The following is a 144,179-nucleotide window of genomic DNA, read 5'->3' as shown; positions in this document are numbered from 1 at the left end:
ATGGCCTCAAGCCATTTTGCGGAATTTGGGCTCACCATCGCTTCTTCATAATTCGTAGGTTCGTCATGGTCTAGTAACATAACTTCCAGAACAGGATTCCCGTACCACTTTGGTGCGGATCTTACTCTGGTTGACCTACATGGTTCAGTAACAACTTGATCTGAAGTTTCATGATCATCATCATTAACTTCATCACTAATTGGTGTAGGTGTCGCAGAAACCGGTTTCTGCGATGAACTACTTTCCAATAAGGGAGCAGGTACAGTTACCTCATCAAGTTCTACTTTCCTCCCACTCACTTCTTTCGAGAGAAACTCCTTCTCTAGAAAAACTCTGAATTTAGCAACAAAAGTCTTGCCTTCGCATCTGTGATAGAAGGTGTACCCAACAGTCTCCTTTGGGTATCCTATGAAGACACATTTCTCCGATTTGGGTTCGAGATTATCAGGTTGAAGATTTTTCACATAAGCATCGCAGCCCCAAACTTTTAGAAACGACAACTTTGGTTTCTTGCCAAACCACAGTTCATAAGGCATCGTCTCAACGGATTTCGATGGTGCCCTATTTAATGTGAATGCGGTTGTCTCTAAAGCATAACCCCAAAACGATAGCGGCAAATCAGTAAGAGACATCATAGATCGCACCATATCTAGTAAAGTACGATTATGACGTTCGGACACACCATTACGCTGTGGTGATCCGGGTGGCGTGAGTTGCGAAACTATTCCGCATTGTTTCAAATGAAGACCAAATGCATAACTCAAATATTCTCCTCCACGATCAGATCGTAGAAACTTTATTTTCTTGTTACGATGATTTTCAACTTCACTCTGAAATTCTTTGAACTTTTCAAACGTTTCAGACTTATGTTTCATTAAGTAGATATACCCATATCTGCTTAAATCATCTGTGAAGGTGAGAAAATAACGATATCCGCCACGAGCCTCAATATTCATCGGACCACATACATCTGTATGTATGATGTCCAACAAATCTGTTGCTCTCTCCATAGTTCCAGAGAACGACGTTTTAGTCATCTTGCCCAAGAGGCACGGTTCGCAAGTACCAAGTGATTCATAATCAAGTGGTTCCAAAAGTCCATCAGTATGGAGTTTCTTCATGCGCTTTACATCGATATGACCTAAACGGCAGTGCCACAAATAAGTTGCACTATCATTATCAACTCTGCATCTTTTGGCTTCAATATTATGAATATGTGTATCACTACTATCGAGATTCAACAAAAATAGACCACTCTTTAAGGGTGCATGACCATAAAAGATATTACTCATATAAATAGAACAACCATTATTCTCTGATTTAAATGAATAACCGTCTCGCATCAAACAAGATCCAGATATAATGTTCATGCTCAACACTGGCACCAAATAACAATTATTTAGGTCTAATACTAATCCCGAAGGTAGATGTAGAGGTAGCGTGCCGACCGCGATCACATCGACTTTGGAACCATTTCCCACGCGCATCGTCACCTCGTCCTTAGCCAATCTTTGCTTAATCTGTAGCCCCTGTTTTGAGTTGCAAATATTAGCAATAGAACCAGTATCAAATACCCAGGTGCTACTGCGAGTAAGGTACACATCAATAACATGTATATCACATATACCTTTGTTCACCTTGCCATCCTTCTTATCCGCCAAATACTTGGGGCAGTTCCGCTTCCAGTGACCAGTCTGCTTGCAGTAGAAGCACTCAGTCTCTTCTCCTGAGCAGCAACTTGCTTGCTGTTCTTCTTGAAGTTCCCCTTCTTCTTCCCTTTGCCCTTTTTCTTGAAACTGGTGGTCTTATTGACCATCAACAGTTGATGCTCCTTCTTGATTTCTACCTCCGCAACCTTTAGCATTGCGAAGAGCTCGGGAATTGTCTTATCCATCCCTTGCATGTTATAGTTCATCACGAAGCTCTTGTAGCTTGGTGGCAGTGATTGGAGAATTCTGTCAATGACGCTATCATCCAGAAGATTAACTCGAGTTGAATCAAGTGATTATTATACCCAGACATTTTGAGTATATGCTCACTGACATAACTATTCTCCTCCATCTTGCAGCTGTAGAACTTATTGGAGACTTCATATCTCTCAATCCGGGCATTTGCTTGAAATATTAACTTCAACTCCTGGAACATCTCATATGCTCCATGACGTTCAAAACGTCAATGAAGTCCCGGTTCTAAGCCGTAAAGCATGGCACATTGAACTATCGAGTAGTCATCAGCTTTGCTCTACCAGACGTTCTTAACGTCGTCAGTTGCATCAGCAGCAGGCCTCGCACCCAGCGGTGCTTCCAGGACGTAATTCTTCTGTGCAGCAATGAGGATAATCCTCAAGTTACGGACCCAGTCCTTGTAATTGCTACCATCATATTTCAACTTTGCTTTCTCAAGGAACGCATTAAAATTCAACGGAACAACAACACGGGCCGTCTATCTACAATCAACATAGACAAGCAAGATACTATCAGGTACTAAGTTCATCATAAATTTAAGTTCAATTAATCATATTGCTTAAGAACTCCCACTTAGATAGACATCCCTCTAATCCTCTAAGTGATCACGTGATCCATATCAACTAAACCATGTCCGATCATCACGCGAGATGGAGTAGTTTCAACGGTGAACATCACTATGTTGATCATATCTATTATATGATTCACGCTGGACCTTTTGGTCTCCGTGTACCCACCAGCCACCTATGTGCAAAGAACGTCGGTAGAACCAGTCTCGCGTAAGCGTACGTGTAATGTCGGCCCGGGCCGCTTCATCCAACAATACCGCCGAACAAAAGTATGACATGCTGGTAAGCAGTATGACTTATATCGCCCATAACTCACTTGTGTTCTACTCGTGCATATGACATCTACGCATAAAACCTGGCTCTGATACGACTGTTGGGGAACGTAGTAATTTCAAAAAAAATCCTACGCACACGCAAGATCATGGTGATGCATAGCAATGAGAGCGGAGAGTGTTGTCCACGTACCCTCGTAGACCGAAAGCGGAAGCGTTAGCACAACGCGGTTGATGTAGTCATACGTCTTCACGATCCGACCGATCAAGTACCGAACGCACGGCACCTCCGAGTTCAGCACACGTTCAGCCCGATGACGTCCCTCGAACTCCGATCCGGCCGAGTGTTTAGGGAGAGTTTCGTCAGCACGACGGCATGGTGACGATGATGATGTTCTACCGACGCAGGGCTTCACCTAAGCACCGCCACAGTATTATCGAGGTGGACTATGGTGGAGGGGGGCACCGCACACGGCTAAAAGATCAAACGATCAATTGTTGTGTCTCTAGGGTGCCCCCCTGCCCCCGTATATAAAGGAGCAATGGAGTGTGCGGCCGGCCAGGAGAGGGGGCGCGCCAGGAGGAGTCCTACTCCCACCGGGAGTAGGACTCCCTCCCTTTTCCTAGTTGGATTAGGACTTGGGGGGGAAGAGGTGGAGGAGAAGAAGGAAAGGGGGGCGGCGCCCCCCTCTCCTTGTCCTATTCGGACTAGGGGGGAGGGGCGCGCGGCCCTTGCCCTGGCCGCCTCTCCTCTCTTCCACTAAGGCCCACTATGGCCCATGAACTTCCCGGGGGGTTCCGGTAACCTCCCGGTACTCCGGTAAAATCCCGATTTCACCCGGAACACTTCCGATATCCAAACATAGGCTTCCAATATATCAATCTTCATGTCTCGACCATTTTGAGACTCCTCGTCATGTCCGTGATCACATCCGGGACTCCGAACAACCTTCAGTACATCAAAACATATAAACTCATAATATAACTGTCATCAAAACGTTAAGCGTGCGGACCCTACGGGTTCGAGAACTATGTAGACATGACCGAGACACGTCTCCGGTCAATAAACAATAGCGGAACCTGGATGCTCATATTGGCTCCCACATATTCTACGAAGATCTTTATCGGTCAGACCGCATAACAACATACGAAGATCTTTATCGGTATGTTACTTGCCCGAGATTCGATCGTCGGTATCTCAATACCTAGTTCAATCTCTTTACCGGCAAGTCTCTTTACTCGTTCCGTAATACATCATCCTGCAACTAACTCATTAGTTGCAATGCTTGCAAGGCTTAAGTGATGTGCATTACCGAGAGGGCCCAGCGATTCCTCTCCGACAATCGGAGTGACAAATCCTAATCTCGAAATACGCCAACCCAACAAGTACATTTGGAGACACCTGTAGAGCACCTTTATAATCACCCAGTTACATTGTGACGTTTGGTAGCACACAAAGTGTTCCTCCGGTAAACGGGAGTTGCATAATCTCATAGTCATACGAACATGTATAAGTCATGAAGAAAGCAATAGCAACATACTAAACGATCGGGTGCTAAGCTAACGGAATGGGTCAAGTCAGTCACATCATTCTCCTAATTATGTGACCCCGTTAATCAAATGACAACCCATGTCAATGGCTAGGAAACTTAACCATCTTTGATTAACGAGCTAGTCAAGTAGAGACATACTAGTGACATATTGTTTGTCTATGTATTCACACATGTATTATGTTTCCGGTTAATACAATTCTAGCATGAATAATAAACATTTATCATGAAATAAGGAAATAAATAATAACTTTATTATTGCCTCTAGGGCATATTTCCTTCACACCTTACCTGGCCCGGGACCGTTTGTGCCTTTTGGCTCACGTATATGATAGCGTCGCTAGCATCCATATGACAGAGAACCTGGGCCGACATGAATAGTCGTGAACCCAAAGTGGCACTAACTTACAGGGACATGCATACATGACCTAGCAACGAACGTGTCGGTCATCAGCGAGTGAATTCGGGCTGTAGCAACTGGGCTAGCAGGACTCCGGGAATCCGGCCTGTAGTAGGCTAACAGGACTCCGAAAGACACCGCTTGACATTTCCCCGAAGGGACAGACATAGGATCGAAGAAGGACACATGCCAGCCAGTCTAAGTGTTCCAAAGCAGTAGCAACTGGGCTAACAGGACTCCGGTAAACCGGGCTGTAGCAGACTACCATGGCTCAGTGGAACTAGAGTACATTTCCCCATAAGAGAGGCTACCAAGGATAGACAACTAGGTTGTCGGATCCCACACATACCAAGCATTTTAATCATACACATAGTATGCTCGATATGTGTAAATACAACATGGCATCACAACAAAACTCTACGACTCAAAAGTATTTATTCATAAGACTCCAAAGAGTCAGATATTACAAACATGGGTCTCATGACCCAGCATTCAAGTCATACAAGCAATAGCACATGCGGAAGCTTATCTTGTCTGAGTACAGACAACTACAAATGAAAAAGGCTGAGAAGCCTGGCTAACTACAAGACCCTGCCGAGGGCACAAGATCGTAGCTGAGGTAACAAGCTAAACGTCGAAGTCCACGCGGAACTAATAGCGAGACTGATGTCTCTCTGCAAAACATAAATTAAGAAAACGTGAGTACAAATGTACCCAGCAAGACTTACATCAGCACTATCTACATATGCATCGGTATCAATAAAGGGGTGGTGGAGTTTGACTGCAGCAAGCCAGCTTTGACTCAGTGGCTATCCTATACTACGACTGCAAGTAACTATTTTGGGGTGGTGCACACGAGTCCACATATTCACATCAATACACCACTATGGATCCGCTCCCGTCTCCCTACGAGAAGGCCATCCATAGCACTCACGCTTATCTTGCGCATTTTAGAGTATCCACTTCAAGTTATCTATGAACTGTACAGGCAACCCAGAAGTCCTTTACCACGGACACAACTATTCGAATAGATGATGTTAACCCTGCAGAGGTGTACTTCTTCACACACGCTCTCGCCACTTACCACCATGTACAAGTCGTGTATCTCGGCAACCTTCAAGCGGAAGCCTGGCGAGGGAGTCGGCCACAACCTGACTAACCACACAAGTCTCTAGTCCAGGTTTATCGCCTATTCGGATTCCATCCGCAAGGAGATCCGGCCGGGGTGTCGCTCACGGACCCAAAGGATGTGTACAGGGTTCCCAGCCCACCAAACAGGCGACGCTTGGTATACCCGGCCACGGTGCCTAGTCTGTCCCAAGCCCACATGTACCGGGTGCCACTTGGTAGACTACTAACACTACCTACAAACACCAGAAACTAGTTGCAACTCATGGACAGAGATCAGGTTGATTAATAAGTCGAGAGAGCTTGGAGCGCCCGGAGCCCAATGTGTGGTAGTAACTGTTCATGGATCACAAACACAAAACTCAGTTCCTGAGGACGGCTGCAATGAGACAATCCACCATGTACTCCTACATGGCCTCTCACCGCTACTTTACCAAATCGTGTTCACACACTTAGCTCTCAACAGTAGGACATGTTCACAACTTTCCAACTCATCCCCGATGAATCAGACCTGACACAACTCTAAGCAATAGCAGGCATGACAAACAGGCATGAATGAGTAGGCACATCAGGGCTCAAACAACTCCTACTCATGCTAGTGGGTTTTATCTATTTACTGTGGCAATGACAGGTCATGCAAAGGAAAGGAGTTCAACTACCGCAGCATGTAACAGTTGAAACGTTGTTGTCCTAATGCAGTAAAAGAGAGCAGGAGCAAGAGAGTGGGATTGTATCGGAATGAACAAGGGGTTTTTGCTTGCCTGGCACTTCTGAAGATAGTATAGCTCTTCATCGGTGTCATCGAACTCATCGTCGGAACATACGTCTACTGAGGGGGGAACAACACCGACAAAGGAACAGAAACAACATTCAATTCAAGAAATGCACAAGCAAATGAATGATATGACATATTAAGGTACTGAATTGAGCTAATGCAACAACAAGTCATCTTAATTGAAGTGGAATTCAAACTACATCAAATTCCAACTCCAAGCCTATTTTTCAAATTTACCCTAATCATGTTTTATCCTAAACAGTGGGGTTAACTTGCTCAAACATGCATGAACATGGCATAAACAGATTATTTGGATTTTTCTGATAATTTTTCATATATAAATTAGTGCATTTGGAGTTACAGATTATTTTCTATGAAATTTTGAAGTTTGTACTATTTCTGGAATTTTCTGAATTTGTTTTAATCCAGAAATTCCTTTACTGCATCAGCATGACATCTGAGTGACGTCAGCAGGTCAACTGACGGTAACAGTCAAACCTGACGTGTGGGTCCCATTGGTCGGTGACTCGGCTAATTAATAGGGTTAATTAGCATTAGGTTAAACCTAATTATACTGTCGGTGAGGCCGGGGCCCGCATGTCAGTGAGTCAGTGGCTTAACTAATCTTCAATTAGGAATTAAACCTAATTAGCAGGACCATGGGCCCACCTGTGATTGACCCAGGGAGTCAAACCCCTACTCAAGAGGGTCAACACGCCGTCGGCTTGACGCCGGCGATGACAGGCGCGGCGGAGAGGCTCGGGTTTCGCCGTCCGGCGATAGTTTGACTCTCAATTTGGCCCTACACGTAGCTGGAAGTGCGCTGCATCCAACAGAGCAGGTGGCTGGGCGAAAGGGGGCCGGAAACGGCGACTACAACAACGACAGGCGGTGGCCGGAGTTTGGGTGACGACGGATTCGTCGCTACGATGTGCAAAACGACTGGTTCTCGACGCCTACTATACCTACGCATGCCCACAAGCCCTTTGGACACGCTGGCACGACCAAATGGTCGCCGGAGCAACTCCGGCAACGAGCCCGAGCGGCGGCGGGATTTGGCCACGGTTGGAATCGCAGCTAGAGGGCGAGAGGAGCAGCGGGGTTAGGGGGAAGAGAGAGGAGCTCACGGCGGTTGCTACGGTGGCCTCGGCGAGCTCGGGGAGGGGCTGGTGACGGCAGGAGGTCGGAGGCAATCTCGGTGATCGAACGGTGAAGGTGAGGTTGGGGAGGTCGCGTCGGGGCGTGCGAGCACTCGGGGCTCGGCTAGCTCGACGAAGAGGACGACGGAGACGCCCGTAGACACGTCGGGGAGACGAGGGGAAGGCGGTGGCTACGCGGGCGACGGCGGCGACGAACAACGGCTTCAGCCATGGCGGGGAGAGGGCGAGGGAGAGAGTCATGGGGGGCAAGTGAGGCGTCGCCTGGAACGGGACAGCAGCGGGGCGTTCATCCACGCGTCCAAGAGCTCAACGACAAGCAGGAGGTGGCGGGGCGCGTGGCCAGCGCGCAGGGAGCACGCGCTCGTCCTTCTGTCCAGGGAGGAAGACGATAGGGTTGTTGCGGTAGTGGGCTGGGCTAGTCAATTGGGCCGCCAGGTAGGTTTTGGCCAGGTATTCTCTCTCTCTCTCTCTCTCTCTCTCTCTCTCTCTCTCTCTTTCTAATTTTGTTCCTGTTTTTCTATTCTTTTCTCTATTTTGATTTAGTAATAAAATACCAAACCATTTTGTAAAATGCTGAAAATATTTGTGGGCACTTTTGAAATTATTCCCAACAGCCCTCAACTAGTTTCACCATTATTAGAACATTTAAACTATTTATAGAATTTAAATGTCCCAATTCAAATACAATAAGGATTAATTCAAAAATCCAGATGTCCTAGAAATATGCGCACCATTTTTGGAAGAGGTTTTTAGCCGATTCAAAAACGATGAACTTTTCTGTAGGGCATTTTGGGTTCATTGAAAATATTTTTATTTGAACCTAGTTGAATTCATTTGGTGCTAGGGTTTGAACATCCCCAATTCAAATTTCATAAATTTAGACATGATGCATGGATGCTCACATATGCAACTAAATACAAGCAATTCTAGGGTTGTGACATATGGGCTATGTTCACGTGGACGAATAAGCAGGTGGACCCCATCCGGAGTGTCTTGGATCGGCTTTTTGTGTCGGCTTAGTGGGAGGTGATGTTCCCACTGTGTTCTCTCAAGGCGGTCACTCGGATTGGCTCCGATCATACCCCTCTACTGTTCTCGTCGGGGGATGAGGCCCCCCTAGGAATCGTCGCTTCCGCTTCGAGACGTTCTGGCTGGAGCAACCGGGTTTCTTTGAGATGGTTCGCGACCGCTGGCTAGAGGCGGTCGCGTCCCCGCCCCGTGTGTTTTGTGTTGTGGATGTCTGGCATCACTGTGCAAAACTGTCTCGTCAGGCCATGAAAGGCTGGGGTCGAACCTTGGTGCTAATCTCCGGGCCCGTAAAGGGGCCTTCCTCGATCAGATTAAGGTTTTGGATGACCTTGCTGATCGGCAGGGCTTGTGTCCTGGCGACTCGCTTAGGAGATACGCCCTCGAGTCCTTGCTCATGGACATTTACAAGAGCGAGGAGCTCTTCTGGCAGCGTCGAGGGGGCCAGAACTGGCTCCTTAAGGGGGATGCGAACACTGCCTACTTCCAGGCGATTGCTAATGGTCGCAGGCGGAAGTGTGCCATCCCTTTCCTCTAGGACAGGGATGTTCTTCCGGAAAGCCCAGAGGACATCTCCACCCATATTTACTCCTTCTATAAGGAGATGTTCTCGGCTGAGCCACGCGGAGGCGTCTCTCTCTGCACTGACTTCTAGCCGCTTGCTGACCAGGTCTCCGATGCGGAGAATGCGGATCTTACTCTCCCATTCTCCGCTGAGGAGGTGGGTCGAGCGATCGCCTCTATGAATGCTTGCTCGGCCCCGGGACCGGATGGTCTCCCGGTAGTCTTTTTCTAGAAATTCTGGGAGATCTTACGCTCGGTCATTATGCCCGTGTTTCATGAGTCCTATATAGGAACCTTGGACATGGCTAGGAACCTTGAACCTTGGACATTATGCCCGTGTAACAGATGAGTTCTCGTCCAAAACCCTGATACTTCGAAAGAGATTGTTCAGTTTGTACACGAAATGCATCTAGTTTTTGCCATAATCCTCTCTACTTTTTTGCACATGCTATGTGGGTGAAATGATGATACCATGCTAAGTTTCAACATTTTCAGTGTTCATTTTGTAGTGATTTTCAATTTCAAAGTCATTTAGCTCTCTAAACAAATCGGTAAATGACTGAAAAATAGCAAATGATGTCAGAAAGTGTTGAAAATTGATGACGTCGCTTTGAATGGTGCATGCGGAACGCAAAAAAAAGTCTGGAGTTCAAATAAGTTCAGAAAAATGAAGTGCCCGTGTGTAACAGATGAGTTCTCATCCAAAACCCTGATACTCCGAAAGAGATTGTCCAGTTTGTACACGAAGTGCATCCAGTTTTTGCCGTAACCCTCTCTACTTTTTTGCACATGCTATATGGGTGAAATGATGTTACCATGCCAAGTTTCAACATTTTCAGAGTTCATTTTGTAGTGATTTTCAATTTCATAGTCATTTAGCTCTCTAAACAAATCGGTAAATGACTGAAAAATATCAAATGATGTCAGAAAGTGTTGAAAATTGATGACGTCGCTTTGAATGGTGCATACGGAACGCAAAAAAAAGTCTGGAGTTCAAATAAGTTTTGAAAAATGAGATGCCTGTGTAACAGATGAGTTCTCGTCCGAAACCCTGATACTCCGAGAGATTGTCCACTTTGTACACGAAGTGCATCCAGTTTTTGCCGTAACCCTCTCTGCTTTTTTGCACATGCTATGTGGGTGAAACGATGATACCATGCCTTTGTTTGTAACAGATGTGTTTTCGTTCGAAACCCTAATACTTCGAAACAGATTGTGTAAACATGTAAAAATATACATCAAAAATACATTGATCTAAATGCTATGTGTAAACATGTAAAAATATACCCCTCTGCAAAGAAACTATAAGAGCATTTAGACCATGATCTTATATTTCTTTACAGAGAAATACATCAAAAATACTTTGATCATCAACGATCTTTTTGTGTACAATCTGAATTGTCAATATGAGTCCTCAACGGTTTGTAAACCGGTGAAGACTCATATTGCGGCCAAAAATTCTACACATAGAGTTCAATGAATACCAAGTGTTTGTGATAGTTTGAGAAGTAACATATTTAAGGTGGTAAAAACCTTGTTAGGGGAGCGAGGTGGGACTAAAAACAGCCTGCCACAACCTCTTCAGTACCGGTTCATAGCACGAACCGGCACTAAAAGGGGACGGTGGGGCCACGACCTCTTTAGTACCCATTCATGGGATGAACCGGTACTATAGGTTCGCCACGAACCGGTACTATAGATCTCCGCCCGCCTAGCCGTTTGAACCGGGCACATTAGTGCCAGTTCTGTTACAAACCAGGACAAATGTGCTTCACATTTGACTCTTTTTCTACTAGTGATCGTCCAGATGCAGAGGCCGGGGGTCCTCCTCCTTTTCTAAAAATCCTCCTCCTTTTCTAAAAAAAATTGCTTTACGTGGTGCAGCCGCCAGATGAATAATGCTAGGATGGCTTCTTCACATCCACACTTCATGCTCCGAAAAGTGATAATCAGTGCAACCTTATTAACAATGTTTATCAGCACTGGATATAAGAAATGGTGCGTGATGGCACACGGAGCAGATTTTGCGATATTCATCGCCCATTGCAACGCACGGGCATTTGTACTGGTATTTTAAAAAAATTGGTGCTCTAGATGGAGTACTCAGCAGGAGATGGAAATACCTGCTCTGGATTCTTTGAATCCTACATATAGATATCTAATACAGTGATCTCCACTAACTTATTTATCTTAACATGCAAGTATGTCACATCATCATACAATTATGAATGGGATAAGACCAACCTCAACATGAAGCATGAATGGGAAAAAAGCCACCACCACATGCAATTGTGCATGGGATAAGACCTTTTAGATATTTCAATATGGACTACATACGAAACAAAATGGGTATACATCCTTATGTCCATAGTGGAATCTCTAAAATGTCTTATATTTAGGAACATAGGGAGTATTATTCTAGTTACTAGGAAATGTGTCTGTGCGTTGCAAGAGGAAAAAAATATATGGATCATTAAGGATCAGATTACTGATCTATTTGTCCATCATGTCATAATGTCATGAGCCTTGCATCTAGGAAGAATAGATTAGGCTAGTCATAGTGAGAGTAACTTAGCTAGTAACATAGCACACTACGAGAAAATTCTGCTTATGTGGCAAGTAATTAATGAGAGGTGGTAACATAATATGTTACTGTAACATAGCGCTTTCCAAGACAAGATGAGTCTTTGAGCTAATAAATGAAGCCATCTATGATACTACTGTTATGTTACTTTGCAATATGAAGGTAGTAACTTAGACTAGTGTCATATGCATGATACTAGTCTAAGTTACTCCCCACTATGACCAGCCTTAGGTAGCACACCCCTTCAGCGGGATAGTGTTTCCACGGGAAGCTGCAACATGTCCATGGTGTCCAGGTGTAGAGCAATGATGGAGTTGTGGTCATTGACCATCAACCGGTTAGCGCCAAGAAAGAGTTGCATCTTGTCCATGGTGTACGGGTGGTCGGGTGCAGAGTGATGATAGAGTTGTTGTCAGTGGTGTCGACTTGTTCCTCTCGAGAATCATTTTGGAGTAGTCCTCCTCCCCGCTCGTACGCCTTACATGATTCGGAGTAAATGTGGGGTCATAAGATTCAAAATTAATAGTAGATCACATGCTGATAAAAGATTAAGGTTGGGATTGGCAGCAAAGTATTATAAAAACCATAGTACTAAAAATGCATTATTTTTGCTTGTGGATAGAACATACAGTGGTTTCTATGTATCAAGGTATTTTGAAGTATCAATAACACAGAGGGCATATTTGGCTAGTGATGCACACAGCGACGTAAAAATTGCTAGCTAGCCATTAGCTGCTTCAAACACATGAGCTAGTCGTTGCATGCAAAGTGTAATTTGATTTCACAATTTTCATTCATTTGACATTTGATTTGGATCTCGCAAGAGTGAGGACAACTAATAATAACATAAAGAAACTAGGACCATAACTTAAGTTGTCTTTGTAGCAGAGGGGCAATTGTTGATTAGGTTTAGGTTGTCAATGACTAGCAAGAACCACAATATAGATGATCGAACAATTATGTACGGAACATAAATGGAATAGGCTCCTCTCACAATATAAATACTATGGATGAGAAAATACCTGGTGTATAGAAACTCGTGAAAGCATGGTAATTCGAGGTATAATTTGTTTCAGGTCTCTTGGATTGCATCGACTTAAGTTGAACCAAGTATTTATTGGGTTCCATCCATATAAAAATTTCATCAGTATCCTCAGAGTATCCCAATATACTTGTTGAGCTTCTATCAATATGAGGAGGTGGCTCAAGAATGTTACATATTTCAATGTTCTTCCACAACACCCATGTGGGAACATCATGAACATTAGAGTTCCTCTGCCACATTTGGAAGTGTGAGCCGGACAATTTAGCAAAGCCAATAGTGTCATCCTCAGCCTGGATGATGTGACAAGACCAGGATTCCATTGTAATCGGTGGAACGGTGATGATAGCAAGACTCTGCTTTTCCAAGTCAAACTCAAGTATGCGATCTTCATTTGTGCACAACCAGTAAAGTGCATTACGAACAAGCAGCCCAGACGAACCAGCATCCCAAGTGAAACGTGGAAATGTCGTCGAGATGAGATTGCCCCATGCACCAGTCTCCGAGGAGTAAACACATGCCAGGGTTCGTTCATCATGGAAACAGCACATGGAAACCAATATAACCTTGAAGGGGCTTGAATGGCATGCGCCGTGCACGTGGCCTTGATCGCCGGCGGTGCAGAGCACCGCCCCGCAGAAGCGGACCCTCCGGAACTCCAAAGGGACGGCCACACGGCACTGCTCGCCTGTGATGGGGTCGCACACAATGACTTGTTTCCGTACATAGTCCCCAACGAGGACGCGGCCGTGGCGGCACCCGAGCACACGGTTCAAAAGGTTGACGCAGCCGCTACGCAGTCCAAGGTCAAAGTGCACGGAAGGGATACGGTCAGGAGGGCCCAGTGAAGGAGCGAACACGATGTTTTCTTTGTCGCACCCGAAGACGCCAAGGAGGGGCGGCTCCCGGTGATGCTCGCAGAACCGGCGGAGGAACACTGGATCCGTTGTGAGGCGCCGCCACTGCTTGCAGACTGCGGAGGCACGCGGGAGGGAGGACGGCTGCGGCGAAAGGCGGAGAAGGATCTCCCAGAGGAGATCGTCATCATCCAGCACGGAGCTGCAGCGGCGGCCGCGGATCACATGGGCGCGCTCGGGCTCGCTCATGGCGGCGGGACGTACGTGGAACGGCGATCAAAGACACTGCCACGCAAGCTAGGTTGGATTTCTTTGGGGGGGCTGATCCCTGGCTTTTTTCCTTCCTTTATTTATCTGTGTGTCGTACATGATCTGATCTCTATATATAGTTGCAGTCGGAAATTAGGACCCGGTCTGGATAGTTTAAGGCCTACCCGTGAAGGACTCTCTCCCCCGATCCCTAATATAAAACCCAAAATTGTCGATCAAAACCCCGATTCCGCAGCGTACTCAACACCCCTCGGTAACAATCTCGTTTTCTTAAATCCATCCATTGGCAGATCCAACTGACTTTTGGATTGGTTTGAGTCAGGAGTAGCTGCGCTTTGACCGATTTGATTCGAGTTGTGGCCTTGTGGGTACGTAGTTTAGTTTGATGGTTCGAGTTAAGCTCACGAATCTGTCATGCATGGCCTATTCTCTCTAAACCTAGCAACTTTTGAGTTTTTACGTGAACTTTTATTACCTATCAGAGCTTTGAGCTCCAAGAATGTCATGGCGGCTGCCACCTTGGTTGCCCTAAGGCATCTATATTTATTTACTTACTTTCTGCTTCAGGCCTGCAAATGGAGAAAATAACTTGCATTAACCCTTATATCTTTGGGAGAGAGAAAGGAAGAAACAAACGGGGCATGTGTGCTTTTGAAACCGCAACGCAAAGTGAGTCGATTTTAATTTGCCCGTTCCTTCTCCTTTTCTTTCTATAACGGGGCAAGAGTACCTTTAGGAGTTGTTGCTAGTAATCTGTTGATTGACAACAATTTAGTTTTTGATGTCTTGCCTAATTCAGTGCTTTGTCTTCAATGGTGAAGCACTGGAGATAGTATATTCTCCGGACATTGAATTATTAAATTGTTTGCTTGGAATAAAATTTGGACAAAGTATCTTTCTTTGTACATGAATTTTAGGTCTTCTCAATCCTCTTGTGTCTTTTTTTAAATATTTATAAGCCTGACTTCTGTAATACTTTTGTACAATTTGGCTCCTACATTGCCATGAGCCTTTGACTATTTAGCTTTTGAACTACACAGTGCTAACGCACACACCTATTTGTTTTAGCATAACAACTCTACTGTCTTCTATTGCAGTCCTAGAGATTTGGAAGGAGACGATGATTCTGAGAAGGAAGATGTGGAAGGAAGCGATGATTCAGGGCAGGAAGATGTGGAAGGAGGCGATGATTCTGGGCAGGAAGAGACGGAAGACACTAGCACGTATGGTGTAGGTGAGTGTGGCATGACCACTTCATACCTATAAATCATGCTTTACAATATAATTCCTCGTCCTTTTCTAGTCATGATTGTTGATCATTGTTTGCACTTATCCTTTATTTTCTCATTTTAATTAACCTATTATGGTCAATGCTAGTCTGATTACGCTGTTGCACAGGTTTCATGGTTTTGCTTCATACTCTTGCTTCTTATGATGCAATATATCTTGCCATGGTTTGCTGATTCCTCCACCCTCTTTTACATTTTAGGGGGCTCAAGCGGAACAACTGAAATTAGCTGCCAGGATTATTCCCCTCCTGCAGGTGCCAAGGTGATAGTCCCTTCAGGTGTGAATTATCATGCAAGTTGTCGTTAACGTTCTAGACGTTACCGTTTTATCAATGTGCTCAGAATATCATGTGAATGTTATCATACATAAAATCGATGTACTAATACATGATCTTATTGCCTTAGGATTTATGAGCAAGCTAAGGTGGCTAGACGCCATGGGCTATCCCAAGCCGCCACCACTTATGCTTGAATGTATGTCGGTGCTTGTGGTACATAGATGACTTCTCCCTTGTGCAATTGTTTTTAGCAGTTGTTGTAGTACTAACCTCTATACTTGTTTCTTTACCAGTGAATGGGGAACTACTTCATACATTTGAAGATTTTTTTTGGTTACTTGTTTGCTTGGAGAGGGTATCTTTTTAATCTCTCATTTTGCGGCGAGGGGCCAAATCCCTGGGCAAGACTTGATTCAAACATAATTAAATCTATATCCCGAAGTGTTGTCTCACTTAGTTCATTCAAAGGTCAATTTACAGTTCCATGCTCATTACTTTTTCGTGCTAGTATTTGATCTTGACCAGATGATGATCAAGGCTATAATGTGTAGGTGACAGGAGATTTTTCGCATGCACAGGCTTGCTTATAAAGTGTAGGGTTGGCCGACACTATGGTAGTGTTGTGCCGTCGCGCACGGTCATTCTGACTTCAGCCAGTTTGTTTAGAACTCATGATGCTAACACAATTGATGAGAAATTGAGGGTTTGTGCTTCACATTTTTCTTGGTGTTTACTCTCTCCGTAAAGAAATATAAGAGTGTTTAGATTCACTCTTATATTCCTTTACAAAGGAGTATAAGTTAAATATAATGGTTGGCTCAGCTGACGTCATCATTGCAGATTGAGGTCTTTCTCCCACCGAATCAGCGTGTCAGCGGGGCATTGGTAGCGTACGACTCATGTTATAATATTGCTATTGTTAGTGTTGGGTATCTGCGTTCTATTTGCCCAGAAGATATTCTTCTTGCCGACACCTCACAAGACCAAAGCAGGGACAGGCAGTTGAGAAAAATGTTCCGTGAAGAGCCTGAACCTAAAAATGTTGTAGCTATAGGTCGTGAGCCTGAAGAGGGATTATTATGCGGCTCAATGGGGGTAGTGAGTGGAGATCCTATGACACGCGGCTGCAAAGACCTCAGGCTGTCCACTTGTGAAATCAAGAAGGTACACTCGTGATTTCTCTTGCCTGCTTGTGGTACTCTATTGACCTATATATATTGTTACTCCATTGACCTATATATATGTGTGTGTGTGTGTGCTTGTGGTTATGAGGTGTTTACATGTAACCTTGGCTTGTGATTTTGGACTAGGCTGGGATAGGAGGCCCCCTTGTTAATTTTGCGGATGGAAGTTTTGTCGGCATGAACTTCTATGATGGAAGAACTGCCCGTACTCCTTTCCTGCCAAGGAGGTATATTTTGAAAGTTTTACAGAAGTTGGAGCTCCCTCCATCAGGAAGGTATGTTTTCTTTCTGTTACCTCTATCAATGCTATTATCGGGTAACATGTATTTTCTCGACACACTTAATTTGAGTGAAGAAAAAAACATTTTTCAGTGACAGAGACCAAGGTGTCCAGAGATTGGATTCCTCGGATGATGGGACGAACTACGACGACAGGTATTCTTTCTTTCTGTTTCTCGTGCCGTTCACACTGATTATTCAAAACCAACTTACATTGGAAAAATTGGACCGACAGATGGCATGTGCCCAAGGCAAGATATGTTTACTTCGAAGTGGATATGGCCCGATTCTGTATTCAAGTTAAGAGGAACGCAATGTCCTCGTCAAGTCGTCATTGTGGCTTCAGTTGGAGTGCTCCCTCTGCTCAGCTAGCAGGTAATTTGCATACATGTGAGACTGTATATGCAAGTTGGAACAACATTACTCTCTAGATTGTATTAAGGGTCGTGTTCTACTCCGTCTGCTCGCCAATATGACTTCAATATATTTTGTGCTATTGCTCAAGTGCTTAAATGTGGTTTAGTCATTCATTTGGACAAGCCTCGGTACTTAGAGCATCTCAAACAGACGCCATCAAATGTACGCTACATCCGTTGTTCGGGTGGCCGGCATCCAACTGTACCCCTCAAACCTGGAGCCATTGACGTGCGCCTCTTTGGCATCGTCATTGCGATGCTCCAAAGCCTCGTCGTCCTCGACCTCCGGCTTCTCGAAGAGCTGCTAACGCTTGAGGTGGAGCATGCGGGCCCTTTGTAGGGATGCGAGCACCACTCACTTAGAGCAACTCTAGCAAACCCCGCATCCCGCCCCGATTCGCAAAATAACCGCCAAAATGCGGGTCGGGACGGAAAAACCAGCCCGATCAGATCCCGCATCCCGCCCCGGTCTACAAAAAAATTTAGGGGGCGCGGCAAAATCCCGACCGCAACCAGAGAAAACGCGGATTTCCCCCTCGCGGCTGCGGTGCCCTGCATATAAGCGGAAGCGGTTGGTGGGGGGACATTTCATCCCGCGCTTTCTCCCACCAACCACCTCTCCTCTCCCCCCGGGTGCCGCCGCCGGCCGCCGTCCAAGATTCCGGCGACAGCAGCCGGCAGGAGCATGCCGGAAGGCCGCCACGCGCACGAGGCCTCCCCTCCCTTCCCCCCTGCGTCGGCGGGCCGCCGGATTTGCAGATCTGCGGCACTTCATCGTGGGCCGCCGGATTTGTCTTTTTCCGGCCGCCGGTTGCTGCCCCGGGCGATGAAGTGGTCGGGGAGCCTCTCCCGCAGCCCAGGCAAGGGCGCATCGCCGCATGCAGGCACGGGTTCGTCTGCCCGCCGCCGACGACGGTTTGCGGGCATGGACTCGTCTGGCCGTCCACCAGGCTCGGCGCTCGCGCAGCGTCTTTGTGGCCTGCCAATGCCGCTCATAGAGTGCGACGACTGCCCGCGCCAAGTGCTACGGCTCACTTCGGGCACGCCGAAGCACCCCGGATGGGTGCTCTACAAATGCGAAAACGACAGGGTACGTGCACTTGCGGTAGCTCGTTCCATAGCTCATTCTTTAGTTCAATTGCGGCAGCTCACTTCGAGCTTGCTCAATGTTTTGTGTAGAACGATGGATGCTCATTTTGGTTTTGGGAAGGCCGATACATTGATTTGTTGATAGAAATAAACTTAATAGATGTTAGTGCACTCCTTAGTAAAATCGAAGGCAATGATGCGGCTGCATGTGCAACTAGAGGGGAAGCAACGTCTACTTCTTTGGAACCAAAGATGAAGAATGAAGAAAGCAAGATCAAGAATCCGCAGATCAACAATGAGTGCATGGAGAAGATATTGCTTCAACTAGTGGGAGCAGTTATGGAAGTTGGAAATCTTCTGAAATGCATATTTGTGATTCTTGTTTTCTTTGATTTTGCTATTCTAGCCAAGATTTGGTGATATATTTTGTATCTAATGTTGTTGCAAAAGCAAAGAAAAGCATTATGCTAGATCAATTTAAGTTGCAAATCTAAATTTTGCGGGTCGGGAGAAGCTGTGCCAGATCAGAACCCGCAGAAGCCGACCCGTAAAAAAGCATATTCCGTGAATATACTTTTTACGGGTCCATTATACAGGGTCTGCATCTGTGCCAGCCCGCGCCGGCCCGCAAAAGCCGTTTTGCGCGAACTGCAAACGCGTTTTGCGAGCCGGCGAGATGCGGGGTCTGCTAAAATTACTCTTATAACATCGATAATGTTCGGGTTCGCACCAACCAGGGTTCGCTCGCTGCTTCTGTATATACAATAGCAAATAAACATAATAGTACCACCTTACGTCAACCTCTGTTTGCATGTTCTATGGTGACGAGCAGTAGGCTTTGATTAAACTAGAGGCACGGGCGTGGCGCGCCTCCTGAGACGGAGATGTGTGTACAGCTTGTAAGCATAATAAGATGAGATAAGCATAATAAGATGAGATAAGCAGCTTGTAAGAATTAAAATATTATATTTTTACTTAGTTGGAGGAGAAAGAAAAAAAGATAGAAGAGAAGTGGACTCTTGAATAGTAGCCGACTACAGCACGAGCCCCAAAGACAATTTGTGAGGTTGTAAGTTGAACCAACAATTCATACAGTAAGACACATTTAAAATAGATTATTGTACATTCCGGCTATAGATTGGTTGTAGATGATATGATAGCTTCTTATAACTAATAGTTGGCTTTACTATTAACCATTATATTTCTTCCACGGTTGCTCGTATACAGTATGAGCCAAAACACTAACAATTGTGCTACTGTAGGACACAATTCATACAGTAGCTCTGTATGAATTGTGTCCTACACATACAATTTCTTCGACAACTATTTGATGAATTGTCAGAGCTAAAAGAGTTTTCCCTTCTTCTTTCAAGCAATGGATTCTGATTTGGAGTACATATACGAGCACTACGTTGAGTCGTTCGATGACTCGTCCGACTGCACGAATAAGATGACGATAATGCAGGCGGCCCTTGAAGACGCGGAGCGTGCAAAGGAGCATGTTCTCAATTTCAAGGGTCCTCGAGTGCGCAACCGCAACAATGCATGTCATCCACAATCTCTCACATACTCTCGTAAGCATATCATACAGATTTCCCTACACTATGATAAATGAGCATGTCATCCACAATCAAGCAGCAAGCCTACACTTCTATTCACATATATCATCAGATTCTACAAGCATATCATTGGATTCTACACTAAGCATATTATCGGACGGCGAGGAGAGGCAAGGTCTGGAGGTGGCAGTGGCGGCGGATCGAGAGACCGGTGAAAAGGATAAAAGAGGGTGAGATGTATAGGTTTTTTGACTGAGTCGGAGGAGGGTAAAGTTAGGGCCACGCCATAGCTAAGTTCGGCCCAAAAGAAAAGAAAAACATAGATACACAAATGGCGTGCCCACAATTTCCAACGCCAGCAATAATGACATAAAGCTGGCGTACGAAATATGCCAACGACATAATTATTTATAAAAAGAACAATGCCGAAGTTGATTGTAAATGACGCACCGCCAACTAAAATTGTGGCTAGCCGTTTCTCAACTAGTATTAGGGCAGCTATTGAAGATGATCTAGCATCTCCATCAAGCAAAGATGAAAAAATACCAAGACTTAAAAATATTGTTCACACTTTTAGCCCAAAAAGGCTGGAAAAGCACACATAAATTTGAATGAGACCGAAAAGCTTTTGGCAGCTTCCTGAATTTTGCTACCTAAGACCCATATTTGGGTTATCTCTTGCATGCTACCAAAAACACCAAAAAGAAACGAAGCGCCAACCCTAACCCTGCTCGGTAAAGTTTCACCATCGTCGCGTGGGCCCATCCCGCATTTGCGCCAGTCGATTCTGGCCACCGAGCCACCCAAGCCTCGTCGTTGCCCAACCCCGCCGCTCGGAGACTCCGGCGACTAGTTGACGACGCCGCCACCCTATTTCAGTCGTCCATCGCGGGATATGCGCTCCCCTCCACCCCCACCGTCCGCCCTCAAAGCTACCCACCGACATACCTCGATCTCGTGTCGCCGCTTGCCCTCAAGCTCCGCCACCATCACGCCCAATTTCGGCGGCGTCCCAATCAGCATCCCACCGCCTGTCCGTCATCGGATCCGTCTTCTAGCCACGCGACAATGCCGTTCCCCAAGCTCTGGCTGGTCGTTTGCAACGCTCGAGGTCCGCCGTCGCAGCCGCCTTCGGGTCTGGTCGCCACACGTCGATTCCGCCCCCATCCAGCCGATTCCAGCCTATTGTTTTTCTCCCGCCGCAACGCACGGCCATGTTTGCTATTTGCTAGTAAAATGAAAAACGAGAGTCGTGATATGGGGGCACGTGGCGCCCTGGGGAGACGGTGGATTGGCGCTGAAAAATCCGTCGGTTGAGGGGAATAATTCCCCCCTTTAACAATAACAATGTTTTTTTGGGAATCAATAACAATGGGTTTATAATATTCCAGGAGACTTACTGTTGAAGATGCTTTGATTTGGACACAGCTGTCCACCCCAGGACGCAACGTGCCGCACGCTAACGCAACGGGAGAAGAAACCTACGGAAACGGAGTCCACCACCCCCACCCCGCCCCCACCCACCCTCCCTTTGCCAGCTTTGCTTTGGGAAGGCTCAACTCAAGCCCATTGATGCTCATCATCACCACTCGCTAGCACCGCCACCGATCCAAATCCTTCCACAACCCTCTCTGCTCCGCTCCGCCCCACCCACCTCCCAATCCCCATTGCATCTCGCCTCGCTGCCCGGGAGCGCCGGAGAGAGCGCGCGCGCGGGCGCGGGCGCGTCCGCCGCGATGGTGGGGAACGACTGGATCAACAGCTACCTGGAGGCCATCCTCGACGCTGGGGGCGCCTTGCCATACACATATATGTTGCTTGACCTTTGTGGTTTTGATGCTCCTTCAGTCTTGAGAATAATCTTGTTCTTTCACTCGGCTATGTGTTCAATGAAATAATTAACTGCTTTAGCTAGTAATTATGTTCTCAGACTTTTAATGTAATCACCAAAGGTCACGTATCAACATTCCAGTTTTACATCATGTTGTTTAATTATTTGCCATCTTGAATTATTTAATACAGATTGAAGGAGAGGAAGCCTCCCGCTCATCGAAGAAACGTCTTGAGTGTGAGAAGGCCCGTCGAGATGCTGCTGCTGATTTGTCCGAGGACCTATCTGACGGAGAAAAAGGAGAACATATTAATGAATCATCTATTCACGCTGAGAGTACAAGGGGACACATGCCAAGGATAGGGTCAACTGATGCTATTGATGTTTGGGCAAATCAGCACAAAGATAAAAAGACTGTACATAGTGCTAATAAGGTATGGCTCTAATTTTGTTCTAGGGATCATATTGATCACATCCTATGTGTTTGCTTTTAGAAAGTTCAGTTATAGCGGTTTCAAATAGACACCTTTTGGTGAAGTAGGAATGATCAGAGTGACGGGTCAATGCATTATGAGTTTATGACTGTTTAAACATAGTTACCTGATTGCTCCAAATACTGTGGAGCTCCAATCCACAAAAGAGCGATTCGTGAAAGAGTAGATGGTATCTAGTGGATATGAATACACCCACTGTGCAGAGGTCATTGGTTTCCATGAAATTTTAATGGTTTAGATGCACGTGGGCCTTGCAATTTTGTTGTGTCTACCTATGGATCTGGTTTTGTCAATGTGCACAAAGTATATCCACTACACGCTGGATTGATATAGTAGCCAAGTCTCATTCATAGTCCTTGCCTTTGCACCTAAGCATGCACAGGGAGCTCAAAGAGGAGTGACGTCACATCCGTTTGTATGGCACATGCACGCGTCCTCGTCATGGGGCCCCTTGGACTTGATTTTAGGTTTTCATAATGTTAGTAGCCCATGGAAGAGTCGCTATTGATTTTTTTAGAACTACATGAACATTGTTTACATGGATGATTTTATTTTGGCATCTTCTATCGTTGTGCAGCATTCATGGTCTTATACGTGGCGAGAATATGGAGCTTGGGCGTGATTCAGATACAGGTGGCTAGGTACTTGCGTCTCCCTCATTTTCATGTTTGCGTGCTTGATGTTAGCTTCATATCTCTACACAATTCTTGCATTCCTGGTGGGTTAGCTTGTTGTTTATCTTGTTGCTAGTTGCCTACATAGTACTTACAGGTTGGTCTATATGCCATTGATGCTTGAGTTCAGCTAACTGGTTCCATAACCTGCAGGTCAAATATGTTGTAGAGCTTGCTAGGGCGTTAGGTGAAACACCTGGAGTATATAGAGTGGATCTGCTGACAAGGCAGATTTCTGCACCTGATGTTGATTGGAGTTATGGGGAACCTACAGAGATGCTGATATCAAGCGGTGTTATGAAGCCCGGATTAGAAAAACCAGAAGCCACCCAAACCTTACTAGCCAAGGATATAAATAAGCTAGTAAGCACAGTCTTGATGCAGAAATACAATACAATACTTAGGGTAATAACACACAAGGTTGAGGCGGAAGGCTCAACATTATTACAAAGCAACATCAACACACATAGCTGGTGAACATGGGACAGTGGTATAGTTGGGTTTACACACCAAGCGATAGCATACAAGTCAAGCTTTTAAGGCATAAGCTTAACTAATCTAATGCATATCGGAAGCCTCAATATAGGGGAAACAAGGCAGACTCCAAAGCCACAGGAGCCACTAACTGTGAATACTCCTACACATCGGACTCGCTAGCCAGCATCCGAAGGTTCATCCACACCCGCACCTGGCCAAATCAACAAGCCGGGTGAGTACGTCGAATGTACTTGTAATAATTTATGAACAAAAGACATACTTGCTAGTTAGCCCACACAAGTATAATATGGTACATAATAGGAGAAGACGCATATCAACATAGTTTACCATAAAATTTATATGGTCACAGGCTACTCATATTCATATGCAATGATGCCATGTCATGGAAGATACCCTAGTCATGCTTAGAACAGAAAATACGTACCCTAGTCATGCTTACTACCCTAGGAAAGCAAACACATATGCAAACACCATATCCAATGTTCAAAACATGCTTGCCTTGATCAAAAGAAGTAGAAGGTGACTCTGGAAAATCTTCAAAAAGGTTTCCTTCTCCTTTTTCTATAAAGCAAAAAGGTAAAGGACCACATAAAATCCAAAACAGCACATAAAAGTACTCAGAAAATATACAAAATAAATACTACTATAAAGTACATGAAAAATAAAAATTAACAGAAAAAGAATCACTCAAAAAGGAGTTTAAATGAGCAATTTATGAATCGGAGAAGTCTTTACCTATATATAATAATAAAGCACGGATTGAGTCTGTCGGGTTCACCGTCGCGTCCTTTTTACATAAAGGTCCATGTGGTTTTTAGTAATCAACCCGTAGTCCCTTTGTAAGTGGATCTGGAAATCCATGTAGTTTGTATATTCAACCCGCGGTCCTTAGAAAATGTATCACATGCAATCCCCTTCATCCCCTCCCCACGCACGAGCGGGCGCACCCCCGTCGCCGGCGGCAGCGCTGCCGCCTTCCTCGGCCGAATTCCACGCCAGGATTCAAACACGTTCATCTTTGTTAATGGGCTGACCAACACGTTCTTATCTCCTCCTCTATCTCACTAGAAAGAACAAGCCGACATCCACGGATCCTCCAACGAAGCGCTCAGCACCGTCGAGGTCCATGTCCTGCTGTTGTGCCGTTCAACGCCGGCGGGAGTTCGTGATGGTGTGGCGCCACCAGACGGCGGCAAAGAGTTTGCCTGACGAGCAGCGGTGGCGGGCACCGGGCGGCCAGCAGCCATTGATACAGATCTCGCCGCCTCTTTTCTTCATCACCTTCAAGGAAACAAGATTAACATCCACCAATGCACTGACACATCGATCCATGTTCCTCGATAGTGTGCTCTGCCCTCTGCTCCCTGCAACCTCTCGCTGCTGCAAGCCTCGGCAGGGGCCGCGTCTCCCCCACTGCCCCCGCGCATCTTGACGAATCTGCTGGCGGCGGCCGCAGTTTACTTGCGTTCTGGAGCTACTTGAGTGCGACGACAACTAATGCCATGTCGGGGGGGGGGGGGGGGGGGGGGCCTTGACCTTGAGTGGCTTTCTCTTCTCCACTATCCTCCTGCTCATCGACGCTACCTGCTTTCCGTCGCCTCTCTGCTGTGACCTGATGGTGTACATGCCAGATCCGTGCTCGCCGGTGGTTGGTTGCTCCGACAAGCCAGAAGACCATGCCAGGAACATCCATCCAGCAGTGAGGAGGAGCGCACATCCAGTGTGGTCAGGGGCACGCATACAGGCTGAAAGAGTTGGGATAAGATGCCTCCCCTTCCTCCAAAGTTTGTTGAGTTAGAACAGTTCTCTATTAGAGTCGTTGCTATCTATCCGTCAGTTAAGTTTCTGCCACTCACCTCTATATCCACCATGTTGATTTGCTGCAGATAGATGTGATGGTGAGGGTCGTCGTTTGACGTGCTGGCCGAGTCGAGGTGAACGCATGCAGCGAGTTCACAGCAACTCAATTTCTTCAAAAACTGTATATTGCTTTCATCTTGCTTTTTTTCTTTCACAAATACAGGTCCAGTTCTTCTATTTGTTTTTAGCTGATGTTCTTTTGGTTTTATTGACCCATCAGGATGTGATAAAAATAATTAGCAGTAATACAAACTAATGTGAGGTTTAACATAGGGGTAACTCTATGGAATTACACTTAGTAGGTAGTATTTTCTGTTGCTCTAGGATTATTATGTGGGTGTACAGACTATACATGATGATGAATTACCTGTCAGGCTGAAGAAAAGCATGTCCGAGATAAGGCCATGGAACCTTTATATGGTGCATACTAGGGACAAAAAATGCTTATGCTCTAAAGGTTTTTTAGCAGAGGGACGCCCGCGAGATCTCTTGTTGTTGTTCGGACATGGCCGCCGGAGAGAGATATTGCCTTGGTTGCGACCATCGCCATGTCATTGGAGAAGAGCGAGGCCGGGCTTAATTTGTCGGAACTGTGAGAGGTAGTTTGATTCGCATTGGTTTTACACGGCGGATAAATTCACATCCGCGCTTGACCACCATGTTGTTATTTTTGTGTTTGATGGACCTGCACCACAATTTATAGGGAGAAGCTTGCATTTCAGCAAGTCGTGTCTACCTTCAAGATGCGCATCGACAATCAATTCCTGAACAAGTTAGCAGTTTGTGACATATGCTTGGATCCTTGTGTCCATCAAGGGCATTCCCTATTGTTTGTTGGTCATCTTTGTTGAATCTGGAACTTGGTTTTTTTTTTGGCAGTGTATAGGTAGATAACGATCAATATGAGAGGGTGCTCAGCTACATATTGATCCTTGTCAATTCAGTACAAATTTACTGAATTTACAAATAGTGGTTGTTGACAGAACTTTAGCTAACAGTTATATGTACCGGTGATGTATATATATAAGCAAACACTAAATTGTTGTTGTGCACAAAGTTCTTGAGAAATTCCAGGCACTACAAGTTTTAAATGAAAAGATGCATGGTCTCTACCATGTTCAGCCTCCGCTTTATTGGACAGTCGGTTGCTTTTGGTAATTTATACCACTTATTCTCAGTCCTTCGTGTGAGTTCTGTTTTCCTTGGGCTTTTGCTTCTTATTTACAGATCCCTATGGTGTCAAGTGTACTTGCCTACAAGTTTGGTTCCACTTGGTATAAACACTGTGCTTTGCTTTCATCATAGCTGTACTCTGACTGCCTTCTGAACTATGAGGTCATCCCATGGCTGTCCACTAATCTGGTGCTCCATCTTCCTACCCTTCTGAACATACATTGCAATTTTAGCATCAATTGTCCAATCTTGCCCTGATTGTGTATAGACTGTCAAATATTTCAACAATGAGCAATTTGAAGTTTGGGAGTATGATAAATATTTTAAGTATGGATTCATTTTTGTAGAACTGATATTGTGTCGAGTGGAAATGCACAACTATATGTTCCTATTTGACCAACTGGTATTGAATATGTTGTCAACCTTCTTTAGAAAAAACTACAAACGCTAAACATTAGTGTGTGATACATATGAAAAATTGTGATGTCGGTTTTTTTAAAATATTTTTTACTTTAGAAAAAGTTTTAAACAGGCCATCGCATTATGTTTCATAGTTTTGGGGAATCTCAACTGGCAATTAACACTTCCACGCACCATAGGTTGGTTGTTTATATATTTGATGTATTAACTACTTTTCTACAATGTCCTTATAATACGTGGATGCTTGCACTGAAAACCCAAAGTAGCCTCGCTTACTGGTTTTTTGCCAAGTGTTATATACCTCAACATTATCTAAAATAATGGTTTTGAGTTCATATGTTGTAATGAGTGTTGTTGTGAATATCAGTGAACTGGAAATCCTTTATGTCAACAATTTTATTCTATTTATTCTGCCATTTTGTTTGTAGCAGAAAATATGCAATGCCCAACAATTTGTCCCCTCTGCGAGCAAGAAGCAGAGTTGATCTCCCATATCCTAACTGAATTGTTCTTTGCAGTGATGTTTGACACCATGTTCTCAGCTAATGGTCCGCTTCAGCCGCTGGCTCCACAGCCCGACGATGCCTACAATTCACGATTCCAATCAACTGCAGAACGAGTCGGCCCGGGCAAGATCAAGAATTCTGTCGACGCAGATTTCTCTGCATTGGTGGAGGAAATACACATTGAAGCAATGTATACATTGGTTGCCTCTGCATGGTTGCTTTGCTGATATTTGGTCGTAGGTGTGTAGGGTAGCTATACAATTTTTTTTTGTTTATTTACTAGGCTTTTTGTTGTACTTCTAGATCTTTTCAGAATCAGTTCTTTTCTTTGTAAGACTCACGCCACGTAGCTGCTTTTTTTCTAATACAAAAGACATCACTTGCGTTTGAGAAGAAGGGTATGTGTTTGTTTGTGATATTTAAATACCATCTGTGTTATTATTTTTTTATCGTACACTTTCTGACAAGACTGCAATGCATGAAGCAAAGCCCCATGCATAATCTCACTGAAAAGTTGAGGATTTTTTATGTCAATCTCACTAAAAAGTTTAGGATTTTTAAATGATGTGGGCCATAAGATGCATGTTTTAATCTTCCACTGGAACATAAGCTAAATTACTTGGTCTGCAGTGTCATCCTTTTTTGTTACAATGAATCTTACTAACATCACCTGACATCAAAATATATTTTTCCCGTCACATATATGAGTGCTCTCCCATTGCAATGTACTGGTCCATAAGTTAAAGACATCAAAAAATATATATATTTCCCGTTGCAACGCACGGGCATCGTCCTAGCATAGCTAAAGACTGCTCATTTATTAATTATTATTTTAGGTTAAATCTAGTTAAATAGAAAATGATTCAGCGGAAATACATGTTCCAGAATAGAAAATGTATTTTCAATCGATACAAAGCGTAAAGAGAGAGAAGAATATAATCCAGACAGGTGGGCCCCACCTGCAGTTTTCAAATTAGGCTAATTAGCGCCTAATTATAGGAGAGGATACGGCGGCTGTGATAGTGAACGACAACACGATGAGGGGTGGCAAGGCGTCCGGCCGAACGAGAGGATGCGTCCACAGCTTGGGGTGTGAAGGAGTTGGTTACCGATGACGACCCCAGCGTCGTCGCCTTCATCTCCGACGAACAGAGGCGGCGGCATTGGTTGATTTTCCTCCTTGCTTCTACAAACTTCAAATTGAAGAGCGCATCAAGTGCGGGGTACGGAGATGTGGCAACAACTAGAAAAGGAGGTTGGGGGTGGTCATAGACGACACATGCAACAAGAGAGTACCGATGACACTCTCTGCCGGAACTGAGGAACATGATCCTCCCAAGCTCGATGAGGTGGCAAGGAGGTCGAATGGTTTTAGGAGAAAGGTTTTGGAGTGTGTTTCAAGACTCGGGGTCGCTGTTGTGGTTTTGTCATGGCAGATGTCTTCATGATAGGACTAAGTTGTGAGGCCATCGCTGCTAGGTGATGACTTGGATGGGGTTGATCAGGAAACGAGAGACACGGGTTACCTAGGTTTGGCTCCTCATGGGGGAGGTAAAAGGCTACTCCTGCTTGATTGATATTGATGATGATGATCTCGGATACAAGGATGCTAATTCGCTACCAATGACTCGAGAACTTCTAGCCTTGGTTGTCTCTCAACCTGTCCTTTGGACGCCCCAGGAACCCACTTTATATAATAGCCGGGTCCTTGGGGTTTACAATAGGTTTTCGGGTTCTACACATAGTTGGAGTCCTACTCTAAGTCTTGTAAACCTTTTGTGTCTTGCAAGTTAAGTGGACTCCTTCTGGTGTTGGGACTCCGGGTCTTGTCGGGTCCACTCTTCATAGGCCAGGTCTTGATCTTCCTAGCCGGATTCCTTCCAGGCTCCTAGCCCAAGGAGACCCTGCCCATATGGCGCCCTGGATGACCCGGTCATGGGCCTTCTAGTCTAGCCGGGTCATGTCTTGGACTGCCGGGTGTAGCCGTGGGTAATTCCCCCGATAGTCGCCTTATATAGTCTGAAGCGAGATGGCCGGTGAACTCGTCTCACGGCATAGTGAGCATAGGAGGTTGAGGGAAAGGGAGCGGGGAAGGCGATGTCTGCATGTATCAGGGGAGTAGACTCAACCTCCCTATGGGATACCTGGGTATTCATGACGTTGAGGTTAAGAATAATGCCCTCCTCGGTACGTGGTTGTTTAAGCTGCTGACGGAAGATGACGTATGGAAAACCCTCCTAAGGAGAAAACATGTATGCTCAAAGCAGTGTCCCAAGTATATTGGAAGCCTGGGGACTCACACTATGGGCTGGTCTAATGGCTACGAAGAAATATTTTCTTTGCTATGGGTCCTTCTCTGTGAAGATGGCATGGAGATTAGATTCTGGGAGGAGAAGTGGCTAAGTAATTTCACTTTCCGGGAACAATATCCAGCTCTATATAATATTGTTCAATACAAGGGTGATACTATCGCCATGGTTCTGGAATCCTCTGAATGTGATGTTCAGATAAGATTTAATAGACCCCAAACTTGCATCATGGAATGATTTGATAAATCGCCTCGCCATGGTACATTTATCACGTGGAGTCGATGAATTTCGGTGGAATCTAAACACGAGTGGTGAATTCTCGGTAGATTCAATGTATAGAGAGTTGATCCAATCTGATGTGTCAGTTGATAATAATAAGAAGAAGATCTGGAAGATGAAGATACCACTTAAGAATAAAATCTTTATGTGGTATCTTCGTCGAGGAGTCATTATTATTAAAGATAACCTTATTAAGAGGAATTAGCATGGAAGTACGCAATGTGTCTTTTGTCATCACGACGAAACAATAAAACACTTGTTCTTCCGTTGTAAATTAGCTTGTTCTATATGATCAATCATCCAAATAACTTCTGGCATGTATCCTCCATGTAGTGCTGCTAACATTTTTGACAACTCGTTACATGGGATCGATCACAAGTTTAGAATTCTTATCAGGATGGGAGTGCTTGTTGTTATTTGGTCGCTTTGGATATGTAAATGATAAGATTTTCAACAAAAAAACAAGTTCTCTTATGCAGGTTATCTACTGGTGTACCGGTACGCTTCGTTTATGGTCGTCTCTACAACATGTGGACAATCCTTCAGTTTAGGCGTGTACATGCTTGTAGCAAACGGCAAGGGATAGTTTTACCCAACATGGATGAAAACATGATCTTACGATTGGCCCTCCTTCAGTTTAGGCGTCATACAGACTCATGTTTTCTTGTATTTCGCCTTTGTTTTTGTTTTTTTTAGCTTGGACTTGGTTTGGTTGTGTGCATCTCAGTTTTGTAGAGGCTAGGTGTAATGCTTAAACCATTACGTAATAAAGTGTCCTTTATCAAAAAGAGTTCGTATAAGAATTAAATTAGAATATCACACAAAATAAAAGAAACAATAGAAAGGCAAAAATAGCCCTGAAAACTTTTCTTTGAAGAGGAAAAGAAGAAAGTAAAATAACACTCCAAAAATGGGGCGTTACAAACACTACTGACCTGGCCGGTGCATGATCATTCTCATTCAAAGTTGGCAGCACTTCTGTCTTCGAAAACAGAAGGCTGTGATGGCTCACGCCGGCTATTCCTTGCTGCTCCAGAAAATCTAGGTGCTCCCTCAGTGACTCATCCCTAGACGGAAGATACAGTACATGGAAACATATTATGACCAGGGAAACAAAATTAATTAACACAGGGAAACAAAATTAATTAACATGGAATTGCCAGTGAACTATTGATATATCAGGGATCATGTCAAGAAGCTCCCTAACCAGCTAGCAAATTCAATCCGAAACTAGCAGATGTTCGATTTCTGTTTAATACGCCATTTCTGTTTCAGAAAAACTGAAACTGCAGGACCGAAAACTCGCTCCCGTGCTGCTCCCGCAGCTGCACCGGGGCGCCCAAATCCAGCCACCGGGGGCCTCCCCTCGCCGCCGCCGGAAGGCATCGCCGGGCAAAGCCCGGGCTGCGGCGGTAGCGTCAGCTGTTTTGGAGGACTCGGCTGCAAGCTTCAATGGCAGGGCTCCGGCCAAGGTGTGGTGGGGCTAGTTCTCCCCTGAGGCGGACATGGGCTAGCATCATCGGCTGCTACCGGCGGAGGTGCGGAGGCACCAACTCAGGGGGTTTGGAGCGGGGGGCTGGGTGCCCTGATCTCGTACGTGGCTTGAGTTGGCGGCTGATCTGCATGGCCTTTCGCTGCCACATTCAATGCAACGCCACCCAACCCTTCCCCTCCCCGCGCCACCGTCAGAGGTAGCCGCCAGGCTGGTTTCGTCTTGGCCGGGCTGCTGGTGGTGGTGCGCGAGTGCTGTCCGGAGAACATCGCAGCTTCGTTGCTAATGGCTCCTCCGAGCGCCGCGCACGGTGGGCTGCTCACTTCAGCGACAGGCGGGGCAGTGCGGTGACTGCTCTTGGTGGTGGTTAGCAGCGAGTAGGGTGGATCAGGGCTGACGCTGATGCTCGGATCATGCGCGGACGGCCTCGTATGCACGCAGCGTGGCTCCAAGGCAATGTTTGGTGAATTCATCACACTGTTTGCCTTGGTGCTCGTCGCCCTGGATCGGGAAGTGCGGCGCCGATCTGGCGGATGCGAGCTTCTGATCTAGTGGCGGCTACACTTCGCGGGGGCTCAGGGTGGACACGGTCCGATCCCTGACCGAACCCAGGTTAGGACCGGCCGGCGGCGGACCGGACCGAAGCACGTGGAGGTCCCCTTTTCGGGCACCGCACCGGACACCCAAAAGCTCGGTCTGGACCAACGGACCGAGCAACCACCTCCAGCGGCGAGGTGGTAACCATGGCGCGACGAGAGAGGGCTCAGGGCTCTGATCAGAAAGGGGAGCAGAGGGGAAGGGGTGGTGGCTCATCGCGAACCCAACGGAGGCGTCGGGGAGGCCTGGAAGGCAGCGAAGGCGACGCAATCGACGACGAAAGACGGCGGCCGGAGTCGGGGAAGGAGGATGATGGCGACGGCTTTCGAGCGAATCCGGCCGATTCGCTGCGTGGGGAAGGAGATCTCATGATGGCGGAGCTTCTTGACATGGCGCTTAGTTGCGGGGAGACCGATGGCCGTGTCGGCGAGGAGCTGTGCGCTGGACGACGGTGGCGGCGGCGCGGGTGCGTACGTGCGTGCGTTTTTTTGAGCGCCTGATGTGTTAGTGCGTGCGGGCTAGGTCAAAAACTCGACCCTAGGAGGCTAGGATGGGCTGGGCCATGTACATGCGATTCAGCAAATGCAAAAAAAAAATGTTTCCGTCCGACCGAGCGGACCGAGCCGGATGCTGTAACGGGCCTAATTACACAGCTCGGACTGGTCGATTTTTGTAGCGGGCCGGGACCGTACCGTCCGGTCCTTCACGGGCCATGAGCGGCCGCAAAGACCGCTCGCCACGTCTAGCCTGAGCGGGGGCCATGTTGATCTCCCTTTCGTTCTCCAGCTTCGACCATGTCGGCCCCTGGGCAGGCTGGCATGGGGCAGAGCTCTCTCCGTGGAGTTGGTAGTCGACGGTGGTGTTTTCGCCATCCGTGTTGGTCCTTCGGGTGGATTGTGGTGGCCACACAAAGGTCTTTGTGAGGGTTCCTCGCTCTAGACCCGGTTGTTGACTTTGGTGGGGAGATGCAAACTATGGACGATGGCTTGACGCAGAGGGATGGTTGTGTAGCGGCTGCAGTACGCATCACATGTTGCTGCTATGATCGTGGAAAAATGGTGGCGACAACACATAAGTGACGTCAATCATGGTGTTACTTGAGCACCCGGTCTCGAGTTCTGGGGTGAAAGCCTACGTCCATCCGTGTTGGTTATTCTTGGTAATGGCAATATTTTTATGTCGTTACCTTGTTGAAGGGATTGCTCGGATATGCTCGGACTGGTTTTTTAGAGTAAAAAACTAGATTCTGGCCTTGGATGGTTGGATCTGGTGATGGTGGCGCTTGAGCGTCGCTCCCTTCCTGAAGGCATTGCTATTGAAGAACATCATCGTCTGTGGGGTGTCATGAGATGGTTGGTGTGGATATAGTCATTATTGTAGTTTGCCTATCTCGGATCTGATTGATATGAGTTTTTTTTCTTCGCCTAAGCATAGCTTTGGTCTTATATGACTTTGCTATTTGCAGGCGTATTTTTTATATGCGTGTGTTGGTGTTGATTGTGTGCATCCTAACTACGCAGAAGCTAGGTGTGTGCTCATTGTGTTTGTATCCTTTCGATGTTGCAATTTGAGCCAATAAAATCTACCCTTTATCGAAAAATCTGCATGTCAAAATGTTTAAAGAAGTCCAAGGGGGACCTCGAGATTTTGATGTGTATGTTTACCCAGATAATATAGTAGGTGATGGTTAAAACTAGTTTCAGTTCATATTTAGTTAAATATGTATGGAACATCGAAAAGCAATACTGTTGACATCATCAGATTTAGTCGAACAAAACAATTGTCTTACATGTCAAGCTGCTGTTCATGCTCTGTTTGCAATTGCTTCTGCGTGGAGGAAACATCGAAACCTTGTGCTGGCAGACTGAGAAGCTCCTGAATGTCCTGAAGATACATACACATGTGATATTATCAGCCATTGTTTATATCTAGTAGGACATCATGCAATCCATGAATGATGAGCAACAATGTAATCAGGATCACTATGTTACCCTCTGGTTGAAGTAGCGTGTTTGTTCTTTCTGCTCAGTCGCTGTCCTAAACAAACCCCACTTGAAAATCTGGAAAAAATAATTATTCAACTCAAGGAACTTCAAGCTTCAGATATCATATAAAAAATAATGTCTGAGTAAAAAATGTCGGATCATATTCAAACCTGCATTCTATATATCTTTTCTTCGATGGTTCCAGCCGTCATCAAGCGGTATACAATCACATCTTTTGTCTGTCCTATTCGATAGGCACGATCGACACTTTGATTGTCAATACTGAAAAAGAAGATTGTGTTACGCAGTAAAAGAACTTGTATCTCATAAAACCAAAAGAAAGTTGGGGTACCTTGGATTCCAAGCAGGACCAACTACTATGACACGATCTGCCTTGGTGAGTGTAAGTCCAAGACCACCGACTTTGGTAGTCAGTAAAAATATTTGAGTTCCAAAATCCTCTTGGAAACCCTGGAGATGCAATTGCATAAAATTAAAGCAACATATCATATATAATTGAGTCCATGGCACACCACGGCATAAGAATATTGTGAAATGGGAACAAGAACCTTCACAATCCTTTCCCTTGCTGAAATCTTGGTGGTACCATCGATGCGAAAAAACCTGTAGCCCTTTAATGATATAGCTTCCTGTTGCAATAATCGAATGTTACAACACAGAATGTAGGTAAGCATCCACATTTAAGAAATGATGATTATAGACATACTCATCCAGAATTACATTTAAATTGAAGAGCACAACAATTTTCCTCCAAATGATCCAAAGATGACTTTAGCGGTTTAGCCACATTTAGTTTATGTTCTTTTATGCACTTGATATACTTTTTTTCTAAAAGAAATATGGCAGAAGATCAAAGATGACAAACACCACAGTCCACGGGTCATGTTGTCATACCATTTTTATCCCAACGAATTGTAATTTTGGTTTTAAAATATATATATACACTAAGAGAAATCTGCCATTCACTCAATCAGCATTGTTTATCATGTATATTAATAAACAAAAGCAACAAATGATATATAAAATTAACTCCGCTTTTTATTACAGCATATCAAAACACAGCATGAGCTACATGCAAATTATGATAACTGACATATTCACAAGAACTGACCTGAACAATGTTTAGCATTTTGCGAGTCTGAGAAAAAATTAGAACATGATGTCCCTCTTCAAGAAGATTTTTCTACAACATCAGGCACTAGCCACATTTAGTTTAAATAAACAAATATGGAGTACATTTCTGACAACTCATATGAGCATGCATCAAAGAATGTTTACCAACAAGGACATGATGAAAGATAATTTGCATGAGACTTCCAGCTGGCCGACTTGCAGTGCATCATCATCATAACCAGCAACGTTCAAGGCCATGTTTTTGAGCCTCGCCATATCATGACCATTTAACTTTCCATCCATATCTTCCATGCCTTCCAAGGTGCCCTCAGCAGCAACTTTTTTCAATATCAGTGGGTCTGGGTGATCACATATGTTCTTCAATATCTGTTGAAGAACAACAACAAAAATGAAACAAGCAGAATTTCACAAAAAGAACATTTACATCAAAAGCAATTATAAAGTAGGCCATATAATTAACAAACACATCCTGTGATATAAATATATGCTCTTTCCATTTAATTTTTGGGTGTAATCTGATAGAGAAAACATCAGTAGAAAGGTATATTTTCGTACGAATATGGGTATATTCGTGGACAGTAAACAACATCAGTGAGAAGAAATGGGTTTTAAGCCGATACTTACAGTGATGTCCAGCAAGCGAGGTCGCATTTTATTAAATATATGACTGTTCAGAAAATCTTCATATAGTTTCCTCTGCACACAAAGAAGGCAATTGAAACATTGTCATCTGCCAATTACTCAACCAGTTTCTCATCAATGACACAAAAATTTGTACCTGGTAATCTGTTAATTTCAGCCAGATGATTAGCTCATTTTTCTTAGGAAGCGTATTCTCATTTGTCAAGCTAGTAGCAAAGTACACTTCATCTTTCATACGACGCAAGAAATAAGGCTTTATCAGTTCTCTTAATTCCTGTGACGTATCAAACAAGAAAACAGAAAGTGTGACTGGTTTAGTATGACCCGTTTCAAATAATAATTCAGAAAAATAGATAACATTTCTAGAACGAAATGTAGCAAGCTGAGATGGCTTGATATAAGTGCACGACTTTCTATCTCATAGCTTCAACTAAATGCGGACGTTAAGTTAGTAAGGAATTTTAATGCAGTTTATAGACATTGCTTGTTCGCATGTCAATTTCAGAGATGAATGTACTACTTTGCTAATGTATGGATGCAATATGTGTAATACAAAACTGAGTTGATGTCCAACTTGAAATATCTGAATAAAATGGTAATAACGAAATGTACCGTGAATGTGCATGTTGGAATTTATCGAACACCATGAGATCTTACTGTACTAATATGTTGAACACTGCGTTTTTTGTCATTTCTTGGACAGAAACACAGAAAACAAGAAACAAGGCTTGTGTATCATCTTTCGCTTGGACACAAATACAAAAAAAAAAAAGACAATCACCTTGGCTACGTTTGAGCCTATGTGCTTCTCTGGATTGGTGGCATCCTTTTCATTTCCTCGATTGATATAATTTTCATACCTTTCTCTAAACCTGTCATGCATAATTTAGATAAATAAATAGTAGTGGACAATGCAAAATAAATAAAGGAACATCATTATTGCAGGAAAACAATAGAGTAAGTTTTTTATTTTGAGAATAACAATAGAGTAAGTGAATTACTCATCCCTATCACCCAGGACTTCCGGACAACAGAAATAGAAAAGAGCCCACATTTCCTGTAAGAGAATACACATATTTAATTACTTGCATTGGAAAATAATATTTGGGGGGGGGGGGGGGGGGGGCATATTAAGCATAAGCATATAGTGGTATTAAATTAGAGTAGGAGTCTTTTAGGTGGTACCTCCAAGTTATTTTGTATAGGTGTTCCACTGATGGCAATCCGATGGACACACGGTATTTCAGATATTCTTTGGAATCTTTGCGTCTTGGGGTTTTTGATTAAATGTGCCTCGTCGAGAACAACGTAGTTCCATAAGTTCCCCTCCTCATCGTCATCGACGTCATGGTAGAAGTCACCTCTTATCGTGTTGTAATATTTCCAGACAATGTCATATGTTGTCAATAGGACACCACCCTCCTGTAGAAGACAATAAACATCAGATGCAACTCATAAAAATATCTTGGAAAAACATCATATGCATTCTTTTAAATGGAACTCTGTTCAACCAAATTTAACAGTTACTAGATAAAATGGCAGGATATAAATGACCAGCGGAATTTTATCTAAGGAATTTAATGAACCTTGAATGCGTACTGGAGCTCAGACTTGCGAACATTTACGTTGGGACAAGAGCAGCTGTAAACAGATGGAAAAAAAAAAGAATCAATGAGTCCTGAATAGGTAAGTGGTGCATATGTTTATCCTACTCGCTGATCAAAAGAGATGATATGAATAGGTAGGTGGTGCATATATCCTACTCCCTGATGTTGCTTTTGAGGCCAACAAGTGTAAGTTCTCTGATCCAGTGAGTCACAAGTGTCTTTGGAACAACAACCAACACTCTCCTGATTAAACCCGAATGGAACAATCCGGCAAGGAAGGCAGAAACCTGCACGGTAAAAGTAAACATTACCAGATAATTAAATTGCAGTACGCTTAAGCGGCGAAGTAGGCGTAATCAATGGTTACAGTCCTGCGATACTACAAAACTGGTAAAGTTATAATCAATCAGATTATTCTGAAGAAAAGCAATCAAATGAACCGAATCGACTGCAACTGAGACTAGAGATTGAGATTGGAATGAAGGGGAATGCAAAATGAGTTAGCTTGGGACCCAACCTGAATGGTCTTCCCCAGCCCCATATCATCCCCGAGAATGCCACCGGTCCCCCTGCAGTGCAGAAACCAAAGCCATCTGAGCCCCTGGAGCTGGAACGGGTAAAGCATCCTGGATATCCTCGCCGGGAGCTTGTAGGGCGGCTTTTCGCTGGTGGAATCCTCCAACTCCCAGTCTCCTGCACTATTTCTTTCAGAGTCTTCCATCTTTTGTCCCGATTGACGCACAGGCATGGGCAAATATATACTACTAGTATAGATGGATCATTTATTAAAAAAAACCTTGTCGCAAATATATAATACTAGATGGATCATTTATTAAAAAAACCTTGTCGCAAATATAATACTGGATGGGTCATTTATTGAAAAAAGCCTTGTAGAATTTGACTCAGGCAGGGAGTCGAACCCAGGACACTGAATATTAAGATATGAGGTTCGTTCAACAATTTCTTTCTATTGTCTTTATAAAAAAAATTATCTGAACCTTTTTTTTTCTTTCTGAAAGGTAAAAAAACTGACCTTGGTGGATAAAACTGAAACCGTGGGCAAAAATAAAACCAATGGTTCATTTCTAATGAACTAGGGATTGTTGTTCGTGAGAATGGCTAAGACTCATTAGATAAAGAAGAAGTTCAGGTAATGTTCTGCAATAGTGGAAGGACTCATTAGATAAAGAAGGAGAGGGTTTTCCCCTCTCCTTCTCTCTGTTCTCAGGTCTCTCTCAGTTGCATTTGGTGGCATTAATTCTTGCGATAGCGACTTGAGACCACTTTCCGCAAAAAGAAGACTTGTATGAGGAACGAGGGCTAGTAGTCATGTATTGGAAGCAACCTTGAACTTTCGGCCGTGACTTATTGCTCAACCACATTACTGTATTAATTATTCCATTGCCAATTCAATCGAGCAAGACAACATTGCTCAACCACATTACTGTATTAATTATTCCATTGCCAATTCAATCGAGCAAGACAACAGATTATAACGTTCAACCACATTACTGAACTAATTATTCCGAGAAAATTATATCAACGAGAAGACTATAGATTCTCGCTCAATGATGTGTTAATTATTCCCAGAAAATTAAATCGATGAAGCCTCTGCTGCTGTCTTGTAGTAATAAGTGATTTGAACATAGTACTTCCTTTCTGTTGTTTGGAGCCCGCATGCTGTAAAGGCATCTCCGATGCCCACTCTCAAGCCGCCCGCACACACCTCGACCGTGCCATTCGGACATGTTGTGCCATCCAATGCGGACCTGTATCGGTCCGCCGAGTGGTACGGGCGTGTTTTCTCCCATAAACCGAAGACAGCCGTGGAGGGCTTTGCGGGCGGCTAGACCGCTGCCACGCCTACGTCTAATCGCCCTGCCCCACCCAAACCCCCTCCCTCGCCAGCCCGCACTTCCCGCCCACAATGGTCAGCGCCGCTTCAGAGCGTCAGTGTCACACTCATGCCTGGTCAGAGCGGTCGCGACCACTCACTGGCGCCGGCCGAGAGAGCGCCGGATGCATCGCTTCCCGGTGCACGCGGCTGCTCCGCATTGAAACGACACCATGACCATCTGTTCGTCCGTCTGTCGCCCACATTAATGTCGTGCAGTTGCCGAGGAACCTATTCTGGTGCCACCCGTCCATCCCTTTGCCGCCCGTCATTGTCATTCACTTGCTATATAAACTACAGCCTCGACATAGCCGCATTCATCCTCCTCCAGTCCCTTTCTCCTTTTTCGCACCACTCCCACCATCACCTCCTCACGCGCCAAGCTCTCTGGGATGAACTGTCACCGGAGCAGAGAAAGAGATGGCTGCCATTGCTACCGGCTGGCAAGCCGGCAGCCGGCCAGAGGTTGACGACGTCTCAATGGAGAATGCAGCCAAGGACGAGCTGGCGCCGCCCTCTTCGCTGGCACCAACAACGCCGCTGCATTGCATCATGACCATCGGTGAGGCCCGTGCCCGTTACATGCACATTGTGCGGGAGGAGCAATTCCAGGAGGCGCAGGCCGACACAGCCTACAACCTCCAGCTCCTCCAAGAGCACCAGCAGGCGGAGGAGCGGCTCAGCGCCGGCAGGGAGATCACGTCGGATGCTGACGTGGCAGAGCAGGAGGCGTTGCTCGAGTCGTACCGCTCCACCCGTGAGATTCGCCAGCGTCAGGCGGAACTAAAGGCCGCCTACAAGGAGTTCGACGAAGTGTGGGGCAAGACCGACAACGAGGCGAAGGACATCGCCAGCAGCGTCGAGGCCACACCCCGCTGCCATGACCACGAAGTTGGCACGTCCACGAGCACCACCGATAGCGAGGAAGAGTAGTGCATGGTAGGTCATCGCCGCTCGGGTCCCAAGAAGGCCACCGCTCTTCCCATCCCGTTGATGCCAAGCTTGATGGACTGAACATTTTTGGTCGATTAACCGCATGGCAACGACATGGAGGCGGACAACTTCACTTCCCGGGACTCCGGAGGCGGAGCTGGAGAGCGTCGAGGCGGAAATGGAGAAGGCAAAAAGTCAGTTCCCGGGGCTCATGTGTAACACCCTGATAGTTAAGCGACAAAAAACACACACACTAATGGTGCCATGTCATCGCAATTAATCTTCTAAACCTCACTTTGATCCAAACCGAATTCAAAGTCAAATAAAGTCAAATAATTATTTCTTCAAGCGGTAAAAAAATGTTCGCTGGGTTGTAAATATTCACTAACTAGTTGTAATGAAAGAATCAATATTTTACAAAATATTAAAATGCCCCTTAGCTATTTAAAACTAGTCCAATGGCATTTTATTTAAACCAATTTAATATAAATAAATGTGTAGAACTTTCAAATAAATTGCAACTAATTATATATGACTCAAAATAGTGCCTGCTCAGAAGCAACAAATTTATTTTGCTATTGAAATAAAATAGAAACAGTAAATGAATAAAGAAACAGAAAAAATAAAGAAAAAGAAAAGAAAAAGGGAAATGGTGAAGTGCTACTGTGCACTTCGGCCCAGCTAGCACAGTAGCCAGCCCAGCCCATCTGGCCTCCCCGTCCCCTTCCCCTGTTCACTGCGCCCCCGTGGACGCGGGGCGCCCGTCCATGGCGCCGATGGCCACGGGGCGGCCATCCGGCGCCCCCAAGTCGCCGGCACCCACCCCACCACCACCCCCACCCGCGCGCTGCTAGCTGCGATGCGGCCGCTTGCTGCTGCCACCGCCGCCGTGTGCGCGCCGCGCCGCTCCCGACCGAGCCAACCGCCGCGCTCGCCTACCGAGTTGCCGCCGCTTCTGGCCATGGGCGTGCGGTGTGTGTGTGTGTGTGTGTGTGCGCGCGCGTGCGTGTGTGTGCGTTGATAACCCACAAGTATAGGGGATCGCAACAGTTTTCGAGGGTAAAGTATTCAACCCAAATTTATAGATTCGACACAAGGGGAGCCAAAGAATATTTGTAAGTATTAGCAGTTGAGTTGTCAATTCAACCACTCCCGAAGATTAATTATCTACAGCAAGCGATCAGTAGAAAAGTAGTATGATAGTTTTGATAGTAGCAGTAGCAGCAATAATAACGGTAACAGTGATAGCGGTGATTTTGTAGCAAGTGCAACAGTAACAGTAACAGTAGCAGTAGTAACTTAGCAAGAACAATATAAGATAAATTCGTAGGCATTGGATCGATAATTTGTTAGATGATATTCATCATGTGACAGTCATAACCTAGGGCGATATGGCACTAGCTCCAGTTTATAAATATAATGTAGGCGTGTATTCCGTAAATAGTCATACGTGCTTATGGAAAGAACTTGCATGACATCTTTTGTCATACCCTCCCGTGGCAGCGGGGTCCTATTGGAAACTAAGGGATATTAAGGCCTCCTTTTAATAGAGAACCGAAACAAAGCATTAACACACGATGAATACATGAACTCCTCAAACTACGGTCATCACCGAGAATGGTCCCGTCTATTGTCACTCCGGAGTTGCCGGATCATAACACGTAGTAGGTGACTATAACTTGCAAGATCGAATCTAGAACATGGATATAATGGTGATAACATAAACGGTTCAGATCTGAAATCATGGCACCCGGACCAAAAGTGACAAGCATTAAGCATGGCAAAGTCATAGCAACATCAATCTCAGAACATAGTGGATACTAGGGATCAAGCCCTAACAAAACTAACTCGATTACATGATGAATCTCATCCAACTCCTCACCGACCAGCGAGCCTACGAAGGAATTACTCACTCCCGGTGGGGAGCATCAGGAATTGGCGATGGAGAAGGGTTGGTGATGACAAGAACGAAGATCCCCCTCTCCGGAGCCCCAAACAGACTCCAGATCGGGCCTCCCAGTGAAGAACAGGAGGTGACAACGGCTCCGTCTCGTGAAATGCGATAATTATTTTTCCCTGTTTTTTCTCCAAAAATAGGATTTTATAGCATAGGTTTCAGGGTCCGCGGGGCCACCATGTGGGGACAACCCACCTGGGCGCGCCTAGAGGGGGGCGCGCCCTGGTGGGTTGTGCCCACCCAGGTGCCCCCCTCTGGTGGTTCTTGGCTCCAGAAATTCTCTTATTTTGCATACAAAATCCTCGCAAAGTTTCGTTCCATTCCGAGAACTTTTATTTCTGCACATAAACAACACCATGGTAGTTCTGCTGAAAACAGCGTCAGTCCGGGGTTAGTTTCATTCAAATCATGCAAATTAGAGTCTAAAACAAGAGGAAAAGCGTTAGAAAAAGTAGATACGTTGGAGACGTATCAACTCCCTAAGCTTAAATCTTTGCTTGTCCTCAAGCAATTCAGTTGATAAACTGAAAGTGAAAAAGTAAAACTTTTATGAACTCTTTTGCTCTTGTTTGCATAAATAAGCTTAAACAGCACCCAGGTTTTCAGCCAATCATTATAACTAACCATGCCAACAATAACTCTTAAAATTGTATTAATTCATATCAATGACATAATCAACTAGCGAGCAATAATAAGATATCTCAAACGGCAACACATTATCAAAACAACCATGATATAATATGACAATAGTGGTATCTCACTAGCCCTTGATCGCTCTCTGACTATAGCCCCATAAAAGCTCCTGTCTGCTAGGACTACGTCAGTATTTCCCCAAAGAGGAAGGGATGATGCAGCACAGCGACGGTAGGTATTTCCCTTAGTGAAGAAACCAAGGTTATCGAACCAGTAGGAGAACCAGGCAACACAACGTAAACAGCACCTGCACATAGATAACAACACCTCGCAATCCGACATGTTAAAGGGGTTGTCAATCCCTTTCGGGTAAAGATACCAGAAATTTGTAGTAGATTGAAATAATAGATCGCAAATAAAATAAAGTGCAGCAAATTATTTTTGTATTTTTGGTTTAATAGATCTGAATAAAAATGCAAAGAAAAAGTAGATCGCAAGCAAATATATGATGAAGAAGACCCGGGGGTCGTAAGTTTCACTAGTGGCTTCTCTCGAGAAAAATAGCAAACGGTGGTAAACAAATTACTGTTGGGCAATTGATAGAACCTCAAATAATTATGATGATATCCAGACAATGATCATTACATAGGCATCACGTCCAAGATTAGTAGACCGACTCCTACCTGCATCTACTACTATTACACTACTATTACTCCACACATCGACCGCTATCTAACATGCATCTAGTGTATTAATTTCATGGAAAAACGGAGTAATGCAATAAGAACGATGACATGATGTAGACAAGATCCATTTATCTATTGCGTAGATATAGATCCCATATTTTTATCCTTAGTAGCAACGATACATATGTGTCGATTCCCTTTTTGTCACTAGGATCAAGCACCGTAAGATCGAACCCACTATCGGGCACCTCTTCCCATTGCAAAATAAATAAATCAAGTTGGCCAAACAAAACCCAAATACCGGAGAAGAAATACGAGGCTACACTAGTAGAAAAAGGGTCAAATGTGAAGCACATTAGTGCCGGTTTGTAAAAAACCGGCACTAATATGATCAATAGTACCGGTTCGTGGCGGCGATCAATAGTACCGGTTCGTGGCGAACCTTTAGTACCGGTTCATGCCACGGATCGGTACTAAAGAGGTTGTGGCAGCCTGCGGTCAGGCTATGGCCCCACCATCACCATTTAGTGCCGGTTCGTACCATGAACCGGTACTAATGAGGTTATGGCAAGCTGTTCTTAGTCCCACCTCGCTCCCCTAACAAGGCTTTTACCGCCTTAAATATGTTACTTCTCAAACTATCACAAGCACTTGGTCTTCATTGAACTCTATGTGTAGAATTTGTGGCCGCAATATGAGTCTTCACCGGTTTACAAATCGTTGAGGACTCATATTGACAATTCAGATTGTACACAAAAAGATCATTGATGATCAAAGTATTTTTGATGTATAAGATCATATTGACAATTCAGACTATAAAGAAATATAAGATCATGATCTAAATGCTCATATATTTTTTGCGTTCAGTATGCACCATTCAAAGCGACGCCATCAACTTTCAACCATTTATGCCTTCATTTGCTATTTTTCATGCATTTAATGATTTGTTTTGAGAACTAAATGATCTGGAAATTGAAAAGCACTACAAATGAACTCTGAAAAAGTTGAAACTTGGCATGGTATCATCATTTTACCCACATATCATATTCAAAAAAGTAGAGAGGGTTACGGCAAAAACTGGATGCACTTCGTTTGCAAACTGGACAATCTCTTTCGAAGTATTCGGGTTTCTGGCGAAATTAAACTCATCTGTTACAAAGGCATTTCATTTTTTAAAACTTATTACAACTCCAGACTTTTTGTGCATTCAGTATGCACCATTCAACTGCTAGGCGGGAGGAGCTCTTTAGTACCGGTTCCAACTGCTAGGCGGGAGGAGCTCTTTAGTACCGGTTCATGGCGAACCTTTAGCACCAGTTCGTGCCACGAACTGGTACTAATAAGGTTGTGTCAGGTAAGGCTAGGGCCGCACGAGCACCTTTAGTACCGGTTCATGGCATGAACCAGTTCTACAGTTTCTTAGTAAGTTGTTTTTTAGTCCCACCTCGCGAAGAGAGAGGGACTAGGAGCGGTTTATAAGCCCTGAGTGCAGAGACGATGAAGAAGAGGCTCAATGCTCACATTGCTTAGCTTCAAGCTTTGAGGAATATGGTAGACTGCACGGAGCTATGTGCAGTGCAGTTTACACTATTCCGAAAGGCTTGAAGCTAATTAATGAGCATTGCACCTCCTTTTTATTTTTAATAACTTATTACAACTCCGGACTTCTTCTGTTATGGCAAAAACTAGTTGCACTTCGGCATTTCATTTTTTTAAACTTTGGTTATAACTCCAGACTTTGACCATCAAGTTTTAACCATCAACTTGGCATGGTATATAAAAATAAATGAATAGAAGAAAATAAATAAAGCAGAAAAGAAAAAATAGCAGAAAAGAAAAAAACTATAGCAGAAAAGAAAAAAACTATATAAAAAACTACTCAGAAATAAATAGAAGAAAATAAATATAGCAGAAAAGAAAAAAACTACTCAGAAATAAATAGAAGAAAAAATAAAGTAGAAAAGAAAAAAAACTATATTTGCTATTTTTTATTCGTTTACTGATTTGTTTAGAGAGCCAAATGACCGTGAAATTGAAAATCACTACAAAATGAACTCTGAAAATGTTGAATTTTGGCAAACTAGATAAAAATACTCACAAATAAATAGAAGAAAATAAATATAACAGAAAAGAAAAAACTATACAAAAAACTACGCATAAATAAATAGAAGAAAATAAAGCAGAAAAGAAAAGACTATAAAAAAATTGGGGCGCTGCCCTGTGGGCCTGCTAGGCCACGAGCGTGCAATTACAGGCCCTAAAGGCCCAGCAGACTCACAGGGCAGCGCGCAGAAGTTAGGCCTAGAAGCCTGCTATATAGAAGAGTTCAAAGAGGCAGCCGCGGCTGGGTTTATAAACCAGTGCGGCTGCCCTTCGCCCGGCGAGGTGGGACTAAACTTTGTGCACTGCGGGTGGCAGCGCAAGGCCTTTAGTACCGGTTGGTGGCTCCAACCGGTACTAAAGGTCATGCCTTTAGTACCGATTGATGGCCCCAACCGGTACTAAAGGCCAACGGTTCCCGCCGCTTGGCCTGGCGAAAATAGGCCTTTAGTACCGGTTGGGGCCACCAACCTGTACTAAAGGCCCATCCTATATATATAGCACTTACGAAATTTTCAGTTTCATCCCCCACTTCGTCTCTCCAACCGCGCGCGCCGCTCGATCCCGTCGCCGTCGTGTCGCCGCCCGTCGCCCGTCGTAGTCGCTGCCCCGAACGCCGCCGCCGTCTGTCGTCGTCGCCCGTCGCCCATCGTCGTCGCTGCCCCGAACGCCGCCGCCGTCTATCGTCGTCGCCGCGGCGCCGCGCCCGGTACGTCTCTCCCGACCGCCCCGTACGCCGGCGCCCCCGCCCCCACTCCGTACGCCGCCGCCCCCGCCCCCGCCCCGTACGCCGCGCGCCGCCCCCGCCCCGTACGCGCCGGCGCCCCCGCGGCGTACTGCGCATGCACATACGTACACACACACACGTATACGTATACACGCAGTACACACACACATACACACACACACATACACATACACATTTTTTTACTAGTTGAATAATTAATATAACTAGTTTATTTTTAGTAAGAAAATAATCGAACTACTTTATTTAGGTATATGAGATTTGAACTAGTTAAATAATTAATATAACTAGTTTATTTTTAGTAAGAAAATAATCGTACTAGTTTATTTAGGTATATGAGATTTGAACTAGTTGAATAATTAATATAACTAGTTTATTTTTATTAAGAAAATTGTCGAACTAGTTTATTTAGGCATATGAGATTTGAACTAATTGAATAATTAATATAACTAGTTTATTTTCAGTAAGAAAATAATCGAACTAGTTTATTTAGGTATATGAGATTTGAACTAGTTGAATAATTTATATAACTAGTTTATTTTTAGTAAGAAAATTTAGGTATCTGAGATTTGATGATCTAATTAAAATATTATTTGTTAATGAGTTTTTCTGTTTATTTAATTTTTTATATATTTTTAGTTTATATAAATGTTAGATTAATGTCGAATGTTAGATGAATTAGATAGAAAAGTTAAATATATAGTAAAGTCAATTGTTAGAGATGAATATAGTTAGATATATTAATGTCAAATATTAGATGAATATATATTTGAATTAGCTAGATATTAATTAATGTTAGATAGTAAGAAGTGTTTAATGTTTCACCTATATGAACATAGGAAATGTCATCTGTCGACGAAAAAGATTTCATTATGTGCGAACACTGTGAAGACCAGCGCGGCCTGTGCGACAGAAATTTCCTTGTTGATGGTAGGCGCTTCAGCATCAAGCTGGATGAGACATTCGAAGTGGATACAGTAAGTCACAACGGCAATTATTATTTGAATGCAAAACTTATGCTTCATTTGCTTCAACTTATAATTTTAAAGCATGACTTATGCTTCATTTGCTTCAACTTATAATTCTAAATTTTCACTATTCTACTAGTGCATCCCCTGCCATGCAAGAATTTTTGTCTTGGATAAGATAGGTTTTAGTGCTATAGATGATATGCAGGTAAAGAGAGTTACTTGAAGACCGAGCATGGGTATACTTTCAACGTCAAATTATACAATGGAGACACATACACCCATTTTGAATGCAAAACTTGGCAAACACTATGCAAGGCTTATGCATTTGAGCCTGATATGGTTATCACCTTTGATATTCGCCCGGAAGATGATATTGAAGGTAATAGAGACATCTGGGTCGATGTGCAAATGCCTCCAGTTCTACCATTATGTGAGTTTTTCTCAACCATGCATGCATATGTTTATGTCTTTGATATTGTTTATTCAAAAATAGTTGACAACTAATTTGTATTGTTAGCTTATTTCGGTTCAAGCAAACACGTCCGGCGCTTGGTAGACAGGACCTACTACTGCCCGGGGCTGAACTAAACTGCGAGGAGATAAGTCATTATGTTTCATGGCTTGAGGATCTTCATAATGTCAAGACAAATTTTTCTTCCTGGACTTAGAAATGTTAGTACTCAAAACGTGCGACCAATAGTGATCGTATTGAACTACGGTCACATCTATAATCGAAAGATGGTAAGATTTTTACTATTTGTCCTTAGTGCATCCTTTGGATACATTATTTTTGAAGCTAAACTTTCATTGCTAAGTATATTAATTACTATACGATGTTCTTCAACAGGGACTCCCGATGACAGTTGTGCCTCAGTGGATCGAGACAAAAGGTCGCATGTCAATGGTTAGCTTACGACCAAGATTTCCTACATTGCACATGAGTGCATTCAGGATTTCTGAAAGCGATGAATGCTTAATAGTGAAAGATTGGAGCAAAATTGTTAACGATCGCAGAGAAGTACTAGGGGGCAGCAAGGAGAAGCGCAACCCAAGATTAGGAGACAGATTCATCTGCATGCTCCAGTATGATGAATCAGGAGAGCTATACATGTTCTATGCTATTCTACCTGAGAGGGAGCAGCAGAAGTGATTTAGCTAGTTCATGCTCTTAGTACTTGTCCTCTGTCATGTCCGTATTGTCCTGAACTTAATTAATCTCAAATAGTGATTTGCTTGTGAACGCTTATAATATCATGACCATGTTGAACTCGATGATATCTTTGCTTCTGTTACAAGTGAATGTTTCTTCTTTAAGCTAGTGTTGGTGGTGATTAGATAGCGGTAATGACTATGATGATTAAATAGTAGTAATTAATGACGACTACGATGATTTTTAGCTAGCTAGTGTATATATATATACTGTTGTTGGTGATGATATGATGCAAGAGTTTATTTATTTATTAATATGTGATGATGATGATGAGTTATTATATATATCATTTATGAAAGAAACCGCAAATTAATTTGAACTGGATGGATCCTAGCTAAGTGATCAAGTATATATATATGCCATATCCATATCCATATCAAGTATAACAACTCATTATAACGTAAAACAATCCTAAATTAAATTGATAACACAAATTTAAAGGAAAAATAAAAAATAAAACCAAAACCCACAAACATTTAGTACCGGTTGATGTTACCAACCAGTACTAATGATCTACCGCACCCGTGGCCTGGCTCGTGCCACGTGGTGGCACTTTAGCGCCGGTTCGTGCCGAACCGATACTAAAGGGGGGCCTTTAGTGCTGGTTGTGGAACCGGCACTAAAGGCCTTTACGAACCGGGACTAAAGCCCGGTTCTGCACTAGTGCTATAAGAGATCATGCATATAAGAGATCAAAGAAACTCAAATAACTTTCATGGATATAAAAAGATATGACTGATCATAAACTCAAAGTTCATCAGATCCCAACAGACACACCGCAAAAATAGTTACATCATATGGATCTCCAAGAGACCATTGTATTGAGAATTCAATGAGAGAGAGAAAGCCATCTAGCTACTAACTACGGGCCCGAAGGTCTATAAAGAACTACTCACGCATCATCGGAGAGGCACCAATGGAGGTGGTGAACCCCATCCGAGATAGTGTCTAGATTGGATCTGGTGGTTCTGAACTCTGCGGCGGCTGGATGAATATTTCGTCGATTCCCCTAGGGTTATGGTATTTTGGGGTATTTATGAAGGAAATATGCCCTAGAGGCAATAATAAAGTTATTATTTATTTCCTTATATCATGATAAATGTTTATTATTCATGCTATAATTGTATTAACCGGAAACATAATACATGTGTGAATACATAGACAAACTTAGTGTCACTAGTATGCCTCTACTAGACTAGCTCGTTAATCAAAGATGGTTATGTTTCCTAACCATGATCAATGTGTTGTTATTTGATTAACGAGGTCACATCATTAGTTGAATGATCTGATTAACATGACCCATTTCATTAGCTTAGCACCCGATCGTTTAGTATGTTGCTATTGCTTTCTTCATGACTTATACATGTTCCTATGACTATGAGATTATGCAACTCCCGTTTACCGGAGGAACACTTTGTGTGCTACCAAACGTCACAACGTAACTGGGTGATTATAAAGGAGCTCTACAGGTGTCTCCAAAGGTAGATGTTGGGTTGGCGTATTTCGAGATTAGGATTTGTCACTCCGATTGTCGGAGAGGTATCTTTGGGCCCTCTCGGTAATGCTCATCACATAAGCCTTGCAAGCACTGCAACTAATATGTTAGTTATGAGATGATGTATTACGGAACGAGTAAAGAGACTTGCCGGTAACGAGATTGACCTAGGTATTAGATACCGACGATCGAATCTCGGGCAAGTAACATACCGATGACAAAGGGAACAACGTATGTTGTTATGCGGTCTGACCGATAAAGATCTTCGTAGAATATGTAGGAGCCAATATGGGCATCCAGGTCCCGCTATTGGTTATTGACCGGAGACGTGTCTCGGTCATGTCTACATTGTTCTCGAACCGTAGGGTCCGCACGCTTAACGTTACGATGACAGTTATTATGAGTTTATGCATTTTGATGTACCGAAGTTAGTTTGGAGTCCCGGATGTGATCACGGACATGACGAGGAGTCTCGAAATGGTCGAGACATAAAGATTGATATATTGGAAGCCTATATTTGGATATCGGAAGTGTTCCGGGTGAAATCGGGATTTTACCGGAGTACCGGGAGGTTACCGGAACCCCCCGGGAATCATATGGGCCATAATGGGCTATAGTGGAAAGGAGAAAGGGGCAGCCCAAGGTGGCCGCACGCCTCCCCCCTCCCCTAGTCCTATTAGGACTAGGAGAGGTGGCCGGCCCCCCTCTCTCTCTTTCCCCCTTGGGGAAACCTAGTCCAACTAGGATTGGGGGGGGGGGAGTCCTACTCCCGGTAGGAGTAGGACTCCTCCTGCGTCCTCCTCCTGGCCGGACGCACCCTCCCCCTTGGCTCCTTTATATACGGAGGCAGGGGCACCTCTAGACACACAAGTTGATCATTGAGATCGTTCCTTAGCCGTGTGCGGTGCCCCCTGCCACCATATTCCACCTCGATCATATCGTTGTAGTGCTTAGGCGAAGCCCTGCGTCGGTAATACATCAAGATCGTCACCACGCCGTCGTGCTGACGGAACTCCTCCCCGAAGCTTTGCTGGATCGGAGCCCGGGGATCGTCATCGAGCTGTACGTGTGCTAAGAACTCGGAGGTGCCGGAGTAACGGTGCTTGGATCGGTCGGATCGGGAAGAAGACGTACGACTACTTCCTCTACGTTGTGTCAACGCTTCCGTTGCGATCTACAAGGGTACGTAGATCAGACTCTCCCCCTCGTTGCTATGCATCACCATGATCTTGCGTGTGCGTAGGAAAATTTTGAAATTACTACGTTCCCCAACAGTGGTATCAGAGCCCAGGTTTTATGGTTTGATATTATTTGCACGAGTAGAACACAAGTAAGTTGTGGACGATACAAGTCATACTGCCTACCAGCATGTCATACTTTGGTTCGGCGGTATTGTTGGACGAGACGACCCGGACCAACCTTACGCGTACGCTTACGCGAGACCGGTTCCCCCGACGTGCTTTGCACACAGGTGGCTTGCGGGCGACTGTTTCTCCAACTTTAGTTGAACCGAGTGTGGCTACGCCCGGTCCTTGCGAAGGTTAAAACGGAGTCTATTTGACAAACTATCATTGTGGTTTTGATGCGTAGGTGAGATTGGTTCTTGCTTAAGCCCGTAGCAGCCACGTAAAACTTGCAACAACAAAGTCGAGGATGTCTAACTTGTTTTTGCAGGGCATGTTGTGATGTGATATGGTCAAGACATGATGCTAAATTTTATTGTATGAGATGATCATGTTTTGTAACCGAGTTATCGGCAACTGGCAGGAGCCATATGGTTGTCGCTTTATTGTATGCAATGCAATCGCGATGTAATGCTTTACTTTATCACTAAACGGTAGCGATAGTCGTGGAAGCATAAGATTGGCGAGACGACAACGATGCTACGATGGAGATCAAGGTGTCGCGCCGGTGACGATGGTGATCATGACGATGCTTCGGAGATGGAGATCACAAGCACAAGATGATGATGGCCATATCATATCACTTATATTGATTGCATGTGATGTTTATCTTTTATGCATCTTATCTTGCTTTGATTGACGGTAACATTATAAGATGATCTCTCACTAAATTATCAAGAAGTGTTCTCCCTGAGTATGCACCGTTGCGAAAGTTCTTCGTGCTGAGACACCACGTGATGATCGGGTGTGATAGGCTCTACGTTCAAATACAACGGGTGCAAAACAGTTGCACACGCGGAATACTCAGGTTATACTTGACGAGCCAAGCATATACAGATATGGCCTCGGAACACGGAGACCGAAAGGTCGAGCGTGAATCATATAGTAGATATGATCAACATAATGATGTTCACTGATGAAACTACTCCATCTCACGTGATGATCGGACATGGTTTAGTTGATTTGGATCACGTGATCACTTAGAGGATTAGAGGGATGTCTATCTAAGTGGGAGTTCTTAAGTAATATGATTAATTGAACTTAAATTTATCATGAACTTAGTACCTGATAGTATCTTGCTTGTTTATGTTGATTGTAGATAGATGGCTCGTGCTGTTGTTCCGTTGAATTTTAATGCGTTCCTTGAGAAAGCAAAGTTGAAAGATGATGGTAGCAATTACACAGACTGGGTCCGTAACTTGAGGATTATCCTCATTGCTGCACAGAAGAATTACGTCCTGGAAGCACCGCTGGGCGCCAGGCCTGCTGCTGGAGCAACACCAGATGTTATGAACGTCTGGTAGAGCAAAGCTGATGACTACTCGATAGTTGAGTGTGCCATGCTTTACGGCTTAGAATCGGGACTTCAACGACGTTTTGAACGTCATGGAGCATATGAGATGTTTCAGGAGTTGAAGTTAATATTTCAAGCAAATGCCCGGATTGAGAGATATGAAGTCTCCAATAAGTTCTATAGCTGCAAGATGGAAGAGAACAGTTCTGTCAGTGAGCATATACTCAAAATGTCTGGGTATAATAATCACTTGATTCAATTGGGAGTTAATCTTCCAGATGATTGCGTCATTGACAGAATTCTCCAATCACTGCCACCAAGCTACAAGAGCTTCGTGATGAACTATAATATGCAAGGGATGAACAAGACTATTCCTGAGCTCTTCGCAATGCTGAAAGCTGCGGAGGTAGAAATCAAAAAGGAGCATCAAGTGTTGATGGTTAACAAAACCACTAGTTTCAAGAAAAAGGGCAAAGGGAAGAAGAAGGGGAACTTCAAGAAGAACGGCAAGCAAGTTGCTGCTCAAGAGAAGAAACCCAAGTCTGGACCTAAGCCTGAAACTGAGTGCTTCTACTGCAAGCAGACTGGTCACTGGAAGCGGAACTGCCCAAAGTATTTGGCGGATAAGAAGGATGGCAAGGTGAACAAAGGTATATGTGATATACATGTTATTGATGTGTACCTTACTAATGCTCGCAGTAGTACCTGGGTATTTGATACTGGTTCTGTTGCTAATATTTGCAACTCGAAACAGGGACTACGGATTAAGCGAAGATTGGCTAAGGACGAGGTGACGATGCGCGTAGGAAACGGTTCCAAAGTCGATGTGATCGCGGTCGGCACGCTACCTCTACATCTACCTTCGGGATTAATATTAGACCTAAATAATTGTTATTTGGTGCCAGCGTTAAGCATTAACATTATATCTGGATCTTGTTTGATGCGAGACGGTTATTCATTTAAATCAGAGAATAATGGTTGTTCTATTTATATGAGTAATATCTTTTATGGTCATGCACCTTTGAAGAGTGGTCTATTTTTAATGAATCTCGATAGTAGTAATACACATATTCATAATGTTGAAGCCAAAAGATGCAGAGTTGATAATGATAGTGCAACTTATTTGTGGCACTGCCGTTTAGGTCATATCGGTGTAAAGCGCATGAAGAAACTCCATACTGATGGGCTTTTGGAACCACTTGATTATGAATCACTTGGTACTTGCGAACCGTGCCTTATGGGTAAGATGACTAAAACACCGTTCTCCGGCACTATGGAGAGAGCAACAGATTTGTTGGAAATCATACATACCGATGTATGTGGTCCGATGAATATTGAGGCTCGTGGCGGATATCGTTATTTTCTCACCTTCACAGATGACTTAAGCAGATATGGGTATATCTACTTAATGAAACATAAGTCTGAAACGTGTGAAAAGTTCAAAGAATTTCAGAGTGAAGTTGAAAATTATCGTAACAAGAAAATAAAGTTTCTACGATCTGATCGTGGAGGAGAATATTTGAGTTACGAGTTCGGTGTACATTTGAAAAATTGTGGAATAGTTTCGCAACTCACGCCACCCGGAACACCACAGCGTAATGGTGTGTCCGAACGTCGTAATCATACTTTACTAGATATGGTGCGATCTATGATGTCTCTTACTGATTTACCGCTATCGTTTTGGGGATACGCTCTAGAGACGGCCGCATTCACGTTAAACAGGGCACCATCAAAATCCGTTGAGACGACGCCTTATGAACTATGGTTTGGCAAGAAATGAAAGTTGTTGTTTCTGAAAGTTTGGGGCTGCGATGCTTATGTGAAAAAGCTTCAACCTGATAAGCTCGAACCCAAATCGGAGAAATGTGTCTTCATAGGATATCCAAAGGAAACTATTGGATACACCTTCTATCACAGATCCGAAGGCAAGACTTTTGTTGCTAAATTCGGAAACTTTCTTGAGAAGGAGTTTCTCTCGAAAGAAGTGAGTGGGAGGAAAGTAGAACTTGACGAGGTAACTGTACCTGCTCCCTTGTTGGAAAGTAATACATCACAGAAAACTGTTTCTGCGACACCTACACCAATAAGTGAGGAAATTAATGATAATGATCAAGAAACTTCAGAACAAGATACTACTGAACCTCGTAGATCAACCAGAGTAAGATCCGCACCAGAGTGGTACGGTAATCCAGTTCTGGAAGTCATGCTACTAGATCATGATGAACCTACGAACTATGAAGAAGCGATGGTGAGCCCAGATTCCGCAAAGTGGCTTGAAGCCATGAAATCTGAGATGGGATCCATGTATGAGAACAAAGTATGGACTTTGGTTGACTTGCCCGATGATCGGCAAGCAATTGAGAATAAATGGATCTTCAAAAAAAAGACTGACGCTGACGGTAATGTTACTGTCTATAAAGCTCAACTTGTCGCAAAAGGTTTTCGACAAGTTCAAGGGGTTGACTACGATGAGACCTTCTCACCCGTAGCGATGCTTAAGTCTGTCCGAATCATGTTAGCAATTGCCGCATTTTATAATTATGAAATTTGGCAGATGGATGTCAAAACTGCATTCCTGAATGGATTTCTGGAAGAAGAGTTGTATATGATGCAACCGGAAGGTTTTGTCGATCCAAAAGGATCTAACAAAGTGTGCAAGCTCCAGCGATCTATTTATGGACTGGTGCAAGCCTCTCGGAGTTGGAATAAACGCTTTGATAGTGTGATCAAAGCATTTGGTTTTATACAGACTTTTGGAGAAGCCTGTATTTACAAGAAAGTGAGTGGGAGCTCTGTAGCATTTCTGATATTATATGTGGATGACATATTGCTAATTGGAAATGATATAGAATTTCTGGATAGCATAAAGGGATACTTGAATAAGAGTTTTTCGATGAAAGACCTCGGTGAAGCTGCTTACATATTGGGCATTAAGATCTATAGAGATAGATCGAGACGCTTAATTGGACTTTCACAAAGCACATACCTTGACAAAATTTTGAAAAAGTTCAAAATGGATCAAGCAAAGAAAGGGTTCTTGCCTGTGTTACAAGGTGTGAAGTTGAGTCAGACTCAATGCCCGACCACTGCAGAAGATAGAGAGAAAATGAAAGATGTTCCCTATGCTTCAGCCATAGGCTCTATCATGTATGCAATGCTGTGTACCAGACCTGATGTGTGCCTTGCTATAAGTTTAGCAGGGAGGTACCAAAGTAATCCAGGAATGGATCACTGGACAGCGGTCAAGAACATCCTGAAATACCTGAAAAGGACTAAGGATATATTTCTCGTATATGGAGGTGACAAAGAGCTCACCGTAAAAGGTTACGTTGATGCAAGCTTTGACACTGATCCGGACGATTCTAAATCGCAAACCGGATACGTGTTTACATTAAACGGTGGAGCTGTCAGTTGGTGCAGTTCTAAACAAAGCGTCGTAGCGGGATCTACATGTGAAGCGGAGTACATAGCTGCTTTGGAAGCAGCGAACGAAGGAGTCTGGATGAAGGAGTTCATATCCGATCTAGGTGTCATACCTAGTGCGTCGGGTCCAATGGAAATCTTTTGTGACAATACTGGTGCAATTGCCTTGGCAAAGGAATCCAGATTTCACAAGAGGACCAAGCACATCAAGAGACGCTTCAATTCCATCCGGGATCTAGTCCAGGTGGGAGACATAGAGATTTGCAAGATACATACGGATCTGAATGTTGCAGACCCGTTAACTAAGCCTCTTCCACGAGCAAAACATGATCAGCACCAAGGCTCCATGGGTGTTAGAATCATTACTGTATAATCTAGATTATTGACTCTAGTGCAAGTGGGAGACTGGAGGAAATATGCCCTAGAGGCAATAATAAAGTTATTATTTATTTCCTTATATCATGATAAACGTTTATTATTCATGCTAGAATTGTATTAACCGGAAACATAATACTTGTGTGAATACATAGACAAACATATTGTCACTAGTATGCCTCTACTTGACTAGCTCGTTAATCAAAGATGGTTATGTTTCCTAACCATAGACATGTGTTGTCATTTGATTAAACGGGACCACATCATTAGGAGAATGATGTGATTGACATGACCCATTCCATTAGCTTAGCACCCGATCGTTTAGTATGTTGTTATTGCTTTCTTCATGACTTATACATGTTCCTATGACTATGAGATTATGCAACTCCCGTTTACTGGAGGAACACTTTGTGTGCTACCAAACGTCACAACGTAACTGGGTGATTATAAAGGAGCTCTACAGGTGTCTCCAAAGGTAGATGTTGGGTTGGTGTATTTCGAGATTAGGATTTGTCACTCCGATTGTCGGAGAGGTATCTCTAGGCCCTCTCGGCAATGCTCATCACATAAGCCTTGCAAGCACTGCAACTAATATGTTAGTTGTGAGATGATGTATTACGGAACGAGTAAAGAGACTTGCCAGTAACGAGATTGAACTAGGTATTAGATACCGATGATCGAATCTCGGGCAAGTAACATACCGATGACAAAGGGAACAACGTATGTTGTTATGCGGTCTGACCGATAAAGATCTTCGTAGAATATGTAGGAGCCAATATGGGCATCCAGGTCCCGCTATTGGTTATTGACCGGAGACGTGTCTCGGTCATGTCTACATTGTTCTCGAACCGTAGGGTCCGCACGCTTAACGTTACGATGACAGTTATTATGAGTTTATGCATTTTGATGTACCGAAGTTAGTTTGGAGTCCCGGATGTGATCACGGACATGACGAGGAGTCTCGAAATGGTCGAGACATAAATATTGATATATTGGAAGCCTATATTTGGATATCGGAAGTGTTCCGGGTGAAATCGGGATTTTACCGGAGTACCGGGAGGTTACCGGAACCCCCCGGGAATCATATGGGCCATAATGGGCTATAGTGGAAAGGAGAAAGGGGCAGCCCAAGGTGGCCGCGCGCCTCCCCCCTCCCCTAGTCCTATTAGGACTAGGAGAGGTGGCCGGCCCCCCTCTCTCTCTTTGCCCCTTGGGGAAACCTAGTCCAACTAGGATTGGGGGGGGAGTCCTACTCCCGGTAGGAGTAGGACTCCTCCTGCGCCCTCCTCCTGGCCGGCCGCACCCTTCCCCTTGGCTCCTTTATATACGGAGGCAGGGGGCACCTCTAGACACACAAGTTGATCATTGAGATCGTTCCTTAGCCGTGTGCGGTGCCCCCTGCCACCATATTCCACCTCGATCATATCGTTGTAGTGCTTAGGCGAAGCCCTGCATCGGTAATACATCAAGATCGTCACCACGCCGTCGTGCTGACGGAACTCCTCCCCGAAGCTTTGCTGGATCGGAGCCCGGGGATCGTCATCGAGCTGTACGTGTGCTAAGAACTCGGAGGTGCCGGAGTAACGGTGCTTGGATCGGTCGGATCGGGAAGAAGACGTACGACTACTTCCTCTACGTTGTGTCAACGCTTCCGTTGCGATCTACAAGGGTACGTAGATCAGACTCTCCCCCTCGTTGCTATGCATCACCATGATCTTGCGTGTGCGTAGGAAAATTTTGAAATTACTACGTTCCCCAACAATTTATAGAGCAAAGAGGCGGTCCGGGGGCACCCGAGGTGGGCACAACCCACCAGGGCGCGCCTGGGCCTCCTGGCATGCCCTGGTGGGTTGTCCCCTCCTCGGGACTCCCCCCAGGTGCAACCAGGGCCCATTGCCTTCCTTCTAGCCCATCAAAAATCATCATGGAGTTTCGTGGCATTTGGACTCCGTTTGATATTGATTTCCTGCGATGTAAAAAATATGGAAAAAAACAGCAACTGGCAGTTGGCACTATGTCAGTAAGTTAGTACCAAAAAAGATATAAAATGACTATAAAATGATTATAAAACATCCAAGATTGATAATAAAACAGCATGGAACAATAAAAAATTATAGATACATTGGAGACATATCAGCCCTTTGTGAGACCGCAAAACATAAATGCAGAGCACCTCCAAAGTTCAAGCAGCGACTAAACATTGTAAATCATGGTAGAAAAGATCCAGTCATGATGCACCCAACATTAGCTACACACAATGCATCAGCATGACAGCAGTGCTCTCAAGTTCTGGCGCTTATTTTAGAAGGTGTTGACACAACATAAAAGAAGCATCTGCAAATTTTTCTTTAAAACTGCTCTTAGCATCATGGACAGTGCGCGGTTGACAAATTTAGTTTGTCCATCCGTTTGTGGGTGGCATGTAGTGGAAAAAATAAGCATTGTTCCTAGCTTTGCCCACAACATTTTCCAAAAATAGCTCAAAAACTTGGTGTCACGATCTGAAACAATAGTGCGTGATACTCCATGTAGCCATACGACTTCCCTGAAAAACAAATCAGCAATATGTGAAGCATCATCGCTCTTATGACATGGGATAAAATGAGCCATCTTGCTAAACCTATCAACCACCACAAAAACTGAATCACTCCCCCCTCTTAGTGTGTGGTAATCCAAGAACAAAGTCCATAGAAATATCTTCCCAAAGTGTACTAGGAATTGATAAAGGCATATAAAGTCCATGAGGGTTTAAACGTGACTTAGCTTTGCGGCAAATCTCACAATGTAGCACGTAGCGCTCAACATCACGCCTCATCCTTGGCCAAAATAAATGGTCAATCAGCACACTCTCAATTTTCTTTGCTCCAAAATGTCCCATGAGACCACCAGCACGAGCCTCCTGCAAAAGCAACAAACGAACAGAGCAATCTGGGATGCACACTTTGTTAGCTCGAAACAAGAATCCATCATGCAAGTGAAACTTTTCCCTCACTACACTTTGAGTGTGGTTCAGCAAAATATGGGTCATTGACATACAATTCTTTAATGCTTTGCAACCCAAGAATTTTAGTATCAAGTTGGCGTCTAGACAAAGCATCGGCAACAACATTATCTTTTCCTTTCTTGTACTTGACAATATAGGGAAAAGATTCTATGAATTCACTCCATTTTGCATGTCTACAGTTCAGATTTTGTTGACCCCTAAGGTGCTTTAAAGATTCATGGTCGGAATGTATCACAAATTCTTTATGCCACAAATAATGTTTCCAAAGATCTCACAAGTTCATATAATTCGTTGTCATAAAATGAATAATTTAGAGTTGGACCACTTAGCTTCTCACTAAAATATGCAATAGGACTACCTTCTTGCATTAGTATGCCTCCAATACCCACACCACTTGCATATCATTCAATTTCAAAAGTCTTACCAAAGTTGGGTAGTGCAAGCAATGGTGTAGATGTCAATTTTTCATTCAGCTCTTGGAAGGCCTTCTCTTGTGCATTTGCCCACTTGAAGGGAACATCTTTCTTGGTTAGCTCATTCATTGGGGCAGCAATGGTGCTGAAGTCCTTCACAAACCGAATGTAGAAACCAGCAACCAAGAAAGCTTCGTACTTGACTTACATTTTGTGGAGGCATCCACTCACGGATGGCTTTGACCTTGTCCTCATCTACCTCCACACCTTTGCCTGAAACAACAAAGCCAATAAACGCAACTTTGTCTGTGCAAAATGTGCACTTTTCCTAGTCTGCCCTGTCTAGAAGAAGCGTTGGCTTGCTTCAAGCAAGTGGGTCTGCTGCAGTTTGTTACTGATGAAGAGCATTGGAATGAAGAGCTCCTGCTACAATTCTATGCCACCCTTCACATCAAAGGGTACAACAGAGATCTGAAGACTTGGGTCCTGGAGTGGATGACTGGCAATGTTCATCACGAAGCCAATGCATTTGATATCATTGAGCTCACTGGCTTGCCCACTCCTGGCGATCTCTTCGAGCAAGGCTGTCAGCTACATGCTGAAGCTATTGAGAGCATCTTTCAGCGACCAGAACCTGACACGAGTCAAATGCTCTCCATGATGAAGCCATTGCCCCAAGATGCTCCTTATCCCACAGAGTTCTTCGTTGAAGACCTTGAGTACCTGCCCAGAACCATCTATCACATCATCAGGAGGACTCTCTGGCCTATCAAAGGGCACTCTCCAAATGCCAAGATGGAGGGTGCAATGAAGACTCTGATATTCTGTATCCTTCATGGCAAATGCTTCAACGCACAGGACTTCTTCATACGCCAACGTGCTGCATCAGGCTTAGATCTGTTTGGATTGAAGTTCTATGCCCCTTGGGTAATGCGGCTGATCAAGATTCACTCTGCTATCTCGTATCAGCCCTTAGGCGCAACCATCGAATCTTATTGCCTGATGTGGATACCTCTACTGAAGCCATCTATCCTGAGCCTGACAAGCAACCTCTGAGTCTTCAGAATGCAGAACACCAGAGCTTCACTCAAAACATTGAAGGAATTGAAGCAGTCTCTCGGGTGTATCCGTTGGCTGGCACTACACGTGCACCACGCCCTGCTTCCACTAAAGCCACTGACAGCACAACTGCTCCAAGACCCAAGAAGCGCGCTCGTGTTCTCACTGACCGAGAGCTTCTTGTGGCCCTTCATCAAAAACAGGATAGGCATCATGACTGGTTGAAGCGTCAGATGAAAAGCCTCTTGGTGGATGTAAATCGCATTCGAAATCTTGCCACCAAGAATGCTTTCGTTGCACACGAAACCTGTCGACGCACGTGGAAAGGACTCACGGTGCTGTGTTCTGAAGCTGATCTTCAAGAGGATGGCTTCACAGAGCGATTCAAGTTTGACTCCACACCTCCTCGAATGGCTGTGCTGCGAGGAACTCCATCCCTTGAAGACTCGGAGTTCTCTTCATCTGCTGCCACCGTGACTGCCCGAATTATAGAGGATGAAGACGATGCTACATCACCGCCACCTCCTTCAGCACGCGTCGACTCTGCACCAAGCTCTTCAGCACCGCCAACCACCACCAACGACCCTGCTGCTCCTGGGAACGAGTAGAAAACTCTATGTCTTCAAACCTTTTTGGTCCTTACTAACAAAAGGGGGAGAAGCATATGAGGTTGATAGTCTTCAAGCGGGTCCATATGGGCAGGTGCTTTAATATTTTGCTATATTTTGCTTCGTGCTCACAACTCTCATTTTGCTACATTTGGTTCTTTGAGTTGTCACACTTAAACTCGATGGTCGTCTGCTACTTGTTTGCCACCTTGTTTTGCGAAGATAAATTCCGCATGTGCGACTATAAATTCCGCACTTAGATCATTCTGTAGACGTCCATTTTTCATTATGCATGTCATTATCTTCATATACTCTCACATGCATAGTGAATTGTCATCATAAGTTGAAGTGGATCTCCACAAGTACAACCTGCCATGTGCATTTGCATTCCAAAAGCAAATTACTTATATGCACATCTTCAGGGGGAGCCCTTGCAACTTATGAAGACAATTCCTTATCCTTTACAATTTCACAGATTATATTCCCCGTTGAAAACTTCAACTAGTTTGTCATCAATCACCAAAAAGGGGGAGATTGTAAGTGCATCTAGTGCCACCCCTAGTTGGTTTTGGAGTATTGACGACAAACCTAGTTGAGGGGCTAATGTGTTTGTGAGAATTGCAGGATAACACAGGTAGAAGTCCCTCATTGATTCGGTTTTACTACCAGAGATGACCCCTAAAAATGTACGAAGACATTGAAGTCAATGGTGGTATATGAAGATATTCACTTTGAAGACTATGACAAGAGAAGACACCGCATGAAGCCTATGGAGCTCGAAGACTTAGATCTTTCGTAGTTCTCTTTTATTTGCGTTGAGTCATAGGAACCACCGTACTGCTAAGTGGGGTCCAAGAGAACCAGTCAGAACGACTGAAGTGATGCCTAAACAAAAAACCTATGTCTTCGAGCGAAGATTATGAGAGCAAATCTTGTCCAGAGTCGGACAAGTTAGCTTTGCTTGTAGCCCAAGTAAAGTTGCCGTGTGAGTTTGAAATCTGACCGTTGGAACACGTGTCAGTTCCTTAGTGACCCAGGGTCATTTCGGACAAATCAGGTCGGGTTGCCTAGTGGCTATAAATAGCCCACCCCCTACAACCATAAACGGTTGGCTGCTCAGATTTCAGTGCACGGCTTTTGTCGTTTGAGAGCAACCCACCTTGAAGCCTTTGAGAGAGAGAATTCCTAGCGAGGATAAAGCCCTAACCACCCAGAGCCAGAGAGAATTGGGCATCACTTAAGTCTTCTTGTCTGAGTGATCTGAAGACTTATTACACTTGAGGACTGTGCATCCTCCAGCCGGTTAGGCGTCGCGTTCTGAGCATCCAAGAGACATTGTGGATTGCCGGTGAACGAAGTTTGTGAATGTTTGGGAGTCTACCTTGAAGACTTACCAGAGTGATTGGGCGAGGTCTGTGTGACCTTAGCTCAAGGGGAATACGGTGAGGACTGGGTGTCCTGAGCTGCGTGTTCAGGACTGGGTGTCCGGGACTGTGTGTCCTTTGGTTTAAATACCTAGCCGCCCTAACCAGACGTACAGTTGTCACAGCAACTGGAACTGGTCCAACAAATCTTTGTCTTCAACGAGTCACTGGTTTCATCTTCACTTCCTTTTACTTACTGTTACTCATTGTGAAGTCATTGCATGCTTGCTCTATCTTTTGTCTTCACAACATGACTGTATGATCTGTTTGGCTTCATAAAATCTTCCTACCTGATCCTTATTACACTGCAGCTATTTGTCACTGTGCTTTCACTCTATTGAATACTTGACTATGGCTTGCCTAGTGTAATCTAACTTCCGCTGCATAGTAATAGGCATATCTCTACGGTTTGTCTTCATAACTTCCACGTTTTGAAGACTTTCATAAAAATCACCTATTCACCCCCCCTCTAGTCGATATAACGCACTTTCAGTTTCCTCCAGATTTGTGCGGTATGGTGGTCAGTTCGACAATGGGGCTCCTGGAACCAAATCAATTTGGTGTTCAATGCCTCTTTGCGGTGGCAGCCCCGGTGGTATCTCCTCGTGGAACACATCTTCATACCCCTGCAAAATTTCAACAACAACACTAGGAGTGGTGGGGGTTAATTCATTAGTAGAAAGAAAGTTGTCCTTGTACAAAAGTACAAAGAACACGGAATTGGGTTCTCTCAACTCTCTCATGTCCCTTTTCCTAGCCATCATACTAATCCCTATTTTTCCCATGTCTTGGTCAATTTAAGCTGTGGGGTTTTATTTGACTTTTGATTTTTTTTGTGGGGCTTTGGACTTCTTGGACAGAAAATATAGCATGAAAAACACTCGATCTAAAAGGATGATAGCAAGATAAACTTGGATAACAGATCCTACCGTGTCAACGAAGGCTCTGATGCCAGATGATAGGTGGGAACCCTATGATCGAGTTCATGCCCGAGGGTGGCCCGATCTTCACGTCGTAGGATCAACTCGAAAAGGATAACTAGCTGCAAGCATCCGGGATAACTAGCTTTATACCTGCCAAGGTTGGATGCAACCCGTACGTTGAGGATGACTGGTCGAAGCTACAAGAACTCCAACCCGCTGTCTGAACAATCGCAGAACCACAAACCGGGACTAATCCACACAAAACGGCCAGAACCGTAGAGCACAAACTAGGGGGAACCAGAGGCTCCTTCTCGTGAATCCAAATGAACTCACAAGAGCAAAGGTAGCAAGATCTCTCGGATCTCTCTAGCAGTCTTGCTGCATACCCTCTCCTTTCTGGTTTATAGGGCTCATCTTAAAAAGTTCGTTTTTCCGTTTTATAAGTCTCAATTCTACTACTCATCACATGTTCAGATTTCAAGGTGTATTAAATGCATGCAAGGATGAAGAACCAATACATGTTGAAGTTCTTGGTCATTAAGTGGTCATGCATGCATGTGGTGTAATTGATGCATCGGTTTACACATTTTTTAGAAAAATGAGAGTACTAATTAAGTAATTTTGCAAACTACAGAATTAATTCCACCATTCATCATCTACCTTGGTTGAAGAGATTTTTAAATTAAGCCCTATAAACTGGAAAAGAGGGAGTAAGCTTGTAGCTGAATGGTTTGACAAAAGGTTTCTAAGAGGATGGGTGAGATGGGGTTTTATAGCAGGGACAACCCCCTTAGCTAGGTGTGAAAATGGTTTCAAAAGTAAGAAGGTTTGCATGGCTTCCTTAGGTGAATAAGCAGTCAACTTCGGGAGTTGTTGGAGAGCTCCTCAGAAATTCGCGAAGCCTTGAGGCTAGTCATAGTGGGAGTAACTTAGCTAGTAACATAGCGCACTTTAAGAAAATTTTGCTTATGTGGCAATGTAGTTAATGATAAGTGGTAACATAATATGTTGCTGTAACATAGCGCCTTCCAAGACAAGATGAGTCTACAAGCTAATAAATGAAGTCCTCTATGACACTATTACTATGTTACTTTGCACTATGAAGGTAATAACTTAGACTAGTGTCATATGCATGACACTAGTATAAGTTACTCCCCACTATGACCAGCCTGACAGCCTGGACACCTTTCACGAGAATGACTAGTACTTTTGACTCACAAATCCAAATGGTGTGAGGTTTTTTGCATTGAAAAGATAATTTGATGTAGCTTCTGTTGATGTACCCCTATGGCCCCGTCTCTCAACCACATGAGTGTGGCACAACAAAACATCAGAGGTAAAAACTGGCAGCATTAGCTTCACTTGAAACTTGTTTTCTCCAAACTGTTCCTTTAAACCGGTTTCTTCAAGAGCTCATAGGTTGTTGGGTTTCTTCCGTGTTATACCTAAGTTCAACCAACAACAATGGGGATGAAAGCATAGTTGTGTCATCAAGGTTACAAAGTAAACTTAAGTTAGCGTTCACCTGGTCACTTATTTGTTTGGCACGACTTCTTGTGATCGAACCTATAATTGTTGAAGACTTGTTGATGGTTATGGTGTCCTCATCACCATGCGTAAGATGTTGATCGATCGACCGAGGAGTCTACAGGGATGCATGAACCATTTCGGATAACTTGATAGGACACCTTTGATGACCCTTGTTACAAAAAAAAAATTCAACCAAGATCATGTTACAGAAAACATCACCGCATCACAACTGCCATACACAATTTTTGTGGGAACTGTAGCGCGTGGTACTGACATTTGTGGCTGACCTTGAGGAGGTGGCAACCATGGTTGTGCACGCCGGTGCTCCTCTAAGACGGCGGCGACGTGGATGGTGGGCTATGGCGGACGGAACTCCGACGGCGGCGCGCCTTGCACAAGAAAGAGAGGAAAGGTCGAGGGAGGAGAAGAGGAGAGGCACGGGCGGCGAAGCATCAACATTTGGTACGGTTTGGTGCATGCTTGAGGGGAGGCACATTCATAGGAGTGGTCTGGAGGTTGGAGACAAGGTTGGGGAAAAGATATATATGCGCTCAATTTGATGAAGATAAATTTATACCTACTAATAAAGGACGGCGCATTTCTCCAATTTTTTGGTCCGCCCACGGACATATAATAATAATAATAATAATAATAATAATAATAATTAGTGAACATAATAAGTTGGCTGAGGTGGTACTAAAAAGTTGTACCAGTTTCCGGATTGGCCCGGTAGTGACAATCTTTATTCATCATGTCTAGTCTGTTAGCCTGTCGGTGCTAGTGTACTGTGCCTAGCTCTGATGGTTAGGTTTGTAGTAAAACCAGCCCAAGGTTAAAATCATAGATTTGGCACCGGTGCTCTCATTTTTCTGGTTTTATTTCAGGCCTTTCGGGAATGCTCGTTCAGTGGAAGCAACCGTTGCCGTCGACTATGGAGGCACCTGTGGTGGCTTCGTCGATCTCAAGATTATGTGTCGGCTTAGTCTCTCGGAGATGATTTTTTTCAAATTCGATGAAGTTTTTTTTTCAAATTTGATGAACTTTTTTTTCAAAATCAATGATTCTTTTTCAAATTTGTGAATTTTTTCAAATTTGATGTACCTTTTCAAATTCAATTAATTGTTTTCAAATTTCTGAACCTTTTTCAAATTTGATGAACTTTTTTATCGAAATGAACTTTTTCTCAAATCTGTGAACTTTTTTCAGAATCCGGTGAACTTTTTTCAGAATTTGATGATTTTTTTTCAAATTTGATGAATTTTTTCAACATTGATGAACTTCTTCAAATTTTTTGAACTTTTTTCAATTCTTGCTTGTTTTCAATATTTTGAAGAATTCTTTCTCAAATTTATTCTCTCTTTTTCAAATATTTATATTGGACATATATTGTGTATTAATGTTGTACTATAACAAGGTCAACTAGCACTGTTTCCTAATTATACACAACTGACTGAATGCAACCTAGTGGTTATTGGCTACGGTTGTCATCGTTTTGGTGCCCAGTTCAAGTCCTTCTTCTCTCAGAAGAACTATAAGGGTGCTTGGATACGTTTTAGTCTCATGACTAAAAGTAGTGGGATTAAAACTTGCTAGCCTCACCCATGTTTGGATCCAAATACTAAAGAGACTAAAATCAAGTTAATGAGTATTTATTATCTTTCAAACCCTCCAATCCAGAACTCGCCTGTGTTAAAGAAGAGGAGTTAAATGAGGAGAGAGATGACTAATCCATATTTTATTAGGGGTACGCCTGACTAAAAATTTTAGTCTCAAGACTAGTTTTAGACCCTCTTTAATCAGGGATGCTTGAAACTTTAGCCTCTTAAAAAGACTATTTCTAGTCAGACTAAAATAAGTCCCTTGGATTCAAACACCCTCTATATCTAGAGGTTATTTTTTTATTTGCGTTTGTTGTTCGAATAGAAGAATGTTGAGCCCGCTCGCTACAAGTCGTTGTGGGCGCCAACAATCACGTTCGCATGTTATGTGCCGATGAGCATTGGGCTTTGAATTAAATTACGAATAATAACAAACAAAAAATGTCTTTTCGAAAGCACTGAGCCCTTTCTCTGCTGTATTATTTATAAATGAAAAATATGCAATGCCTTGACTTAAGAATAAAATAAAACAATACCTTTTATGAAACATATATTCAATCGTGAAGGGCAAGCCTCACATCCAGCTCAATGAGATTATTTTTTAAGTTTTAAAAGTACTCTTGAACTAGCATGGTACAATGTCCGGTGTGATATGCGATGGCTAAGCTTGTCACATTAGATTAAACAAGTCGACACAAATATGATGCCGTGTTGAAATGTAAGACGTGGGCTCCACAAAGTGGGTCATGGGCGTAAGTTGTAATTTTTTTTACGAAGTCACCGTAGGCATCTCATCATCGAGGGAATATCTTCTCTTACTGAAACATATATTCAATCGTGAAGGGCAAGCCTCACATCCAGCTCAATGAGATTATTTTTTAAGTTTTAAAAGTACTCTTGAACTAGCATGGTACAATGTCCGGTGTGATATGCGATGGCTAAGCTTGTCACATTAGATTAAACAAGTCGACACAAATATGATGCCGTGTTGAAATGTAAGACATGGGCTCCACAAAGTGGGTCATGGGCGTAAGTTGTAATTTTTTTTACGAAGTCACCGTAGGCATCTCATCATCGAGGGAATATCTTCTCTTACTGAATGTGCATCGCCAAAAATGCTAAAATAAATTTAGGAATAAATGCGAGCACCAGGATTTGAACTCTAGTGGACTGGGGTTACACAATTCCTCTAACCATCCAACCACAAATTGATTCATGGCGTAAGTTGTAATCGAAGTATACAATGCAATGTGAAATGATTATTTTGGTTGTCCTATTCAGGGCAGTTGTGAGAGATGCTCACTTTGTCGTGCCCTAAAATCCACTTTGCATGTCCTAAATTTTGCTTCAAGCTCTTTTGGGTGCCCTATATAGGGCAACTATTGGAGATGCTCTAGCATCTCTGTCAAGCAAACCTTAAACAAAATTCCAGAACTTTAATATTTTTGGATTTCCCAAAAAGGCTCGAAAAGCACACATACAATTGAATTGAATGAAACCGAAAATCTTCTGGTAACTTCCTAAAATTTGCTACCTAAGACCCATATTTGGTTCTCTCTTCCAATCTACCGAAACACCAATAAGAAACGAAGCGCCAACCCCAACCCCGTTCGATAAAATTCCATGCTACACGCTGCCCACCCTGCATTTGTGCCCGTCGATTCTGGCCACCAAGCCACCCGAGCCCCGCCATCACCTAGCCCCATTGCTCGGAGCCGTCCGTTGTGACTCCCGCGATTGGTTCACACCACCGCCGCCCTATTTCAGTCGTCCATTGCGGGACCTGCGCTCCCCTCGACCCCCACCGCCCGCCTTCAAGTTTCCCATCGCCATTCCTTGAGCTCGGTGCCGCCGCTCGTCCTCAAGCTCCGCCACCATGACGAGCGATTTCGGCGTCGGCCCAGTCAGAATCCCGCCGTCCGTCCGCCATCGGACCCGCCTTCCAGCCACCCGACAACGCCATCCCCCAAGCTCCGCGCGGCTGCTGACAACACTCGAGCTCTGCCGTCGCCGCCGCCTTCCGGCCCGCTCGCCGCGCTTCGATCCCACCGATTCCGGCCTCCAGTTTTCCTCCGCTGCAACGCACGTACATATTTGCTACTCGTAAATAAAAGGAAAAAAAAAGAGCAGTGATGCGGGCTCAAGTGGGCATGTGGCGTCCTCTGGTCGGTCGGTCGACGGGGGCTGAAAGAAAAACCCGTCGGTTGAGGGGGATATTCCCCCCGGGTTTAATATTCCAGGAGATTTCAACTGTTGAAGATGCTTTGATTTGGACACAGCTGTCCACCCCGGGACGCGACGTGGCGCACGCTGACGGCAACCGGAGAAGAAACCTACGGAAACGGGAGTCCACCACCCCCCCCCCCCCCCCCCACCCCACCCCACCCACCGGTGGTATCTTCACTGCGAATCTCCCTTTGCCAGCTTTGCTTCGGGAAGGCTCAAACCATGGTCATCATTAGCAGTCGCTAGCACTGCCACCGATTCCCAATCCTTCCACAACCCTCCCCGCCCCGCTCCGCTCCGATCCCCCACCCACCTCCCCGCCCCCCACCGCATCTCATCTCATCTCGTCGCCGGAGAGAGCACCGGGGAGCGAGCGCGCGGGCGGCGCGATGGTGGGGAACGACTGGATCAACAGCTACCTGGAGGCCATCCTGGACGCGGGGGGCGCCGCGGGGGAAATCTCGGCCGCCTCAACGGCGCCCGGGGGCGGCGGCGACGCGGCGGAGAAGAGGCGGGACAAGTCGTCGCTCATGCTGCGGGAGCGCGGCCGCTTCAACCCGGCGCGCTACTTCGTCGAGGAGGTCATCTCCGGCTTCGACGAGACCGACCTCTACAAGACCTGGGTCCGCGTAAGCCTTCCTCGCCGCCCCTCCTCGCTCCTCGTGTCTTAGCTAGCTGCTTGCTCCAGATTGGATTAGATTAGATTAGCTTAGGTGGCGAGATTTTGATTGTTTCCGGTGATTTATTATGGATTTTTGTTGTATGCATCAGACGTCGGCGATGAGGAGCCCGCAGGAGCGGAACACGCGGCTGGAGAACATGTCCTGGCGGATCTGGAACCTCGCCAGGAAGAAGAAGCAGGTATGCCTGCCCCGATTTGCTTGTCAACTTTATGTACTCTCTAAGTAGCAGCGCTGCTGGTGCCAAACTGTTGGGGGCAGTTCAGTGCTGGTGCCAGCCAAACACATTAAACTAGTGTAGCTGTTGGTTAGTGATTATGTATGTGGCTGGGCATCATGTTTGTTTCTGTTGCACCAGGGAATGCTGAACCGTAGTCGTTCCGCATATGCATTGGCTCCCCGGGTGGTGCTGACAGTAATGATGGGTCCCCATTGTAGCATATAACTGCTCTGTTTCCTTCCTTCTTGTTAGCTAGAATGCCCCAATTCTTTAATGTGTTGTTTTGGATGAACTCTCTCCTGTCACAAAGCACATATGCTGCTTGAAGGATTTGGCACGCCTGCACAAGTTGGACTGCAATGGGTATCCACTTATCCAGCCTCAACTGACTGTCCACCCTTCGTGATAAAAAGTCTTTTCGTATCACCATTCAAACGACAGTAGTAGTCCATTGTCGGGTGTGATTCAGAAAATAAATAAATGTTATGTCTGACAGTTCACAATTCATGATTCATAGGACATCTTCAGCTAGCTATCAGGGCCAACGGCCTGTCCTGGTGCTACTCTTTTTGTGGCCCTGCTATTTAGACCTGTAATTCTGTTTCTTTTGCTGAAAAGCAACTGCGCGTCACAGTTTGGGATCTATTCTAGTTCTGTCAAGGCGTTAGCACTGATATTCCAACTACATGTACTTCTTATAGTTGTAGTTACAGCCCTACAGCTAATGATAGTACATGGATTCTAAACGCACTCTAGTTATACCAATCACAGCATACCAAGCGCATTGCTAATCCCAGAACATTCTCCTTTCAGGCAAGCAATTTTATATCAGTCACGCATTCTAGTTTTCTCATACTCCTATTCTGTGTCAAACTTTGGTGTTTCGAATATGCTTTTACACTCCGACCGCAATAATCAAGTGTTCAACTAATGATTTTGTTACTATGTCTTCTGATGTAACTCATGATGGTCAGTCAATTGCCATACACATATATGTTGCTTGACCTTTGTGGTTTTGATGCTCCTTCAGTCTTGAGAATAATGTTGTTCTTTCACTTGGCTCTTGTGTTCAGTGAAATAATTAACTGCTTTAGCTAGTAATCATGTTCTCCTAAGACTTCTAATATAATCACCAAAGGTCACTTATCACAGGTGCACACACAATATTCCTTCTGGTTAGATGGGAGTTTTTTTTACTGGTCACATTTCTTGAACCAATCATCTCAATTGTTCTGAGCCCCCAAGTGACTATACTATCTCTCATGCCATTTATGATATCATATTTACTTACTTATACACTAATCATGGAAGGAGTTTTTACCCTGGTAGCTTCTTGAATTTTAGTAAAAGGAGTAAATACAAACACTGATTTGAACACTCCTCATTCCCCAAGTATACATCAACATGAGCACATGTTTCCGCCAACATTTCAGTTTTACATCACGATGTTTAATATTTTCCATCTTGAATTATTTAATACAGATTGAAGGCGAGGAAGCCTCCCGCTCATCGAAGAAACGTCTTGAGCGTGAGAAGGCCCGTCGAGATGCTGCTGCTGATTTGTCTGAGGACCTATCTGACGGAGAAAAAGGAGAACATATTAATGAATCATCTATTCACGCTGAGAGTACAAGGGGACACATGCCAAGGATAGGTTCAACTGATGCTATTGATGTTTGGGCAAATCAGCACAAAGATAAAAAACTGTACATAGTGCTAGTAAGGTATGGCTCTAATTTTGTTCTAGGGATCATATTGGTCTCACCCTATGTGTTTGCTTTTAGAAAGTTCAGTTATAGCGGTTTCAAATAGATACCTTTTGGTGAAGTAGGAATGATCAGAGTGACAGTTCAATGCATTATGAGTTTATGGCTGTTTAAACATAGTTACCTGATTGCTCCAAATACTGTGGAGCTCCAATCCACAAAAGAGCGATTTGTGAAAGAGTAGGTGGTATCTAGTGGATATGAATACACCCACTATGCAGAGGTCATGGTTTTTCCATGAAATTTTAATGGTTTAGATGCACGTGGGCCTTGCAATTTTGTTGTGTCTACCTATGGACCTGGTTCTGCCAATGTGCACAAAGTATATCCACTACATGCTGGATTGAGATAGTAGCCAAGTCTCATTCATAGTCCTTGCCTTCGTACCTAAGCATGCATAGGGTTCTGGATTGGGGTAGTAGCCAAGTCTCATCCAAATGCACAGGGAGCTCAAAGAGGAGTGAAGTCACCTCTGTTTGTATGGAACATGCACGCGTCCTCATCATGGGGCCCCTTGGACTTGATTTTAGGTTTTCATAATGTTAGTAGCCCAAGGAAGAGGCGCTATTAATTTTTTTTGAAGTACATGAACATTGTTTACATGGATGATTTTATTTTGACATCTTCTGTCTTTGTGCAGCATTCATGGTCTTATACGTGGTGAGAATATGGAGCTTGGGCGTGATTCAGATACAGGTGGCCAGGTACTTCTTGCGTCTCCCTCATTTTCGTGTTTGCGTCCTTGATGTTAGCTTCATATCTGTACTTACATTCCTGGTTGGTTAGCTTGTTGTTTATCTTGTTGCTAGTTGCTACGTACTCCCTCCGATCCAAATTAGTTGTCGCTGAAACGGATGTATCTAGCACTGAAATACGTCTAGATACATCCATTTCAGCGACAACTAAGATGGATAGGAGGGAGTAATACTTACAGGTTGGTCTATATGCCATTGATGGTTGAGTTCAACTAACTGGTTCCATAACCTGTAGGTCAAATATGTTGTAGAGCTTGCTAGGGCGTTAGGTGAAACACCTGGAGTATATAGAGTGGATCTGCTGACAAGGCAGATTTCTGCACCTGATGTTGATTGGAGTTATGGGGAACCTACAGAGATGCTGAGTCCAAGAAATTCAGATAATCTTGGGGATGACATGGGTGAAAGCAGTGGTGCTTATATTGTCAGGATACCATTTGGGCCAAGAGAAAAGTATATCCCTAAAGAGCAGCTCTGGCCCCACATCCAGGAATTTGTTGACGGTGCACTTGTCCATATCATGCAAATGTCCAAGGTTCTTGGAGAACAAGTTGGCAATGGCCAACCAGTATGGCCTGTTGTTATCCATGGACACTATGCTGATGCAGGCGATTCTGCTGCTTTATTATCTGGGGCACTCAATGTGCCAATGGTCTTCACAGGTCATTCTCTTGGCAGAGACAAGTTAGAGCAACTTCTAAAGCAAGGGCGTCAAACCAGGGATGAAGTAAATGCAACATACAAGATAATGCGACGGATTGAGGCTGAGGAACTTTGTCTTGATGCATCTGAAATTGTAATCACTAGCACTAGGCAAGAGATAGATAAACAATGGGGATTATATAATGGATTTGATGTGATTATGGAGAGGAAACTTAGAGCAAGAATAAAGCGTGGTGTTAGCTGCTATGGTCGTGAAATGCCTCGTATGATTGTAAGTCCATCTACATTGATTCCTTTCTGGTCTAATAGATTTCATTATTTCACTATATTATATGCTTACTGTTATATGATATGATCAGCCAATTCCTCCTGGTATGGAGTTCAGCCATATAGTGCCTCATGATGTTGATCTTGATAGTGAAGAAGCGAATGAAGTTGGCTCAGATTCACCAGATCCACCTGTTTGGGCCGATGTAGGTTCTCCATTTTATCCCCCCATAAAGAGATATGCAGGAATAATTGTTGATGTTCCACTGGGATCGCGTGTTATATTTACCTACTTTTCTGGTTAAAACAATTTCAGATAATGCGCTTCTTCTCGAACCCTCGCAAGCCCATGATTCTCGCTCTTGCTCGTCCAGATCCCAAGAAGAACATCACTACGCTGGTTAAGGCATTTGGTGAACACCATGAACTGAGAAATTTAGCAAACCTTGTATGTGCCAGTACTGTGTAGTTTCTCCTGTTGCCTTAATTATATTATTTTTTTTGCTATACGGCGGTTTAGTTATCATTAATAATCTTCTGCCATCAACTATCACTGCCTGTTCCCAGTCTTTATAACTATTCTTTATCGGCAGACGTTGATCATGGGTAACCGTGATGTTATTGATGAAATGTCAAGCACAAATGGAGCTGTTTTGACATCAGTACTCAAGTTAATTGACAAGTATGATCTATATGGGCAAGTGGCATACCCCAAGCACCATAAGCAATCTGAAGTTCCAGATATTTATCGTCTAGCGGCAAGAACAAAGGTAACCAAGTGTATCTTTATATTTTGAAATGTTTCGGTGGCCTTCTATAATAAGTGTGCTAGTGGATTCTCTGACATCGTATCATAATTAAGTTATGATTGGATGCAATGGGCCTACTGGTTCTCACATTTTTAACTATCTGTCAGTATTACTCCCTCCGTTCCTAAATATAAGTCTTTCTAGAGATTTAATTATGGACTACGTACGGATGTATATGAACATAGTTTAGAGTGTAGATTCACTCATTTTGCTCCGTATGTAGTCTATATTAGAATCTCTAGAAAGACTTATATTTAGGAACGGAGGGAGTAATTAGCTGATGCATATCTTGTGTTCTAATTTTAATGGCTTTGGCAATTTGCCTAGTCTTTTTTGCTCACTCTGACTTGCAGCAACAAACTGACCGTGCTGCTTCTTTGTGCCCTACTCACATTTTTATACATAAATATATGCTTATTTTAGTTTCTGTTGTTTCCAGGGGGTGTTTATTAACTGTGCTTATATTGAACCATTTGGGCTCACCTTGATCGAGGTTACTTCTGCAACATTTCATTTTATTGTTACTTTATCTGTGGATTGATAATGTTTATGCAAGCTTTACATCTTGTTGCCTGCCAGGCTGCTGCTTATGGTCTACCTATGGTTGCTACCCAAAATGGTGGGCCTGTCGATATACACCGGGTACTGTTCTGCTATCTTGGTTTACGTTTTGCAGTGACTCACTTTTTGTTCTGCCTATTGATGTCCTCTTTTTTATTCAGGTTCTTGACAATGGCATTCTTGTTGATCCCCACAATCAAAATGATATAGCTGAGGCACTTTATAGACTTGTTTCTGATAAGCAATTGTGGGCAAAATGCCGTCAGAATGGTCTGGATAATATCCATCGATTTTCTTGGCCTGAACATTGCAAAAACTATTTGTCACGGGTTGGTACGCTCAAGTCTAGACATCCACGATGGCAAAAGAGCGATGATGCTACTGAAGTTTCTGAAACAGATTCACCTGGTGACTCTTTGAGGGATATTCATGATATATCACTTAACTTGAAGATCTCCTTGGACAGTGAAAAATCAGGCAGCATGTCAAAATATGGAAGGAGTTCAACCAGTGATAGGAGAAACCTTGAGGATGCTGTACAAAAATTTTCAGAAGCTGTTAGTGCTGGCACAAAGGATGAGTCTGGTGAGAAAGCTGGGGCCACCACAGGCTCCAATAAATGGCCATCTCTGCGAAGGAGAAAACACATCGTTGTTATTGCTGTAGATTCTGTGCAAGATGCGGACTTGGTTCAGATTATCAAAAACATTTTTCAGGCTTCAAACAAAGAAAAATCATCTGGTGCTCTTGGTTTTGTATTGTCAACATCTCGAGCAGCATCAGAGATACATCCTTTGTTAACATCTGGGGGCATAGAAATTACTGATTTTGATGCCTTCATATGCAGCAGTGGCAGTGATCTTTGCTATCCATCTTCAAATTCAGAAGACATGCTTAGCCCTGCCGAGCTTCCATTTATGATCGATCTTGATTATCACTCTCAGATTCAATATCGTTGGGGAGGAGAAGGTTTAAGGAAGACACTAATTCGTTGGGCAGCAGAAAAGAATAGCGAGAGTGGAAAAGAAGCAGTTGTTGAAGATGACGAATGTTCATCCACTTACTGCATTTCATTTAAAGTGAAGAATACTGAGGCTGTACGTTTGTTCTTCGTCCTGTTATGCCCTCTTCATCTACTTCTTCACTGATTTTCTCAACCTTCCCTACTATAGCCGGTGTTCTTATTATGCTTCAACTTTCAACTGTTTTAGGTCCCTCCTGTGAAGGATCTTAGGAAGACAATGAGAATTCAAGCATTGCGCTGTCATGTATTGTACAGCCATGATGGCAGCAAGTTGAACTTCATACCTGTTCTAGCATCACGATCCCAAGCACTAAGGTTTGTTTATTCCTATAAATGTTGTATATATTTTCTGAACACAGCCTTCAGTCCACAGTTGAGTAAAATGCTATACTTTGTACGGTTATAATCTATCTGCCACTACATGTTAACCGTTCTAGGATGTTTGTAGTTCTGATCATCAATTTGTATGAAGTGTTTTTGCGAGGTAACAGAGTATATAGATTGATCGCATATATTACAATAGAAAATAGCGGTCATAGTAGAACATCGTTATATCAATGTTCTGAATGACTTATATTATACTCTGATACTAGAATACATATTTGATGTTGAAATGACATTATTCATTGTTTAATAAATGTAAAGATATAGTAGAAGTTAGTAATGTGCCATGCACAGTACTCCCTCTGTTTCTAAATATAAGTCTTTTTAGAGATTTCAGTAGGGACTATATACGGATGTATATAGACGTATTATAGAGTGTAGATTCACTCATTTTGCTCCGTATGTAGTTCATACTGGAATCTTTAAAAAGACTTATATTTAGGAATGGAGGGAGTATTTTTTATTCGTTTAAGAGGCATGGATTGCTGGAGAAACTTTAATAATCTGGTTCCCAATACAAACATAAGAGAAGTAAGATGTATGTAGGCGTGTTCTGCAAGCACCGATTGGCTGACAAAATCTATTAAGCATCAGAAGGCTGAAGGCTAGCAAGGGCGAGACCTGTGTTTGGGCTTTGGACCACAGTTAGATTTAGGCTTTCCTTTAGTGTTCTTTTTTTCTTCTTTCCTGTAGGGTCGTTTGACACCTCATTGTTGTATCTAGACTACTTTCCTACCTAATGAGAAGGTGCGATATGCTCTTTCATGTATACTAATAACTGCATGCTCAGACAAATCTGCCAAAAATTGGCAACTACATAGTCCTGATGGTATGTTTGTTCATCTTTGTCCAGGTACTTGTATATAAGGTGGGGCGTAGAGCTGTCGAACATGACGGTGGTTGTTGGTGAAAGCGGCGATACAGATTATGAAGGGCTACTCGGAGGCGTGCAGAAGACCATCATACTCAAAGGCTCATTTAATTCCGCGCCAAACCAGCTTCATGCCGCCAGAAACTATTCGCTAGAGGATGTCGTATCGTTTGACAAGCCAGGAATTGCTTCCGTCGACGGTTATGCCCCAGATATCCTAAAATCAGCTCTACAACAATTTGGTGCCCTGCAGGGCTAGAATCACCAGCTTTGTCAGAGTCAGCAGAGGAATAAAGTAGGTGTGTGGAGGCACACTTTTGCTGTGGGGTCGCACACGAGACACGGCGGCCTCTTCCCGTGCCTGGTATCTGGATAGGGCGCGACCGTGGCGGCAATCGAGCACAAGGGTGTGGCTTGCATGCTCGGTTTATCCCTTCGGATTTTGTGACCTACATTCCATTTTCAACGCATGGTGAAATTGTTCATAGGTTCCAAATAAATACAGTTAGTATCGAACTATGGTCATAAAGCGTGTGCTATAGGGAATGAAGCACCCTGTTGTTTGGAAACCATATATATACCCAACAATGTGCATGCATCTCTACGAATAATTAGCATCTCCAAGGAGCTGGAGCTGGAGCGAGCAATCTTAATTTTAGTGGATTGTGTAAAAACAATTTCCTCACCAGTTGTTTCTGTTTTGTTTATTCATGTATCCTTAGCTCCTTCACTTCTCCGCTCCGCTCTGATGATCAGCAGCAGAGTAGTACGTACTTTGCAACTGTGTATTACACTTAAGCTGCTGCTGGTACTGCTTATTTTTTTTTTCCAAACAGAGGCAAAAGATTTGCCTCATCGATTAATTAAGAGGAAGAGAATTGCCCAGTTAATTAACGGAAAACCGGGCGAAAACCGTTACATATAGACCACATGCGGACTACTCGCAAAGAAAGAAACTCCATGGCCCCACAGTCAACCCGACAAAAATATAAAACGAGCAACAACCACAATCGCTCGCACTTCTACATCGCAAAGAAAACCCCAACGAATCCAAAGCTGTAGACAACAAACACCAGCAAACCCACCAAGATGAGCCAATCACAGATGATGGCCGAAGAGACTGAGTATCATTCATTAAGCAGCCGCGGACGCTTTACCAATGGCGCCACTCTTCTTGCCTATGCTCCTGAGAGCCTTCTTCACCTTCTTGATTTTACCCGAAGAAGCCTTCTCCACTAGTAAGCAAGCAATTGTCTTGCCAGACCCAGGGCTAGCTGCCTCCAAGCCGGCGAGCAAGCGGCCAAGCTTTTTCGCGAAGACCACCTCATCAATACGTGCCCACATAGCTTCACGGTCAAAGATGGGCGACCGGATGGACTTTAGCGCCTCAGAATTTGGTGCCAAAGCACCTACCTCATCAATCTCGGCACCCACAGGTGCCACCTGGCCCACAACCACAGGTGACAAGACAATAGCAGCATCCAAACCTCCACGATCCACCAATGCGAGAGGCTGACTGGGCTCCAACAACGGCGGTGAGGTCGCAATCGGCATCGCCAAGGCCCCTCCAACCGACTCCATCTCCGTAGGAAGCACCATCGAAATAGGCGAAGTGGGCTCCCCACAAAGCTTCTGCAGCTCAGGCATAATTTGCAGCACTGGTGCCACGACCTCAACAACGGCTTCACTCTCAGAAGCAATCGGCATGACAGGCAGCGACAACGGGCGAGATGTAGCATGAGGGGAGAGATCTCCATACATGCTTGCTTCCCCGTCAGCAAAACCAACCTGGATTTCGGGCAGCAGGGACACAACGGGCACAACCTGAAGCTTGGCGAGAGAAGCCTCTACACTTGCCAAAACGCTCCCAACTCGCGCAATGCAGTCGCTACTTCAAGCTCAGTGCCCAGGCACTGAGCGACACCAGATTGATCGGAGTTCGAGGATCGGAGTCCAAAGAATGCATCTGTCCAGTAGAATGATTGAGATTGCTTGCGATGACAATTGCCCAACCAACTACAGATTCGCCCCTGGTATAGAATATAGACACAATCTGGGTCATGCAGTTGTTCATACTGTGCCGCCTTCCCTTGCATTCTACTCCGTCCGAAATTACTTGTCGCTCAAATGAATATACATTCATTTTCGCAGAGAAGGCAAATATACACAAGCTGCTTTGGCCTACCATGTGGTGATGCACTTATATTTACATTACAGTAAGAATGGCCCTAGTTTTGAATCAGTCACGAGGGGGGAGGAATCCCCACCTGTATTTGTGCGAGAGAAATCAAATTGAAAACCTTAACAACCCAAGGGGCTACGATCCATAGATTTTACCCCCAACTTGGGGTGCCTTCATAGTGTCTAGGCCTGTTGATGTTGATCTTGCACTTTCAAGGGAAGCGGCGGAATGAATATACTCCCTCCGTTTCTAGATATAAGGCTTTTTTTAAAAGATTTTAATACGGTCTACATTCAGATCTTTCTAGTAATGACCCGACTTCTCCCTCCGTTTCCAAAGATTTTAATACGGCCTCAAACATATATTAGACGTGTTTTAGAGTCTAGCTCATTTTTCTCTGTATATAGTCTGTATTGAAATCTTAAAATGTGCATATATTTAGGAACGGAGGGAGTAGTACTTATCCTAGTTGTATGATAGACACCTCCTATGTGTACTAGTACTTGTGCGCTGAAAGCAGTGAAGAAGAAATATATGTTTATGCCCATGTTTCTTTCCATGCTAAGTACTGCTAGATTTCATATTGATTTAGCTGGAGTTTTCATATTTCCACAAGTGTTTGCTGATATCCAACATCACGTATCTCTCCCGCCTAATTTCCTTTGCCTTCTCACACCCGACTTATTTTGCAAATCACTTGATTTAGGTGTTGTGCATGGGCTCCGAATCAAGTGTATGATATCTGCTGCAGTGAAGCAGTACACATAGCACGTGAAAACCCATTGAGTTATTGTTGGTACACTTCTGCTTCAGTACACTCCCTTTAAAAATATTAACTGTGATCTCTGCATACCCCTTCATAATAAACGTATGATGGTATTCAAAAAAATATGTTGTCCACAATCTTTTCATACTCCTTCACAATAAAGAGTGAAAAAAAAAGAGTATGACGGTCTTTAAAAAAAATGTTGTCCACGCCCAGCGCGCCTATATATCGCTTGAGGCATTTACAGTAATGACCCGGCCCATTAGAACACTTAAAATAAATAGAGGTGAAAAAGGAAGAAGTCAAGGGTTGAACCCAAGTCTCCTGAATGCAGGATTGCAACACAAGCCACTAGCTAACTATTAACTTAGTCATAAAATAGTAGGGCGCAAGCAACTCATCGTAAAGGAGGCGATTTGTTCTGCTGGTTACCTATTTTTTTTCTGTTTTCGTTTTTTCCTTTATTGTCCACCGGTTTTCTTGGTTTTCACTGTGTTATTATTTTTTTCTTCGAGTTTCTTGTTTCTTTCTTGGATTTCAATGACTTTTTTCGTCATCATTGGTTTTGTTTGGTCCGTTCTCGTTTTTTATCGGGTTTTTTTGTTTCTCTCAGGTTTCAGTGTTTTTCCAAACACATTTTTGTATATATCTAATATATTTTTCCTATTAGACATTTTACTGTTTTTCAAATACAAGATAAACATTTTTTAATACATGGTCAACAGTTTTTTATATAAACATTAAATATTTTTCAAATGCTTGATTAGCATTTTCCAAATATACAAGATTAACTGTTTTTAATACAGCATTAATATTTTTCCTATACACATTTAACATATTTCAAATGTTTGATTAACATTTTTCGGATACAAGATTAACATTTTTCTATTCATATTTAACATTTTTCAAAATCTTGACTAAATTTTTTGAAGTACTTTTCAAATATTTTTTTCAAATGCTTGGATCAACATTTTTCAAATAAAAGTTTAACTTTTTATAATACATGGTCAACATTTTATATATACACATTTAACATTTTTAAATGCTTGGTTAAAATTTTTAAAATACTTATTTAACTTTTTTGTCAAATGCTTGGATTAACTTTTGTGTTCAACTAATTTAACACAAATTATATATTTTTGTGTACATCAGAAAATTTTTCTCTCTATACATTTAACATTTTTCAAAATGCTTGATTAACATTTTTTTTCAAATGCTTTAGGTAAATTGTTTTTATAATATATCTGTTTGGAATATTTGGAAGCATAAATGAAAGTAAAAATAAATTTAAAAAATGGAAACAAAAACGTGAAAACAGACGAGGTTGTGCCCTCCCGCACATTTGGGCTGGCCCATCTAGCGTCCGGCTTAATGGGAGGCCCCCGATAGGCGGCCTGTGTACGTACTGTCCGTACACGACCCGGCATACATGACATACTCAAACCCAACTCGACACTGTCAGCATTTTTTCTTTTCTTTTTTGAATCTTCAAAAAATGTGCGCCACAGGAGATTCGAACTCCAACCCTCAAGGTTTGTTCCTGTTTTTTAAATGGGTTTTATTCTAGTTATTTCCTTTTCCTTTTTCTGTTTTTTGAAATGTGTGATTTTTTTCTATTGACAAATTTCAAGAAATGATTAGGACACAAGAATTTTTTTGATTGATAACTAGGGAACCAACCCATGGTTAGATGGTTAGGTAGATAGTGGTATTCCCAGCCCACCAGGGTTCAAATCCTGGTGCTCGTATTTATCTTAGATTTATTTCGGGATTTTCGGTGATGCACGTTTAGTTGGAGGAGACGTTCTTGTCGACTACGAGGTGTTTATGGTGACTTAGTAAGATCTCAAGATGATATGCCGTCCCAGTCTCTCAGAGGTGCTCATAAGGGTAGGGTGTGTGTGCGTTCATCGGGGTGAGTGTATGCACGTATATACAAGTTGCGACACGTCCGACCTTTATCTACATTTTTTGGCCGAGAAAACTAGAGAAAATATTGAATTTGTCGAAAACTAAAACAACTTGGCATGATGCCTGGAATTGGTCATACAAGGGCATAAAAAAATTAGGATCATTTCAAGGATGTCGAGAAACAATATGCTCTCTGACAGAACCTTCTAATCTATCCGAACACCCTCTGTTTAACATGGTCTTTTTTTTGGAAATCTTTGAAATGACTCCTACTTCTGCAAGTAGGTGGCATGCCCCATGGTAGGCATCCATGTCAGATGTGAGTGATTTTCAACACCGTATGCAAGTTACGACACAGCCGACCATTGTTATCGGCCTTTTTGACCGAGAAAACTCCATAAAATACAAAATTTGTCGAAAAACAAAACAACATGGCATGATGCATGGAATTGGTCATACAAGGCCATGTTAATAAGATGGGGTCATTTCAAGGATGTTGAGAAACAACTTGGTCTTAGGTGGAGCTTTCTGGCCTACTTGAACATCCTCCGTTCAACATTGTCTATTTTTGGACAATTTTGAAATGACTCCAACTTTTGCAAGGAGGTGAGCGTGGCCATGGTTGCCATCCATGTCAGGTTTGAACGATTTCCGACGCTGTATGCAAGTTGCGATATGTCTGACCATTTATCGGCCTTTTTTGTGTGAGAAAACTCCAGAAACACCAGAATTTATCGAAAGTCAAAACAAATTGGCATGGTGCCTTGAATTGGTCCTACAAGCCAATGACAAAAATTAGGGTCATTTGACACATGTCGAGAAACAATGTGCTCTTAGACAGAGCATACGGCCTACTCGGACACCCTACGTTAAACATGATATTTTTTTGGACATTCTTGAAATGAACCAACCTATGCGAGCATACCAGGTTTGAACGAAAAAGTATTTAAAATCATAGTTTAAACATGTTCATAAAAATATTATTTTAAGTATTTAACATAACTAATAAGTACAAAGGAACAAAATTCAAAGCAGTAATAAATAAATGTTCGAAACTTTAGGCCCATGAGGCCCATTAACCCCCCGGGGGGTTCCGGTAACCCCCCGTGATCCGGTTTTATCCGAAACTTCTCCGGAACGCTTCCGGTGTCCGAATATAGTCATCCAATATATCAATCTTTATGTCTCGACCATTTCGAGACTCCTCGTCATGTCCGTGATCACATCCGGGACTCCGAACTAACTTCGGTACATCAAAACTTATAAACTCATAATAACTGTCATCGTAACGTTTAAGCGTGCGGACCCTACGGTTCGAGAACAATGTAGACATGACCGAGACACGTCTCCGGTCAATAACCAATAGCGGGACCTGGATACCCATATTGGCTCCTACTTATTCTACGAAGATCTTTATCGGTCAGACCGCATAACAACATACGTTGTTCCCTTTGTCATCGGTATGTTACTTGCCCGAGATTCGATCGTCGGTATCCAATACCTAGTTCAATCTCATTACCGGCAAGTCTCTTTACTCGTTCTGTAATACATCATCTCACAATTAACTCATTAGTTGCATTGCTTGCAAGGCTTAAGTGATGTGCATTACCGAGAGGGCCCAGAGATACCTCTCCGACAATCGGAGTGACAAATCCTAATCTCGAAATACGCCAACCCAACATGTACCTTTGGAGACACCTGTAGAGCTCCTTTATAATCACCCAGTTACGTTGTGACGTTTGGTAGCACACAAAGTGTTCCTCCGGCAAACGGGAGTTGCATAATCTCATAGTCATAGGAACATGTATAAGTCATGAAGAAAGCAATAGCAACATACTAAACGATCGGGTGCTAAGCTAATGGAATGGGTCATGTCAATCACATCATTCTCCTAATGATGTGGTCCCGTTTAATCAAATGACAACACATGTCTATGGTTAGGAAACATAACCATCTTTGATTAACGAGCTAGTCAAGTAGAGGCATACTAGTGACAATATGTTTGTCTATGTATTCACACAAGTATTATGTTTCCGGTTAATACAATTCTAGCATGAATAATAAACGTTTATCATGATATAAGGAAATAAATAATAACTTTATTATTGCCTCTAGGGCATATTTCCTTCAATTGTCACTGGTGTTGATGATACATAGGCTTTACGGGTGGCCCACCTTCTTAATTACATCCTGGGATCCTTTCCCTTCAAGTACATGGGCCTCCCGATCTCCCCGAACAATTTATGTGCCAAGGAGTTTGCTCCTGCCGTTGCTAAGGTGGGGAATAGGGTGCTCCCGTGGCGGGGCAGATATAATACGAGTGCTGGGAAGGTTGCCTTAATTAATTCTTACCTCTCCTTCCTACCGATGTTTATCATGGGCTTTTATCTCCTGTCTGTTGGTACTCATGCCGGATTTGATAAGCATAGGGGTGCTTTCTTCTGGAACTCTGCGGACAATCGACGCAAATACAGACTAGTTAAGTGGAAAATTATCTGTAGACCCAAAAACCTAGGGGGATTGGGGATCACTAACACTGCTATTATGAACAGATGCCTCATGATCAAATGGTGTTGGAAAATCATGACCACGGGAGCTGACACCTTGTGGTTTTCTATTCTCAAAGCTAAGTATTTCCCAACTTCAAACCCTATGTTCGCCTCCTCTCGGGGAGGGTCTCAGTTTTGAAATGACCTTGTCAAGGTTCGACCTTTGTTTAAGGACCACGTCAAGTTTGTGGTTGGTAATGGAGCTTCCATTCGCTTTTGGCTCGACTGGTGGTGTGGAGATTCACCCCTCTCGGTGGTCTTCCCCACGTTATTTTCTTACTGCCCGAACCCGGACATCTCCATTGTGGATCTTTCGGCTAATAATTGGGACCTTGCCTTCCGGCGCTCGCTGTCTCCTGTAGAGTTGGAGGAATGTCAGCGGCTTGCTGCCCTCTTCCCCGTGCTCTTGGAGACTACCGACTCGGTGGTCTGGCCCACACGTCTTCTGGTCGCTTTTCTGTTAAGTCTCTTTATACTAAGCTTATTGGTGTCTCCCCCACTAACAAATTCAGTCCGATTTGGCGTGCTCGTATCCCTCCTAAAGTGAAGATTTTCCTCTAGCAAGCCTTCAAGGGCCGTCTCCCTGCGGCTGACCAAATTTGTAAACATAATGGCCCGGGCTCGGATCGTTGTGCATTACGCGATGCCTTGGAGGACACGAACCACATTTTCTTCCAGTGTGTGCTGGCTAAACTGGTTTGGAGTTGTTTTAGGTCATGGCTTCAGGTGTCTTGGGCTCCTTCCTCCTTCTTTGAGCTCCGGGTGCTCGCCAATGGCCTGGTTGGGGTTACTAAGCAGCTATTTTGAGTTGGTCTGGGAGCGATCCGTTGGGCCTTGTGGAATACCAGAAATAAGTTTACCATTGAGCATGTTTTTCCTGCTAAACTTGCTTACTGCTTATTTAAGTCTTGCTTGTTCCTGCAGTGGTGGAGATCATTGACTAAGATGGAAGACCGGGGCACTTTTGATCTTCTATTCTCTAAAATTCGGGCTTCGGCGTCTTCCTTATCGCGGCAGGAGCTAGCTGAATAGTTGTCTTGGCGATCATTTTGACTTAGTTGGTGGCTTCGTCTGTTCTTCGGTGTTAGCTCTTATCTCATTTCTGGCCTGCGTGCCGTGATGGTGGCCTGTGTGCCCTGTACCCCGTACTCCAGTACTTTCGTTATGCTCTTGGCCGTGGCCGTTGCTGTGTGGTTTGTCTGGAACACTGCCTGGTGACTTTATTTATAAAGTCGGGCTCATGCCTCTTCTCTAAAGAAAAGTAATGACATTGCGTTTGGCGGAAGAGTGGTGAAATGATTTCCCGCTGCGAAATTATATATCTATAATTCCAGGGATACAACAAACTGGAGTAAGTTTTTAGCTCAATCCAAGAGCTTGAGACCAAGAGGCACGTCTTCGCAGTGGCGCAGGAACGGCACACGCTTCACGGGATCGTCCAGATGCCGCGGCCCCTGCTGGCACGTGAGCAATGACGGTTGCGGATGCATGCAGGGCTCCACAGACGGCGGCCTCACGCAAGCCACGTCGGCTCTCATCTTGCTCCGGTTCACCGGCAACAGCATCCACGGCCGAATCCCAGCCAGCGCCTGCGCGACGTACCCAAACGTGGACCACCCCGTCGTCACCATCCTGTCACAGAAACTCAGCAGGTAGATCTCCGCCAGGGCCCGCTCGTTGTGTGCCCGCGCGTCCGACTGCTGCTCCCCGTCGTGGCTCGGCTGGTGCACCGACACCACCACGTCGCCGGCCACCGTCGCGTTCGTGTAGTACATGGCGTGCAGCTTGTCATGGTACTCAGGCTTCAGGGAAAGCATCAGGACTGCGACGGCCTTCTTCTTCTTCGCCTCCGCCGTCGGTGGTTCGCTGGTGGCTAGTACCTGCGGCAAAAGATGATGCTCCCGCGCGCACCGGAGGATCTGTTTGAACATGATCTCGGGCGGCACCGGGAAGATCTGCTTGTTGCGCACATGCATGCCGAGACGCTCGTCGGCACCGGCGAGGTACCCCTCAAAGAACCTGTCCACCATCCCCCACACCCGGTTCCCCGGGCGGAGGAGGTACCTGCCAAGATGGTGGAACACCGCCCCTTTCGCCGGGAACATCCGTTCAAGCTCGCGGCGGTACATGGGCATCATGAACAGCGCCACCGCAAAGTAGTTGTCGGACTTGACCACCATCCAGTCGAACTTGTTGAGCAAACGGTGGTCCTCTTCGCAGAACGTGTGGTTCTGGAGCCGGAGCTTTATGCTCTCGGTGAGAAGAAACACGGTCTCCAGGTGGAGGTAGACGTAAGCCGGCAGCACCTGCGCGTCGTAGCCGTAGCGGATGATGTTGTTATGGAGCATGTTGACGTAGCTCTCCTTGGAGCGGGAGGAGAAGGCGGCGGCGTCGAGCTTGTGGGGGAAATCGGCCGGCGGGAGCAGCCACGTGGTCCCGGGGAAGGGCTCGCAGAAGAGGCCCTCCATCTCCGGGGGCTCATGGACGAGGAGGACGCGGTCGGTGAGGAGCGCGTATAGGAAGGTGGAGACGAGGCTGAGCATCCGGTTGCCGAGGCCCTCGGTTGGGATCCACACCACGTACTTGCATGTATGATGACGATCGCCGGCGGCGGCGTGGTCTGCGTTGCGGGAGGCAGACCGGAGCCGCGAAACGGCCTCGCGGTAGAGCGCCGTGCGCGGGCCGCACCGACGGTGGTTGGCCTCGTACCGCCTCAGCCTCTCCACCAGGTAGGGGGGCACAGGGAACGCCGCGGGCTTCCAGCGCCTGGAGGCCTCGTGCCGGCTGAGGCACGCCGCCGGATTGTTGTCTTCCAAGTACGGGGAGAGGAGCCGGTCGGGCGCCACCGCGTTGCCGCCAGGCCCGTCATCTGCTGCGTACGCCCTTTGCTGCCACCAGATCAGAGGGTCGGCAGCGCCGAAGTGGGAGGCCAACACGAGCAGGTGCGTCAACGCGACCAGCAAGAAGATGATGACGATGGCGGCCGAACTGGCTGCATCCCGGCGTTTCTCTCTTGCATCCGCCGGTCGACCTCGCAGATCTCCTTCCATCTACTCGATCACAACTATCACATCTATATAACTCTAGTTAAATCTTCTGCCGAATGGAGGCGAGAGACATCATCCTTTTTTGCATACATATAGAGCAAAGTTACTTGTCCGATAAGATTCGGAAGGGGGAAGTAATTATTTGCTTCCTATTCTGTCTAGGAACGTAACTGCTTTCCTATCTTTTCTATCTTTGGATTTGGAATAGTCTGACCCTCCGTTATTACGTAAGATCGAGCTAATTACTACTCCAGCAATATGCTCAACCTGTGCGCAAGCTGGAGCATATTGACCGGGACCACGCGGGTCCAGGTGCACGGGAATCATGTGCCGCCGATTTACGCCAAGATTCGTGAAATGGGTTATGTGTACATACAGTTTGATTTCCGTTTTCTGTGTGTAATGCGTTCTTATATCATGACAATATATCTCTTGGTGTGGGATCTGATACTTGTTCGATGGGGTCGCTTAACAATGGAAAACATGGTTGAATATAAAGATATTTATAACAGATGAGGGAAAACGATTCATTATGCTATTGTTGTGTTGTTCTTCTTAGTTCATGTTTCTTCTTATCTTCCCGTCCCTCCAAAAAGAACATTCATTTTTTATATCATTCCAGACGGAGAAAAGGAAGAGACTATCTTCTATCCTTAAAGATTGAAGGCCTTCAAAGATACCAACACCCGCAACAATATATTTGGTGCAAATCTGTCGAAAAGGTTCATTTTCTTATCAGATTTGCCAAGTCACATCTAAATGTAATATAGTTACTAGGTAAAGATGCCCGTGCGTTGCAACGGGAAAACACAATGTCCAAGGTGTGAAAACAAATATGATAAACACGGAAGTACCCTCGGGAATTCTTGAGATGAATCTTCGCAAGCCCATCTTTCAACATGGCATTGTCTTAGATTTAAGTCTAGTGTTCATCCGAAGTGAGGTTATATGGATTTGGGCTGGGTTTCAGGGATGCCGGATAGCCCGGACGTCTACGACCCGTTTGGGAAGCTCGACTGGGACACCGGGCGTCCACCCGGCCAGTTTGGGTAGCCCGGCTGTAGATGCTCTATTGTGATCGAGACATAAGAACCCTTCATGAACTTTCAAGCCGAATCTTTACAGGCCTATCTTTCAATGTGGCATTGTCTGCACCATCAGATTTCCTCGTGTTTTGGAATAAAAAATAACTATAGTGAAAACTACTCCCTCCGTTCCTAAATATAAGTCTTTGGAGAGATTTCACTATTGACCACATACGGAGCAAAATGAGTGTATCTATACTCTAAAATGCATCTAGATACATATGTATATGATCCATAGTAAAATCTCTACAAAGACTTATATTTAGGAACGGAGGGAGTACATAATTTGTACAGAAAGACTATTTCAATCTATTTGAAAACTAAAATACTGTGGTACATGAAAAAACAATCAAGTGCGAGCACAAAATATCGTAGACCCAGAAAGGGAACCTAATACTAATGATGTTTCCAGTATATGATCAGACCATCTCATCGATTACATAGTGTGTTCTCTCTCTGGATGCAGGTGAGACAAATGTTCAAGTTCAGATATAGATTTCATATTGGAATTGATGTATACAAAGCTGTGCTATACATTTTGGTTGCACTGAAAGAGGGATCACATTTCTGCTATATACGTTGCCATTTTCGAGTTGTGAAATCATGCACATACTTCTTCAAAATAAAAGTAGTACTCAAGATCTGAATTCAATTTCAAAGAACAAATCACATGTTGAAGTACATCTTTGCACCCAAACCGTACACGTTCCAGTTGTGGAATTTAGAAGGCTACGGAAAAACAAACACAAACCAACACCCCGTTTACTGAATCAATCAACGCAAGCTGGCCATGCTACATATAGGGGGGAATAAGATCGTTACATGGGGATCGCCCTGGTGACACACAACTACATAACCTTGGTCAGGAGGCCCATGATGTGGTGGCCCTTGGCGTGGAGGAACATGTACACCACTGCGCCCAGGAGTCACTCCATCACATCAAGTGCCACACACCCACCATAAAAAAAGGTAAGTGCCATACATTCAATATCTTTACCCTGAAACCAAAATTTCATCATGTGAAATACATTGTCACTGTATACTTTGTAAAGGCGGATTGGCCATTATCATATGGTTCACCGAAAGTAAATTTGAAGGATTTTAACTAATCCGTTAGAATTGAACTTTTCTTTTATCAAAAGCCAGAGAATTCCAACATTACAAAGATGTTTGGGGAATTCACTAAGTTCGAAGATCTAACATAAATGTCCTAAGCAATTCAAAGGGGACCAAGTTGGATATTACCATTATAGTATACAATTAATTTTAAGTGATAAATGTCAACCAGAATAACATATAAACTACCCAGATCAATATACATGAGTGAGCTGTTAAAAAACATACTGAATTCCATGAAAAGATAAGTTTCATTGTATATGGGAGAATATCATTATGTAATTTAGGTTTTATTGTGGATGCATTGTAATATAAGTCAAGAAAACATGCAAATACATTGGCTATCTTCGCCTGCCTGTATGCTGGCCACGATTTCTCAGTCCGTTGCTTCATGATTTTAGCCGCCAATAACTCTTGCGTGCGTACACTAATTGTGTGCCTTTTGATCAGCTAGCTTGGTATAAAAGTAACCAAGCCGGCCTAAATATGGTTCGCTGCATAATGTGCAACAGTGCCTCAAAAAGGGAAAGAAAATTATGTGTGCCGTCGCACCGCCAGGGACGAATCTAGGGGGGGGGGGGGGGGGCGCCCCCCCCCCCCCCCAACGATCACCTCGTCCCTGACAGCGATGGCTTTTTTGCTAAAAAAAATCACGTGCGCACTTGATCGTAGCTCGTTCGCCCCCCCCCCCCCCCCCTTATGCCTCTTGGGCCTTTTTATTAACGTGAAGCCTGAGCCCATATACAGTCCATTTGCAAGTTAAAAACACAAAGTCCACGTAAAGAAGAATGCTATGCAGCCCATCGTGGTCCCTTTGATAGAAAAATGCCATCGTGGAAGGCAAAGTGGCTTGTTAGTTGCAGCCACTACGCAGGCACAGATCTAAAAAAACATGTCTATTGCTGCTAATATCTTCCTTTCCAAGCCGCCAGGAACTGTAGGCCTGCTGCGATTGGATCTGTCCATCGCGCTCGCGCTGTTGCGCCGCCATCTAGAAGCGGAGAAGGGAAGGGGACGCCAGGATAGACATGCGTCGATCAGCGGACCACGGACAGGTTGCCGGCAGGCCGGACGCATGGATGTGCGGCAACAACATGAGGGGAAAAGGTATTTTATTTTTGCATCAGATTAGTTCGCGGCTTTACAAATTATTGAAGAATAATCATACACGGTAGGCATTAAGAATCAAATTATGTCATTTTCAGTTATTTATTTGTGCTTGTGTAGATGTGAAGAGGAAGAGAGCAGAATCAATTCATATTTTTTAAACCCAGTTGATTCAAGCTCTCAACTGTCGGAATATGATGCTACTGCAAACCATGTGCAACACTTCAATTGATGCCATGGTGTAGGCAAGAAGTATTTAATTTCGAACATTTAGAATTTCATAATACATGATATTTAATAATTTTTCTCTATTGATTGCATCAGGTGGTTACTGTCCAAATCATCTCCCTTCGGAGGAAAGATCAATATGGGGATTGATAGAGGCAAAGGTGTAGGGATTCCAAGAACCAAGGTAATAGCCGGAACATAATTTAGTTCTTATGCAAACTCCTAATCAAACAATTATGCCACTAATAAAATTTCATGAATCTACATCTCTTGTGTCGTTGTCTTTATAGGAGTATTAGTTTGCTATATACCATTGTCCTTTTGTCATTGCAAGAGGCGGGTTAGTTCTATTGTGAAATTAGTGTAAAGGAGTTAACCTAAGAAGAAAAAAAATCTCTTGTGCCGTTGTCTTCGCCCCCCCTATGCTCAAATCTTGGCTCCGTCCCTGCGCACCGCAAAGAGACCTTGTTGGAAACTGAATTGTTAAAGAAAAGTGTGGAGAAGAAGCCAGAAAAGAATTTATGTCCATGATTAAAGGAGATACTTAGTCCAGGAAATGTACTACTGTTGTTCTTTGACGCTTTGTTCATGCCTCGGGCTGGGACACGTGTGGACTTTGTGCCTGCTCAGAAACCATTGCACGTTTTGTGGATATGTCATGAATGGATAACATAATTTTAAGAGCTCCTTAATTTCTAGGAATACCAGATTGTACTCTTTTAGGTAATGCCTGAAATTCTTACTGTTTCCTAAGCATCCCAGCTGTGGACTATGTTAGTTTAAGAGTAGAGTAGAGACCGATGTTGTTTACTTAATACAAGCATCCCAGTTGGCAAAGACAATCCTAAGCAGAATAGAAGTAGTCTCTAGATGAAGAAGAAAACAGCACATGTAATACAACATATAAGGCATCCCCAATGTAATGATTAAATAGGTGCACTACTGATGAAGTAGGAAAACAGGGTGATACCGTCATATTCTCAGTCTTTGATTTCTATACAAATAGGCCTGGGCAATGGCATCTAAGGTTTGAAGACATGAAGGACTAATGATGCTGGTTCGCCACCGATTCGTGTTCCAAAACTTGACAACAAATTAGACAGAACAAAACATATGTAAATTCGTGATATATGACAGATTCTTAGCTTGTTGCCATACTTTGTCGAGCAATCGAGTACATTTTGTCGCTACAAATCCTAGCTTTCCAGGAGCTCAGATTTGCAGAACTTTTACTCAAAGTACCTTGCGTTATTATTCAGAATATGACCCTTGAGAAATCATATACATGGATGCTAGAGTTGGCATGATGACCAGGCAGGAAAGTAACATAAGTAGAAAAAAGTAAATGTTGCATGCATGTTTCCAACTAAGTGCACTTCCGAGATTCTAGGGCAGATAAATAACATTGAAATCGATACCACTACAATGAGATTTTATCAGATGCTACTCCCAAATATACCGACCATGTAGATATTCACCAAACTGAAATTGTGAGCAATCAGAAGTAGCACCAATTTTTCAGAAAAATAAACTGAAACAGGGGTAGATCTAAGGGGGGCAAATCAGTAACATTCATTAGCAGTGCAAACAAAGGAAAATCGGTTGAATTCATCGATCATACAGTGGTGTACCAACTACAGTAACATCAAAAACAACTACTGTGAGGAACACGGGCACCACAAGTTCACAACCAAAGCAGCAGGGCTGTTTTTGAGGGGAGTCGAGGCATTACATACCTCTGGTGACAATCCATTGATGAGATCGCTATTGATGCCTTCCTTATAAGATTAGTCTTGTTCAGTGGCAGTGGTCGTGATAACATGGAAACACCTAAGTAAAAAAACAGAAAATTACCTCCGGTCTATTGTGGCAATTGACCGAACAGTTGGCATGCAAACGGCTGTAGCAGTAGTGTTTCTCAAAGAAATAAAAACCTGCTATGTAATGCAATGTAGCAAAAATGGTGGTGGATTCACGGAAGGCGTCAGTCACTACTAAATGTTTTTTTCAGCATGGTCATTACTAAATGCTTGTGCAAGGTTCCTGCACAAGGTTTATGCTAGTAATGCTTGCAAGTCTTTTGTGTTATTCTATCCACCACAAGTCTAGAACAGTGACAATCACACAGAAATAGGTGTTGAACCATCCTTTGGTACAATACATATTTCATTAGATTCAGATCGGATAAGTAACAATGACAGACAACCAAATAACACTTCAAATTTAATTATGCAGACTAACCTGAAACTATTTTTTAGATGAGCTAACCTGAAAATATTAGGAAAAAGCTAACGCCCACACGTGTGGGCGTTTGCACATCGCCCACACGCCTCCATGACCATTCATTTTGTTGGGGAACGTTGCAGAAAACAAAAAATTTCCTACGGTTTCACCAAGATCCATCTATGAGTTCAGCTAGCAACGAGTGATCGGATGCATCTACATACCTTTGTAGATCACGAGCGGAAGCATTCAAAGAACGGGGATGATGTAGTCGAACACGACGTGATCCAAATCACCGGAGATCCTAGCGCCGAACGGACGGCGCCTCCGCGTTCAACACACGTACGGTTAGCGTAACGTCTCCTTCTTCTTGATCCAGCAAGGGGGAGGGAGAGGTTGAGGAAGATGGCTCCAGCAACAGCACGACGGCGTGGTGATGGTGGAGCTGCAGTACTCCGTCAGGGCTTCGCCGAGCACTATGGAGGAGGAGGGGGTGTTGGAGAGGGAGAAGGAGGCAACCAAAGGCGTGGATGAAGAGCCCTCCTTCCCCCACTATATATAGGAGGGCCAAGGGGGGGGGGGCGCCGGCCCTAGGAGATCTAATCTCCTAGGGGGGGCGGCGGCCAGGGAGGTTTCCCTCCCCCCCCCAAGGCACCTAAGGGGTGCCTTACCCTAGTGGGACTCTTCCCTCTTAAACCCTAGGCGCATGGGCCTATGTTGGGGCTGGTGCCCTTGGCCCATGTAGGCCAAGGTGCACCCCCTACAGCCCATGTGGCCCCCCGGGGCAGGTGGCCCCACCCGGTGGGCCCCCGGGACCCTTCCGGTGGTCCCGGTACAATACCGATAACCCCGAAACTTGTCCCGATGGCCAAAATAGCACTTCCTATATATAATTCTTTACCTCCGGACCATTCCGGAACTCCTCGTGACGTCCGGGATCTCATCCGGGACTCCGAACAACATTCGGATTACTGCATATACATATTCCTACAACCCTAGCGTCACCGAACCTTAAGTGTGTAGACCCTACGGGTTTGGGAGACAAGCAGACATGACCGAGACGACTCTCCGGTCAATAACCAACAGCGGGATCTGGATACCCATGTTGGATCCCACATGCTCCACGATGATCTCATCGGATGAACCACGATGTCGAGGATTCAAGCAACCCCGTATACAATTCTCTTTGTCAATCGATATGTTACTTGCCCGAGATTCGATCGTCGGTATCCCAATACCTCGTTCAATCTCGTTACCGGCAAGTCACTTTACTCGTACCGTAATGCATGATCCCGTGACCAGACACTTGGTCACTCTGAGCTCATTATGATGATGCATTACCGAGTGGGCCCAGTGATACCTCTCCGTCATACGGAGTGACAAATCCCAGTCTCGATCCGTGTCAACCCAACAGACACTTTCGGAGATACCCGTAGTATACCTTTATAGTCACACAGTTACTTGTGACGTTTGGTATACCCAAAGCATTCCTACGGTATCCGGGAGTTACACGATCTCATGGTCTAAGGAAAAGATACTTGACATTGGAAAAACTCTAGCAAACGAACTATACGATCTTTATGCTATGTTTAGGATTGGGTCTTGTCCATCACATCATTCTCCTAATGATGTGATCTCGTTATCAATGACATCCAATGTCCATAGTCAGGAAACCATGACTATCTGTTGATCAACGAGCTAGTCAACTAGAGGCTTACTAGGGACATGTTGGTGTCTGTTATTCACACATGTATTACGATTTCCGGATAACACAATTATAGCATGAATAAAGACAATTATCATGAACAAGGAAATATAATAATAATGCTTTTATTATTGCCTCTAGGGCATATTTCCAACAGTCTCCCACTTGCACTAGAGTCAATAATCTAGTTACATTGTGATGAATCGAACACCCATGGAATTCTGGTGTTGATCATGTTTTGCCCTAGGGAGAGGTTTAGTCAACGGATCTGCTACATTCAGGTCCGTATGTACTTTACAAATATCTATGTCTCCATCTTGAACATTTTCACGAATGGAGTTGAAGCGACGCTTGATGTGCCTTGTCTTCTTGTGAAACCTGGGCTCCTTGGCAAGTGCAATAGCTCCAGTGTTGTCACAGAAGAGTTTGATTGGCCCCGACGCATTGGGTATGACTCCTAGGTCGGTGATGAACTCCTTCACCCATATTGCTTCATGTGCAGCCTCTGAGGCTGCCATGTACTCCGCTTCACATGTAGATCCCGCCACGATGCTCTGCTTGCAACTGCACCAGCTTACTGCCCCACTATTCAAAATATACACGTATCCGGTTTGTGACTTTGAGTCATCCAGATCTGTGTCGAAGCTAGCGTCGACGTAACCCTTTACGACGAGCTCTTCGTCACCTCCATAAACGAGAAACATTTCCTTAGTCCTTTTCAGGTACTTCAGGATATTCTTGACCGCTGTCCAGTGTTCCTTGCCGGGATTACTTTGGTACCTTCCTACCAAACTTACGGCAAGGTTTACATCAGGTCTGGTACACAGCATGGCATACATAATAGAACCTATGGCTGAGGCATAGGGGATGACACTCATCTCTTCTATATCTTCTGCCGTGGTCGGACATTGAGCTGAGCTCAATTTCATACCTTGTAACACAGGCAAGAACCCCTTCTTAGACTGATTCATATTGAACTTCTTCAATATCTTAGCAAGGTATGTGCTTTGTGAAAGACCTATGAGGCGTCTTGATCTATCTCTATAGATCTTGATGCCTAATATATAAGCAGCTTCTCCAAGGTCCTTCATTGAAAAACTCTTATTCAAGTAGGCCTTGATGCTGTCCAAGAGTTCTATATCATTTCCCATCAAAAGTATGTCATCTACATATAATATGAGAAATGCTACAGAGCTCCCACTCACTTTCTTGTAAACGCAGGCTTCTCCATAAGTCTGCGTAAACCCAAACGCTTTGATCATCTCATCAAAGCGAATGTTCCAACTCCGAGATGCTTGCACCAGCCCATAAATCGAGCGTTGGAGCTTGCACACCTTGTCAACATTCTTAGGATCGACAAAACCTTCCGGCTGCATCATATACAATTCTTCCTTAAGGAAACCATTAAGGAATGCCGTTTTGACGTCCATTTGCCATATCTCATAATCGTAGAATGCGGCAATTGCTAACATGATTCGGACGGACTTTAGCTTCGCTACCGGTGAGAAAGTCTCATCGTAGTCAACCCCTTGAACTTGTCGATAACCCTTAGCGACAAGCCGAGCTTTATAGATGGTCACATTACCATCCGCGTCTGTCTTTCTCTTAAAGATCCATTTATTTTCTATGGCTCGCCGTTCAACGGGCAAGTCAGTCAAAGTCCATACTTCGTTTTCATACATGGATCCTATCTCGGATTTCATGGCTTCTAGCCATTTGTCGGAATCCGGGCCCGCCATCGCTTCTTCATAGTTCGAAGGTTCACCGTTGTCTAACAACATGATTTCCAAGACAGGGTTGCCGTACCACTCTGGTGCGGAACGTGTCCTTGTGGACCTTCGAATTTCAGTAGGAGCTTGATCAGAAGTATCTTGATCATTATCATTAACTTCCTCTCTAGTCGGTGCAGGCACCTCAGGAACATTTTCTTGAGTTGCGCCATTTTCCGGTTCAAGAGGTAATACTTCATCAAGTTCTACTTTCCTCCCACTTACTTCTTTCGAGAGAAACTCTTTCTCTAAAAAGAATCCATTCTTGGCAACAAAGATCTTGCCTTTGGATCTGTGGTAGAAGGTATACCCAACAGTTTCTTTAGGGTATCCTATGAAGACACATTTTTCCGACTTGGGTTCGAGCTTTTCAGGTTGAAGTTTCTTGACATAAGCATCGCATCCCCAAACTTTTAGAAACAACAACTTAGGTTTCTTCCCAAACCATAATTCAAACGGTGTCGTCTCAACGGATTTCGACGGAGCCCTATTTAAAGTGAATGCGGCAGTCTCTAAAGCATAGCCCCAAAAAGATAGCGGTAAATCGGTAAGAGACATCATAGATCGCACCATATCTAATAGAGTGCGATTACGACGTTCGGACACACCATTACGCTGAGGTGTTCCAGGCGGCGTGAGTTGTGAAATTATTCCACATTTTCTTAAGTGTGTGCCAAATTCGTGACTCAAGTATTCTCCTCCACGATCTGATCGTAGAAACTTGATTTTCCTGTCACGTTGATTCTCAACCTCACTCTGAAATTCCTTGAACTTTTCAAAGGTTTCAGACTTGTGTTTCATTAAGTAGATATACCCATATATACTCAAATCATCAGTGAGGGTGAGAACATAACGATAGCCACCGCGAGCCTCAACACTCACTGGACCGCACACATCAGTATGTATGATTTCCAATAAGTTGGTTGCTCGCTCCATTGTTCCTGAGAACGGAGTCTTGGTCATCTTACCCATGAGGCATGGTTCGCACGTGTCAAATGATTCGTAATCAAGAGACTCTAAAAGTCCATCTGCATGGAGCTTCTTCATGCGTTTGACACCTATGTGACCAAGGCAGCAGTGCCACAAGTATGTGGGACTATCATTATCAACTTTACATCTTTTGGTACTCACACTATGAATATGTGTAGCATTACGCTCGAGATTCATTAAGAATAAACCATACACCATAGGAGCATGACCATAAAACATATCTCTCATATAAATGGAACAACCATTATTCTCGGATTTAAATGAGTAGCCATCTCGAATTAAACGAGATCCCGATACAATGTTCATGCTCAAAGCTGGCACTAAATAACAATTATTAAGGTTTAAAACTAATCCCGAAGGCAAATATAGAGGTAGCGTGCCGACGGCGATCACATTGACCTTGGAACCATTTCCGACGCGCATCGTCACCTCGTCCTTTGCCAGTCTCCGCTTATTCCGCAGCCCCTGCTTTGAGTTACAAATGTGAGCAACTGCACCGGTATCAAATACCCAGGAGCTACTACGGGTACTAGTAAGGTACACATCAATTACATGTATATCATATATACCTTTTGTTTTGCCGGCCTTCTTGTCCGCTAAGTATTTGGGGCAGTTCCGCTTCCAGTGATCACTTCCCTTGCAATAAAAGCACTCAGTCTCGGGCTTGGGTCCATTCTTTGGCTTCTTCCCGGCAGCTTTCTTGCCAGGCGCGGCAACTTCCTTGCCGTCCTTCTTGAAGTTCTTTTTACCCTTGCCCTTCTTGAACTTAGTGGTTTTATTTACCATCAACACTTGATGTTCCTTCTTGACTTCTACCTCTGCTGATTTCAGCATTGCAAATACCTCAGGAATGGTCTTTTGCATCCCCTGCATATTGAAGTTCATCACAAAGCTCTTGTAGCTTGGTGGAAACGACTGGAGGATTCTGTCAATGACCACATCATCCGGGAGATTAACTCCCAGCTGAGTCAAGTGGTTATGTAACCCAGACATAGTGAGTATGTGCTCACTGACAGAACTATTTTCCTCCATCTTACAGCTAAATAATTTGTCGGAGACTTCATATCTCTCGACCCGGGCATGAGCTTGAAAAACCAATTTCAGCTCTTCGAACATCTCATATGCTCCATGTCTCTCAAAACGCTTTTGGAGCCCCGGCTCTAAACTGTAAAGCATGCCGCACTGAACGAGGGAGTAGTCATCAGCCCGTGTCTGCCAAGCGTTCATAACGTCTTGGTTTTGTGGGACGGGTGGATCACCGAGCGGTGCTTGTAGGACATAATCTTTCTTGGCAGCTATGAGGATGATCCTCAGGTTTCGGACCCAGTCCGTATAGTTGCTGCCATCGTCTTTCAGCTTGGTTTTCTCTAGGAACGCGTTGAAATTGAAGACAACGTTGGCCATTTGATCTACAAGACATATTGTAAATATTTTAGACTAACTTCATGATAATTAAGTTCATCTATTTAATGAACTCCCACTTAGATAGACATCTCTCTGCTAGTCATCTAAGTATAACATGATCCGAGTCAACTAGGCCGTGTCCGATCATCACGTGAGACGGACTAGTCAACGTCGGTGAACATCTTCATGTTGATCGTATCTTCTATACGACTCATGCTCGACCTTTCGGTCTTCTGTGTTCCGAGGCCATGTCTATACACATGCTAGGCTCGTCAAGTCAACCTAAGTGTTTGCATGTGTAAATCTGTCTTACACCCGTTGTATGTGAACGTTTGGATCAAACACCCGATCATCACGTGGTGCATTGAAACAACGAACTGTCGCAACGGTGCACAGTTAGGGGGAACACTTTCTTGAAATTATTATGAGGGATCATCTTATTTACTACCGTCGTTCTAAGTAAACAAGATGCAAAACATGATAAACATCAAATGCAATCAAATAATAATAGTGACATGATATGGCCAGTATCACATAGCTCCTTTGATCTCCATCTTGGGGCTCCATGATCATCTTGTCACCGGCTTGACACCATGATCTCCATCATCATGATCCCCATCATCGTGTCTCCATGAAGTTGCACGCCAACCATTACTTCTACTACTATGGCTAACGCGTTTAGCAATAAAGTAAAGTAATTTACATGGCGTTTCTCAATGACACGCAGGTCATACAAAAAATAAAGACAACTCCTATGGCTCCTGCCGGTTGTCATACTCATCGACATGCAAGTCGTGATTCTTATTACAATAGCACGAACATCTCATACATCACATATATTTCATTCATCATTCATCACAACTTTGGCCATATCATATCACAAAGCACTTGCTGCAAAAACAAGTTAGACGTCCTCTAATTGTTGTTGCAAGTTTTACGTGGCTGAAATAGGGTTCTAGCAAGAACGTTTTCTTACCTACGTGAAAGCCACAACGTGATTTGTCAACTTCTATTTACCCTTCATAAGGACCCTTTTCATCGAATCCGCTCCAACTAAAGTAGGAGAGACAGACACCCGCCAGCCACCTTATGCAACTAGTGCATGTTAGTCGGTGGAACCGGTCTCACGTAAGCATACGTGTAAGGTTGGTCCGGGCCGCTTCATCCCACAATACCGTTGAAGCAAGATAAGACTAGTAGCGGCAAGAAAGTTGACAACATCTACGCCCACAACAAATTGTGTTCTACTCACGCAAGAAGAACTACGCATAGACCTAGCTCATGATGCCACTGTTGGGGAACGTTGCAGAAAACAAAAATTTTCCTACGGTTTCACCAAGATCCATCTATGAGTTCAGCTAGCAACGACTGATCGGATGCATCTACATACCTTTGTAGATCACGAGCGGAAGCGTTCAAAGAACGGGGATGATGTAGTCGAACACGACGTGATCCAAATCACCGGAGATCCTAGCGCCGAACGGACGGCGCCTCCGCGTTCAACACACGTACGGTTAGCGTAACGTCTCCTTCTTCTTGATCCAGCAAGGGGGAGGGAGAGGTTGAGGAAGATGGCTCCAGCAACAGCACGACGGCGTGGTGATGGTGGAGCTGCAGTACTCCGTCAGGGCTTCGCCGAGCACTATGGAGGAGGAGGAGGTGTTGGAGAGGGAGAAGGAGGCAACCAAAGGCGTGGATGAAGAGCCCTCTGTAACGCCCCAGATTTACTTTTCATATTTGTATCCAACTCTTGCCGTCTCCGGCGCTAAGTTATATTTATTTCTCGGGTTCGGGTCTTTGTCTCCGTGTGTTGTTTTCTTTTTCGTGCATCTCTTATCATGTCATCTCATGCATTGCATTTGCATACATGTTCATCTCATGCATTCGAGCGTTTTCCCCGTTGTCCGTTTTGCATTCCGGCGCTTCGCTCTCCTCCGGTGGCCATTTCTAGCTTTCTTTCGTGTGTGGGGTTCAAACATTTCCGGATTGGACCGAGACTTGTCATGCGGCCTTGGTTTACTACCGGTAGACCGCCTGTCAAGTTTCGTATCATTTGGACTTCGTTTGATACTCCAACGGTTAACCGAGGGACCGAAAAGGCCTCGTGTGTGTTGCAGCCCAACACCCCTCTAATTTGGCCCAAAACCCACCAAACTCTGCTCCATGTCCTAGAGCGTTCGATCATGATCGCGTGGGCGAAAACCGCACCTCATTTGGACTCTCCTAGCTCCACTTATGTCTATTTATACCCCCCTCCATTTCGGATCTCGTCTTCCACCTCGAAACCCTAGTTTTAAAAAAAAACATCCCCCGTCAGATCCGCCGCCGACGGACATGTCCGGACCCTAGCCGGACACGTCCGCCGCGCCCCGCCAGCCACTCACGCTTTTCCACGTGTCGCCGCCGCCTCCTACCCCCGCCGCCGGGCCCGAGGCCCGCAGCCGGCCCCCAAGAGCCCGCGCGCCTCCGCCGCCTTTCGCCTCGTCCGCCGCCGCCCTCTCCGTCGCCGGTGGCCGGCGCCGCCGCGGGCCATGCCGCCGCCCGTGCGGGACCTCGCCGCCACGCCCGGCCGCCGCCTCGCTTCGGTCGGCACCGCCGCTGTCCCCACGAGCCGGCGTCGCCGCCCCGTCGCCCGGTCCTCTCCTCGCCGCCCTCCTCTTCCCGGACGGTCGCCGGCGCGCCATTCCCGGTGAGCCCGAGCTCGGGCTGCTACAGTGCCCGATCCGGAGCTACAGTAACCGGACAAACCCTAGATCCGGTTGACTTTCTTCCCTCTCCCCCCTGATTTTTGTGCTATCTTTGACTGCTCATATCTCCGCATCTGTAACTCCGATTTGGACATATAATATATCAAAATCTTCGTCTCTACATGTACATCATTTCATTACATTGCATCATTCGCATTTGAGGTCATCTTGTTGCCAAAAATGCTGTTAGAAGGAGGCTTCGTGAGTTAAATTCAGATCCGTTAGTTCATCATGCACTTTTGTCATTTTTGCCATGTTTAATCCGTGCATGATATGCCTGTGCCCCTTTGGGATGAATTGTTAAGCATTTTGACTTCTTCCAGAGGTGCCACCCATGCATTTTTAGGATGTGTGTGTTGTCTTGTGCAAGCTTGCGAAGAGAGGTACCTGAGATTGCTGATTTCAGGGACTTAGTGATTTTCACTAAGTCTGGGATATTTTAGTTCATGATGCCATATGTCCAGCTTGTTTCCTAGTGATCCGTGCCTCTTTTGAGGATGATCAGTAAGGGAGTTTTGATATTTATGTTATGCTCTATCCATCCATGTCTTTGTTTGCATGTGTGGAGTGCTCTAGGTTGACTCAATCGAGCTCAACTTTTGCTTCGTTGTTAATCTGGGCAGATCGTCAACTTGTTTGCGATTTTGCCGATGTTATTGTAGTTGATCCGTGCATGCTATGCCATTGTTCTTGCCATTTCTAGCTTGTATTTTGTGCCTTCTCAATGGATGTATGCTTGCCTTGCTGTGACTTGCACCATGGTGAGTGCATCGAGCTCGTTTACATGCCTTCGTGAGTTATATTTCAGCATGTCTCAGTTTTCACTAAGTCTGAAAACTGATTGTGTTTTAGCTATGTTCGTGTACCCGTTAATATATTTTGTGAACCCTTTTGGCCCCATGTCACTTTGGGTCTTTTGTTAAGCTTGTTGAGTAGCTCCATGACATGTTCTTACTTGTCATGTTCAGGTCATGTATCATATTGTTTTGCTGCTCCGAAGAGAGCATCGTGATCTGAAATTTCAGACAAGTGTTAATTTCACTTAGTCTGGAATCTGTTTTGCATTTGCGTTTTTTCCATGCTTGTTTGAACCTCTTAATGGATGAATTGGCCGTGGCTCAGTGCTAGTATTTTGTTAAGCATCTTGTGGGCATCCCTGCCATGTATTTTGTTGTCATGTTTGGTGGCTGTAGCATGTTCATTTCGTTGCGTTTAGATGCCTACTTGCTGTAAATCGCAGACCGGTGTCATATCTTAAAACGCTTGCCATTTCCAAACCGTAACTCCGATTCCAATGATATTTATATCGTTTTCAAGCGATTTCATCCCCTCTATCCAGTGGCACCCTTGGAATTCCAAGTTGAGGCCAGGTTCATGCATTTCCTGTCATATCTTGCATTTTGCATCCCGCATCGCATCCCGCATAGCATGTCATCATTTCATCATATTGCTTGGTCTTGCACGTGGTTGATGGTATCCTTGTTGCTGGTTTGTCTTGTTGGGTAGAGCCGGGAGACGAGTTCGCTACCGAGGAGCCCGTTGAGTTTGCTTGTGAGGATCCAGTCAACTTTGACAACTGTGCAGGCAAGATGATCATACCCTCGAAATCACTACTATCTTTGCTATGCTAGTTTGCTCGCTCTTTTGCTTTGCCACTGCTACGATGCCTACCACTTGCTTGTCAGCCTCCCAATTGCATGATTGAACCTCTAACCTACCATTGTCCTAGCAAACCTTTGATTGGCTATGTTACCGCTTCGCTCAGCCCCTTCTTATAGCGTTGTTAGTTGCAGGTGAAGATTGGAGCCGTTCCTTGTTGGAACATTTATTTACTTGTTGGGATATCATTATATTGCCATGTTATCTTAATGCATCTATATACTTGGTAAAGGGTGGAAGGCTCGGCCCTCGCCTAGTGTTTTGTTCCACTCTTGCCGCCCTAGTTTCCGTCATATCGGTGTTATGTTCCCGGATTTGCGTTCCTTACGCGGTTGGTTTATAATGGGAACCCCTTGATAGTTCGCCTTGTTTAAAGCTTTTCCAGCAATGCCCAACATTGGTCTTACCGTTTGCCACCTAGCCTTTTTCCTTTCCCTTGGGTTCTGCAGACTCAAGGGTCATCTTATTTTAACCCCCCCCCCCCGGGCCAGTGCTCCTCTGAGTGTTGGTCCAAACTAGAGTCCTGTGCAGCGCCCCCTCGGGGAAACTCGAGGTTTGGTTTTAGTTGTATGGAGCGCTCATCTGAGTGTGCCCTGAGAAAGAGATATGTGCAGCTCCTATCGGGATTTGTCGGCACATTCGGGCGGTGTTGCTGGTCTTGTTTTAACCTGTCGAATTGTCTTGTTGTACCGGGTTACCGAGTCTGATCGGTGTGTCTCGGGTGGAGGTCTATTCCTTCGTTGACCGTGAGAGCTTGTCATGGGCTAAGTTGGGACTCCCCTGCAGGGATTGAACTTTCGAAAGCCGTGCCCGCGGTTATGGGCAGATGGGAATTTGTTAATGTCCGGTTGTAGATAACTTAAACCTTAATTAATTAAAACGAATCAACTGCGTGTGTTGCCGTGATGGCCTCTTCTCGGCGGAGTCCGGGGAGTGGACACGATGTTGGAGTTATGCTTGCGCAGGTTATTCCTCTAGATCCTCGCTCGCGCCTTGCCTCCTCTTCTCGCTCTCTTTTGCGGATAAGTTAGCCACCACATATAATAGCCGCTTGCTGCAGCTCCACATATACTTGCCTTATCCTTCCTATAAGCTTAAATAGTTTTGATCGCGAGGGTGCGAGATTGCTGAGTCCCTGTGGCTCACAGATACTATAATTCCAGATGCAGGTCCAGGTGATTCCGCTCCAGGTGACGAATACGAGCTCAAGTGGGAGTTCGACGAGGACTCTTAGCGTTATTATGTTTCCTTTCCCGATGATCAGTAGTGGTGCCTAGTTGGGGTTTGATTCAGGGCCTTGTCGCATGTTGGGTTCTTTTCTATTTTGGCGCCGTGGACAGGCCATGAGTGTTTGTTTGATGGATGCTATTTATGTACTCTGATGTGACGTGGCGAGTGTAAGCCAACTATGTTACCTCCCCCTTTTATTATGTATTACATGGGATGTTGTAATGATTGCCTAACTTGTGACATTGCTTTCAATGCGGTTATGCCTCTAAGTCGTGCCTCGACACGTGGGAGCTATAGCCGCATCGAGGGCGTTACACCCTCCTTCCCCCACTATATATAGGAGGGCCAAGGGGGGGGGCGCCGGCCCTAGGAGATCCAATCTCCTAGGGGGGGCGGCGGCCAGGGAGGTTTCCCTCCCCCCCCCAAGGCACCTAAGGGGTGCCTTACCCTAGTGGGACTCTTCCCTCTTAAACCCTAGGCGCATGGGCCTATGTTGGGGCTGGTGCCCTTGGCCCATGTAGGCCAAGGTGCACCCCCTACAGCCCATGTGGCCCCCCGGGGGCAGGTGGCCCCACCCGGTGGGCCCCCGGGACCCTTCCGGTGGTCCCGGTACAATACCGATAACCCCGAAACTTGTCCCGATGGCCAAAATAGCACTTCCTATATATAATTCTTTACCTCCGGACCATTCCGGAACTCCTCGTGACGTCCGGGATCTCATCCGGGACTCCGAACAACATTCGGGTTACTGCATATACATATTCCTACAACCCTAGCGTCACCGAACCATAAGTGTGTAGACCCTACGGGTTCGGGAGACAAGCAGACATGACCGAGACGACTCTCCGGTCAATAACCAACAGCGGGATCTGGATACCCATGTTGGATCCCACATGCTCCACGATGATCTCATCGGATGAACCACGATGTCGAGGATTCAAGCAACCCCGTATACAATTCCCTTTGTCAATCGATATGTTACTTGCCCGAGATTCGATCGTCGGTATCCCAATACCTCGTTCAATCTCGTTACCGGCAAGTCACTTTACTCGTACCGTAATGCATGATCCCGTGACCAGACACTTGGTCACTCTGAGCTCATTATGATGATGCATTACCGAGTGGGCCCAGTGATACCTCTCCGTCATACGGAGTGACAAATCCCAGTCTCGATCCGTGTCAACCCAACAGACACTTTCGGAGATACCTGTAGTATACCTTTATAGTCACCCAGTTACGTTGTGACGTTTGGTATACCCAAAGCATTCCTACGGTATCCGGGAGTTACACGGTCTCATGGTCTAAGGAAAAGATACTTGACATTGGAAAAACTCTAGCAAACGAACTATACGATCTTTATGCTATGTTTAGGATTGGGTCTTGTCCATCACATCATTCTCCTAATGATGTGATCTCGTTATCAATGACATCCAATGTCCATAGTCAGGAAACCATGACTATCTGTTGATCAACGAGCTAGTCAACTAGAGGCTTACTAGGGACATGTTGGTGTCTGTTATTCACACATGTATTACGATTTCCGGATAACGCAATTATAGCATGAATAAAGACAATTATCATGAACAAGGAAATATAATAACAATGCTTTTATTATTGCCTCTAGGGCATATTTCCAACACATTTTGCCACGTATGGATAGATGACATCAGCAGGAATCTTTTTGGTTTTCGGCTTAAAAATGTTGTATCTCCTAAATAAAAAAGCGAACTAAAAATCCGTTTCACCATTAAATCCGTCTCGACAAGATCTTCAAAACTAGACCTCATGTTGATATGTTTCGACGAAATTTTTTTTGCCTAGAAGTTGCCATGATGTTTACACTGCATTTGCCTTAGAGCTTAAACTAAAGTTGCCATGTGGCAATTTTAGTTTGTAGATCATGGCAATTTTAGTATTTTGATGATGGCAACTCCAGTACTTTTGACCATGAAAATTAGTTTTTTGTATGAACCATGGCAATTTTACGTGCATGTCTCATGGCAATTTTAGTTTATGGTTCATGGCAAGTCTAGTTTCTTAATTCCCCATTTTATAAATGTCAAAATTTACTTTTAAATATAGAAGAAAATAGCTGAAACATATCATGGCAATTTCAGTGTAAACACCATGACAATTCATATGCAATAGACATGGCAACTTTTAATCCAAAAAAATTCATCAAAACATATCAACATGGGATCTAGTTTCAAAGATCTCGTCACGAGGGATTTAATGGTGAAAACGGATCTTCAATCGGATTTTTCGTTTAAGAGATAAAACATTTTAAAAACTGAAAATCCAAAAAGATTCCTACATGCATGCATGCGATGACATGGCAATTTGTTTACGTTAGAGGCGTGTGGTGCGCCTCCCTTCCTGCCACACGTGTGGCAGTTATCGACGTCCATTAAGCGGACCTGAAACTAACCTGACAGGAAACAGATATGGGGTGGAGCTGATGGCGTGGAGGTTGGGCCTGAACCTTCCTTGGAGGGAGAAGATGACCTGACGAGCTCTCCTCACTCCGCCGCAGCCGGCGTCGTGCTTCCGCGACTCTGCTCCACGAGCGCGGCGTGGTGTGGCCGATGTAGGAGAGGACACGGAATGGAGGTGGGGGAGCTGATGCTTCTTCGATCCGGCGCTCGACGGGAGAGGACAAAGGAGGACGGGGCTCCGCCTGCCGCGCCCATCCTTGACTCCGCCGCCCTCTCCCTCCGCGGGAACACCGTGATCCGGGGCTTCGCCCAACAAGGGCCTCCCGTGCGGCGCTCTGGCCGCCTTCAACCAGGAAAACGGCGGCGGCGCCCAACCCTATTTTCGCGAAAGAGAGAGAGAGAGAGAGACGTGGGTCGGGAGAGGGGGAAAATCCTCGCCGGCGTCGACCGGCGGCCGGCGCAGCAACGGATCGAGCGTCGCCGGGGTCAGTCGCCTCCTAGCGGCTGAGATCGGGAGGCGAGGGAGAGCCCGTGCTTTTTTGTGCTGGTGGACTGCAGGTTGAATATTGAAAACTATAGGGGGAGTTTTGGAAAACAACCTGAACGAAACGTTTTTCTCACTTACTAAAGGACTGCGGGTTAATTTCTCAGAAACGGAGGGACTTTTCTGCAAAAATCCTAACGACGGACGACCAGAACCAGTCGGTGGTTTATTAGTAAAACTAGCAAAAGAGCCCGTGCGTTGCAACGGGGTAACAAGATTATGTTTCGCCACTTATCAGAATTGCTTCATCTCGTCATTGTCATCAACCTATTCATCCTCCTGCCCTTTTGGAAGTTTCCTTTCGCCCTTTTGCAACTTTTATTATGTACACGGCCTTGTGGTTTCCATCATCATACTGAGCAAATGCCAGTTAGAAAGGAGAGGTGGATGTGAAGGCGTACTCTGAGTGCCATCTTAATAACTGGAGCCTCGATCTGTTTTACTTTCCTTGTCAGCAAAATTAATGATTTTGATTTGCTTGTATCTGGGTTACATAACCAAATGCTCCTCTTGAAGCTAGTGTCCACATCCCTTGATGGTAATCATTATAACTACAATAGAAGGCTGTGATGTTGCATCATATATATTTGGGTGGGATCATGCACATGGAAAAATTTGGTACCAATGGTGGTGAAGGGTAAGAAAGATGTAGGTTACCTAAAAATATATTCAACTTGAAAAATAGTACTCGCTCTTTAAAGAAATATAAGAGTGCTTCAATTATTTACAGAGGGAGTACGTGTCAAATACTGTATGGTCGGTAGAAAGCATCTACCTAGCTTTTGCGACATCCATTACTGCAGGTGTTGTTGCAGCCAGTTGGTCAGCAGGCAAGGGCATGTACATCAGATTGAGCTCTGAGTCAAAGAAGATATGTGAGGGACCGATACAACTGGGATGACCGTGTCTACCTCCCATCGAGACAACTGCTTCTCCTGTGAGCTCCCACTTGAGGGAAGCAAGGCATGTGAAGCCAGCTCGGTTCTCAACATTGGCGAGCTCCCCATCTCGTTGTAAACTTGTAGACTAATCAATGCCAAATCACAAGTATGTTTAGGGCGATCAAAAGTTGCCGTAGCAGTACTTCTTGTGCCGGTCTTTCCATGGAGTGCATATACGTATAAATGGTATAATCAATCACAAGATGACCAACTCCCATATGCTAATCATATGTGCATACGATGTGATCATCGAGGGTCCTTTATACCATTGATGATTGATTGATGGAAGCAATGGCTGATGCGATCAATATAGTGGTACTAATGTGCCCGATCGAAAACGTGTTGCATGGCGTCTAGATCCATGCGTCCACATGCTAGGGCTGCCGCTGAAGGCAGCGACAAGCGGCCCTAGCGACAACTTTGCTGAGGCGAGCCTATTTTTTCAAGAAGCGTGTTGGTTCTGATATTTTTATACATGTACATATCTAGTCCTATGTCCACGTTCAACAGATTCAGATGGAATATCAAAGGGAGATGAGCGAAAAAATTGCGTGTATCGTCCGTGCCTGACTCGGACCAATGCGACATAAAACATTAGGCCGACGAAAGGATTTTTCAGATATGTATGTATTTTTAAAATTTATACACATTTTCAGGTTTTTTTTTTCATATATAACATGTTATATTTTGAGTTAGTGTTTGATAGATAAATATTTTGAAGACCATTTTAATCCGTCGGACATAAAAAAATTAGGCCGACGAAAGGATTTTTCGTATGTATATTTAAAATTTATACACTTTTTCTTAGTTCTTTTTCATATATAAGATGTTATTTTTTGAGTTAGTGTTTGAAAGATAAATATTTTGAAGACCAGTTTAATCTATCAGACAAAAGAAAGATTAAACAGGAAAAAGGGAAAAAATAAAGGTTAAACAGCAAAAGGTGAAAAAAGTTGACAGGGCAGGTGATCGAACCTGCGTCTCCCGGGTAGAAGACCCACGCTCCAGCCAATGCAATACCTGAATCCTTCTTCGGCGTTAGAGACAACCCTCTAAACAAAACGACTTGTGAAAGAAAACTGAATCGTTTTTCCTACTTATAGGTGGGTAATATTTAGCAACTTTAAAGGCAAATTATGTGACGTACCATCAGAAGCAATATCTGCTTTATTATTAGGGGAGATAAAATAGGGATGGGGATAGTGATAGTGATAGGGATAGGGAAAGATTTGGGTATGGAAGGGTTTACGAGGCTGCTTAAAAGGATGCACGCACGCGCACAACTTGGCAAATAATTCGCTGTTCCTTTTCTTTTGCCTTGCATAAGGAAGAGGTAATATCACAGGTGGTGCTTAAACTTGCCACCGATGTTTAATTTATTGCCTGAAGTTGAAAAATATACCGAACTGGTTTCAAAACTTGGCATGAGCGTGCAAATACAGTGCTAATCCTATTAATAGACGTGTTTTTACGCTGATGTGGCATCGTAGTTCGCTTAGCATGCACAGACAACCTCGCCCTAGGAAAGAACTACTGGCCAGTATGCCATACGTTTTCTCGTTCCTGTTAATGAAAACAGATCCTTTTTCTTAGAATAATGAAAACATTTCCTATTTTTTTAGATAAGAAAGAAGAGACACGTACGTGGGTTTTAATCGGCTCAGCAGCGCAGCCCAGTTTGCGCATCTTAGTTTCATTTAGAAATTTGTAAAAAAGATTGTAAATTATAATCACAGTAATAAAAATATTCACATATTTGTTTTAAACGTATCCTATAAATAAAATGGTATTTCTGATTATAAAAAATGGTTGTACAATTTAGAATTTTATAAATATTTTCTATACTACAATTCATAAATATTATTTTAACTACATAAACCTTTTAATAGTTACATGTACACTTTTACGATTTATATTGTTTAAGAATTTTTCATCAATGTAAAATGTTCATAAATATGCAAAATTTAAAATTTCAGTTTATGAAAAATATTCACTCCTGACTATATTTTAATTATAATTTTTTTTGAATATATGACACGATGAAAGTTATACACATGTTTCTCGCAAAAAAAGAAAGTTATACACATGTGAATAATAATAAAAATGTTTCTACTTATAACATTTTTTTCTCATTTAAGCATAAGCCAAGCATGCATAATCTTTTGGAATTTACTCAAAAAATTAAGTTTTTTATAATTATTTTTGCATATACTAAACAATTTAGAAAATTTATCTACTAAAATCTTTAACTATAAATCACATGTAAATAGCTGACTATTTTTTTAAATTACATGAACATTTTAGTTATTTAATTTATATGTATTTATAAAAAATTTGAAGCACAAATATTTGAAATGTATTTTTATTACTGTGATTATAATTTACAAACATTTTTTTACAAATTTCTAAATCAAACTAACATGCCCAAACTGGGCTGCACTGCAGCAGGCCATTAAAACCCACGAACGTGTTTCTTTATCTAACAAAATAGGAAATGCTTTGATTATTCTAAAAAAAGATCTGTTTTCATTAACATGCATGAGAAAACGTATGGCGTACTCGCCAGTAGTTCCAGTTTGCTAGGGCGAGGTTGTCTGTGCATGCTAAGCGAACTACGGTGCCACGTCAGCGTAAAAACGTCTACTAATAGGATTAGCACTGTATTTGCACGCTCGTGCCAAGTTTTGAAACCAGTTCAGTGTATTTTTCAACTTCAGGCACTAAAGTGAACATCGGTGGCAAGTTTAAGCACCACCTGTGATGTTACCTCCATAAGGAACGTGCGCCGAACTTCTTTTACTTCCCTTCCCTAAAAAAAACTTCTTTTACTTCCCTGTCTACTCTGTCGTCTCGAACTTTTGATCCCTAATCGAGATGAGCGACGAAATTATCACGAGCAGCAGCTCGCCGGCGGCGCCTGCCTCCCCGCTGGACAACGACGATCTCCTCGCGGAGATCCTTCTCCGTCTCCCACCGCAGCGGTCCTCTCTCCGGCGCGTCTCCGCAGTTTGCAAGCGCTGGTGAGGCCTCGTCGCCGACCCCAGGTTCCTCCGCCGCCGCTTGGAGACGCCCCGCGTTGGCGCCCTCGTGTGCAGCGACGAGGAGATTGTGTTCACCCCCATCCTAGACCCCACGGAGGGCACCCCTTTGGAGCGTTTTGACCTTGGACACTGCAACGATCGCCGTCATTACCGTGTGCTCGATTGCCGTCATGGTCGTGTCCTCGTCAAAGACAGGCGGCGGACAGAGCTTGTTGTGTGCGAACCCATTACAGGTGAGCAACACCGCGTGCCGATTCCGGCAGAATTCAAGTGGGCCCGTGGCCTCCTCAACGGGGTGGTGCTTTGTGCCGCCACGGCGCATGACCGCATGCACGGTATCTGCCAGTCCAGCCCATACAAGGTGGCACTGATGTCCATGTATGAAACTTACAACAGAGTCATCGCATGCATTTACTCCTCAGAGACTGGTATATGGGGTAGTTACGTCTCCATATCGGCTCCACATGCGATTTTCTATGCTCATAATCATGGGACCCTAACTGGTAGTGCCATTTACTGGTTGTCCATGAAAGATGACATACTTGAATTTGATTTGGATAGAGAGACGCTCGCCATGATCGAGGGGCCTGGTCTTAATGAACCCCACAAACATCGGATCATCAAAGCAGAGGATGGTCATGTTGGTCTTTTCGTGTTAACTGAATATAGCATTCAAATGTGGCAGATGAAGGTCAATTATCAAGGTGTTACCACTTGGTTGTTGCGGAACAACACAATTCTTGGGATCTGTCCTCAGGTTAAGATAAAAAAGACACGACTGCTCGGGTATGATGAGGATACTGAAGCAATAGTTCTACATATGCGCCGGGGAGTCTATATGGTTTAACTTAAGTCAATGCAATGCAAGAAACTTGATGAAGTCACCAATTATGCAAACTGTCGCTATTATCCTTTTAAGAGGTTCCGTCCTCCAAGTGATCGTTCATCCTTAGGCCTTATATTATATGTGTGTGATCTGGTTACATCTTACACTTGATTGCCCAAATATTATCATTATGCTACTATACTATTTAATAACAACTTAAATCTAATTATAATTCCTTCCTATTCTAGATATACAAACAGACATATAGTGGTACTATTTAGTAACTATCATCCAGTATAGATGTTTTCACTCTTCCGAGATACCATATCAAATGACAAATCGGTAACTCAATTGGCATGTTTGTTACCTCAAAGCTAGTTATATTTTCTATCTAATACTTTTATCTTATTTTGATCTAGTTATTAATCTTAGGTCCATATCAACACCTCCGTAGCACCAACACTATGCAACATATAGATGGAAATGAGATATTTTGCTCAAGTGATATTTCTAAGCTCAACTATGTTACCAACAACTATTGTCTTCTCTTATCCATTTCTCTCTTCGTCGGCATTCTCATTAATTAAATTTTATGCTTCTAGGCATAGGCATTGCTGCTGGATGTGATGGAGCTAAAGCGCGGCACGGTGCATTGGGGTGAATGCTTCATTTTTTGATTTAATAATGTGCTGAAATCGTTCAGCATGTAAGAATATCACTTGAATATAGTTTGTGAGAATTAAACTGTTTTAGTTTTTCACAAGCATGTTCATCACCATAGATCGATTGTGATCATGATCTACCCATGCTCTTTTTTTATGCCTTGAGATTAATGGGAAAAATACAGGGCCGAAGGAAGTAACACAGAATATACCAGATAAGGGAAATATAAGTGTTGTAATTTTTCAAAAAGAAATAATTGGCATGTAATCTTGTCTATCCAAACGAAATTTTAACATTTCAGTTTTGGTTCCAGTCTACAAATAATTTGATGCTTTCATAAACGACAAAATTAGCATGGTAGAAATTTGTTCAATGGTGAGAAGACGTCTTGCTGCTGTTGTCCAGTTATTTGTTATGGTTCATATAAGCCAGAGGACTCATCATTCTTCGTTGGAAGAGAATGGCGACCCACACGGCTCCGAGTCCCCTGCCGGTATGGACTCCCACACGGGGTCGAGTCGCCTGCTGCACGCTACCTGCCTCGCTGCACCTGCCATTAATCAGGGCATTAATCCGGCCACCGGCGCTTCCTACCACCCCTCTCTTCCCCTATATATCCCCTAACCCGGTGTCGGTGCCACCCCAGAGGTTTTCTGTCATACGAAACTAGCCTCGAAGGCATTTGCAAGCCATCGACCTCATCTTCTAGTATCTCTACTACCTCACTGTCATGCAATTATCAAGTTCACCATATTCGTATCGACGTTCGTTCTTCCTACTGCCATCTCTATTATCGGAAGGGTACCCTTATCGGAATTCCAAAACCTTTTTATTTTCTAAACTACAAAGGAGTGGTAATTTTACAAGCCAAACTGGTGGCTCTACCTGTGACAGTGATGTTGTTGGCCAGGAAACTTAGCTACTTGCAGCAAAGGCAAAGTTGAGTAAACACATACTGTATATACCTGTGTATATACAGGTGTATATAAAGTTGAGTAAAGAGTAAACACACGTGATGGTGATGCTCCTGACTTCTTTGGAAAAGTGTCCAGGTGTGAATTGTACTTCCCCAAAGGAAAAGATTGAACACGAAACTGAAACCAGCAGGGGACTAGAAGTTAACCACGTTGCCTCAGTACACGTAGGATTAGGAATAGGAGCAAGTACGAGTCCTAGTTGTATTAGGATTTCTAGTCCTAGTCTGCCTTCGTAGTCCCTTGTGGACGTGTATAAAAAGCACTTCAGGGTGCTAGCGAGGTTCACCTACGCGGAGGCTGCTAGCTTTGCACGTACGCCGTTTCAGCTCGCCGTGCTCCGTCGGCCTGCCGCGGGCTCTCAGTGACAAAGAGGGTGCCGATTGAAACGACTAGCCACTGCGGCAGCTTGATGGCGCTCGAAGACGACGATCTGCTCCGGGAGATCCTCCTCCGTCTCTCGCCGCTGCCGTCCTCCCTCCCTCGTGCCTCCGCAGTCTGCAAGCGGTGGCGGGGCCTCGTCACCGACCCTGGATTCCTCCGTAGTTTCGGCGACCACCACCGGAAGGAGGGGCCGCCCATCCTTGGCTTCTTCGTAACGTGTTCCACCCCATCTTGGACCCTCCAGACAGGGTCCCTCTGAGTGTCAACGTCGGACACTGCACCATGCTCGGGTGCCGCCACGGCCGCGTCCTCATCGTAGACGGTAAAAGTTGGGAGCTCGTCGTTTGCACCCCCATCACCGGCGAGCAGCAGCAGGTGCCCATCCCGACGGAGTTCGACGGGGGCTGCTTCATGGGTACGGTGATGTGTGCTGCCGGCGACCCTGGCCACGTGCACGGTGCCTGTCATTCGGGCCCCTTTAAGGTTGTCTTGGTGTCCGCCTACCACGAGGAAAAGATCGCTTGTGTTTACTTCTCAGAGACTGGCTCATGGGGCAATCTCATCTCGACGGTCGGTCCATATCAAACATTTACTGCGGGTTGTCCTGGGTTGCTTGTTGGCATGACACTTTACTGGTTGTCCACGGAAGATACCATAATTGAGTTTGATTTGGAAGAGCAGAGTCTAGCTCTGGTCAATGTGCCTCCCGGTACAGAGGAACTCCACAATCGTCAGATCATCCTGGCTGAGGATGGCACTATTGGCTTTGTCATTTTATCTTACCGGCATTTCCAAATGTGGCAGAGAAACACGAACTGTCATGGTGTTGCCACATGGGTGCCGTGGAAAACCATTCAAATTCACACCATTCTTGGCCTCCCTCCCCAGCTTGAGTTACCAATAATGAAAACTATAATTGTGCTATGATGAGGATACTAATACAATCTTTTTGTCTGTGGATGAGAATGTATACATGGTTCAACTCAAGTCGATGCAATCCAAGAGACTTTATACAACCGAGAGAGTCTATGGCTTCTATCCTTTCAAGAGTTTCTATCCACTAGGTGATTCTCATCCTTTTTTATATCATAGTCATAGGAGTAATATGTTCACTAACATCTTGAGCATGGTCAGCAATTCCTGGTAATAAAAAATAGTTAGTAATTGTGCCTTTGCTAGATGGAAGAACTTATAGTGTTATCATCTAGGCCGTCTTTTATCTTCAAGGATACCAAATCAAACATTAAATTCATAAATCACATGGCATGTTTGAATCCTCAAAGCTAGTTATATTCTTTATCCATTATTCTTTTATGTCGGTGACTTAAGTCCATAAAAACAACTTACAATGGATTCATACTATTTGAAATATTAGTGTTTATGTCATTTATTCATGGCTCCTTCTGCAGGTGACTAGTACTGTAACATATAAAAATAAATGAGTGAAGTGCATCCTAGGTCCTCGAACTATTTTGAAGGTGTCATGTAGGTCCTCAAACTATGAAAAGTGTCATCTAGGTCCTCAGAAATCCTTGAACTGTAATAAGTGTGTATATATGTGACACCTCCGAAATAGTTCAAGGACCTACATGACACCTTTGAAATAGTTTGAGGACCAGGATGACACACATATTGCACTTTGAGGACATGGATGACGATTTTCATACTTCGAGAACCTACGTGACACCTCTGAAATAGTTCGAGGACCTATGATGCACTTCACTCAAAATAAATTGAATTTCTTGTCTCTCGCTTCATTTATTTAAGATGTAATACTCAAGATCATATTCATTGTAAGACTATGTTCTTTTTGGCATAATTTTGTTAACTTAACATGACAGTTTATATGAGAAAAACATTCTAGGCCATTTACTTTCTTGTTGTTATATCTACTAAATCACCATTACGAGGTAGCGAACTATACTGATTTTATGAGCATTCCTTGCATTTTACAACCTATGTGGTTCTGTTTATATACTGCTGGTGTTAAAAAAATGAATTATACAACTTGTATAGAGCTGTAAAAATGAGTTATTTTGCTCGGGTTGTATTGTTCAGCTCATCTTTCTAACTGTCTCATTGCTGCCTTCTCTTATCCATTTGTCTTTTCCTTAGAACTATTGTTAACTCTCGGACTTCTTATGTTCTAGGTATAAGCATTACTGGTGGTGGAGCTGAAGTGTTGCATGATAGATAGGACACCTGTATTGTTTGATGTGCTGATGTCGGTATGGTTCACGGTTAAGAATATCATCTGAATATACAGTTTGAGAGTTTCGTTCTACTGCTTGATTTTTTTTTGGGATGATGGGGCAGCCGTGGGACTAGGAACCCTACACAACAATCAGCAACATCCAGATGCACAGCTGTTGTGCACTGTGGAACTTGTAGATTCACAAATTGGGTCTTCACTTAGCATAGCATACAACGACTCTGTTCAAACTGTAATGTCTATTCAAAACTACAGATACGAAGTGGCTGCTCTGTTATTTCACCTCAACTGTTAGTCTTAGGGAGTTAAAACTGAATCCAGAGACGAATAGTAACAGCCGCACCACTCTTGCTTCGACCTTCATTAGACTAGAATGAATTCAATCAGATCACCTATTTAGACATGCCCAGAGTTTCCCTTGTTTTAGCCTTTTCAGAATCAATAAGGTGAAAGCTATATATTACTAGTCCATTTTCCTATTACAAACATATACCGCCACCCAGGGGCGGAGCTTTGTTCGGGCAAAACCGGGCTATGGCCCGCTCAGATTTCTCTGATTTTTATACCTATGCTATACTTCCTAGCCTGTTTAGCCGAGTCCCCCACATGCAGGAGACCAAGTGTGACGATCGATCAAGCCTCCAAACTCGCTCGAACGTACACAGCAGGAGCAGCAGCCGCCACACAGCAACGACGCGTATGCGTTGCACACACTACAAGAAATATGTCAACTTATGACCTTCTGTCAGTGACACTCGAAGAATTGGTCATAGATTTATGACCATTTGAGACCAATTGGTCAAAAGCTGTTCGGGGGGCTCCAAACCCTAAACCATTGCGACCATTTTGGTCAGAAAGGTCGTAATTTCCTCACACGAAATGGTCATAAAGCAAACAGCGCTAGTCCGCTGCCTTATTTCTAGTTGTTAACGACCAATATAGATGGTCATAGCCTTGTAAATTGTGCTGGGTTGCTATGACTAGGCAGTTTTTGCTATTCATGTTTTGCCTATGTGTCATGTCCATGTGGCAGTTTTTGCCCTAGGTTGTGAAGCAACCTATATTTCTATCATTCCCAAAATTCTCAAAAAAATCTCATAAATTCTTTGGGTCATATCTTCGTCAAATATGTAAAAACCTTCCTTGCCTAGTTCAAAAATAATTCAAAATTATTCATTTTCCTATTCTGTTCAGAACAACAGTTTGTGAAGGAAGTACCACTTTGGCATGTCCAAATAGTATCCATTTTCTACAGTGCTTTCCTATGCCCAAATAACCATCCTCCACCAAATGCCAGCTCAATCCATTCATTATTTTGAGCCGAGCTTCAACATTCGTATTTATGTCCAGTGTGGTGGTTTGCAAAGCAAGTACCACCTAGGCTCCTCCTTTTGAGCTGAAAATTTGTGAAGACGGTCTTCTTAGTAACTGATCATCCTCAGCCAAAACTCACGCCCATTAGCCATGTACATTTCCCGTACCGCTAATCAAACACTTGGCTGCTTATTCATGTTTGAGCATCGATCGGTCTCCTCGTGAGAATCTTATGTTGTGATTTTCTTCCTAGCACCTACCTGGGGAGTGCCCAACCCACTAGACATGCCTAGGCCGCCCAGAACACATGGCAACGCCACGGTCACGCGGCGGGCATGCGAGCTTACGCGCTCTAGAGTTGGGGCCCTTGGCCACCGTCCAAACCTCGATGTCTCTCCATCAAACCATGTATTTCTGATTAAATAGATACTTATTTACCTAGAAATGATTTTTGAAAAAAATAAAGAGCAAACTATGACGCAGCTGCAGTTCAAATTTGACCCGCTTCCAACTGAATCGACGGGAATTTGTCTTTTTCACCAGAGGTGGATCAAAATTTTTGACACCCAACCATTTTGTCAATTGTGCATTAAATATGGCCTTGTATTTTAGAAAACTGATTTGGTCCAATTTTGCAACAAATATATGGTAGGTCCTTCACAAAAAAAACTCATTTCACGCACTCGGAAAATGGAAAATGGTTTTTTCGTCCAAAGAAAATGAAAAATTCCTTAGGCAACATTGTTTGGAATTCCAAGATGCACCCTCGTGCACAATATGAGATCATTTGAACAAGCTATGCCATGAATGTGGCCATAAGATTGATCATTTGGCTTGAAAGTCATGAATCTTCACGCATGATAGCTCATTTCTGAGAACACTTTTTTAAAATAATTACCGTATTACAAGTTTATTATTTTTCCTGAAAACTTGGTCACATATAATGACACAATGCGAAGGTTTTCCAATTTTTTGATTTTTTTTGAATTTTTTATGCCCATTTCAAAATGCAGTCAAAACAGCGGGCTTGACCGTTCCTAGCTAGTGGTTAAATCTTGAAATTTTTTTGATGTTTCTATGATTAAATAGATACTTATGTACCTAGAAATGATTTTTGGAAAAAATAAAGAGCAAACTATGAGGCAGCTACAGTTCAAATTTGACCCGTTTCCAGCTGAATCGACGACAATTTGTCTTTTTCACCAGAGGTAGATCAAAACTTTTTTCACCCAACCATTTTGTCAATTGTGCATTATATATGGCCTAGTATTTTATAAAAATGATTTGGTCCAATTTTGCAACAATTATTTGATAGTTCCTTCACAAAAAACCCTCCTTTCAGGCACTCGGAAAATGAAAAATGAATTTTCCGTGCAAAGAAAATGAAAACTTCCTTAGGCAACATTGTTTGGAATTCCAAGATGCACCCTCGTGCACAATATGAGATCATTTGAACAAGCTATGCCATGAATGTGGCCATAAGATTGATCATTTGGCTTGAAAGCCATGAATCTTCACGCATGATAGCTCATTTCTGAGAACACTTTTTAAAAATAATTACCGTATTACAAGTTTATTATTTTTCCTGAAAACTTGGTCACATATAATGACACAATGCGAAGGTTTTCCAATTTTTTGATTTTTTTTTGAATTTTTATGCCCGTTTCAAAATGCAGTCAAAACGGCGGGCTTGACCGTTCCTAGCTAGTGGTTGAATCTTGGAATTTTTTTGGTGTTTCTATGATTAAATAGATACTTATGTACCTAGAAATGATTTTTGGAAAAAATAAAGAGCAAACTATGAGGCAGCTACAGTTCAAATTTGACCCGTTTTTAGCTGAATCGACGGCAATTTGTCTTTTTCACCAGAGGTAGATCAAAACTTTTTTCACCCAACCATTTTGTCAATTGTGCATTATATATGGCCTAGTATTTTATAAAAATGATTTGGTCCAATTTTGCAACAATTATTTGATAGTTCCTTTACAAAAAACCCTCCTTTCAGGCACTCGGAAAATGAAAAATGAATTTTCCGTGCAAAGAAAATGAAAACTTCCTTAGGCAACATTGTTTGGAATTCCAAGATGCACCCTCGTGCACAATATGAGATCATTTGAACAAGCTATGCCATGAATGTGGCCATAAGATTGATCATTTGGCTTGAAAGCCATGAATCTTCACGCATGATAGCTCATTTCTGAGAACACTTTTTAAAAATAATTACCGTATTACAAGTTTATTATTTTTCCTGAAAACTTGGTCACATATAATGACACAATGCGAAGGTTTTCCAATTTTTTGATTTTTTTGAATTTTTTATGCCCGTTTCAAAATGCAGTCAAAATGACGGGCTTGACCGTTCCTAGCTAGTGGTTGAATCTTGAAATTTTTTTTGGTGTTTCTATGATTAAATAGATACTTATGTACCTAGAAATGATTTTTGTAAAAAATAAAGAGCAAACTATGAGGCAGCTACAGTTCAAATTTGACCCGTTTCCAGCTGAATCGACGGCAATTTGTCTTTTTCACCAGAGGTAGATCAAAACTTTTTTCAACCAACCATTTTGTCAATTGTGCATTATATATGGCCTAGTATTTTATAAAAATGATTTGGTCCAATTTTGCAACAATTATTTGATAGTTCCTTCACAAAAAACCCTCCTTTCAGGCACTCGGAAAATGAAAAATGAATTTTCCGTGCAAAGAAAATGAAAACTTCCTTAGGCAACATTGTTTGAAATTCCAAGATGCACCCTCGTGCACAATATGAGATCATTTGAACAAGCTATGCCATGAATGTGGCCATAAGATTGATCATTTGGCTTGAAAGCCATGAATCTTCACGCATGATAGCTCATTTCTGAGAACACTTTTTAAAAATAATTACCGTATTACAAGTTTATTATTTTTCCTGAAAACTTGGTCACATACAATGACACAATGCGAAGGTTTTCCAATTTTTTGATTTTTTTTGAATTTTTTATGCCCGTTTCAAAATGCAGTCAAAACGGCGGGCTTGACCGTTCCTAGCTAGTGGTTGAATCTTGGAATTTTTTTGGTGTTTCTATGATTAAATAGATACTTATGTACCTAGAAATGATTTTTGGAAAAAATAAAGAGCAAACTATGAGGCAGCTACAGTTCAAATTTGACCCGTTTCTAGCTGAATCGACGGCAATTTGTCTTTTTCATCAGAGGTGGATCAAAACTTTTTTCACCCAACCATTTTGTCAATTGTGCATTATATATGTCCTAGTATTTTATAAAATTGATTTGGTCCAATTTTGCAACAACTATTTGATAGGTCCTTCACAAAAAAACCTCATTTGGGGCACTCGGAAAATGGAAAATGATTTTTTGTGCAAAGAATATAAAAAATCCCTTTGTCGATACTGTTTACTATTCCAAGATGTAAACTTTTGCAGAGTATAAAGAACTCATTTTGAACAAATATAAAGAATATCATGTGAACAAATATTTGGTAGGTCTTTTACAAAAAAGAACTCATTTTGAGCACAAAAAAATGGAAAATGATTTTTTCGTGACCTATTTAAAAGGTCATAATGTCTTCAAATTGTTTGTTGTGTTCTGATTGGTCTATAGGCATATCACGCGGATCATGCATCCGACACCGTCGGATGCTCCGGGATCCAACGGCGGACCTCATCCGCTCACCCTCTCACCCACGTAGCCCTCTCACCCCCTCACCCACGCAGCCCCCACTCCCCACCGTTCCAACCCTAGCCCCCACGCCCCCACTCTCCCGCACCCGCTTACCAAACCCTAGCCGCCGCCGCCCCCGCACCATGGCCGTCGACGGCGAGGAGCCCGAATCCCCATGCATCCCAAGCGCCCGAAGCTCTAGCCCGCGGCGCAGCCATGGCGACCGAGCTCTGGATCCCATTGACTCCCCTGCGTTGTTCAAATGATCTGGAGCCGTTGCTCCGGCGACTCAGGTGAGTCCCTCCATTTTTCCTCGTCACATATCTCCCTCCCTCTCTTCCTCACCTCATCTTGTCTTCCTTGCAGATCCAACACGCCGTCGTTGCTCGAGCACCGGGACGCCATCGACGGGAAGTCTTCCTCCCCACCCGCTGCTAGCAGCCCCGCTCCAGATCCGGTGGCCGATCTCCCCCACCCGTCTCCCCATGGCGGCCGGAGCCTTGGGCCTGGCCCTCGTCGCGGCGCTCGCGGTCGCGCTGGCGGGGGCAAACTCTGAGGGCGACGCGCTCTCGGCGCTGCGCCGCAGCCTGCGGGACCCCGGCGGCGTGCTGCAGAGCTGGGATCCCACCCTCGTCAACCCCTGCACCTGGTTCCACATCACCTACGATCGCGACAACCGCGGCACCCGCATGTGCGTTCCCCTCTCTTGCTCGCCCTTTAGTTTTGGTTCGAGTTAGGGCCGTGGCCTCTGGTATGTGAATGGGGAATCGGATGGCCAGGCTCGCGTCTTTGGAGAGCAAGCGATTTTGCAGCGGATATGTTGGTTCCTAGCTATAATTTGTTCCCGATAGGACATACTAGTGTTAGGTGCATCTGCGTGATTGAGGATTTAGTCTGGTAGATTATTGTTGGCGACGAAGAGTGGGTATGGTCCTGCGTGAATCAAAACAAGTGTTCTCAAGTCTGTTTTGTTGCATGGGGCAATAAGGTTGAAAGTTTCCCAAGACTGAAGAAGTTAAACCATTTAGACTGAAAAGAGAAATAAAGTAAAAAAGGCGGGGGGAAATAAGTTACTATGCTAGGATAGTTGGTGTTGTTTGTGTTCTCCATGAAATACTTTTACTTATTGCAAGTCGCGACTGTCATGCGTATGTTATGAATTCAGAAACTATAACATGTTTTTTTGCCATGGTGAAGGAGTAAACTGAACAAGTAAGTTGCTAGTTCAGTATGTGAGTTGCATCATACTGTACATGAATGCTAGCTGAATATCAGTTTTGTATGTTACTTGGTGCATAACTTTTACTTATTTGCAAGTCGTAGCTGCTGTGCACCCGTTATGAATTCAGAAACTATAACATCAATTCGCCGGCGCATGCTAGCCCTTTCTCTCATCTGTGTGAACCCCTGCAACCTTCTCTCAAAAGAAAAGTCCTGCAGCTTAATTAGGCCTCAAGTTTTCGCCTTGTCTGCAGCAAAATATCTGCAAGAGGATACATATTTCGCTTTGTTTATAATATATTTTCATTCATGGTCGAGATTTCTTGCAGCGATAGGCATTTGCATTGTAGGTGCGGACAGTTGTCGTGGTTCCCCGGGTTCAGTTACGAAATTGTCTTTGTGTGTTTCCCTCCCTTGCTTATCTTCTGGCTGGTGAGCATTTTGCTGCACAATGCTCATTTTGCTGCTAGTGTCCATTTCACAGTTTTTTTACTATGTTTTGGCCTAGTTTTGTTCACGTGTATAATAAGCATCCTGAATGCTCATTTAGCAGTGTATTAATAACACTGCTAGTTTTGTTCACGTGTATTCAGATTAATACACTGTGTTATTAAACTGCACAATGCTCATCCTGTTGGCTACTTGTCGATGTTATCCGCATAACTATAGGCTGCCATGTCTTTTCCACTTTTCTTTTCGCTTTCTGTAATGCTAACTTGACGGTAACCCTATAGTTTGTTGGCTGTTGCAACCCAGCAGCGGCGCTTCCATTTTAACGCATGTACTAGTGTGCTAAAACTTGCAAAAGACACAAATCTTGAGCTTTCTTTATCGGCTTGTTGCTGCTGCTCCTTGTGTACAATGATTGATGTTGCTGTAGTTAGTGTTGTAGAGGAAGAAAGAGGATGTATTTATATTACTTGCTTCTGCTGCTTATATATAGACCTGTATGTATGTTTACTTCATTTCTTCCTTGTCTCTTCGATCCCCTCCTAATGAATTTGTTTGTTCGATTTGGATTAGCAGGCTTGTCCCTGGACCAGATGTTCAAGTACAGCCCCATCCACCGCATCGACCTGGAGTCAGGTATGTACTCGTCTTGTTGAACAAATCGGACAGATGCTTCATGGCCTAATGCTTGATGCCAAGCGTTAATACATGGATCTGTAGCGGTCTAGATGAAGAGCGTGATTTGATTTGTTTGGGTTTGAATTGATCGTGCGCGTGTGTGTGTGTGTGTGTGTCTACAGGGGAGCATGCTTAAGTTACTACTGTATTGTTCTTTTATGTCCTGCTACAGTTTGACACTATTAGTTAGGCTTGCTGGACATGTCATGGTACAAGCCTTTGTCTTTTTTAGCATCAACAAATGTTTATTTACTGTAAAGTACTATTAATTAGGATACAACAGTAACTATAATAGCAGTAACTGTTTGGAGAAATGACTCCAAACAGAGTTGCATAATTACCAATGATACATTTTTTTCTAATTTCTGCATGAGAGCAAACTGGTGTAGCTAGCTGGACTATGCAGCCATGAATCAGGAAGTAGCATATTCAGATTTGCTAATAGAAAAAATGTATTAAAAACTTTAAATTTGTCTATTAGAGATAGCAGTATCGATTGTACCTGTTAAACAAGCATCAATTCTTCCTGGAATATTTGTCTATCAGCTAGTATGATGGCATATTAACATCTTTCTCAGGGTGCTAGAGTCGCATACTCTTGGGTTCCATGTTAAAACAAACTAATGGCTATATATCTTAGTAATACTAAACAAAGCTATATGGCTGTTGATGATATATCTTAGTAATTTTAGTTTTGGATGTGTCCAATGCAAACATTACTATCAACTGTCAAGTTGATTCTAAAATGTCTCATGAACTTCATTATTCTGTTATTTATTGTTAAATATGCTGTTAGATCTACTTCTATTTTGTTCCTAAATATTTTGTTTTGTAACGTGCAGATGCTGGGCTTTAATGTTTCTTCGTGAGCATCAGTAAAAAGAAGTCGGAGGAAGAATAGTTCTTGCTCATTGGAGCTAGTTCTGAGAGTAATGGAGTCCTTTATGCTGCTCCTATTTGTATGTGTGTTATGTGATGTAGCAGAATCTGGCTCCTGTGATTGTACACTTGTGGAGCTTCTTATCTGATTGTAAACTTGATGCTGATCACATTTGTATGTGTGTTATATGATGTAGCACTTTGATGGTTGATAATATTTGAAGTATTTCGTGTGTTTTCTGTGTGCCAATTTAAATACCAGGTATTTATTTGTGTGAAATAAAAAATGAAGAATATTGGGGACGCACCTGACTATAAAAAAAGAAAAAAAATGAAACTGTTGAGTCAAAAAGGCCATGGGCCAAAAATAAAAAGGCTGCAATGTTGGGCTTGGTCCATGAAGCTGACAAAAAATTCACAGGAAAAAAATATAAATGGGCTGAATTAATGGGCTCGGCCCATGTAAAACACCGAATTGGACCGGGCTGAATCTTGTGCCACGTCAGCTTGCCATGCTGGATGCCTACATGGCCTGGGGAGGTTGCTAGTGACCAAAACGCCACAGTGGACTTATTTTGGTCATAAACGTTTGCGACCATTCCAGAAGAAAGGTGGTCACAAGTTGACATATTTCTTGTAGTGACAGTAACGATGCGCAAATCGCACAGCTTCCTCGCTCTTCGCTGCTAAACGCACGCGACACGTAAGATTTTTCGCACGCAGCACGTCTCAATGAACTTCATACACTCAAATGCACTTAACAAAAGAATATTAAGCGTTAGGTAGTGACTAATGCCTAAAAATTTTGTGTTCTTCTATAGCTTGGCCCGCCCAACTTTTTCTTTGAAGCTCCGCCACTGCCCCCACCCTGACAAATTATGGTATCAAAAGAGATTCTGTTCCGTCGTATCTTGTAATTTATGTTTACATGGTTGTACTTGGCTATTCTTCTCTTTGGCCAGGAGAGAGTTTTAAAAAATTGTTCGTAAAAACACAAAACAATTGTTCAAGCAGTTTGTACTAATTGTTCATATCACTTTACGAAATGTTCATCACACTTAAAAAGAGTAAAATACGCAAGTCCTAAAACTATTTGGGGGTGTCAAGATGGTCCTAAACTATGAAAATGCACCTATGGGTCCTAAAAGTTTGCCAAGTGTGTCACCAGCCTGCATCAGTTTTGACTGCACGAGTGGTTGGTTGGCTACTACCATGTAGCGGCATTTTGCACAAACCATCCTAGAAGGTCCTTAGTTCTAACTTTTTGGCTCTCCTCTTTGCACAAAACCTACGTGGATACCATCTAGCCATCCATCTCATTCCCCTAATTCTCTCGCACGATCCAGTCACCGCCATCCTACATTTGTGTTGCGCAAATCTTGCTCTCCGACATGATGGCCCCTGACCCCCCCCCCCTCCATGCGGCAGCGCTTCCTTGCCTGAAGAACAATGCGCCAGCAGTGTACGCGAGAGGGCGGCGCTCGCAGCAAGCAGCAGGTAGGCTCCGGCCTCAGTCCTCCTCCAACCACAGCGTGGAAGTCTCGATGACTCCGTCCCCACCTCCTCTGTTATATTTGTGTCAGAAGATTGTACGTGTGGGATTACGTGGACATGTAATTGTAATTGATGTGGATACGTACGAGTCGTGTTGGAGTCGGACACATTATTGCATCTTAGGCCTCCTATATAATGAGGGTGCACCACAAGTTGTAGCCCATGCCGACTTGATAGCAAAAGGTACGCAGCGGAGCCGACGACATGTGTCGGTGTCCGGGAGGCCGGTATTGCGGCATCTTGGGGAGAAACGCATGTAGCCATTGCCCCAAGGATGTACCTGATCTCGGTGAACCTTGTTAACAAATATCATGCCTTGTTGTCGTCTTTCATCTTGTATGAAAGATTTATTCTAACATCCTCCCCAACACAGATGCCCCTTCCTGTGCAGCGCTGGTAGATGTGACAGAGTTTTTCAAGCACATCAAGCAAGAGATCGTCATGTTCGCGACGTTCGGGAGCTGAGGTGGACTACGGCCGTCGAGGTGGAGAGAAAGGCAAGAGAGAGGGCGTGTGCAAGTAGGAGGGCCAAAAATTAGAAGCGATGACATTTTAGTGGGGTTTTATGCAAAAGTTTGTCATGTGACAGTAGCCAACCTATCATCTGTGCAAGTCAAAGTTGATGCAGCCTGAATAGGACTTTGGCTGACACACTTGGCAAACTTTTAGGATCCAGATATGCATCCTATATACCTAAGAGGTTCATACACACTAACTTATATTTATCTCAACATTGCCAGCATTGCCATATGACCATACAATTATGGATGGGATAAGACCCACCTCAACATGCAACCATGCATGAGAAAAGACACATCACCACATGCAACCATGCATGCGAAAATATTCTTGTTCTATTTTTTTTACCTATGTTCAATAAATATTTCACAACTATATAATAAGTCATATGTATCTTCAGTTTGGTTCATGTGTTAATAATCTAAATATTATATTTCACACAATCAAATCTAATTGAAATACTCCCTCGGTCCGGAAAAACTTGTCATCAAAATGGATGAAAATGGATGTATCTACAACTAAAATACATCCAGATAAATCCATTTCAATGACAAATATTTCCGGACGGAGGGAGTATATTGCACTCGATTCCCGCAACACCACGCGGGTTATCATATAGTTTCCATAATATTAGGACTAACTTGACCCCCTCAAATATTTTAAGGACTTGTGGTGTATTTTACTCTTTAAAACATATTCATGTGTTTCAAAAACATACCAGTCTCATTTTTAGATGAAAAGTGTTCAACATGTATTCGGAAAAAGTCAACGAATATTTGAAAAAAAAAGACAGAGAAAAAATCGATATAGAAACACACAGGCAGGGCCGGTCCTGAGATTTTGGGGGCCCGGGGCGGAGCTAGAAAATGGGGCCTCTTAATATAAGCGTGTCTTTTGACACGAATCAAAAAAATATCTACAATCTAGCCGGATCATTTTATGAGGTAAATATAAGTATAGCTACAGCCCACAACAAGTAACCAAAAATATATCTTCCTCCCTTCAATTTGAACTCTGAATTTTGTCAAGTTCATCAAATCAAGGAAACAAGCACACTGCAATGATCAGCAGAAAATTATCTACAACTTTCATGTTGTGTTCAAAGATTGTTTATTCATGGAAATAGACTAGTTCTTGCAAAACATAAATTTACTAAAATCTGATACTCTGTTATAGCAGCATTGTTTGGTAATATCTGAACAAACATTAATCAAAATTGAGCAAATTCAGTTTTATTAGAAAGGTATAAAAATCATTACAACTTTAATGCTGGTGTCATCCCCAAAATTATATAATTAGTGCCAGTTTTTAGAACACTAATCTTGATCGATGATTCAGATATCGAAAACAATTCTGGGTATCCACTTCGATCGACAAACTAAGTAATTTTTTAGCTATCCAAACTAAGTACGTATCTAAGAACTAGAGAATAGATTCGAGAAAAAAAGAACTAGATAATATAAAAGAGGTTAACCTTGATCCGTAGAGCATCGATCCGAAACTAATTGATCAATTCCAATCGAATCCAGCCAGAGCCTTGCCCGCTATTGTTAGCCTATTCCTGGCGGCCCCGACCATATACCCATGTTTGTGAGTGCATCAAGCGTCTGGAGACAGGAGAGAAGAGGTGTAGCATCTCTGACTCAAAATCAGCTTCTGGGAATTAGGTTTGGCAAACTAGCGATCGAAAATTAGGAAGAAAAAAAGGAGTACAGGGACGCGGGCTAGATTGGAGAACTCGCAAGATCGGAATCCTTAGAAGGCTGCGTCTGCATGTTCTGCCTACGCCCGTGATTAGCTGCCTCTCCTACGGAGGACAATTCCGTGCGTGATTAGCTTTTCTTTTTTCGCGAAATCTAATGACCAGTCGACTATTGGTTTGCGTCAGGCATGCACGCTTCGTCAGACGCACGATCCGCATCGAACGATTCACGTTCGACTTCCCGCACTGCATGGATCGCTAGATATTTTTTTTCTGTTGGCTGATTGCTAGAGCCAAGGAAGAAAAATAAAGCGCCTGATAGGGATCGAACCCAGGACTCACTCCGCACGCTCCCTTTGACCAACGAGCTACAACATGTTAGTTGTCCAAGTTGGAAAACATAAGAACTTAACCTTTTAAACCTCGTAGCATCAAAAATGAAAGTTGTGCTAATTCCAAATTTTTTGCTGGGAGCTGGAGTCAAACTCCAGACTCAAGAATTGTGGCGAGGGACATGAACCACATGGACTAAGCTGCTTGTTGTGATAAATTATTGTGTGGTGTAGTACTTGCGTCAATTCCTAAAGCTCGACTGAAAGTTAGCAACAGATCCCTACAACCTGATTGTTGCTCGTTGTGGATCGCACGAACCCGAGCACCCCGTCCGGATCGCCCGCACAACCCACGTCTCTCCCGACGCTGGCCCGTTCTCTTTTACTTTTTTTCCTCGACGCACGCCCGTTCCCTCTACTTTTTTCCTCACATGATCACATCCCATAGGCCCATGTTCCTAAATTAAGAGGAACATTTACCGATCGCATCCTTGCCCGCGTTTCAAGAAAAAAATGATGGCTTCCTGTGCTGGATAGGAATCGAACCATGTACCTCAAGTAGTAATTCCTACGACACAAACCACTAGCCCCGCTTCAGACTTGCCGTTTTTTAAACAAGTTTACATGATACTTGTTCTTGGTTAATACGAGTTTGAACATTAAAAATTAGTGGTCAGGTCAATGATTCCCCCACTAACGTGATTCTTTTGGCCTGATTTTTTTGTTGAAACATCCCCCAATAATATTGTGTGAATAACATGGTCATTAATGCACCACAGACCTGATAACTCACACATCACATACCTAATAATTTATGTACCCCGGTCCTGATAAATTTGGCATTGGGGGGGGGGGGGGGGGTGATCAAGTATCCCCCGATAACTTTCCTGTGAATAGCATGGTAACTCACACATCGGAGACCTGATAACTTATGCACCCCGGTCCTGGTATTTTTGTGAGGGAGAAGTGATGAAGTATACCCCCGATAACTTTTATGTGAATAGCACGGTAACTCACACCTCATAGACTTGATAACTAATGCACCCCAGTCTTTTGGTAAATTTGGTGACTGGATGGGGGGAGGGTGGTTGATGAAATATACGCTTGGTAACTTTTTGTGTGAATAACATGATAACTCACATATCGCAGACCTGATAACTTATTTTGCCCCAGTCCTGGTAAACTTGGCGACGGTGGTGAGGGGTGGGGAAAGGTTGTTGATGCAATATACCTTCGGTAACTTTTTTGTCCATATCATGATAGCTCACACATCATATACCTGATAACTGTGGCGTCGGGGGGGGGGGGGGGTGGGGGGGTGGGGGTGGTCAAGTATCCCCTGGTAACATTCGTGTGAATAGCATGGTAACTCACACATTGGAGACCCGATAATTTATGCACCCCGGTCCTAGTACTTTTCGCGAGGGAGGGGTGATGAAATATACCCCTGATAACTATTATATCTATAGCACGATAACTCACACCTCGTAGACCTGATAACTAATGTACCCCAGTCTTTGGTAAATTTGGTGACTGAGTGGGCGGAGGGTGGTTAATGAAATATGCCCTTGGTAACTTTTTGTGTGAATAACATGATAACTCACACATCGTAGAGCTGGTAACTTATGTGCCTCAGTCCTGATAACTTTGGCGACGGTGGTGAGGAGTGTGGGAGGGTTGTTGATGAAATATACCTCCATTAACTTTTTTGTCAATATCATGGTAACTCACACATCATAGACCTGATAACTTAGGTATAAACAACGCGGTAACTTTAGACCCTAATAAAAAGTTATCGAAACATACCCCAATTACTTATGTGCAAATAGCACGGTAATGCATGCATCCGGAGCTGATAACTTAGATATAAATACCACTGTAAATTTGACCCAGGGGAAAGAAGTCGTTTAAAACACATCTCCGACCACTTCTGTATAAATAATATGTTAATATACATACAACATAACTGATAACTTTACAGTAACTTTTCACCAAAAAGGTGATCAAAACATGTCAACATGAGATCTAGTTTTGAAGTTCTCATCGTGATGGATTTTTTATGTGAAAACGATTTTTCAATAAAAAACGACAGTTTGAGCAATAAAACATTTTACATCTTTGAAATAGCGAGAATTTACAATGACATCAGGTTTTCTGTGCTCCACTATTTTTGCATGTGGAGAGAATGTTGGAGGAGCCATTTTTATGCCCCGATAATTTTCATGTAAACCTAATGGTAACTGGCGTACCACATAGGTGATAACTCACTTAACCTAAGTCTGATAACTTTTCATCCGAAAAAAAGTCATCGAAACATACCAACATGGGATCTAGTTTTGGAGGTCTCGTCGCGACGAATCTTTTATGTGAAAACGGTTTTTCAATAGGACCAATGGTTTGAGCTACAAAACATTTTGAAGTTTCAAAATATGGAGAATCTTTGCTAACATCATCTGTTTTGTCTTTTAGTATGCATGCATGCATAGAATTATTAATCATTGCTAGCTGCATGCGATTTTCTCAGGATTAGCTAGCTAGTAAACTCGCATGCATGTGTGATTGTTCGCACTTGTTGCTTCGATCAGAAGGAGAACGAGAGAAGTGGAAGCCATCGAAGAGATCGTGCGGATCTGTTACTTAACGTCCAGATGACTGGACGCTAGCACAGTCCTTTTTTTTAGGGACTCGTGCGTGAGTAGTTTTTTTTTTGAGACACCGTGCGCGGTTAGCTCCATCTCCTATAGGCTGCTGCAAACCTCCTACTGGGGCCCCTGGATTGTTGGGGCACACAGGGGGAATAAAACTGTACAAGAGCTTCCTAAACTTGTCCCCCGTCGACCCAAAAAACCAGCCTCAAATCAAAAATCTAACTCAGATTACGAACCGGCCCGCTAAGCTCTCGCGGGCCCACATAGGAAGATGGGTCCGGTGGCCCAGATCGACCAGGAAGAGAAAGTCAGCAGGGCCCGTCCGCCCGTCTCTTTCTTCCCTCCGGTCGCCCCACCACGCTCCCCGGCGGCGGCGCCGGCGACTGGACCAGCTCCCCATTCCCAATGGCTTCCAGTAAGCCCGTGCGCTTCCTGTGGCAGGCCGCCACGCTTGCCCATCTGCTGTTGACCTCGTCCTCCGCCACCGCACCGGGAAAAGTGAAGCTTCCTCCTCTTCCTTTCTTCTGGAAGTTGGCCACGATTCACCAACCAATCCATCGCTCGCTGCTGGTACCGAGGACTAATTCATTCAGGAGTCCCACGAGTGTCACTAAATCTAAATGGTATGCAGCAACTTCTCATGCATGCACCTCCCGGCTAGTGCTATTCATTTTCAAATTCTCTTCAAATCTCACTAATATTCAGTATAGCATGCATGGTGGTAACTGGGAGGGAGCAGTACATGGAGAATCTCACTAATACCATACACTCTATTATTACCAGAATGCTGATTGAGTTGGAGATCCGATATTTACAATATGCAATACTAAGCACAACACAATCTAAAAAGAGATTTGCATTACAGAGAGAAACTGAACATTCCAATGAATAAAGTCAGTCCAGCTGTTGTAGAACAACAAGGTTTGCAATGTTGAAGTATTTTACAGATAAAATTAACTCGAGACAAGGGGCTTCGGTTTATAGTAATTTGAGAAGATACAAGTATACAACAGGCATGGCATTTGCCTTACATAAGCAAATCTCCTGTCCTGCTCATAATCTAATTGCCTATCTTGTCAGGACTGTCTCATTTCACCTGGGGCCTGATAGATGTGAGGCTAGAGGTGGAGCCGAGGAGGTCACATTACCAGCAATGCCAAAATTTGCTTGGTTTGTTGCAACAAAGTTGTGATCTATATTGCTCTCTGCATCCATGGTACCTTCCAAGACCTTGACTACCTCGGACATTTTAGGCCTTCTTTTGCAATCGATCTGCAAACACCACATTGCTAGCTTCATCATCTGAATTACATCCTGCTCGTGTGCTTGCATGTCATTACTGTTCTTGTCAATCAAATCTACCAACTGATTGTTCTTCACCTTTTTTTCCAATAGGGTAATAAGATGGATGCTCTCTTCGGACCGGGAAGTGTCAAGGTTCTTTCTTCCGCTCACAATTTCCATGACCACCAGGCCAAAGCTATAGATATCGACCTTCTCCGTGATTTGTGATGTCAACCATTCAGGAGCTAAATATCCAGGTGTGCCTCTCATTCTAGTAACCACTTGGCTCATGTCCCTATCCATGAGCTTGCACAAACCAAAATCAGAAAGTTTAGCATTGAAGTCCTCATCTATGAGAATATTTTGTGGTTTGATATCCAAATGAGCAATTCTCTTCATGCAGTCCTCATGAAGATAAGAGAGACCCTTAGCTATGTTCGTGATAATCTTGCATCGCACTCTCCATTCTAACGGAGGACCAGTGTTGTCATGTCGACAATAGATCCACTTGTCCAAGGATCCTTTTGGCATATACTCATAAACCAAGAGCCTATGGGTTTTCTCTGCACAGAAACCAAACAGTCTCACCAGATTGATATGATGAATGCTACCAATTGTCCGAACCTCTGCTAAGAATTCTCTCTTTCCTTGACCAGCTCGATCCAAGCGTTTTGCCGCAATCCTTTCCTCACCTAGCCGTCCCTTGAAAACAGAACCAAATCCTCCTTCCCCAAGCTTGTCTTTGAACTGCTCAGTTGCCACTTCTAACTGTTGAAACGTGAACCTCATCGGTATGCCTTGTAGCTTACCGAACTCTGCCTCCTCTTCTTCCATCTCATGGTGTCGTCGTGTTCTCCTTCTGTGTATGACAAAAAGGACGAATGCGACAATTAAAATGAAACTGGCTAAGGAACCTGCAGTTGCAATCCGAACAGCCGTGCCTACTTTTCTGAATGAAGGTCCTGTGCTTGTGGCCCCAAAAAAGAGAGGCAAAAATATGTGTCATGAGGCATTGTTTGAGCATATTACACAGCTTCAAGACAAGCTTCGCATGCACATTTGATATGTATTCTGCTCGGGAGTTGGAGGATGACTTTCTTTGGGCAGGGTAGGGAGCCTGCCAATTTGAATGATGTTCAAATTGCCCGCGGCTGCATCCGCCCGCAAGGTTGCCGAGGATGAATATCCACCGGCTGTTCGATTAAAGTTACACGGCCAGGTCTACGGCCGAGCTAACGAAGATTTAGTGGGCTCGTCTACGCACTGGACTACTTGGCCGTCCTAACCCCCCATTCCCACGGCGGTGTCCCCATCAGCAGTGCCGGCGCCGGCGAACTGGACCGTGGTTCACGTCTAGTATTAATCCGCCGCCATCACTCGCCGCGGAATCCTCCCTCCCCAGTCCACAGTAGCACAACTTTCCACCCCTACCCATCTGCAGGCGTGCGCGCCGCCCGGGCCGCTTCAAATCGCCGGCCTCTGGAGAAGCCTCACCGCCGTCTTCTTTGGCCTCAGCTCCCGCCAACCCTCGTCCACTGAGGTAACCAACTAACTCCAGCGTCAATTAATCATTCGTGCAACAATTTGACGCTGAGTTCTTCAGCAGGGAATAGGGACACACAAGCAGTATTCCACCTGTCCTCAAGGAAGAGGATGGGAATATATCATACGAGCTGCAGTGCAAAGTAAGCAACAGCAACATCTATGCACACCTTCCATTCCAACTGCTACATTGCCAATTATTGGATGATCTGATGTGATTCATCATATTATATTGGTTAATTAGGGAGCGACTAGTGTAGAATCTACATCTTACAACACAAAAGCTAATTGAGTAGAAAACTAAATGTGATATCAACTTGGCATCAAATTCTAAGAGTGGCTGAGTAGCATAGTTATACATTCTCTAACTTCAATTCAGTTCATCCGCTGTCCTGGGAATTTAGCAAATGGCTTCGGAGGCATCGTTCTACTTGGCGAAAGTCCTTAACTGTTCTAGTTCTTTCCCCCTATGAGATTACCTTATCTTAAAGCTCATTTTGGTTCTCGAACCATGGGCCCGTCATCTGAGTTCCTCATGCTACTCAACATTTCCAACATACATAAGCATGCCATAGCTTCAAACATCTGACTCGTAGGATATTGTTCCAAACTTCATGAAAGACAGATTGAACATATATACACTTGAAAGCAATACTTTCATCTTTTCAGACATAAGAGTTCCATGCACATAACTATCTCCTATGCCTCTGGTCACTATTTTACAGCAAGTCTCTCATCTTGCAGCTAAAGTTCTTCATAGCAACTCTGAATTTGACAAGTTCCTGCAAAATGATTATTTTTTCTGAAAAACAGAAGTTCTACTATTACGGAAGTGTATCTAGAGACCATTTTTTGCCCTCTTCTCAAAGGAAAGTTTCAGTTAGATCTGCATGATGACCAGTGTCCATATTGTTGGAAATTCGTCCACAGGATTGATCACATCAAACTGCACGAACACACGCGCACAAAAAACTAATAGCCAAGGGCCTTTGTCGTGCCCTCTTTTCTTCCTCTTTATTGCTTTTCTCCTTTTTCTCTTGATATCTCTCGGTGTTACAAAACTCACGCAACACCCCGTACGTATATACACGCAGCGACGCCTTAGCTAGGCGGACACAAATCCTATTCGAACACCAACTCCAAATACCATACGCCAAAGCTAGCTCTAACCGGACTGGCAAAAGCCCATACTTTCCTAATTGTCGGCCACGCCTAACAGGACTCAAACATGAGCAAACATGACTATACGTACTGGTAATCTCAAACTTACCTAATTAATACTAACCTATGTCTGGATTATCTAACAATCACCTCCTAATTCAAACATCCGACTTTTTACTCGACGAGACACACAGACGATCACCTCTTCATCTTGTCCCGTCGATTGCCTCCGGTGACGCGACTTACCGGACCACAACTTCTCTCTTCTTACAACGATGGCCACCACATCATCACCATCATACTTTTGTGCCGACTTGAAAACTGAAACCAACGATTACCCAGACTACCAGACACGCTGCCACAACTTAGCGTGCTACATGCAGACTAAACGCATAGCCTCATGCAGGAACTCAACTTTACTGGTCCGCATCCATCTTCACGTTGATCTTCGTCTTCTCATCGGGTGCTCGTGCACGGGAAGACACATCTTTTCACCCGCCACATCTTCACTTTCTTGTTGTCGGTGGTGACACAATGCAACTTACCAAAACGACGCTCCTTGTCCGACGGCATCACAACTCATCATATACGTGCAACTCAACTTCACCGTATATGAACTCGCCGGAACTCTTTGATCACGAACAGAAAAGCAAGGCATGAATTCCTTTTTCTGCCCGCTCTCGCTCGCAATTCTCCTCCGCCAGTGACGCATCTCAACTATAGCAGAAGACTCACACACCTGAGCTCTTGGACACACCTTACAAGAACTCATCTGCACACCTCGATGACGGCTCGCAACTTCGCCATCTCCACTGTCAACCCTCCAACGATGATCTCGATGATTTCCTAGGTATCACAACTTTGGCACCTTCATAAGCATCAATGATCACCAACGCCTTGTTGACGACAGCCTGTCACCCTCCTCCAGGTAGTTCTGTCGAACGACGATCACCCGTTGCCTCGCTTGCGACAGCGTCCTCGCCGCCTTCTCGTCATCGCTCCGCCGAACGACTACCGCCTAATCTTCCATGTCGCTGCACCACCCAGCGACTATATCGCCCGCTCCTCCTCGTCGTTGTACCACCCAACGACTCTATGGCCCGTCCTTCCTTGTCGTTGCACCACCCAACGACTATATCGCCCGCTCTTCCTTGTCGCTGCACCAACCAGCGACTATATGGCCTGCCCCTGAGGCGCTAGTAGGTCGCCACCCGAGGCAAGCGCGGCTTCAAATCGACCGTGCTCTGATAGCAATTGTTAGAAATTCGCCATAGGATCGATCACATCAAACTGCACGAACACACGCGCACAAAAAACTGATAGCCAAGGGCCCTTGTCGTGCCCTCTTTTCTTCCTCTTTATTTCTTTTCTTCTTTTTCTCTTGATATCTCTTGGTGTTACAAAACTCACGCAACACCCCGTGCATATATACACGCAGGGACGCCTTAGCTAGCCGGACACAAATCCTATTCGAACACCAACTCCAAATACCATACGCCAAAGCTAGCTCTAACTGGACTGGCAAAAGCCCATACTTTCCTAACTACCGGCCACGCCTAACAGGACTCAAACATGAGCAAACATGACTATACGGCAGCGCTGATCACTTCCTAACCGGACTCAACCCTGTGTCTCACGCAGACTGCTTGCTTGCACATAACTAGAACTTACCTAGCTAAAACCAACTTATGTTTGGATTAAACACATATAACTGGAGTATTACGTAGGAACTGTGAAGCAACTAAGGGAGCTTAGAGGCCAATGAAGGAACTTCCTACCTTTCCAAACATAGTGGACTATTGGTAGTAGCAATTGCACTTGTTGGTACTAGACATTCGGTGCTAATTAGTCTCTCGAAATCCCAATTTTCTTTCGTACGGTGCATTTAGCTGCTTTCTTCGAACCGGGCTGCAATAGGACTTTTCTATGCTTTGTTATGATCGCGACAGTCAGGACTAGTGTCTGGAGATTTAACAGTGGAAATCAGTTTGGAATAAGATGTTGGAAGGAAGATAAGAGCACAGGCTCAGCAGCTGTTTGGAATCTGCTCAAGTCCTGGGCATCTTCATTGACCAAAATGTCTTATTCACCATGGTTCTGTGATTCCCGTTCAACGGAGAAGGATGGCCAGAGCCTCGTCATCTTGGGTTCTCCGGCCAATATGTAAAGAACTTAGTCTAGGAATCTTAATATCTCCGGAGTACTGAAGCAGCAACATTGACTCCACAACTGACTCCGGACATCGACATGCACTGAATTAGCGAGATTGACTTCACCATTGACTCCAGTTGGCAGTTCATGGGCCAGTGAGAGTAGTAAAAGACCATTTCATGGCCAGGGACAAAGAAAGACTATCATGCCTTGAACTACGGGGCGCCAATGTCTCATTCACGGTAACCTGATGTGATCTACGTGCAGCCAGGAAGGGCAGCCACAGCCATCGTTGTCTCGGTTCCCTGGCCAACATGGAAATAATGTAATCCACCCATCTGGAGCACTTGTAGAGGCAGCAACTTGTACATAGGTCATGATCTAGGCCTGTAGAATCAAGATCACTTTGGCTGGCAATCAGCGGCAGCTGTGTGCAAGGCTGGGAGCGGCTCGAGGTGTGGACGCCTTGACTGGACTATTATGCCACATGGAGCTCGTACGACTAGACTGGTGTGCTATATATGTCGACTATGCTTGTTCTACTCTGCGTGTTGGTGGTAGTCTCACGGTCCAAAATATCAATGCTTGTACAGAGAACGTGGTAATTTTATGAGTGAATTCTAGTTTTTACCCCCTATCTTGATATTTTTGTCACTAATTACCCCATTTAGCAGGATTTCATCCGTTTTACCCCATTTAGCAAAAGTGTTGCCACAATTTACCCTGTGTAAAATTTTGTATCTGTTCTGACTGGCGGGTCCAAATTGTCAGGTCTAGCTAGCAATGCCACATCGATGATTTTTTCCTATCTATTTTTCTCCTTGTTGAACCGGTCCTCCTAACTTCTCCCGACCGGCCAGGCCCGATATGATCGCACCGTCGTCACAGACCGGCCATCAACTGAGCACAGCCTGATGGTTATTGGAATAAATCACGATGTCCATGTCCGACTAGGGCAGGAGGCAGTCTTCACATGGGATACGTATAGGCTTAGTTTGGCTAGGGCTAGGTGCTATATATATCTTTGTACACCACGTTCTAATATCACCAGATCAAAGCAATAAAGAAATGTGAGGCTCGAGACTATAGCCTGTTGCAATCTATCGATCAGAGTTTCTTCCATCGATCGCCAAGTTACGCAGTGTTCTGCCGACGGCATCGTGATCGACCGATCGGATGTAGCGCTAGTGCAAAGCCTAGGTTCACCTACGCGTGCATGCGCATGTGGCATTGTTCATCAATCCATCTGTGCTAGCTTCCTTGTCTAGCTGCTTGCACGTTTGGTCCTGATGTCACCAAAGCAAGAAGAAGATTCAGTGCAGCGGTTCACGTAAATGGGCGTGCCTAGCCCGATGTCGGGGAGCTTGATGGAGCCATGAGAATCCACCGGTCGGTGTCGCCATCGCCGATGCCTGACAATATCTAACACTAGGTTCGAGCGAGCCTGACGGGTGCATTCGATCGGAAGCCTGGACAGGCAATGCAATCGATTGGGGCAGGCGACACAAGCTAGAAGCGAATGGAGGTGAGCATGGCGGGCGGCCGACTCGGGCGTTGTGCGTTGGACGTGATGTGAGTGACCTCCATTGTGCCGAGCCGGTCGGGAGAAGTTATGCTCTATGCGGCACAGGTCAGAATGCTCACACAATTTTAAACAGGGTAAATTGTGGCAATACTTTTGCTAAATGGGGTAAAATGAATGAAATCTCGCTAAATGGGATAATTAGTGTCAAAAATGTTAAAATAAAGGGTAAAAAACGGAATTCACTCTAATTTTATATATCCCCTTAAATAAAACCGTCAATTTGTTCGCTTTGTAGAAAAATGTTAAAATGGGAAATCGTTGTGCAATGCAATGACTGTGTCTTGCTGTTTTGACAGCTCACTAGACCGGAGCACGTCTACAGCTCCATTAAGGGGATCCTCAATTCCTCGCTGGACCGCAGGACTCGTTAAATCTGAAATCGACGTGTACTGAAAGTACTGGCGAAGACTACACCATTGACTCCGGTTGGCAGTTCATGGCAAGTGAGTGGTATTAACTATTAAGACTTGCCAGTGACTCCCAGCACTCACGCACACAAAACTGAAGGGACAAAGAAGAAACTTCACTCTGAAATCCAGCAAAGCACCCATGCCAAGCCAGCTGATTTGGTTGTGCGTGCTCTTGTTCGTCTATTTGTATGATGGTGTTGCTGCCATCGATGAGTTCACATATAATGGGTTCGTGTTCTCCATCACACCTATCAGACTCTGGGCCTCTGGCCATTCCGGCGATGGAATGGCGTTTGTCATCTCCTTGGCCCCGCTGTCTGATGTCTGTACAGGGAAATACTTGGGGCCTTGACAAGGCCAAACAAGGAGCTCCACACCGTAGCTAACAAGGTGTTTGGAGATGTAGACGACAACCATGTCGGGATTGATCTCAACAACCTAACATCCGCTGTCTCTTCAACCGCGGGCTACTACAGTAGCAATGGCGAGAAGGACTTCAATCCGCTGAGGCTTTCTAGTGGAAACCCAATGCAGGTGTGGGTGGACTACATCGATATGCAGCTTGACATCAGGCTTGCTCCTGTCCCCATGTATAAGCCTCTTCACCGCTGCTGTCTTGGTTTCTCTAGGGCACTTCTGGAAGCAGCAACACGAATTGGTCATGATCTGGAACAAAAACTTGACTGTTGGCAGCCGCAGCTACGTGGAAGGCTGGGAGCATCTCGGTAATATTATTGTGATCTAAAATATGAATGCTCTCATAGAGAACGTGGTAATTTCCCTGCAAAAAAGAAAAAGAAAAAAAGAGAACGAGGTAATTTTTTACCTCTCTATATAAAACTATCATTTCGTTAGCTATGCCAAAAAAATGTTAAAAATGGGAAATTAGTGTGGAAGGCAATAATTCTGTGTGGCTGTTTTGACGGGTCCCTAGACCGTATACAAGTCTATTGCTCCATCAAGGACTCGTTCAAACTGAAATTGACATGTAGGAGAACTGCAGGGGCAACGACTACACCAGTGACTCCGGTTGGCAGTTCATGGCCCGTGAGTAGTATTAATACTTGCCTTGCTCCTCCCACCACTTCCACACAACCAAAGGGAGGAAGAAAAAAGCTCCGCTCTGAAAACCAGCATATAGCACCATGCCAGGTCTTATCTGGGTGTGCGTCCTCTTGATCGTCTCTTGCCATGATGGCGTTGATGGCGCAACCGACTTCATATACAATGGGTTCGCCGGCAGCAAGCTCCGCCTCGACGGTGAGGCTTCCATCTCAAAACAAGGCGTCCTCTCTCTAACGAGGGGTAGCAGCGACAGCTACTTCAACCAGGGGCATGGCTTCCATCCAGAACCTCTTCCGTTTGTCAATTCCCATGGTGTGTCCATGAGCTTCTCTGCCACTTTCGTGTTCTCCATTACGCCCAGCGACTATGGCGGTTCCGGAGACGGGATGGCGTTTGTCATCTCCTTGGCCCCGCTATCTGGTATCTGGACAGATGGGAAATACTTGGGACTTGTCAATGAGGAGGACGACGGTTCCATACTTGCAAACCGTTTCTTCGCCATCGAGCTCGACACAGGAGTCAACAAGGAGTTCGGAGATATAGATGACAACCATGTCGGGGCTGATCTCAACAACCTGACGTCCACTGTCTCTTCAACCGCAGGCTACTACAGCGGCAATGTCGAGAAGGACTTCAATCCGCTGAGGCTTTCTAGTGGAAACCCAATGCAAGTGTGGGTGGACTACATCGATATGCAGCTTGACATCAGGCTTGCTCCTGTCCCCATGTATAAGCCCTCTTTACCGATTTTGTCTTACTACCCTGTCGACCTTGCAAAGGTCCTCAAGAATGACACCAAATCAAAGGCAGGGGTTCCAACCACAGCATACGTCGGTTTCTCTGCCTCCGAAGGTGATTGTTGGTCAGATTGGTGTGCGGCCCATCAAATTCTTGGGTGGAGCTTTAACATGTATGGACCGGCCGAACCACTTAACTTATCGCTGCTGGTGCCGCCATTAAAACAAGTACAAGATAGTTCTAGACAACAGGCCCATGGCAAGAAAAAAGTCGCCAAATGGGTGTCTGCAACTATATCTTCCCTTGCCATACTTGCAGGTATAATAGCTTGCCTTGTCCTTCGATGGTGGTGGTGGAAGATGAGGAACTCAGTGTGGAACGAAGATTGGGAGGCTGAGCTTGGCCCATGCCGCTTCGCATACTGGGACCTCCACAGGGCAACAGATGGCTTCCGCGACATGCAGCTTCTGGGGAAAGGCGGCTTTGGGCAAGTCTATAGAGGAGTCCTTGGTAGCTCTGGCATGGTCATCGCGGTGAAGCGGATCTCCTCGGAATCCAAGCAGGGGCCGGCCGAATTCACAGCTGAAATCATCATCCTTGGCCGCCTACGGCACCGGAACCTCGTTCGCTTGATCGGCTATTGTCGGCACAAGAAGGAGATGCTCCTGGTCTACGAGTGCATGCCCAACGGCAGCCTGGATAGCTACCTGCATGCACAGACGAGGCATGCAATGCTCTCCTGGTCTCAGAGGCTTCATATCATCAAAGGCGTCACGTCTGGGCTTCTGTACCTCCATGAGGACTGGGAGCAGGTCATCATACACCGCGACATCAAGGCCAGCAACGTCCTACTTGACGGAGAGATGAACGGTCGGCTTGGCGACTTCGGCCTTGCGAGGCTGCACGACCATGGTGCTGATGCGCACACCACCCATGTGGCCGGCACGAGGGGCTACCTTGCCCCTGAGCTCACGAGGTTCGGCAAGGCGACCAAGGCAACTGACGTGTTTGCGTTTGGTGCCTTTGTCCTAGAGGTGGCCTGTGGGAGGCGGCCGGTGGGGTTCAACGCCCGCGGCGAGCTGCTGGTGCTCGTCCAATGGGTGCGAGACACGTGGGCGAGCGGCTCCGGCTCAATCGTCGACACCATTGACCCAAGGCTGGACGAGTATGCTGCTGATGAGGCGGAGCTGGTGCTCAAGCTGGGGCTGTTGTGCTCGCACCCTTTACCTGTGGCGAGGCCCAGCATACGCCTTGTTATGCGGTACCTCGATGGAGATTTATCCTTGCCCGAGTTCTCTCCTGAATATCTCAACATTACAGATGTCGATCAGGTTCTTGATGAAGTGCCTCCGTCAGTGGCGAACAGCATTACAGGTCTGTCTGGAGGTAGATGATAGAACATCCACGAGGGTTTATCTATTTTGCTGTTTAATTAAAGGCTGGGGTGATGTTGGTTTAGAAGAACCTGATGGGGAGAAATGGTAGATAGTATGTATGTGTTTGTGTGTGTGGCTACTAAACAAATCTGGATACTCCCTCCATAAAGAAATATAAGAGCGTTTATAGATCACTAAAGTAGCTTCACAGTAAAAATACCTGCATACCTTTCTGAAATTCTCTCAGGTTACTTCCGACAAGTCTCTTTCTCAGGACTGAGAAGTATCCTCCAAGAAAATGTTCTCGAAAAAAAGTATCCTCCAAAAAGATAGCCTTGGGAAGAGTTTGTAGCTGCCAGTGTCACAGGAACGGCAGCTACCTCCTGTCCTATACACCTTCCAACTACTACTTTGCAGGTCTGTTCCTTCCATTCATCCATTGTTCTTGTAGCTCCAGACAGAGCACACAGCTTGGCAAGCTCAAAAAG

The 144,179-nt window shown here is 44.2% G+C and overlaps 8 protein-coding genes and 4 pseudogenes across 10 annotated transcripts; 8 read left to right on the top strand and 4 right to left on the bottom strand.

The window, feature by feature from the left end:
* Positions 1–12,434: 12,434 nt before the first annotated feature.
* On the bottom strand, positions 12,435–14,140 carry LOC147977644 (uncharacterized). The gene is made up of 2 exons (XM_087545856.1): positions 13,015–14,140; positions 12,435–12,469 (listed from the first exon to the last, which is right to left on the bottom strand). The coding sequence occupies exons 1-2, from the start codon at positions 14,138–14,140 to the stop codon at positions 12,435–12,437; spliced, it is 1,161 nt and encodes a 386-aa protein (XP_087401982.1).
* A 525-nt stretch (positions 14,141–14,665) lies between these two features.
* LOC147977643 (uncharacterized) lies at positions 14,666–17,947 on the top strand (annotated as a pseudogene).
* Positions 17,948–18,532: 585 nt separating this feature from the next.
* Positions 18,533–19,116, top strand: LOC147977642 (uncharacterized). Its single transcript, XM_087545857.1, has 2 exons — positions 18,533–18,697; positions 18,787–19,116. Exons 1-2 carry the CDS (start codon positions 18,533–18,535, stop codon positions 19,114–19,116), a joined length of 495 nt encoding a protein of 164 aa, XP_087401983.1.
* A 2,875-nt stretch (positions 19,117–21,991) lies between these two features.
* Positions 21,992–22,532, top strand: LOC147977641 (putative sucrose-phosphate synthase 4). The gene is made up of 2 exons (XM_087514494.1): positions 21,992–22,102; positions 22,278–22,532. The coding sequence occupies exons 1-2, from the start codon at positions 21,992–21,994 to the stop codon at positions 22,530–22,532; spliced, it is 366 nt and encodes a 121-aa protein (XP_087370620.1).
* A 1,070-nt stretch (positions 22,533–23,602) lies between these two features.
* LOC125546446 (SNF2 domain-containing protein ENL1-like) lies at positions 23,603–38,525 on the bottom strand. Its single transcript, XM_048710710.2, has 18 exons — positions 38,295–38,525; positions 37,934–38,064; positions 37,757–37,811; positions 37,356–37,592; positions 37,172–37,227; positions 36,952–37,042; positions 36,307–36,444; positions 36,153–36,224; positions 35,673–35,894; positions 35,506–35,577; positions 34,943–35,023; positions 34,726–34,844; positions 34,544–34,655; positions 34,380–34,448; positions 34,178–34,272; positions 31,235–31,366; positions 24,251–24,313; positions 23,603–23,942 (listed from the first exon to the last, which is right to left on the bottom strand). Exons 1-17 carry the CDS (start codon positions 38,523–38,525, stop codon positions 24,289–24,291), a joined length of 1,938 nt encoding a protein of 645 aa, XP_048566667.2. The 3' UTR covers positions 23,603–23,942; positions 24,251–24,288.
* A 31,334-nt stretch (positions 38,526–69,859) lies between these two features.
* LOC125542318 (putative sucrose-phosphate synthase 4) lies at positions 69,860–78,411 on the top strand. The gene is made up of 13 exons (XM_048705302.2): positions 69,860–70,310; positions 70,453–70,542; positions 72,064–72,305; positions 72,988–73,051; positions 73,338–74,036; positions 74,125–74,238; positions 74,349–74,480; positions 74,626–74,802; positions 75,281–75,334; positions 75,421–75,483; positions 75,564–76,499; positions 76,614–76,741; positions 77,664–78,411. Exons 1-13 carry the CDS (start codon positions 70,071–70,073, stop codon positions 77,938–77,940), a joined length of 3,216 nt encoding a protein of 1,071 aa, XP_048561259.1. The 5' UTR covers positions 69,860–70,070; the 3' UTR covers positions 77,941–78,411.
* A 7,852-nt stretch (positions 78,412–86,263) lies between these two features.
* Positions 86,264–88,181, bottom strand: LOC125547549 (putative fucosyltransferase 8 pseudogene; annotated as a pseudogene).
* Positions 88,182–112,688: 24,507 nt separating this feature from the next.
* LOC147977640 (uncharacterized) lies at positions 112,689–113,207 on the top strand. The gene has a single exon (XM_087514493.1). It carries the CDS (start codon positions 112,689–112,691, stop codon positions 113,205–113,207), a length of 519 nt encoding a protein of 172 aa, XP_087370619.1.
* Positions 113,208–115,131: 1,924 nt separating this feature from the next.
* LOC147977639 (putative F-box protein At3g16210) lies at positions 115,132–116,624 on the top strand (annotated as a pseudogene).
* A 5,827-nt stretch (positions 116,625–122,451) lies between these two features.
* Positions 122,452–125,860, top strand: LOC147977638 (uncharacterized). 2 transcript variants are annotated; one of them, XM_087545854.1, is made up of 4 exons: positions 122,452–122,689; positions 122,763–123,087; positions 124,644–124,703; positions 125,588–125,860. In XM_087545854.1, the coding sequence occupies exons 1-4, from the start codon at positions 122,659–122,661 to the stop codon at positions 125,622–125,624; spliced, it is 453 nt and encodes a 150-aa protein (XP_087401980.1). In that variant the 5' UTR covers positions 122,452–122,658; the 3' UTR covers positions 125,625–125,860. The 2 variants fall into 2 exon arrangements, with proteins under 2 accessions (XP_087401980.1, XP_087401979.1); XM_087545853.1 differs by having other exon boundaries at positions 124,641–124,703.
* A 7,611-nt stretch (positions 125,861–133,471) lies between these two features.
* Positions 133,472–134,822, bottom strand: LOC125547546 (G-type lectin S-receptor-like serine/threonine-protein kinase SD2-5 pseudogene; annotated as a pseudogene).
* Positions 134,823–141,573: 6,751 nt separating this feature from the next.
* LOC147977637 (L-type lectin-domain containing receptor kinase SIT2-like) lies at positions 141,574–144,108 on the top strand. 2 transcript variants are annotated; one of them, XM_087516418.1, is made up of 2 exons: positions 141,574–141,889; positions 142,181–144,108. In XM_087516418.1, the coding sequence occupies exons 1-2, from the start codon at positions 141,658–141,660 to the stop codon at positions 143,707–143,709; spliced, it is 1,761 nt and encodes a 586-aa protein (XP_087372544.1). In that variant the 5' UTR covers positions 141,574–141,657; the 3' UTR covers positions 143,710–144,108. The 2 variants fall into 2 exon arrangements, with proteins under 2 accessions (XP_087372544.1, XP_087372543.1); XM_087516417.1 differs by having other exon boundaries at positions 141,580–144,105.
* The last annotated feature ends 71 nt before the right edge of the window (positions 144,109–144,179 follow it).

The sequence above is a fragment of the Triticum urartu genome, chromosome 3A (genome assembly GCF_056163025.1).
Source record: "Triticum urartu cultivar PI428250 chromosome 3A, HENAU_Tu73, whole genome shotgun sequence".
Lineage (NCBI taxonomy): Eukaryota > Viridiplantae > Streptophyta > Magnoliopsida > Poales > Poaceae > Triticum > Triticum urartu.
This window is presented reverse-complemented; position numbering and strand designations above follow the sequence as displayed.

Bases quoted from the DNA above. Each gene is read 5' to 3' on its own strand.
- LOC147977644 (XM_087545856.1), bottom strand. From the start codon at position 14,140: ATGAGCGAGCCCGAGCGCGCCCATGTGATCCGCGGCCGCCGCTGCAGC. The intron at 12,470-13,014 runs GTATTTTCTCAT...GAATCATGTAAG, and splicing joins CACGAGTTTCTATACACCAG to GCGTACGAGCGGGGAGGAGG.
- LOC147977642 (XM_087545857.1), top strand. From the start codon at position 18,533: ATGGACTCGTCTGGCCGTCCACCAGGCTCGGCGCTCGCGCAGCGTCTT. The intron at 18,698-18,786 runs GTACGTGCACTT...TGTTTTGTGTAG, and splicing joins ACAAATGCGAAAACGACAGG to AACGATGGATGCTCATTTTG.
- LOC147977641 (XM_087514494.1), top strand. From the start codon at position 21,992: ATGGTGGGGAACGACTGGATCAACAGCTACCTGGAGGCCATCCTCGAC. The intron at 22,103-22,277 runs GTCTTGAGAATA...TATTTAATACAG, and splicing joins GTGGTTTTGATGCTCCTTCA to ATTGAAGGAGAGGAAGCCTC.
- LOC125546446 (XM_048710710.2), bottom strand. From the start codon at position 38,525: ATGCCTGTGCGTCAATCGGGACAAAAGATGGAAGACTCTGAAAGAAAT. The intron at 35,895-36,152 runs GTAAGTATCGGC...GTTCTTCAACAG, and splicing joins CTCGCTTGCTGGACATCACT to ATATTGAAGAACATATGTGA. The intron at 24,314-31,234 runs GTCAGTAGTGTT...TTTGCTTTATAG, and splicing joins AATGATCATGCACCGGCCAG to AAAAAGGAGAAGGAAACCTT.
- LOC125542318 (XM_048705302.2), top strand. From the start codon at position 70,071: ATGGTGGGGAACGACTGGATCAACAGCTACCTGGAGGCCATCCTGGAC. The intron at 72,306-72,987 runs GTATGGCTCTAA...GTCTTTGTGCAG, and splicing joins CTGTACATAGTGCTAGTAAG to CATTCATGGTCTTATACGTG. The intron at 74,481-74,625 runs GTATGTGCCAGT...CTTTATCGGCAG, and splicing joins TGAGAAATTTAGCAAACCTT to ACGTTGATCATGGGTAACCG.
- LOC147977640 (XM_087514493.1), top strand. From the start codon at position 112,689: ATGCACGGTATCTGCCAGTCCAGCCCATACAAGGTGGCACTGATGTCC.
- LOC147977638 (XM_087545853.1), top strand. From the start codon at position 122,659: ATGATCTGGAGCCGTTGCTCCGGCGACTCAG. The intron at 123,088-124,640 runs GTGCGTTCCCCT...GATTTGGATTAG, and splicing joins GACAACCGCGGCACCCGCAT to CAGGCTTGTCCCTGGACCAG. The intron at 124,704-125,587 runs GTATGTACTCGT...TGTAACGTGCAG, and splicing joins CCGCATCGACCTGGAGTCAG to ATGCTGGGCTTTAATGTTTC.
- LOC147977637 (XM_087516417.1), top strand. From the start codon at position 141,658: ATGCCAGGTCTTATCTGGGTGTGCGTCCTCTTGATCGTCTCTTGCCAT.